Source organism: Lissotriton vulgaris, chromosome 2_2 (assembly GCF_964263255.1).
Source record: "Lissotriton vulgaris chromosome 2_2, aLisVul1.2, whole genome shotgun sequence".
Taxonomy (NCBI): Eukaryota; Metazoa; Chordata; class Amphibia; order Caudata; family Salamandridae; genus Lissotriton; species Lissotriton vulgaris.
This window is the reverse complement of record NC_141688.1, coordinates 77,661,190-77,805,368: the sequence shown is the minus strand read 5'-3', so window position 1 is coordinate 77,805,368 and position 144,179 is coordinate 77,661,190. Positions and strand designations below refer to the sequence as shown.

Below are 144,179 nucleotides of genomic sequence, written 5' to 3'. Positions count from 1 at the left end.
CTTCACTGCTTGGAAGGACATGCGGTGCTGCTGCGTGTCGAACGAGTAGTCTAAGAAGAGAGTAACTCTACTGTTGTCGACTTGGAAGGGGCCATTGCTACGGGCCCTCCGAAGAAGCAAGTCGCGGTCCCGAAAGTGTAGTAACCATGCCACCACCGGTCGTGGGGGACACCCCTGCAACAGCGGCTTAGCCGGGACTCGATGCGCCTGCTCCAAAGTATACAAGCTCCACAGCAGCTCAGGGGCCAAAACAGTTCGAAGCCAAGTTTCTAAGTAGGCCACCATGTCCAATACCTCAATTTTCTCTGGCAGTTGTAGTTGAATGCCTGAGGCCTGCGGCATTTCCTGCTCAACCCTATTCTCCTAAGGCGGGTATTCGGCGTCCGATGGCAGTGGGTCTCTGTCCTTCCGTCTCCGAGGCATGCCCATGGCTGCGACTGGTAGCGCACTCCAATCCTGCGTTGCGGTGCGCCCACGCCTTCCGATCAGTGCCAATGGGCCGCACCTCCCGCACTTCTCATAGTCCCTAATGACTGCCTCTCGCCAAAGTCACGCCGCTCAGGAAGCGTCCTAGCCTCAACGAGCCGTCCAGTCAGGGCTATACGTGGTCATGTAGATTCCACCTGGCAGGGTGCCAGCCCTCTCAGCTCGCCGCCGCCCCCACAAGGCTCCGCTCTCAGTTCCCCAGGCTGGGGTGGCTCGGATTCGCTGTGATCCTATATCAAGGGGAAAGCCCAGGTTTGCCGCCCGTCGCCTCTTTGCTGCACTCACTCAGTGGCCCCAAGTCCATCCAGTGGTCTTGCTGTAGCTTCCCTATGGTCCCGCTTCAGGGTGTCGTGCGCTCAACCACGTGCTGCTTGGCCACCACCTGCGTCTCCGCCCTGTCTCTCCCTGTGGGGAGGGCGTCGTCAGTCCAATCGCCCCTGCTCAATCAATGCAGGCCCAGCGCCCCTCAGAGCAAACCTCTGTAGCACTTCCACCAACCTCCAGTGCCCTCCGAGGCGATCATGCCCCCAACTCACGGTTTGCGTCGGCGAGCGGGGGGCCAAAGGGGGGAGAGCCCCAGTTTCCGCCGGCTTCCTGTCTGCAGTCGGGCCCCCAGTTGTGGTTCCCCCCGCAGGGATCAGCCACCTCGCGTTTTCCTCCAGTCTAGGCGGGGAGACTCCGTCCGGTCCTCAGGCTGGGCGCACCTCTCGACCAGCTCAGACGTCCCTCGGAGCCCTCCGCGATCCAGGAAGGCCCGATCGCCGGCTCCGAGCGTCCCGTGTCCTCAGTGCTCACGGCGCCCGCTCACCTCTGCCTAGGGTGCTGCACCGCCCTGCAGCGCCACCGCAGTCCCGGCAGTCGTCCTCGGGGGCACAGCGCTCTTCTTCTCAGCGCTTCCCCGATCACAGCTCTTCGCCTACAGTCACAGTAGTCAGCGCCAGCTCTGGCCGGACGAGGTGACAAGGATCGGGGCCATGAGTCTTCCAGCAGCCACTGCGACCATTTCATGCCTGATTTCGGGCAAATCACAATGCCCTTCCGCTCCAGGTCGCCCCCTGCTCTATCGGCTCCGCTTGGGGGACCGAGAGGTACCAGAATCAGGATAATATCGGGGGATAGGGCGCAGAGCTCACGCAGCCTGTCCCATCGGCTCCTAAGCGACGCCCCCAGATTTGTTAACCTATATTACTACTTTCAATCTGTTCATTGACAAAACAGAATGGCCTGAGGTGACAAGACCCTCACTTTTCTGTTGTGGTCTACGGGACAACTTAAAAGAAATACCCAGATCGTAGAACCACCAACTGAATGTTCTGCTTTCATTCATTTAGTAGTTCGGTTAAACAACCGTCTAGGGGAACGGAAAATTGAAAAGTCACAGGGAGATACTAGAGTGCTAGTGCTGAAAACAGAGAAGAAAGAAACAGCCAGTCCTTCCCAAGATACCACAGAACCCATGCAAATAGGGAGTGTCCGGTGACCTTTGTCCAAATAAGAGAAAGCGGAATCTTTGCCTATATACGGGGAAGGCCGGGCATTTCGCCCAGGATAGTGGTATTAAACCTAGTTTAACAAAAAAGGGAGCAGCATTAACAGTAGGACCAGAACCTAGTATGGAGCAGCCAGAAAACGACCTGGCTCAATAAAGATGGAGACCAACTTATCAAACACTCCCATGAATGTGGTCTCCCACCTCCTAGCTAATACTAAAACGCCCTCACCCTGTCATCTTAGCTTAATTGTGACCCTGGATTTGTCACCGCAAGGTCTTTTCCGCACTGCTTGACTCCGGAACAACGGGTAACTTTTTTGATTCAAGTCTAGCCAGGACCCTCTGTAGTACCATGATCCAGAAAAACACCCCAGAACTTGTCCAAGCTGCGGATGGCTCTGAATTGTCCTCTGGGTTAATCATGTATTAGACAGTCTTTTAACCATGATTTGTGCCAACAATCATACTGAACAGATTCAGTTTGACCTAATAGGCACCCCAGTATATGATGCCATTTTGGGCATCCCATGGTTAGAAGTACATAGCCCTATAATAGACTAGGTTGCAAGAACAGTTAAGCTTGGTTCCAAACATTGTTGGCAAGTGTGTTATCAGGAGCAACCCCAGCTAGTGATTCTGTTACATTGTGCTTCCACCCAACTCATGGCTGAGTCACCAGTTGACTTGCCTGAACCATACCGTGACTTTTCTGATGATTTCAGAGAACAACAGGCCACAAGCTTGTAACCCCATCGAACATATGACTGCCGCATTGACTTGATCCCAGGAGTCACATTACTGTGCAGCACAGTTAATGCTCTATTGGAACCAGAAACCTTGTATCTCTGGGAGATATAGATGACCTTTTGGCTAAAGGTTTCATTAGACATTCTACCTCTCCTGTGTCATCACGGCTATTTTTCGTCCCAGAGAACGGCGAATTGCACGCCTGTATTGATTATCATGCAATTAATAAGGCAACCATAAAAAAATATATCCCTTGCCGCTGATACTGGTTCTTTTGCACCAAGTCCGGAACCCCACTATTTACATGAAACTTGATCTGAGGGGACCCTTCTTCCACTCGTCTCACTCCATAACACGAATTAGGAAGATGGCATTCTGGACCAAATTTCGACTTTTTGAATATATTGTGATGCCCTTTGGTCTGTGCAACGCCCCTGCAGCCTTCCAATGAAGTGAAGCAGGAATTCCTTGATGTCTGTGTCAGTCTATATTGACGATATTTTGATCTACTTATGAAGTGAGTGATGGTAACATTTTGCACAGGATCGTAGAGTAAAGGATCATGCTAGTAATTCTCCTAGTGGTCTAGAGGATAAAGGGAAATTGCCACCCCACGTTTCAAAAATTATAGACTAAAAGTCCCAGATGTCATAAAATAAGAAAGTCTTTATCCTGAGCAGATCCAGTAATATTCAAGAGTCCTTAAATGTATAGTTGAGATTTCTTTCTTTAATTCCAAGGGTCCAATTTCTGAAAAATTACATCCAATAATACATTGTTGTGCTTCAGAAGTTACAATAACACCCAGATAAGCAATGTAGCCAACAAATATTTTGTCTTGGGGTCATCACCCACCAACTTCCTCAGAGCTACAAGAACAAGGGGGACCCATAAATATCAACAGCATTGCGGTTTCTCAAAGTAAGTCTGTTGTAAGAAGTCACATGAACCCGCAAAGAGGACTACCATGATCCTAGGTGTTCCAGGAAAGAAAATGAAAGGAAGTGCGAGGGAGGGGACACTAGTGACTGAATTATGACACAGAACATAGCAATAGAGGTTTCAATCTAGAACCTATCTGTGCCTTCATAAGTAAAAAGAAATCTAAAATCTGGTGATATAAACCAGAAAGTCAAGTCAGATTCTACCACCAAAGATAATGTATAAATGTAAATAAACTCCCTAAAAATCAATTCAATGTCAATGTTCCCATCAATAGTAGGAATTGCTTCCATCAAATACCTAATCAGAAATGAACCATTATTGACGTAAGATAGTAAGCATTAGGTGAATACTAGGGAATAACTAGTCTAAAAAATTAATACCTAGATCTTCAATTCAGTCCATTAATAACTATGTATTTTCTGTAATCTGTAAAATATAAGCACCATAATAGCAACTCAGAGCCCCATCATACATGAGGTTCCAACAGTGTAAGACAGCACAAAACATTGCATAAAATGACACAAGTGTGAGGCCACATAAGTTCCTGAATCCAAGATTAAATTGAGAGTTGGTGCCATAACCAGTTTTTAAGTAAATGTGCAATACAAATAAGTCTGTGCATGAGTTCATCAAAACGAAACCAAACAGCAATATAACAAGCATTTGCAATGCAACAGATCTCGCATTAGGTTGAGTTAGTAATTGGATTAGTATATTTGTGTTGTTTATTGGCTTTGGTATATAGTACATGAACTTATGCAGATCAATAACTATTTACGAAGGGAGCCTGCTCTGGTCTCAATTGCAAAGTAACATTCTGTTCTGAGCTGAGCAACAAGATAAAAGGCAGGCATTGAAACTGCACAACATCAGCTGGGCTGAGGGCCTGCTCAGTCTCTGCTCTTGCTTCATTGCCCATCAGGCCAGGCGGAACAAGAGCTGTGCAAGGGGAGACTGGACATACCTGGCACCAACAGAGTCTAGAAGGAAGGGGAAATCCAGGGTTGGTACAAAGTTTAGATTACTGGATGTGGAAATGTTTTGGAAAAGCGAAGGTAGTCAGTAGGGCAGTCATGGGTCTTATAACAAGAAAGGAAAGGTCCCCCCGTCTTTCATGTAGGTAATGACAGATTGATGTGATAAGAGTACTGCTGGCACTTTACACCTACCTGGCCCTGGAGCCACGCCACCCGCTGCACTTCCTAAAGCTTTCCACCTGAGAATGGGTTTCAGGGCAGGAGATAGATGCGGCTAAAGTCTGTCAGTCACTTCTCTTGTTTGGAGAGAAGAGTGCAAGGAGGGCGATGCCCTCCAGACAAGTGTGCCACGCAGTGAGCCGAGGGGCAGCAGTGACTCCCCTTTGCGACCACTAATCGCCATCCATGGACTGTCTGAGCCGGTGCTTTATTTGTACAGGTGGTTACAGGGGGTGGCCATTGGCGATCATGTTTGGGGACCGGGATGCATTTTCCATCGGGAGATTTTGATCCAGACCAGGAGAGAGAAAAGCAGAAAAGGGAGTCAGAAAGAAGAACAACAGATAGTAAAAGAGAAAAGAGGGAGAGTGCAGAGCTGTTGAAAAATAATCTCCCAATAAGCAGCATAGAGCAAGTGTGGGGTGGTGGAAGAAGATGCTAGGTGTGGGTGGGGCCGTGGGGCCAAGGCAGCCTCAGATTAGGCAGTCCCTGCATTCTACAGCTCTGGCAGTGGCCTCCAAAGAAAACTTGGTTCCTGCACTTTTTTTTCTACTCAAATCAAGTTGGCCTGCATTCTATAATCTGGCCTTTTCAAGCACTTTCTGTTAAGTAGATCGGGTCACGTCTTTCGAAATTCCTTCCCTATTACTCCTAAGAGAAATGATGAAATGTGAACACCCTAGAATGACTGTCCAAAAGCCAGCAGCAAACATTGGTCTTGAAGTGCCCAAAAACTGCAATGGTGGTGGGCTGCTGCTCAGGTAAACATTACACTTGCTCAGCCGCAACACGGAGGGTATGGGCAGCTTACTGAAGATCCGCGTTTTTTCAATCAGATTCACTTACTGGAATGCATTGAAGTGCCAGAGCCGAAGAAGTGTGGGGGCAAGTGAAACGGACAGCTGGCCCTGTTTATGGCAGACACCCTTTGAGTAAGTATCTCATTCTTGAACAATACCTACAGACACTAAATTTACTGCTCTATCAAAGAGGTGGAGCATCTGGGAACTCATCATCAGGCCTGCCTTCTGGGAAGGGGCACTGCTGAAAGGCGGTGCAGAATGGAGCTTGCTACGTGCATAGAGTCGCAGAGTAATTTCAGAACCCCTGGCCCTGGGAGTTCTGGGGGAGGCTATGTCACAAGCAAGCCCGAGACGTTCAAACTCAAATGGCACCAATAACAGTTTTTGTTCAAAACGTTACTGCATTTTGGGAGTTGTAGTATTGATTCAATTGATCCAATTCAACTAACACACTTGAAAACTTTAGTTTATATTAAAAAAAGGAAAAAATCCATGACTAGAGGACTGCACTTTTGGTGACCTATGATTATTTGGAAATCTTGGTAAAGCCAGAAAAGATACCAGTCCGTGGATGTCGATTAGTGGTCACAAAGGGCAGTCACTGCTACCCCCCGGCTCACCGCTTGGCACACCTGTCAACAGGCTGGGTTCTAAGGAGGTGAAAACAGTGATGCTAAAATGAAAAAAACAAGAAATGCTACAGCATCGCGACTACGGCCACACCCACAAACAAGTCAAATGTGAAGCGAATTAAGGTACACACCGCAGGGTCGACCTTTACCTTCATAACCACGAGCAGGCAAACAGCGTGCGCGCAGAGAGGGAGCGAGCGGCAGAGTCGTAATAAATAAAGCACGCGGTGGAAAACGCCATGCGCGTGCACATCGCCTGTCCGGCGGCGGGTGCACACATGGATTGTCTCCTTTCACGAATGAAAGCGACGACAATAGAGGCTCACCAAGCGTAACAGCGCATGTCACATGTGCTGCGTTCGCTAGGCGAGACCTAAAAACCGTGTCTGTGAGGTCTACTGTGATCACCATTACTAGTAACTTAAAGTTAGGAGCACCCTTATAAAATAAGGTATACTTTTCTGCTCTACTATGATGTGTGACAACTGACATTAGGGCTGATGTGTACAAATTTACCAGACAGCTGAAATTAAAAAAGTTTTTGGCAATCAACCCTATGCCTATTAAGACTACTGGACATGAAGCAGTGATAGGGGATCTAGCGGTTCAAGATGCTCATGATGTAACAACATTGCTTTCACTTACTGAAAATGAACAGGACCCAGTGATTGTGCAATGTGTACTGAATGATTTAGAACAATGCACTAATCTTAGTGAAGATAGTGGTTTGAAGGTTAAATGTAAATGTAAATGTACATGTATTTATATAGCGCAAATCACCGACCCGGTATCCAAGCGCTTGCTTAGGGAACCCGTCCTGGTATTCCCCTGTGAGATAACCCCGGCAGGGTATCCACAAGGTGAAAGCCAGACATCCCACCCCGTGGGGCATTTGTGGAGATTAAGCAAGCTATTGCCCAGAGTCGCAGAGTGTGAACCCGTGAATCGAGTATGCACCTGAGCGAGAATTGTCGAGCCCGTGGAATTTTTTGAGCCCAAGACCCGCCGAGGGGGGGAATTGAACCCTGGTCCCGGGCTGACCTCTGCTTCCAGGTCTGCCTCCTCTAACCAGTGAGCCACACTTCACTTTAAGTCTAGGTGGACCCCACAAATGACTTCTGGGAATAACATTGATTTATTCGATAAGATAGTTAATACTGAAATTGATAAATGGGATAAGAAAATAACTGCGGCCGGTCGTGTGACCTATGCCAATAATTTAACATATAAAGAACGGAGAGCAATGAGGGAACTATTCATGGAGGATTGTATTATCATCAGGGAAGCAGATAAAGGTTGAAATATGGTTATCATGCATAAGATTACAAACAATGATCAGATCATGTTGCAACCTAATAACAGTGTATGGTACAAAAAACAAGACCATAACACTATATTTGATATGGCAAAGGTTATCAACAAAAGCCTTACACAATGGTTGGATAAAGGTCTATTGAACGAGGAGGAATACTTGTATTTTTTGGTGGAAAAACCGAGATTCCCATGTATGTAGGCACTCCCTAAGTAAGATCTACAAGAGTTTAGTCTCACCACCGGGGAGACCGATTATTCCTGGGATTGGTGGTCCTACTGAGACTTTCCGAATTTATGGACACCTTTTTGCAGACATTATCTCCCATTACACATTAGGGACACAAAACATATTGAACATCTAAAATGATCTAACTCTGGATCCAAATATGGTATTTGTGACCATGGATGTGGTTTCGCTACATAAGAATATCTCTCACCAACAAGGCCTATCTGTACTCAGCTATTTTTTGTACAGGCGACCAGTTGAACATATGGAACACTCTGACATGCTGATAGACATGTCACTAATGATATTGAAACAGAATTCTTTTCTTTTCAATGGCCCTTGGTACCAACAAACATGCAGGACTGCGATGCGCTCCAGATTTGCTCCATCTTTTTCCTGTCACTTTCTGGGCTGGTTTGAGGAGACTCATGTCTGGGACTGCGATGGGCTCCGGATTTGCTCCATCTTTTGCCTGTCTCTTTCTGGGCTGGTTAGAGGCAACGCATATCTGGGGCCCATCAGGAGCAAAGTAGCATGAATTTATTGCCTATTGTGGACAATATATTGATGACTGCCTGTTAATTCGGACAGGTAGCTGTGAGGATCTGTAGGATTTTTTTGAATACATGAACAGTAACAATTTTAATACGGCTTTTACTATGGCATTGTTACTTGCACAGAGTTCACACCTTAGGAGTCAGATTAATGCTATCCCCTGTGGGGAAATGTTCAAAGCACGCAGGAATTGTAGTAATGATATGGAATTTGCACTTAATGCGGATGATATTGAACAACCGTTCCTAGCTAGCGGGTACAATAAAGATATTGGGCCATATATATCAAGCAAATTCGCATTCGCAAAGGCCCAAATTCGTAGAATTTCAGCCTTTGCAAATGTGAATTAGCTAAATGGTATGTATCAATCAAAATCTGGTGCAAAACAAGGAATCGCAAAATTTGTGATTCCTTATTTTGCAATTGCATTTAAGGAATCACAAATATTGCGATTCCTTAAATGCAATGTACGAAGCCAAAAAAAATGGTAAGTTGCGAATTCTCAGAAAAATGCAAATTTTTGCATTTTTGAAAGTGCCATGTGACGCACATACATGCCCTTAGGGCATGTATGTGCACCACATGTGCACCCAGGCTTATTTCAGGGGTGCAACAGGGTGTACTTTGGACACCCCTGCACCCTTGAAATTATTTTCAATTTGCGATTCTCAAATTGCGAATCACAAATTGAGAATAACTTCCCATTCATTCCTATGGGCCTTCTGGCCCATAGAAATGAATGGGAAAGTATTCCTTAATTGCGATTCGCAACTTGCTAATTGCAATTAAGGAATACTAAGAATTCGCAAAAAAATGTGAATTTGTACATACATACCAATTTGCGATTCTGAAATACCGATTTCTTAAAAATCGCTATTTCAGAATTGCAAATCAGCTTGATGATACATATGGCCCATTGTCCCGAGGGCCAAAAAAAGATCATTGGGCCATATGTATCAAGCAAATTCGCATTTGCTAAGGCTGAAATTCGCAGAATTTCGGCCTTTGCGAATTTGCTAAATGGTATGTATGAAGCAAAATCTAGTGCAAAACAAGGAATCGCAAAATTTGCAATTACTTATTTTGCAATTGCATTTTAGGAATCACAAATTTTGCAATTCCTTAAATGCAATGTATGAAGCCAAAAAAAATGCTAATTGTCCTTAAGGAATCGCAAATTACCACCAACTTCAAGTTGGTGGTAAGTTGCGAATTCCTTGAAAAATGCACATTTATGCATTTTTCAAAGCGCCATGTGACGCACATTACATGCCTTTAGGGCAGAGGTCTTCAAACTTTTTGATGCCGAGACCCCCTTGTAAAACCTTTTTAGGCGTAAGGACCCCCTTACGACAAAAGATTCTAGAAACTGGTACTCCTCATCATCAACAACTATCGACAACCATAAATGCGCCTGTTAGACCTCATCACATCCATCCATCCATCATTCATCCACCCACACTTTCACACATCCATCCACCCTTTCATCCTTCCATCCATACGTCCATCCTTTACCTATCCACCCATCTATTCATCCACCCACCTTTTCACACATCCATCCATCCATCATTCATCCATGCAACCTTTTACCCATCCATCCATCCATCCATACATCCATCCATCCTTCATCCATCCACCCTTCCATCCTTCCATCCATACATCCACCATTTCACCTATCCATCCTTCATCCATCCACCCATACATCCATCCTTCATCCATATACCTTTTTGTCCTTCCATCCATACATACATCCTTCATCCATCCACCCTTTCATCCATCCATCCTTCATCCATCCACCTACCCTTTCATCCATCCATCCATCCACCCCCATCCACCCATCATTCATCCCCCACCTTTTCACACATCCATCCATACATACATCCTTCATCCATCCTTTCATCCATCCACCCACCTTTTCACACATCCATCCATCCTTCATCCATCCATCCACCCACCCTTTCATCTTTACATCCATCCACTCATCATTCATCCACCCACCCTTTCATCCATCCATCCACCTTTTCACACATCCATCCTTCATCCATCCACCCTTTCATCTTTACATCCATCCACTCATCATTCACCCACCCACCCTTTCATCCATCCATCCACCCACCTTTTCACACATCCATCCATCCTTCATCCATCCATCCACTCTTTCATCTTTACATCCATCCACTCATTCATCCACCCACCTTTTCACACATCCATCTATTCATCCTTACATCCACCCATCCATCCTTCATCCTTCCTTCCATCCATCCATCCATCCACCCACCCTTCATCCTTCCATCCACACATACATTCATCCTTCATCCACCCACCTTTTCTGTGCCTCTCTCATGGGGGTGGGGTCAGTATCTCTCTGTGTCTTCTTCCTTCTTCCTCTCTCATGGGAGGGCATCTCTGTGCTTCCCTGCTTGGGGGGTGGGGGGGGGGGGGCAGACAGGCTGTATAAACACCTTACGGTGAGGAACAGTTTCAGGCACATTTCTCCTGCACAGGCGCCAGGTATGTGGGACTTGAACCAATGACTGTAATGTCCTTCTGCTGTTTGCTATGTGTGTTTGTAAAGTGCTCTGATACCTACGGGATAAGCTAGCGCTATATAAAACGTTAAAAATAAAAATAAACCCCACAGCTAAGTCCATTGATTGAACTCAAAGGGCTACAGCCTCCTCCCCCAGACACCCCCCCCACCCCACTCCCCAGCACGTGTAAGTGAGCCCGGCTGAAACAGCTTTGGGACACACAGAAAGGCACACCAGAGTACTTCACAGGTCTTCAGAAGACCTTTACTTGTTAATGAGGCGTGAATTAGGCCTCCACCATGATCACCCAGCCTCAATCAGCCTGACGCCAGGAACTGCTGCACGCTCCAACAGAATCTGCGACCCCCTTCCCAGGACTCCACGACCCCCCTGGGGTTCGCGCCCCACAGATTGAAGACCTCTGCTTTAGGGCATGTATGAGCGCCACATGTACACCAATGCTTATTTCAGGGGTGCAACAGGGTGTCCTTTGGACACCCCTGCACGCTTGAAATTATTCTCAATTTGCGATTCTCAAATTGCGAATCGCAAATTGAGAATAACTTCCCATTCATTCCTATGGGCCTCCTGGCCCATAGAAATGAATGGGAAAGTATTCCCTAATTGGGATTCGCAATTTGCTGATCGCAATTAAGGAATACTAAGAATTCGCAAAAAAAATGCGAATTTGTACATGCATACCAATTTGCAATTCTGAAATAGCGATTTCTTAAAAATCGCTATTTCAGAATCGCAAATCAGCTTGATGATACATATGGCCCTAAATGGTTAAAATGTACGGATACCCTCTAGGATCTTAGAAGGAATACAAATACCAAAGCACTTATTAGATTGGTGATGATTTACCACCCATGGTCACACAAACTTTACAACATACTGAAATGTCATTGGCCCCTATTAACATCAGACAGATTACTAAAACCCTATATATTGGGATATCCGAGTATAACTTATAGGAGAGGCAAAACCGTAAGGAATCTTGTTTGTCCTAGTTATCCTAAGACACAGGTGCCCAGGCACACTTGATTAAATAAAATGAACGAGGGGTCGTTCCCCTGTGGTAATGGCAGCATGTGCAAAATGTCAGTGAATGGTATCAAGGAATTTGGGTATAATGAATCCTGTAGATTTCGCATACGTACGCAAATTGACTGCATGACTAAAGTTTTTGTTTATGTGATTCTTTATAAATGTATAGGTAAGGATAATGTAACAATTTCCCTTGGAAGCACAATACGCCCAGTCAAGGAACGTATAGCAGAAAACTTTCGGGCTCATAAAAATCTGGATGACCGATACCCTTTTGGAAAGGATGCTGAAGAATGTACATCACAAGGCCAACAACTTGGTTTTAAATTTCATGGTATAGACTCTGTGATTCCTGATGTGAGGGGAAACAACAGAGAAATCAAGCTTAGACAATGTGAGGCCCTTTGGATCATTAAATGACCTGCTATTGACAAGTGCCTAAATGTGGATAGTGAACTTCAATATGTCTTGGGTAGCTAAGGTGCATGTTTACCACACCCCAATTTTCCTTATAATGGACACTGTCTGACCACTCTGCACACGTATTACTAACAAATCTCTGTAGTGATTGGGGTGAATATCTTTTATTTTAGTTAGAAGGATGTTATTAATAATTTTTGACCACAGATACATATTTGCTAGCTTGTGGAAGAACAGCTCAAAAATTAGATAGTCTGGGATATAAACTATACAACATGCATTTTGCAATATAAACCAACTTTGCATGCAACTTTATTGATTATCCTGAATTCTTACTCCTTCATGGATTTAATTTTAAATCTCATCGGTAGTGGATATTGAGTTATGAATGTTGAATTGTAGCTCTAAGATTTGGACCTGTTTTTGGTCAAATATGCATGAATACGAATATGTATGGCATGCGGGTAACATGTTGATGTTACACTCAGAAGTATTTTCCTTTGGATATGGTACGAATGCAATAAGGTTAACATAGGAACCTTCAAGTACAGAACTCAGTATACGTTTAGACTCCAGTTGGTTAAACTTTTGGAAATATTGACATTGGAGTTCCTGGTACAAGATGGTGACCACGTTTACGTTAACCGACTAGGCCGCTTTCTAGAATGTATGATCACTTACTTACGATATATTAGGACATACACACTTGACGCATGTGAGATACGCCAACACTTTTTCGAGGAGTACTCTCTGTAGGAGAGTAGGGTCTGCTTTCTATGGTCACCCCCACTTTTTGCTTTGCTTTACTGGTTATTCAACTTTAGTGTGGCTGTGGGCCTGCTAATCAGACCCACAGCCCATATGTTCTCTCTCTAAATTCATACCATGTACTTTAGGTACATATCCAATTGGGACTTGGGTCATCTTTGTGAGCCCCTGTATAGTGTATCTTAGGTACCCAGGGCATAGGTGCATCCAAGGCCTACCAGGGGCTGCAGCATGTATTGTGCCACCCCTGGCTGGTCATCCACATTGACACAACAGGCTGATCACTCAGCTGGGGCAAGGTCGTGTAATCACCCCTTGCTTAGGTATAGTATCTCTATACCTACCATTACATATAGACACATATATGCCTATAAGTCACTCCTATGGCAGGCCTTAACAATCCTGAAGGCAGAGTGCTTAGTTTTATGTGAGACGGTGCTCTAGCATGAGCTGAGCCTGTCTGCAGCTTTCGGAACCATATCCTTATAGCTGTTCTATGATATAGCCATACCATATACTCTGAAGTGCATTATAATACTAGTGGTTGAATGCTAACTTTGGTTTGGTTTATCAAAACATGTCGTGTAAGGTGTCATACGCTTTGGAATACTACCCCCTCGCCAGTTCTGGCAACGGGGGTAGCATTCCACCCTTCTAGAGGGCGAAAACATGTTGTTCCTCTTAATCCTGGTTAAAGTTAACCAGAGCCTCAGCATCACAAAATGGATGCTGCTGCCACAGACACAAGTCTGACCTCCTGCTGCTGGGAGTCCTTCCAGCAAGGGAGGCTTGGAGAATAGGTTTCCTGTCTTGGGAGGTGCTAGCACCACCTCAGACAGGTCATAGTGTATTGGGACAGAGAGGGCTAAATGAAATGAGACACTGCTTGGGGCACACAAGGTGCTCCATGCATAGTCCGGTTGAAACCAGTTGCTGGGGCACTCCAGCCCCAGCTCTGGTGCAAAACTGGACAAAGAAAAAGGGGTGTAACCACCCCCTTCCCTGGTCCCATCCATAGGAGGGACCTAGCAGGTAACCCAGCCCCTTTAATTCGTATAAAGCTAGGAGCTGAGTCTAGAGACTTTAGATTTATTCTGAACTGAAACTTTAAACGAAACTCTGGACCTTTGAAGACTGAAGAATCTCCCTTGTGGTCAAGGAGGGACCACCCTGTGCAAACAGGCACCATCCAGCGATCTGCGGTTTGCTTTGTCAACGCTCCAGCCGGAGCCCGAGCACAGAGACCAACAAGGACTTGAATTCAGACTTCTTTGACCCCAATCCACAGGCACAGCAAAGCAGAGACCCGTGGAGGCGACGAGAGACGTGGGACCAGCCATCTTGGAAAACGTGCTCATTGCAACTGTGCAGCTTCTGAGGCACCCTCGAAGTTGTGCATTGGGGATTGAGAAGCCCCAGCCCCGAGCACCTTCTGCACCGACACACAGCCCTCCGCGAGTGCCGTGTGGGTCCTGCTGGTATTTTTGTGCTCGATGCATCTGTTTGGTCACTTGCCCGTTAGCTAGTGGCCTCTGTGATGACGAACCTTGAAACTTACCACTTGCCTGGTTGCTCCAGGCTGGCCCTTGCTTCCCTGAAAAGGAGACGCCCCCCAGACCTTGCTGGTCTATACAGAAGCCATCCTAGATTCCTGCGTGGGTTGCCTTTGCCAAGGCTTGTTGACTCCAATTTGGAAGCCGACACCACCAACTGCGAGATCCTCTGTGGGACAGTCCGTATCCAGCTCCTGGTTGTTGTCGACACCTTCTGGTCCACGTGGCTGCAGAGACCAGCTTCACATCATCACCTGATTGCTTCACGACATCGCCTGGTTCCTTCCTGGTCACTGGCTAGTGACCCAGACTCTGTCCCCTCTGCTTTCAGGTACCCTTCATCCTCGATCCGCCCTTGGATCCAACCGGACACTTATCTTCTGGTCGCCTGCAGCATCTTATCACAGGTCTCCTAGGATTCAGCGATGAAACCAGACAACTTGACACCTATGCACCCGGCTCCTGTGGGTGAGGTAACAAGAGTACTCCGGTGCTCCTGTGGGTATGGACTATCCAAGTGTCCTAGTTTTCAGTAGCTTTCTCCTAGTCCACCCAGAAGTGTCCTAAATCAACTAGTTTCTAACAGTTACATTCCCTTTGTATCCCTATGGTAACTTGCGTGTGTGTTAAGACACTGCACACGCTTCCCATGGGACTCCTGCTTCCTAACCTTTGGTAGTTCAGTGTAGCACCAGCGATTCCCCAGGCCCTAGGCCCTAGTCCTATTCCTTGTTTGTGATGTGGTTCTTATACCACTATTTTAGTATATGGTTTGCAATGCCCCTAGGGCTCGACTGTATTTTGTGCAACTTATTGTATGATAATGAAGTATCTTGTTATGTGCTTGTGCCTCTGACCTCAAAGAGTTCAGAGGGGTTGTGTTAGTAATAAATACATATATATTTTATATATAACCTGTGTGGTGTCCTTTCATTTGGTATTCAAGGGGTTACATATGGTATAACAGCTGGCTTCACATGCTCTCTGAAGTTTTAGCCTAAGACTGCTTTGTCCATTCTACCTCTAGGATAGCTGGTCTATAAGGTTGACTTTACAACCATCACCATAAGGGTTGTTTGGACTGATACAGGGTGCCCACTAGAATAGTGGACATCACACATCAGGCCAACTTCTCACACTCTCCGTTTGTTAAGAGGTGAGTGCAAGGAAGATTTGTGGTGAGCTATGCACACTGAGTGCGGAGTGGAGAGTGTGATTACAATATAAAACAGGCGTTGGCCTACTGTTTATTTTACTTACTATCAAAGCGGAACCTGTTTGGAACAGACAGATTCACGGTACTCGGTGGCATACTTTGGTGGTGACTGGATGTGAATAATGAGTTTTTGCCCAAACTTACTTGTATTGTCTGTCTTAAATTTAAGCAGTAACGGCACTGACATGCAATTTGGTGTTTTGGGTCGTTTTAGAACAATGAACATATGTGACGTATTTGTGGTAACTCGGTGTTCCTTCGTGCTGCCCTTTTATACAGGTGATCACAGTAGACCTCATAGACACTGTTTTTATATTGCGGTTTTGTTTTGATGAACATGTGAGTAGACTTATTTGTATTGCACATTTACATAAAAACAGTGGTTATGCTCAACGTGCGCTTCCTGGAATCCCATTGATAATTAATGAAGGAGCTGCGCATGCTTTGCCTGGCTATGCCGGAAGAGACTGGATGCCCATAGAGAAAGGCGACAGCTACTGTTGGGATCAGCATTGGAGGGAAAATGTCCACTGGGCAGCATAGCCCTTCGCACACTCAAGAACAGACAAAAGGCAGCAAATAGAAAGAAGTAGTGACTGGGATAAGCCTTAAAATCGGCTGTGTGCAACGCTGGGGAGCGAGGCAGCCAAATAGCACCTACCGCGCTGTACCCACTAACACTAGATGACAGGAAACCAGACAGGCCGCATGCAGGCTTGCACTGGCAGGGAGCAGAGACTACTGCCGGGCAGTGCATCAACACTAAAGTCCAGCACCACGACACACGAAACAATGGGGGGATGCCGCCAGCGAGTGACGCAGCAGAATAAACTCTACAAATATGCCTACTCCAAACCTACCACAGCCATACAGGATACAGCACCCACCGAAGAGGAGGAAAAAGGGCCTTAGACCAGGAAGGAGGTAACACTGCAAGGCATAATGATGACGCTCAATAAAATGCACTCTGCTGTGGAATCCCGCATCGGTACTGTCGCTACCGAACTCACCTTAATCCGTGCGGATTTCAGAAAACTCCGCTCACGCTTCACAGACGTAAAAACATCGACAGCTGCGCTCAGTGTAGACACCACTTCCCTGAAGAAACGTGCAACGCACTTGGAAATGGAACATAAGATCATGGCAGCTGAGCTGGATGAATTTTGAAGGCCGCTCTCGTCGAAACAATGTAAGAATAATAGGTGGCCAGAGGGAACAAGAGGTCCTGCAATGGACCTATTCGTGGAAGAACTGATTGAAACTCAGCTGCAGCCTAAAGGCTTCTCCAACAGTTTTTCAGTGGAACAGGCCCACTGTGTCCCTGGGTGTCGACCCAAACCCGGTGCACCCGCTAGGCCCATATTGGCACGTATTTTTAACTTCCACGACCAGGGCCGGACTGGGAACAGAAACCGGCCCTGTCAAACTGCTCAGCTGCCTCCCCCTGGGGTGAGGGGGAGTGCAGCCGAGCAGTTTGCGAGGGCCGTTTTTGGCCGATTTTGTTACCGGGGCCGATATTGCTGACCCCCTGTAACAAAAATTGCCCCCAAGGGCCCCGAAACCGGCCCCACCCTAGCGGTCTACCAGAGAAACGCCCAATGCCCGCTATGGCCAGTCCGGCCCTGTCCACGACAGAGACCCGATTCTGTAGACAGCAAGAGTAGCACCTAAAGTACTATCTCCTTTCTGGACTATACGGCTGCCGTGGCTAAACGATGACGCAACTTCATCGCCGTCAAGCAGGAACTCAGACAACAGGAACTAAAATACTCCATGCTTTTTCCTGCGAAATTGAGAGTAGAGGCAGACAGCAAAACATGTTTTTTCTCAAACCCAGACGAGGTTCAGGACTGGCTAGAGGGATGGCGTCAGGTCTCGCAGCGTGGTAAACCAGGAAGGAACACCAACCGTAACCAGGCGAGTCCGCACTCCACAGAACAGGAAGAAAGGTTAGCTGAGACCACGAACCATGGCAATGAGATATGAACCAAACACAGAACAAACTTACAGAAGGAGCAGGGTTTCCTCCCTCTCCAAGAAAGACTGAACTTTCTTGATGCGGATCCCGGCACTCGAGATGAATAGGATGGCCCGCTTTATGACCCGATAAATGCACACAGCAGTACCCTGCGTCAGGAACGGAAATGATGTGAACTCCTGACTGTTTGTCTTGGATTGGCGGCGCATCGGCCACAGTGGCAATGTCTCTTCCAGTGCCTTTTGAAGTGGTATATTGGGTTTAAGGTGGCATTGGGGGGTGGGGAGGGGGGACAATTAATGAGCTTCGTTCCCCCCCTATCAAGGTACCAGGTAATGGGGAGTAGGCAATCTGCACAGTTGGGGAGGTGGGTAGTTTGTGAACAGTCTTGCAGGGAGGGGGTAGGGAGTAGGGATTATTTGGGGAAGTCTAGTTTTGAAAGGTTATAATGGTTTCAATGGTATATGGCACCAGAAACACTCGCACATATTAATCAAGCAGCATTACAACAGCACACTGACCGTAAGTCGCACGTCTCCGACTCTACGCACAATGGCAAAGAAGTGGAGAAGTGTGGCTCAAGTGGAGAAGTGTGGCTCAAGTGGTTGGAGCGGCAGACCCTGATGCAGAGGTCTGGCCCGGACCAGGGTTCAAATCCCCCGCTTCGGCGGGTCTTGGGCTCAAAATTTCCCCGGACCTGACAATTCTCACCTCGGTGCCTATTCCAATCATGGAGTCCCACTCTGTAACTCTGGGCAATAGCTTGCTTAATCTCCACAACGGCCCCTCGCAGCAGGATGCCTGGCTTTCACCTTGGGGATGCCCAGTAATGGGTTATCTCGCAGGGGAATACCAGGACGGGTTCCCTAAGCAAGCGCTGGGACGCTTTCGGGCAGCCATGCGCTCTACAAATCAAATTTCATTTCATTTCATCATCACATGACCCAGAAGCTTCAGTGACACCACGCCCACAGCACCTACCTATCATATCATAGAATGTGAATGGGCTTCGTGATCGGCTCAAGCGAGGATTAGGCCTGCAATATCTCAAGCTGAAAGCACCGGCCATAGCTCTCATACAGGAAACCCACTTAACAGGAACGACATGTAAAGCGCTTGACAGATGGGGATTTAGATCAGAGATACACTCAGAATTTACAACTGGCTCTCCAGGGGCGCTATCGTGTCAATGGGAGGGTTGGGTGGTCAACGTAGTTTCGGTCTGTATCCCCCCTGCACTTCATTCAGTAGCATTGCTGGCATTTCGTGCTTTTCTGCTCCAGCAGGGCAACTTAATCATAGGAGGTGACATCAACGCCATGCTAGATGACACCATGGATTGCACACCCCCTAGACCACAACATCAAGCATGCACAAACTTTGCGGATTTCCTGGACACAATGGGGTTGATAGATGCTTGGCGATTTCACTTCCCACAGGAGAGACAAAACACATTCTTTTCGGGTGCCCATAATAGTCGCTCAAGAATAGATCTTATACTGATGCCAGCAGCCAAAATAGGGAGTTTCCTTGAAGTTATGCACCTGCCGAGAGGTATCTCGGACCATTCACCGATCAGCATCCTCTACACGTGGCATACCATGGCACAGGACCGCTTATTCCCTATTTACCCTTGATATCTCAAAAACTTGGCAATCTCGAAGGGTCTGACCGATGTCACCAACACTATTTTTGTGAGAATGAACCCTCGGTCTCCTTGCCTCGTCCTGTGGGAGGCCTATAAGATTGTGCTCCGGGGGCAAGCGATTTCCCTAATAGCACATCATAAAAAAAAAAGAAATCCGGACGGTGACGATCCATGAGCGGCAGGTGGGTGAACTAGAAAGAGCCCAGGAAAGGACCCCACAGATATAACAGCCCACGGCTACTCCTCAAAAGCAGGAGTACAAAGATTACTTATGGGAAGAAGCCAAAACACGACTGCCACGCAACATACTGTATATGAAGCCGTCGATAACACAGGCAAACTCTTGGCCTTGCTTGACAAGCAAGAGAGGGTAGACAGGTGGATTGCAAAGCTTGAGACCCCCATGGGGGAGTTTACCTCCACCCCCAAGACATAGTAGACACATTACCATAACAATATGCACAAGTCTACACCTCCACACTTACAGTAACTGAAAAGGAGGCGGAGGACTTTCTCCGCGATATCAGACTCCCTAAACTCCTACAAGAGGATTCCCAATCATTGGAGGAGAAACTCTCCGTAGAAGAAATAGTATTAGCGATCAGAAAACTCCAATCGGGAAAAGCAACGGGCCCCAATGGTATCCCACTGGAATGGTACAAAAAAACTGCAATGGTACTTGCACACCGGCTAGTGACAATGTACAAGGCCAATTTGGAAGCAGGGGAACTCCCCCGTGACCAGCGGACAGCGACGTTAGTGGCCGTCCATAAACATGGGAAGCCTGCCCGAGAACGCACATCATACAGACCAATATCCGATCAACGCTGAAGCAAAAATATTAGCCAAAACCCTGGCCATGAGATTAGCACCACACCTCGCTAGCTTAATTCACCCAGACCAATCAGGGTTTATGCCGGGTAGAAGCACAGCGTTAAACTTGAAATATCTTCATGGCGTGTTGGGGCGTAAACATACTATACAGCAGGACGTGATTTTTTTGTCCCAAGATGCTGGCATTGCCTTCAATACAGTCGAATGGCCTTTCATATTTGCTGTCCTCACGAAGATGGGGTTTGTACATAAATTTTGCTCATGGGTGAGGCTGTTATAAGCCACATCCATCGTGCATGTGGTAGTGAATGGACATGTTTCTAAGGAGTTCCCACTGCACCGCGGCACAAGACAGGGCTGCTCATTGTCACTGCTTCTCGTCGCGCTCATATTAGAGCCCCTGGCAGCATGGGTACAACAAGACCCGGTCATTCGCGGACTCTGCTGGACGGATAGCTGGAGGACCGAATATCCTTATATGCTGATAATGTTCTATATCTGGCCTTGCCCAGGCGGTCCCTCGTGTGCCTCCTTGATATATGTAGCTCCTATGGCCGGCTCTCAGGATACACGATTAACTGGGTTAAATCATCCTTGTATGTCCTGCACGGCCCTATATCAACATTGCAGAGGGGCTGTGAAGTCACAATAGTGCAGGATACGTTAAAATACTTCAAAATCCATATCACACATGACCCGGAAACATTCATGACTGAATCTCCAAGCACCCCTGCATCGACTGCAAAAGGGCATAAAACACTGGCAATCGCTGCCCCACACGCTCTTGTTGAGAGCGGCTCTCTTTAAGATGATGGCGCTCCCAAGATTTCTTTACGCACTGCAAAACACCCCTTTCCCTGTACCCCCTTCATACTTGTGTCATAGAAGCAGAGGTGACCAAGCTCCTCTGGGATAATAAACCAGCTGGAATAGATATTACGAAGCTGTTGGACATGTTATGATGGTGGCATCCCAAATATCCAGGTATATTATTGGGCACCCCAACTCACTATAATCAATCAGTGGATTCATATTCCCCTCACTGACCCGGCCTATGGTCTAGACAGAATCGAGTTGGGGAAAGGGGGAGTATTTCCAGCACTTTACAACAAGAACCCAACCCAGCTGGGCCAGACATAACACACTCCAGATATGGAAATTAGCACGTAAAAAGCTGGGATGGCATAATAAGATCATTAGCAATGCCCCTTTGGGACACAGACAAATTGGGCCGGTTGGGAAAGAACAAGGGCTTCAAGCGATGGGACGATGGATATTGTAATCTCCAAAGGGGGAGGAGGGTCTCTGGGCGCAAGGAAAGATGGTTCCCCTTTGCGCGGCTCCGGGAGCAATATACAAAATGGCACCCACCGTGCAATTCCGTTACCTTCAGATCAAACACGCTTTAGAGGCAGCAATTCCCCCTAGCACTACCCCACCCGAGGCGTCGCCATTAGAGGACAGATTATTAGCAGATCATCTACACACCAAAGCGATCTCCATAACATATCAAAAGATCATAAATAATATGCTGGACCCAATGCTGAAGTTGCGGGAGAAATGGGGGGTGGGAGTGGGAGATCTAGACGACTGACTGGCAGGAAGCACTGGCGTAACCCAGGGAGGTAGCAATCACATCCTGGCTGCGCCTAGTGCAGCTCAAGATCCTTCATAGATTTTATTATATGAGAACTGCCCTATACAAGATGGGCAGAACACATACTCCCATATGCCTATGACAGTGCAAAGCACCAGGGTCCTTTTTTCACACCCTCTGGACCTGCCCTGACATAATGCGTTACTGGTAGTTTCTTACGGATACCAAAGCAGTGCCTTTTGAACGTTTGGGAGGCAACAGATCTTACGGTGCTGGCAAAAATGTGGGTAACATTGGGATTAATGTTAGCAAAACGAAACATAGCTAAACACTGGGGCTTAGAAGCCACACCCACACACACAGAATGGTGCAATGACATGGACATGGCCCTGATGGCAGATAAGAGTGTGTATGTACATAGGGGTGCCCCAAAAAATGGATAAAACTGTAGGGATGATGGAATACCTATTGGGCCAAATATGTGAACGGCCGACAATACCACACGATCCAGAACTGTAATATGATGCAACAAACATTTCCCATGTATAGATGTCTATCAATGGTGCCTACTTCACGCAATATCAAAGATGTTAGCTGTAATACAAAAATGCCAAAAATGTGTGAACTGTATAACATTAAATGTATAACTGCATACTTACGTAATTCCCAATATTGCTTAATAAAATCAAATAAAATAAAAAACGGTGGTTATGGTATCGACTAGCAATTGAAATTTGGAGTCACAAATTTGTCACCTCACACTGTCATTTATACGATGTTTTGTGCTATCATTTTTTGACCTCATGTACGATGGGGTTCTCAGTTGACATTATGGTGCTTATTTTTACAGATTACAGAAAATACATAGTTATTATCAGTGGGAACAGAAATGAAGATGTAGGCATTCTTTTAGACTAATTAACCCCTTGTATTCACGCTATACTTCTCTTACTTGAATAATGGTTCGTTTCTGGTGATTAGGTATTTGAAGGAAACCCATAATTCCTACTATTGATGGGAAAAATGACAGTCTCTTGAATTGATTTTTGGTGAGGTTTTTACATTTATACATTTTCTTTGGTGGTGAAATCTAACTTAACACTATTTGGTTCATATCTCTAGATTTTAGAATTTTTCACTTATGATGGCACAGATAGGTTCTGGATTGAAACCCCTATTGCTAGGTTCTATTTCGTACTTCAGTCACTAGCATCCCCTACCTCGCACTTCCGTTCATTTTCTTTTGTAGAGCACCTAGGATCCTGTGTTCCTCTTTCCAGGTACATGTAACTTCTTACACCAGACTTACTTTGGGAAACCGCAATGACGTCTATTTTATGGGATCCCCTTGTTGTTGCCCTGAGGAAGTGGGTGGGTGATGACCCCAAGACGAAACGTGTTGGCTACATTGTTCATCTGGCTGTGATTGTAACTCCTTAAGCACAACAATGTATTATTGAATTTAATTTCGCAGAATTTGGACCCTTGAAATTAAAGAATGAAGTCTCAACATCTATACATTTAAGGACTCTTTAATATTACTGGATATGCTCAGGATAAAGACGTTCTTATTTTATGATATTTTGATCTATTCGTTATCTCCAGAAGAACACATGGAGCATGTACTGGCGGTCCTTCACCACCACCTCTTTGCCAAGGCTGAGAAATGCATTTTTCATGCCACAACCATTGAAATTTTGGTGTATGTCATCTTCCAAGATGGGATTGCATGGACACCTCCAAAGTGCAATCCATTTTACAATGGAAGACCCCAAAATCTATGAAAGCGATACAGTAATTTTTCGGATTTGCAAACTTCTACCAGGGCGTTATACCCCAGTTTTCTATGGTAGTGTCACCCATCACCCGTGTACTGATAAAGAGGTTCCCTTTTGCTGGGAGACACTTGCCAATGAAGCCTTTCAGAAACTTTAAAAGATCTTGACGGAAGCCCCTTTACTTCAAATCCAGATCCATCTCAACCTTTTTTTGTGGAGGCTGATGCGTCACAAATTGCTGGTGGTGGTGTCCTGTAGCAGCGACACCCTGAAACAGGATGTTTTTACCCTGTTGCTTATTTTTCTTTTATGTTCAGAAAGATTTTATTAATTTTTAAGGTGTTTTGCTTATTTTTCTAAAAAAAAATTACCAACCGAGCAGAATTATAACGTGGCAGACAGGGAGCTGCTTGCCATAAAGCTAGCCTTACAAGAAGGACGTCATCTCTTGGGAGCAAGAAGTACCATAACCATCCATATTGATCACTGTAACCTTCAATTGTTCCAAAACATTGAAGACTTCCCGCCACAACACATTCGCTAGTTGCTCTTCAACTAATTCAATTTCGTTATTACATATAGACCGAGCAATGCACAACAAAAAGCAGGCACTTTCATATCATACCAACTGAGAGAATTATAGCAGTCTTTTTCTTCCAAGAATTTTATGAGAAACTTGCTCAGGAAAAATATATCACTCCTTATCCCCCTGGAGTACTTGAATGATAGGGCTTCTTGTATCATGGTGTTCCCAACCTAGAATTGTAGGAAACAGTGTTACACTGGAGATATGACTGTTCTAGCAGAGCACTTCGGGGAAAAGAAGACAGTTATGTCAACACTGAGTTTGATGGCCTACGATAATACAGGATGGTAAGACATACATGCAAGACTGTCCTACTTGTATTTGAGCAATAACACCACACAAACCTCTAACAGGTCTTTTCCCAGTCCTGTCTACACCATGGTATGCCATAAGTATGGATTTCATCACAAACCTACCCTCCTCCAATAGGCACAAAGTCATTTGGGTTGTGGTAGATTACCCGACACTAATAGCACATTTTATAACCTTGAGAAACCTTCCCACAGCTAATGCGCTAGTTAATTATTTCATACAACACATAGTGCATCTTCATTGGGTACCTTCTTCCATCGTGTCTTACTGTGGGCCCCAATTTATCTTGAGTTTCTGGCGGTGTTCAGGTCCTTCTCTGAGGATAGATGTCAGTTTATCTTCTGCGCATCATCCACAGACAGATGGTCAAAAGGAGCGCATGAATCAATCCTTAGAACAAATCCTATGGTATCTGGTCTCCACATAGTCCTCCGAGTCGGATAAGGTCTATCCATTGGTTGACTTTGTCAATAATAACAGTAAGCATACTGCTACTGAGGTTTCCCTGTTTTATTGTTTGACTGGTCATCATCCTAGAATTTACCCTTTGCTTGACCCTACCAAAGCAGGAAAAGTCCCGTCAGTGCAGGAAGAACACACTAAATTGTATAACATCCAACAATGTGTACAACAGCATATAGCATCTGAGCTTCCCTCAATACTACCCTCTATTCCAATAGGTTACGACACTGGTGGGTGGGGTCTAAATTGTACTAGGCTGGTTTATCTAGTACAGGAGTATAGTGATGTTCGTATTTACTGTATGTCGCATGCACAGTAAAATGATTGGGTATGGTGATTACCTGCACACTCACTGTGTAAACATATTCACTTTGTTTATGAAGGACACTTTGCTTCACTGGTACACTGTGTGCGCCCAGGAGTGCCTTCGGAATTAGTGCACTAGGTCAACCATCAGCCAGGGAGTGCTGCTACTAGGAACTGCTGCAGCGCAATTTGTTAGAGGTTTATGGCAAAGTCATCTTTTAGTAGAATAGTGAAACAAGCTTGCACACTAGCAGTTTCATATTACCAACAGCACTCCCATACCCATAAGAGTAGCAGTGACGAACAACCAGTAACAGTTTCACACCTCTCACAGACTAATATCTAAAGACTACCGACAGCACTCTAACACTCTGCAGTATAAGTATCACATAACTGGCCGTTCACACACACCTCCTAAAGACTAACAATCACATTCAATAGTGCCCATTATCATAGATGAGCAGTTACATGCTACTGACAGCACTTTCACATCCATTAGACTAGCAGCCACACGCTAATAGAAGAACTCTTACATCCCTTATAAACTAGCCGCAATCTTAATGGGTCTGGCGCATAACTGAAAGGGTTTCTTCATTCATTGGTGCGTCTGAGCTTGGTATTGTGTATGCGTGTGCTTGTAAGAATGAGTCACTAGGTGGATGGATTGGTGCATGTGCACAAGGGTGAGTGATGAATTGACTGCAAGGATGGAAGTATTAAGAAAAGTTCATTTATTCATCAGCTCTATTAGTTTTCCAGTGCTTTTTGGACTCAAACCACCCTGTTAGTGAATAAAAACATAAGAAATTAAACTCTTTTCTTGTTCCCATTTATTTAGAAAAAATATTTTTAATACATTATTGGAGATAAAACAATGGACTTTGAGGCAATTGTAGAAGTGCTCGTAAACACACTGAATATAAGGAAAATAAGACAGTTGAAATTGCAGCTTTGGCTCCGCCTTTCCTTAATATAAAAAATAACTTACATTATTATACTGGAATAAATAAGTAACCCTGGCATATTCTGTACAATCACCCGGTTAAGATCTCACCTGGTTTCAAGAGTAAACTGCACTTACTCTAGGCCCTGCTCTTCCAGACTTTAAATCTGGGAGCGGGCATCTCCTGTGCCTGCTATACTGCCTTTCGAATAAAAAGTCCTACGAAAGAGGTGGGGTGTTAGTGCTCTGATTCACTGGAGATACCTTTGCCAGCCCAGAAAGCTGGGCCTCACTTCCTGTGTCATTGGCCCAAGCCAAAGCGGCAATATAGAGGTTTTTGGCATTGCACACTCAACAGGAAGTGCGTCACATTTCTCAGATGCCCAACCCCTTGCTACGTAGCTTATGCGTACTCCCATAAGCTTGGACTCCAAAAGCGAATATTGGTTTGATGTTACGTGCTGAAATTGTCGCACTCGCCCCATCAATCCAAATCACTAGCTTTCTGTTGCCATCCACAGCTAAGTTCCTATGTACGCTTAGAAAGAAACTCTGTCCAGAATTTCTGAAATAGACGCTCAGCGAATAAATACATTTAAAAATTAAAATACAATTTTGTGTGTTTCTGCAGGCAGACAATAGGAGGTAATTTCAGCTCCTTCCGTCATTTATCGCAATATTAGAAGCACCAGCAACCACGTGAGCCACAGAAAAAATCCACAGACCCAGCAATTTAACCCGTTGGACGCTCATGACGAGCTCAGCTCATCATGAGCCACGGTGCTCGTGTGCTCATGACGAGCTGAGCTCGTCATAACGGTCCAAACGCTCGCACGCGGGGCTAATTCCCCTGCTGTGCTGAACGTTCTGAAGGAACGGGTGTGGCCGTGATGAGCTCAGCTCGTCATGAGCACATGGCCACCGTAGCTCATTACGAGCTGAGCTTGTCATGAGCACCGGGGCGCTGTGCGCACCCCCCCAGCACAGCGGGGGAATTAGCCCAGTGGTCAACGGGTTAACAAATCAGTTAAAACATGTAAACAAACAACCAAATCTCCTTAGGATATCGGCAAATCATGTATAGGTATGTATTGTGTAAGAGTGCGTAGAATGGCGTTGATCGTCCAGTATGCTTCTAGCTTGTGTGGTGACCCCATCCAACCAGAATACATTTAACCTATGTTGTGGCTTCTCTTGTCCAAGGCCCCAGTGGTGGCAGTGCGTTTTCACCTCTTCCCAGGAGGTGATCCTGTTGCATTGCAGGAAATGAGGTCAAGGCAGTGGCTCTCACAGAGAGGTCACTGGGACTCCTTCTACAGTAAGACTTGCTGTGAGGAGAGTGTTTCATGGTAGCTGGTCCCTATCTTGACCACAGCCTGCTTCAGAATGCAGCAGGTAACAGGGTACATGAGACAAAGGTAGCTAACATGCGCATCATTCCAAATTTATATTGGTAACCGTGTTCTCATTTGTTGATCTGTAGGATATGCTGTCGCTCTTGCTATCTGGCATCTTGTATTCCTGCTCTGTCAGTCTGCGTTAGTGAGAAAGTTCATACGACCCCTGGTGACTCTGCAGAAGAAAAAAAAATCAAAGATTAACCCTCTCATCAAATGCTGTTTGCTGACCCCTCAGACGCCCACAATATTTTATGTTCTAAGGCATCTAACCTATTAAATGCAGACAAGCTGTTTCCACTCCATGTCTCCGATGCAGTGATTACTTAGTTGAAAGCAAGCATTGGCATAGCCAATAGGTCTCACTAGGTCTCGCTTTTAGGACCATAAGTATTTAGTTATGCAGCAGTTTTATGCATGCAGTTATTGAAAAATCCACTGTCGATCCCGCCAGATCACAATATTTAGGTGTCACCAATGCACATGGTTTTAGTCAGTATGGACCTCAAAGACCCCTTCTAGGTCATTGCTGCTGCCTATCCTTACATGAGATGTTAAAACCCTGTGGTCCTCTATTGCTCAACATTGAGCACTACAGTCTCACCTTCCAGGATAGCTCAGGAGCAATCTCAAATATGGTTTCAAATTATTATGGCTATTTCTATTGGTGCAAAGTTTGCCACAACAGCATTACAGAATACTTTACACGAGGACAAAAGTTTACATTATGTTGAGGAATATGGTTGGTCAAGCAATATAAAATTAAATGGATAACCATTTTACATGATAGTAGGATACCTATTACATTTTCTTGGGGAGAGGTGCATACTGACAGATTCAGTGTATACAGAGATTTACATTTACAGGACTTTACGATGCAGTGTGAGAGGTTAAAGAAAAAAGAGGTGCTGGACCCTAGTGGTATGCTGAACTATAACTTCCAAACGTTCTTATGTCACAGAAGTGTAGAATAACCGACTCACCATAGGCTATTTAGCAGCGGATGAATTTTGTTGCTTAACACTATGCAAACGTTGTTATAATTTCAAACTACTCCGACCATCTGGATATTTTTAGACATTCAAACAAATATCCTAACTTTATTTGGTTGAGATAAAAACAGAAGTAGACTTTGCATTCTCAAAAGGTGTATTTAAGGCTGCATGCTTGTTGCAGGTGACAATCTTGTGTTACATCATATTAACACAAAACAAAATTTCAGAAATGCCTCGCTTGAGCATGTGTGAATGGGTCGAGATTTATGCATAACAGAGGATATTAAATGCAATGTAGTTAGAATGCCTCTGAAATGCCCAGTTTACCTCATGCCAACTTCTTTGAGAAAGAAAAACTAGCGCTTAAATAAATGGTGTGTATTGTGTTTGCGTGCAACCAGGGTCCCATGTTTCTTTTTCATATACATGAACAGATATGATGTGAAAACGGAGAGGGCAGAAGACGAGCTCATTTGGCACACCCGTGGATGGTGGCATGCTAGATTAGATGAGGGTAAGTGTCAGGACAAAGGCGTTCGCACTCGGTCTACATGTGTTAACCGCGTTGCTGTATTTGGAGTTTTAAACAAGACTACGTATTTTGTAATAAAGTAAATTGGCTCCTTTTTTAATTTGGAAATACTTTTATGAGGTTTGCACTTTCTTGAATTAAGGGGTGGAAGTAAGAGCCTCATATCATACGAGTAAAGGGTTATCCGTTTGTGCATCTTCTTACAGCACACGTATTTGAACGCAGTAAGCTACTGTACATCTTTTACAGTTTTAGTCCAATTTAAGTATCTTTTGGGTTTGATTTCTATTCAACCAATATACTATTAAAGCTACCTAAAATATACAAAACAGGTGTGCATACCTTAATAACATGTAATACATTAAATTCCATTAAATTCCCACGTAAGGAACCAACCAGTTATATTACTTTTCGTAGAATTATTTAATTGTTGTATTGGATATTTGGTAGAAAAGAATGTTTCACCTCGGGTTGAAAAGGTGAAAACAGTTCCATACCCATTTGGCATCCCCCTCTCAAAAGTAACCCACACTGCAGATAAAGTACAATCCACATAAAAAAAATGCGATGATCTGGCTAACAGTTCCATAAAGTAATTAAACACAGTTTTGTATGCGACGACAGCTCCTAATATGAGTTTACACTAGTGTTGAATGTGATATGAGAGTGCTAGACTATGGAGCAAATACAATTTTTTCTAGTCCTGCGACACACTTGAGAGGAGATGGTCGAAGCAAGGCAGGTCCATGCGTCTATTAGAGCACCAACAATCTGGATGCTGAGTACCACTGGGGCTCTATTACGACAGGGAGATCTGTGACACGCCAATCGACGTGGTGACAGCAGGCTGGGGACATCATAGGACTTTAAAAAACAGTCTTGTTGTTTGGTCCTCAACACTGCCCACACTCGTGCTATAATACAATCGTGGGTGTCTGAAGTTAAAAACTGAAACAAGGTGCAAAGATAGACACGTGGCCTTCGTAGCTAGGATCTGTTCTTTAGTGCTGACTACGACTGCAAATTGCTCAGGCTGTGCACGAGGGATCACGTGCAGCGATGGGCAGAGTGGAGTTTGGCACTAGTTAAGGATGTAACCGGTTGGCACCAAGATCACAGTTAGAGCTGTAGTGTAAACGGGAGCACAGTAGTCTTAAAATAGGTTCTGCGAAAAAAACGCAGCTTTATATAACCCATTTTTGTTATGATTAATTGTGAAAATTCCTAAAGCCATCCTGGCGCGAGCTTCAAAGATAAAGAAGCAATGGTCGCGTGGCCGTGAAAGTGACACCGCCACGCGAAAGTGAAAAGAAAATGAAGCCGACGAGAAGGAAGTGGGAGGTAGGTGAGTGGATACACGCGTGCGCTGTAAGGATTAATGAGCTATTACAGAAAGCCAGATGGCAGCTGTGCACGTCGCATGCTCTTGTGCACTTAACAGCAAGCTGGTGGCCGGCAAATGCCTGTGGGTAGCACTTTTAAAACCCAGCTGCTAAATGTCTCCCCAGAGCAACAGTGCATGCGCTGGCTCAGGCGTGAACTAAAAAAGGGTTTTCTTGGGAGCCAGCCACCTGCTCTGCTGAATGCTGGGGGTACCTCCTGACTAAATCTGCCTAGTCTTGATTTCTCCTCAAGCCCCTTTCTTCATCCCTCACACTTTCTTTCAGTTTTCCTACTTCTGAATAGTAATTTTCACCCATGCTTTCTTCTTTGTCACTGTTTTCTGGTCTTTCGCTTTCTTCATCTTTTCCAGTTTCTGCCTTTGTTACTCTTGCTCTGGATCAAAGTCAGATGGTGGAAAATAAATCTCGGTCTCCAAAAAGGAGTGCCAGTACTCACCACCGGCACAAATTAAGCACGGCTTGCAGCCTGTCTCTTCATGGAGAGTCTAGTAGTAATGACCGAGATGACTGATGGTGCATTCCCAGTGTCTGAATGATTGAGCTTCTGTGTATATAACGGAGGAGGTACTGAGATTCCAGGCAGCCATGGAATAACTGCACAACCATGAGTTTTAAGCTCCCCCAAAACACTTTTAATGACCATGAAGTTCTACTTGTCTAAAGGGCTGGGCTGCTGAGCAGGCCCACTTTGCGTAGCCTACATGTTGTGATTGGTCATGGCACCTTTACCTTCTAGCAGAATGTGTGTAATTTTCCCCAGATACTGCTCAGTTTACATTCATAACATACACAAATCCATACTTCAATTCCAGATCCACTTTCAAGATAATATTAATTTAGCTCCATCATCTCAAATCCATATCCCTTCCCTGAAGAGGGCTCTGATAACTTCATTAAAATGGATCTTTCCAAGACCAATTTATTCAAATTTTTGTGTGCGCCCGTGTAATCTGTGGATGCATGTCGCATAAGTTTTTGGAATTTCACATCATTCATGCAAACGAAATCATGCAAATTTTAAACAGGGTTAAGTTAATATTACTGATCTATATCCTTGCTATCCTGTACAAAGGAATCCAGGAGGCTCATTTCCATATTGTATTGACTTCCTGGAGTACAATGAAATTATACTCTCGGTGCACGGCCAGATCCACCATATCATCAGTAGAAAAGACATTCTACAACCTTTATTCCACAGCAACCACTTTACTACTACTCACTCTCTCTCCTTCCGTCTCACAGCACAAGAAGCGTGGTGGGCCATTCCACAATAGCATTTCTTACAACATTTCTCCTAACCTCCAAAATTAAGACAATGAATAGTCAGAGGCACATTCCCTTTCACTTGGCTCTCCGGAGTCATCTACAGATTATTAAGGTTGTCTGCTCCACCAACCCCAATGCCCTCTTGCCAATGGTCTGTTCCTATTTAAGTGTACCTTTATCTCTCAAAATCCATGGCAGCATTGGCTCTGAAACCTGGTATGTCAACAGTGGTCGATGGGTGATAGTTTTACTTACCCGCCAGTTTGTGATCTTTACTCCAGATTCAAGGTGATCATAGGGAGGTTTCAGGGCGCAGGCTTTGGCCAGTTTACTACAGACATCCGTTTTCATGGCCTGTAAAAGAGAAACATCAAAGGATTCACATTCATCTCATGAACCTTCCTTCCTTCCAGATACTGGGGACAGTCACCCCAGCCTGGGCGCCCTTTATCAATGTAAATGTTGTAAGTGGTACTACTGTCCCAACTCGGCTAGAAATGCAGACTTATGCCGCTTCTAAGTGTTTAGGTGTAGACTATTAGTAAAGCCCCCACATTAGGACAGGATGCGAAGAGAAGCACTGGCCTGGGCCATCACTTCAAGGGAATCTGCATTCTATATAAATTCCTAAAGAGAGTTAGTGGGAGATTAAATCCTCAAGTATATCCTCCAGGAAATATAACACAAAAAAGTACTTGAGGGTACTCTCGTCAAATCTCACCTATTGTTTTTTTTTTTTTTACTTATTCTTTTTTAATCGTTTTATTCAAATAACAGGCTCCATAAAAACAGTTGTATACTGTAAAGCATATGATAGAATGTGGACATACAGAAGGCAAAGTCATTCATAACACCATTTCGGACATTTCGATCCGCATGCAAAGACAAAGATACATACATCTTATTAGCACGATTCATAGACAGACTGGGTATCCATTAAATCCCCCCTTTTTTACTTATTGTAATAGCAGGGCATCAAAAGATTTTAGAGAAGTTGACCCACCCTCAACTTATCGAGGCATGCTTTATCATTTGATGACCTCTCACACCCGGGTGAGGATACTACTACCCAGGCGGACTCAACCAAGTGAAGTTAGTCTATCCCTGGGAATTCTTATTATTCTGAATTCAGGACAAATGTTTGTGATCCTATTTTTTCAGGGGACAGTTTTAGATATTAAATATATCTAGTGGTGTAATCAAGACAATCCTTTATTCAGCTAGTACCACTGATATATTAAAAAGGATACTTAAAACAAGTAGGGGTCTTATAGTGATTTGCAATGGATCACTAGACCTAGAAGTCCTAATTACCAACATGTTTTGACCATTCTAAGAGCCTTTACAGGTCTGAGGACTTCGTCAGAGTAATGTGATATGCAACAGTCTATTGTTGTAAACATATAAAACGGTACGTTTTTATTATCCTACTGGTCCCTCTTCTGAATCTGTACAACCCCAGTCATACTAGACTACGGGCTCCATGGCAAGGTGTGGGGGACACCGCCTCCATTGTCACACATTGGTCAGGAGGTTGGCGTTGTTTTAACACTTGCAGGGGTCCCCACTGCTACCATAATGCATTGTTTGACAGGACTCCAAAGAAACCCCTTTATTGGGTCAGAACAGCAAGGAACGTCAAACTGGGACAGAAGTACTGCCCTGGCCAGGATTTCAAGGAAAGCTCACAATGGACCAGAGGTGCATGTAAAGCTCTGCCAGAACGCTTAGGAAAGCCCAGAAAGGAGGTCTAGCTAGCCTGGAAGGAGAGCCCCACATGGGCCTAGACTATGATAAAAGTCTACACTTGGCCAGGACTTACTGAACTGGTTCTGGACCACTTGCACTGAGCCAGGACTACAAGAAAAGTCTGTTCGGAGGAAGGACTGCACAAAAAGCCTTGGCCGGAAGAAATGGAAAGCCCAACATTGTGACAGAGCTACAAGACAAACAATAATATGGGGGTACAAAAACCTTGGACTGGGACAGAAACGCTAGGAAAGTCATAAGCTAAGGAAAGTTCACCCGAGATAGGATTACAAGGAAAGCCCTGCATAAGTCACGAGCTAGCAGGAAAACCATGCATTGGGCCCGAACTAACTCATTGCCCATGCAGGTAAGAGCGTGGGGCCAGGTGAGGGGGGATTTCTACAGATGAGACAAGGGTAATTAATTTTTAATTTAATTTTCCCTCATGGTCAACAACCCCCAACCCAGCCCCGGTGCTCTTTCTTGAACAGGCCCAAACCAAGAGGAAAGCAAGACGCTGGGATAAATAGCCCCACACTGGGCCCAGAGCTACACGGAAAAACCAGAACTGGACAGGAATACTAGGAAAGCCCTGCACTGTTCAAGAACTCCGAGAAGAGGAAAGCTGTTTACAGGGACACTAGGAAAGTGTACCCTCAGCCAGAACTGGAGGGACGGGAATACGAGGGAAGCCCTACACTTGGCCAGATTTGCAAAGAAGCACACACTGAACTACAGCTGCAAAGAAAACCCTAAACTAGGAAATAAAAATGCCCTGCACTAAACCAGAGCTGGAGAGACATTAACACTAGGTAACCCCTGTTCTGGGCTGGAAATATCCACAATGGGTCAGTACTAAAAGGTAAGTCTCCGAATGGGCCAGTGCTACAAAGAAAGTCCTGCACTGGAACAAGAATTCCAGTAAAGCTCTGCATAGGATAGGAATTATACGGAAATGACTACACTGGGCCAGGCTGACAAGTAAAGCCCTGTATTGGGACAGGAATGCTAAGAAAACCATGCACTGGGACAGAACTACACAAAAAGACAGTGAGCTAGAAGTTAGGAGTTTCGTGCACTGGGACGGAAATACATGGAAACCCAGTGCCGGTCTTTACCTGGAGGGGCAGAAATAATAGGAAAAGCCCTGCACTGAACCAGAACTACAAAGAAAGCCCCATACTGATCTGGGAGTAAAGCGAAACACCTGCATTTGAAAAGGAATGAAAGAAAAGCACAGCACAGACCAAAAACGTCAAGAACATGTCCCAAAGAGCTAGTGCTACAAGGAAAGCCCTGTACTAGGGTAGGAATTCTATAAAAGCCCTGCACGGAGATAGCAATCCCAGGTATGCCCTGCACTGGGATAGGAATCCCAGGAAAGCCCTGCACTAGGGAAGGAATCTCAGGAATGCCCTGCACTAGCCAGAACTACAAGTAAAGCCCCACAGCAACCCGAGACTAAAGAAAGGACGAAAGAGAAGCACTTCCCTGGACAAGATGTGCAAGAGAAGGCCACACAGGCCTAAAGCTACAGGAAAAACTCTACACTGGGATAGGAATCCTATGAGAGCTCTGCACTAGAATAAGAGTACGAAGCAAGCCCTGCACTGCGATAGAAATCTTAGAAAAGCTCTGCACTGGGGTAGGAATCCAAGGAAAGCCCTGCACTGGGATAGGAGTACTAGGAAAGCCCTACTCTATGGTAGGAATACTACAAAAGCCCTGCACTGGGATAGGAATCCTAGGAAAGTTTACCAATGGGGTAGGAATATTAGGAAAGCCCTGCACTGGGGTAGGAGTACACTAGGGTAGGAATTCTAGGAAAGCCCTGCACTAGGATAGGAATCCTGGGAAAGCCCTGCACTGGGATAGGAGTACACTAGGGTAGGAATACTAGGAAAGCCTTGCACTGGGGTAGGAGTACACTGGGGTAGGAGTACACTAGGGTAGTAATACTACAAAAGCCCTGCACTAGGATAGGAATCCTAGGAAAGCCCTGCACTGGGGTAGGAGTACACTAGGGTAGGAATCCAAGGAAAGTTTACCAATGGGGTAGGAATCCTAGGAAAGCCCTGCACTGGGGTAGGAGTACACTATGGTAGGAATACTAGGAAAGCCCTGCACTAGGATAGGAATCCTAGGAAAGCCCTGCACTGGGGTAGGAGTACACTATGGTAGGAATACTAGGAAAGCCCTGCACTAGGATAGGAATCCTAGGAAAGCCCTGCACTGGGGTAGGAGTACATTATGGTAGGAATACTAGGAAAGCCTTGCACTGGGGTAGGAGTACACTAGGGTAGGAATACTACAAAAGCCCTGCACTAGGATAGGAATCCTAGGAAAGCCCTGCACTGGGATAGGAGTACACTAGGGTAGGAATCCTAGGAAAGTTTACCAATGGGGTAGGAATCCTAGGAAAGCCCTGCACTGGGGTAGGAGTACACAATGGTAGGAATACTAGGAAAGCCCTGCACTAGGATAGGAATCCTAGGAAAGCCCTGCACTGGGGTAGGAGTACACTATGGTAGGAATACTAGGAAAGCCCTGCACTAGGATAGGAATCCTAGGAAAGCCCTGCACTGGGGTAGGAGTACACTATGGTAGGAATACTAGGAAAGCCTTGCACTGGGGTAGGAGTACACTATGGTAGGAATACTAGGAAAGCCCTGCACTAGGATAGGAATCCTAGGAAAGCCCTGCACTGGGGTAGGAGTACACTATGGTAGGAATACTAGGAAAGCCTTGCACTGGGGTAGGAGTACACTAGGGTAGGAATACTACAAAAGCCCTGCAGTAGGATAGGAATCCTAGGAAAGCCCTGCACTGGGGTAGGAGTACACTATGGTAGGAATCCTAGGAAAGCCTTGCACTAGGGTAGGTATACTACAAAAGCCCTGCAGTAGGATAGGAATCCTAGGAAAGCCCTGCACTGGGGTAGGAGTACACTAGGGTAGGAATACTACTAAAGCCCTGCACTAGGATAGGAATCCTAGGAAAGCCCTGCACTGGGATAGGAGTACACTAGGGTAGGAATCCTAGGAAAGCCCTTCACTGGGATAGGAATCCTAGGAAAGCCCTGCACTGGGATAGGAATCCTAGGAAAGCCCTGCACTGGGATAGGAATCCTAGGAAAGCCCTGCACTGGGATAGGAATCCTAGGAAAGCCCTGCACTGGGATAGGAATCCTAGGAAAGCCCTGTACTGGGATAGGAATCCTAGGAAAGCCCTGCACTGGGATAGGAATCCTAGGAAAGCCATGAACTGGGGTAGGGATACTAAGAAAGCTCTGTATTACCCAGAACTACAAGGAAAGCTATGTCCTATAGTACATGATTTCAAGGAAACCCCTTAACTGGCCTAGGCTTCAAGGCAAGCCCGAGACCGGGCAAGTACTAGAGGAAAGGCCTTCACTTGGGCACGAACACAATGAAAGCCGGGCACTAGATCATGACTTCAAGGACGAACCTGCACATGCCTCGATCTGGAAGGAAAAGCCTGTAACAGAACAACAAGCAAAGGCCTGCAATAGGACAATTACCAGGAAAGCAATCACTAGCACAGGAATACAAGGACGGCTCTGCACTATAAACGCCAACACACTACTAGGAAAGTTGGGGACAAGGACGTGACTAACAAAAATCGTACACAGCAACAAAACTAACTTCAGGCAAGCACCGGGTCAGAAATACTAGCAATCAATACCCTAGGACAGGAGTACGAAGAAATTAATATCCTAGGGCACGACAACAATTAAAATAGAACAAGACTATTAGGAAGGCCCTGCGTCAGCGGTATATGAGGTAGGAAAGGACTACAAGGAAATTCAAATGCACACCAGGATTACAAGGACAGGAAGGAAATGGGACAGGAATACTAGGGAATGTATGTGAAAGGACATGAAGGCAAGCACAGGGACACAAAGTGACAGGATTATGTGGGAAGTCCTGAACTGGCTAAGGACTATAATGAATGTTGTGCGCTAAGGAGAGTACACACAATGGGACGGGCAGACACACGCCACAAATCCATGCAAGTGGGAACAACTATACATTAAGCCCTGATACCACTGGATGACATTTTTAGTTGTTGCTGGTATAATTTTTTCAGTTCTTTCTGAAACATTTTTTATATGATTTCTATATTCTGCAGGGGTGCTCATAGGAGGTATGATCATATGGGGGATTAACAGGGATGCGCAAATAATGAATGAGAAATACAAACTGCATCTTGTCTGCTTGATTAATTTTATACTTTCGACTATTATTTATTTTTCTGTTTAATTCTCGGAAAGACTTCGCTGTTTACAAATATCAACTCATTCGTCTGTACAGCTTATATTTGTCTTGGCCTGGGGATGCAAGTCATTCCAATAAACCTGATTTATTCAATTTTTAAATTGTGAATGTTTGGGAGGTGGGGTGGGGTGGTGGAAGCTCCGCCAAATTAATCGAATGCTCTCCCTGGCCCTTGACGTTCGGAGGCTCCTCAAATATTTAGCTCTAAGTGAATGCTCTGGAAAATGTTTGGAACTGACATGGGGTCTACCGCGCATGAGCACAAGACTTCCAGAAGTGGCTCGGTTACTTACCAATAGGACGAGAAGTGGGATTGAGAGGATGGCGAGGCTACACATGACTATGATGGCCACGGCAAATCCAGGGAAATAGCTTTCAGTTTCCGGGGTTGTTTTGGTGAGGGTAGTAGGGGTCGCAGGAAGAGGACCTGAAATAGATATTAAAATGGGTATCGTTAGAAGGAACATACAGAGGACAGAGCAACTCATTTGTCTCCTTGCTGCATCTGTTTCACTATCCATCAACATTTAACCTAGAAAGTACGTTCGACCTCTGCGCTGCAGGACCCCCAGCCTCTTGTCCATCGACAGCACCCTCCTTAATGAGCACTGCACCTCCAGCACTGCTATTCAATAAACTGGCAAGGACCCACTCCTGTTGGAGGAGCAGCAGGGCCCAGTCATTGCTTATGAACTCATACAGAGTATTAATATTGACACATAGGTTAATCACAAAATTGGGTACGGATTCCACAGGTTTCAGTGTTGTGCATATTACCAGCTAGCTACATGTACAACATAAAGACTATGGAACTCTAATCTTGTACAAAGAAGTAACAAAAAGGCAATACATACTCAAGGGCTTCAGGCAAGGAGTGTGGCTCAATGGTTAGAGCGGCAGACCCTGATGCAGAGGTCTAGCCCGGGACCAGGGTTCAATTCCCCGCCTCGGCGGGTCTTGGGCTCAAAATTCCACGGACCTGATCATTCTCGCGTCGATGCCTATTCCAATCATGGAGTCCCACTCTGCCACTCTGGGCAATAGCTTGTTTAATCTCCACAATGGCCCCCACAACGCTAAGGATGCCTGGCCTCCACCTTGGGGGTGCCCAGGAGTGGACGCCTCACAGGGAAAGCCAGGATGGGTTCCACAGCGGTATTCGTACAAGCGCCTTGAGACTCTTGCGGGCGAGCAGTGCGCTATACAAGTATCAATTTACATTTACTAAAGTAGGATCGCTATATGTGGTCGCAATTTGCACACCAAAGTTTTGTGAATTCCATGGTATTTTGCTGACTGACCATGCACTAATAGGTCAGTTTAGAAAATACTGAATCATAGTGGGTCACAATTTAACCAACCTCATGAATAATAATGAGGGAGGTCGCAAATTGTGACCCAATACGATTCGTTGCTATCACAAGGATGGTGCCAGGTCTGCGATTGCTTGTGAATAAAGCAATCATTTTTTATTTAATGCAGCCTGTTTTCCTTAAAGGAAAATGAGATGAGTTTTTTTTTTAGAAATGAAAAGTTTCACAAACTTTTTTTTAGGAGTAAAAAGGGCTTCATGGTACACAGCCTACTCATAAAATTGTTTGTAAACAAGCACGAAAGGGAAGAGGTGCCATGGGGACTCCCTCCCTTGTCTAAATCAGTTACCACAACCTTTCTGCATTGGCAACATATCAATGTTTTGCGGCTGGATTTCAGTTGCAAAATATTAACAATAGATCCCGCTGCAAATCAGTTATTATTATTATTATTATTTATTTTTATAAAGCGCGTAGTCACCCGCAGGTATCCCAGCGCTAAGAACCCTAATACTACAGACCTGTGGAACCAGGAGCAGAGAGCAGAAAGAGAGGAGGGGTGAGGATTCAGAGAGAAGGGGGGGCATAGAAAAAACTAGGGGAAGAGATGCGTCTTTAGCTGCCAAGTCCCTTCCAAATAGTGATCCTTTATGTACTCGCAAACCCAAATTTCAATTGATAACAGGTTACAGAATATCTATTTCAGTTTTGTACATGCCAAAGAGCTTTTTTGGGGTCAGAAAGGCTCCAGTTTAGCAAATCAGAGCACTTGAGATGGGGAAATAGCTTAGTGCATCTGTTTTTCAGCATACGCACAGTATTTTGTGGTTACCTTCAGTACTAGCAAAAATAACATCAACGTTTGCTTTCTAGACACAATGGATTCATCTGTGATTGATTGCCGATAATACCCATTCATATTCGTGACTGTAGCATGTTAGTGCATGTGGCACAATTTGGCACTTTTGCAGTGATCAGGACTTCCAGATTCAGTTAATCTTAGTAGAATGACCTTCAGACAAAATACATAAAAATGCTTAAAATGGCATGCAAGAATGAAAACATGCCACACGCACAAAGACAGAGCCTGAATAGCAATTACAGAAAAAATATTAGATAAACACTGATTTCAATGATGTATATTAATTATTGTTCCTCCAAAGGTACCGAGGACAATTTTCCTAGTATTCTTGCAGATTGACTTATTCCATTTTTTTCATAAATCCCATGATGCTTACATCAATTTCGCACAAATGAACTGTGCCCAAGAAATTGCTCAAAATTAAAAAATGTTAACAAGATCTCTGTAATAACATGTATGCTAATCACAATCATATAATATAATAAAGCATTGATGGACCATGGAGAATTCCATGGATATACATCTGATCAAGTTCATCCATCATAGGGCAACCAGACACCCAGATTTGTCCGGACTGTACCCAATAAACAAGGATTGTCTCTACGCATTACACTCAATGCTTAGTTTGTAAAAAATATATCTGCCAGGGCTCCTTGTCGAGAGCCCAGACCGTATCAACATAACAAATAACCATCATGCTACCAGCTATTATGTTGTGGCTATGATCGTTGTAATCCTCCAGCATCCACGGTAGGTGCCAGCATTTAGTCATGTGTCTATGTCAGTGACCATCCTGGTGTTTTGTTCTAACAATCTTGTCACCTAATCCGTTATGATTAAAAATGTTACCAGGTGCAGGAGGGCATCAGGTAAAATGAGATGCCTTTCTGTGCTCATTTTCTAACCACTGAAAGCTACGCTGAAAAGAGCTTGGAATCAGGGAACCCCGTACAGTAATTGTGGGTTATTTGTGCTTTTCTTCAATCCTGGCCTGAGAACTTGATAGACGGTACCCGAGGTGGAGATTGACCAGGTGGAGGTACTGAATCTGTATCACACATGACATGGCAAATGACATCACTGATAACATAATAAACTCCATCAAACTTCCAAATACTAAATGTAATTTGTGACTTGCTTTATAAAAGCATCTCTTGCGAATGTTGAATTTTCTAGATTCTAGCTGTGTACCAATTTTAACATCTAAGTGAAAGAATAGCTGGCACTTACTGTCGGACTGGATGCTCGCAGGGTCCAATGTGAAGAGGGTCCCTAGGGCACCGCTTGCGGTCAGGTTATTTTTCAGCGCACTGATGATCTGTTCGTCACTCGGGAGTGCCTGTGATGAGGGGCTGCGAAAACCAACGGATGCCTCGACGTCCACAGAGCCGCTCCTGGGAACAAACATGGTACACGTGCAACACTTAACTTCACTAGAGATGTGTACTGCGCAGTCTACAACAAAAACACTACCCCGGCAACGAGTGGAATGAAACGAGCGCGCGTTTTTGAGCCACAACAAGATATTGAAACATAGCACAAGAGAGCAGTGAAGGCAGTGGAGACTCCTCCGCTGTCGCTCCACTGCTTGTGGGGCAGTGGGAAAATTAAATGATAATAACAGAAGTTATTTCTGTTACTATCATGTTTTGTTTGCGGCCAGGTTGAGCGGGGTTGAGACTCCTGTGACGTTGTCCAGTGGTTGCTGCACTCCAAATTGCGCAGGACTGTTTGGCCCACCCTTTCGGGCCGGCCAAGCAGTCTGCACACTTTGCATGTTCCCCACAAGGCTGCATTTCACAGCCTGGTTGGGAACATTTCCACCCTCCCATTCCGAGTGTGAGCGCCAAACCACGGAGCTCAGACCAATCACAACGCAGAACGGCAGCGTTGTGATTGGCTTAGATAGGGAGACTGCGTGCTTCATGCTTCTGGCAGACAGAGGAAGATGGACGACGTAGTAGAGATGATTGAGGCGACGCAGTGGGGAGGTAAGTGTTTTTTTATTTTATAATTTCCGCCACCCAGAGGCGCAACTAAAGCCAAATTTCAGGGGGGGGGCTAAGAAAAAATTTCGGGTGAGGGGAGGGGCTGAACCTTTGATCAGGAGGCAGAGTGGAGCTGTAGGGCTTCCAACAAGGGGTGAAACAACAGCAAGGCCTAATTAACATTGAAATGGTCTTTTAAAGACCTGTTGAACGTTCGGGTGTGGCTCTGTGTGCCCGGGATCTGTCTCATCCCGGGCTGCCACACACGACGGGGGGGGGGGCTGAAGCCTGGTGAGTTCAATGGGTGTTGCGCGCCTGCCGCCACCCGCCCACCCCCTGTGATTCCCCCACCTCTTCAACTGTCCAGTTGAAGCCCGGTGAGTTCAATGGGTGTTGCGCGCCTGCCGCCACCCGCCCACCCCCTGTGATACCCCCACCTCTTCAACTCCCGTTCCATGCTAGCCGCTACTGAATGAAGGAAAAATTGTGCCAAACACAAAGTGGAGGGCTAGGTGCGGACAGTGCGCCTTGAGGATTCAGAGGCGCCTTCCGATACCATATACACCTTAACTAAGAATGCACTTTTCAAATAAAGACAAAATGGGACAGGAAAAGGGAATTATTAAAACAGGAAATGAATAAGATGTTCATTGAAACAATAGTGGTAATAATGATAACATCAACATTTTATTATATACCGATTGCTACTCCAGAGTGTAGTCTAATCGTGCAGTAAAGGACGGCTTTTACTACCACACCTGAAACCTGTGGTCTAGTTTTGTCTGACTTCTGTGCTGACTAACTTGAAACTCTGTCTTGTGCTTCAATCTTTTCTACTTTGCTTCCCCTGTAGTCTGTCTGCGTCACTGTTGAAAATCACAAGTCATTAAATAAGATGCTTTTGAGTGCAGTTGTGCCAGTCCAGTAACTTGTGGTTGTCTGCACTACACATCTCTTAACTCTCTAGCTACTGCTGTCTAGCTCTCAACTCCCCATTGTGTACATACAGCTTCATGCATGACACCAAACATGCATGACGTTTAATGTGTTTGGGCTGAAGCTCACGGTGCTGGCATCAGCCCAACAATCACGGTGCTCTGTTTTTTGTTTCTCCTCAGACTCCAACTTCTAAAACCTTCAGTAGAATCGATGCACACGGAGTAAAATGTTTTGAGGTTATTTGCAATTCTATAGAACAGTGTCTGACATTAGGAGGTACTTACGTGAAACCGGTCACTGTCACACCTGTGCAGTTGACAAACATTCGTTGGTATAATGGCGTTAGCTGTGGGCGAGAAAATAATCGTCAAACTTCACTTTCCAAAACTAGTTTCATTTGATTTTGACTGCGTGTGAATTTCTCTGGTTCTAGTGCACACCCACGCATGTGCTGTGCACATAATCACATAAGGTAGAAGGCAGAACATTAAAATACCCTTCCCCCATCTTTGAACAAAAACTGTTATGCCACCAAGCAAGCAAAGCAAGTCAATGCTACCCTCCCCAGAAGAGCTTTCTTGTCTTTCATCCAAGCATCTATCCAATCATCCTTTCATCCTTCAATCCACCTGTTGATATCCACCATTTCACCTTTACATTGTCACCAATTCATCCATTCATTCTTCCATCCATCATTCAGTATTTGACCATTTCCATCCATATATCATCCGTCAATCGCCCTGCCCATCCATGCAAACCTATCCATCCTTGCCCTTGTCCATCATACATCTATCCACCAGTTCACTCATCCATCCATCCATCCATCCATCATTTCACTCATCTATCCAGCCACATGTTCACTCATTCATTCATTCATTCATCCATTCACTCATTCATTCATTCATTCAACCACCCTTTCACTTATCCATCCATTCACCCTTTCACCCAGTCATCCGCCCTTTCACGCATCCACCCACTCTTCTCAATAATTCATCCATTCACTTATCGATCCGTCCATTTACCCTTTCACTGATCTATCTTTCCTTTCACTCTCTCATCCATTCAACCTTTCTTATTTCATCCAACTATCCACTGTCACTCATTCCTCCACTCACCCTTTCACTTCTACATCCACTTTTCCATCCATCCACCCTCCCTTTTATACATCCATCCATTCTTTCACTTATCCATCCTTATTTCCATTCTTCCACTCATTCATCTATCCATCTGTCCATCTGTCATCAATCCTTTCCCCTCACCCGTCCATCCACCCTGTCAATCACACCCATCCATCCTTTCACTGACTCACCCACCTTCTCTTTGACGTTATTTATAACCTTTTTATCTGCCGAGTTGGAGACATAAGATCCCATCAACAACTCCACCCCACTGTAGCTGCTAGAGTGGGGGCATGGGGGTTTACTCCACTCCTGTAATCATTTACATTGTACACAAAAAAGTTATTGAAGATATTTATACTGTCTGATGCGATTGAAACTATGCTTATATGCTAGAGCCTGTAGAAAGTTTCGTGAGTATACACCATCTGACTTCCTCCAGAGGGAAATGTGCAGTTTGCATGTTGACTACACTACTGCGGGCCCCAAGAATCAATGTGTGGTGGTCCAGCATTCACTCTCAATGGGCTAAACACACAGTTTGAGGGTCACAAGAAAAAACTGAGACCTGTTTAGAGCTGCGAGCCAGAGCCCTCCGAATGACACACTTTCGACAGCTTGGAACTCAACAGCTTTAGTACGTTTGTATATTATAAGATTCATGAGAGTTGAATATTACAAGACACTGGCCAATCTTCAAAGATTCCAATTGGTTAAATGTGGCTGAAATATCAGTCAGCACTGGTGTAACTTTGAGAAAATATATTCTTGTATGTACGTACTTTCTTAATAAAAAAAAAGTAAAACTATTGTTTTAAAAGACCAATACATTTGGAAGGATTAAGGAGAAACTGGGTCATCTGGCAAGAACACACCGAAATCAATTCTCTTGAAAGGAAAGAAAAGGTTGATAGGTGTGATCAATGTAACTGTTTTGACAACTCTTTCCTACGAAACAAGTGAGGAAGCAGCAGGCGCAGCTATGAAACAAGAGAAACAGCAGGAAGGGCTCCGATGAAACAAGCGAGACAGCAGCAAGGGCTCAGATGAAACAAGCGAGACAGCAGCAAGGGCTCCGATGAAACAAGCGAGACAGCAGGAAGGGCTCCGATGAAACAAGCGAGACAGCAGCAAGGGCTCCGATGAAACAAGCGAGACAGCAGCAAGGGCTCCGATGAAACCAGCGATACAGCAGGACGGGCTCCTATGAAACAAGCGAGACAGCAGCAAGGGCTCCGATGAAACAAGCGAGACAGCAGCAAGGGCTCCGATGAAACAAGCGAGACAGCAGCAAGGGCTCCTATGAAACAAGCGAGACAGCAGCAAGGGCTCCTATGAAACAAGCGAGACAGCAGCAAGGGCTCCTATGAAACAAGCGAGACAGCAGCAAGGGCTCCTATGAAACAAGCGAGACAGCAGCAAGGGCTCCTATGAAACAAGCGAGACAGCAGCAAGGGCTCCTATGAAACAAGCGAGACAGCAGCAAGGGTTCCTGTGAAACAAGTGAAACAGCAGGAAGGGCTCCTATGAAACAAGCGAGACAGCAGCAAGGGCTCCTATGAAACAAGCGAGACAGCAGCAAGGGCTCCTATGAAACAAGCGAGACAGCAGGACGGGCCCCTATGAAACAAGCAAGACAGCAGGAAGGGCTCATATGAAACCAGCGAGGCAGCAGCAAGGGTTGCTATGAAACAAGTGAGGCGGTGCTTATTTTGTAAAAACAAATGTATCAGGGCTCTCATCAGGAGGCCACTGCACCTTGCACCACACTTTACCCTTGCTATGCTGCCAACGATATTAGCAACACAGCTACCAACCATCTCACTCCCACAAGTGTGACAATTCAGACTAATTTGGGTCACCACAGCGATAAGAATGGCCTGGACTGCAGGTAATAGTCATTGTTAATGTAAATCGTATTAATAATTAACTGTTGTGGAAATCTTCCAGACAGTGCCACCTTTTGTCAGACTGTCACACGCACCGGTGTTGATAATTAAGTGTGGGTGTTGATAATTAAGTGTGGGTGCCGAGCGCCGTTAACCACTGGCACAAATCCAGCACTGACTAGGTAGCAGCAAGGGCTCCTATGAAACAAGCAATGGAGCAGCAAGGGCTGCTATGAAACAAGTGCTGCGGCAGCAAAGGCTGCCAGAAACAAGCGAAGCAGCAGCAAGGGCTCCTATGAAACAAGCAAGGGAGAAGCAAGGGCTGCTACGAAACATGCCAAGCAGCAGCAAGGGCTGCTAGAAACTAGCAGAGCAGCAGCAAGGGCTACAATGAAAGAAGCAAGGCAGCAGCAGGAGTTGCTATGAAACAAGCGAGACAGCAGCAAGGGCTCCTATGAAACAAGCGAGACAGCAGCAAGGGCTCCTATGAAACAAGCGAGACAGCAGCAAAGGGAAATGACCCAGCTGTGTGCTTGCCGCATGTAAATCAAAGAGAACAGAGTATGTATACCTTTGCAGAGCTTATGTTCAAATAGCTGATCGATGTCTGTGTCAGTGCTGTTTTGAGGCTGGAAGTGACAGTTTTAGGAGCTTAGATGTATTCTCATACACATCAGATCCCGCCCATTTCACCTCCATGAAACAATAGATCCATCCACAGTTTCCCACAGAGGTGACTGCCACCAATCAATTAACCTGAGCTACTCTCCATAAAGAGAATCCCTGTACTGCCTGGGAAGTGCCGCCCAGTAGTGCGCAACCAACATTTACCTCAAAGAATAGGTCCTGTTTCAACATCAACGTCTGCAATAGGAGGAGAAAAGTCTTATACATTCTCTACATCCTAATAGGAGGAGAAAAGTCTTATACATTCTCTACATCCTAACATATCAGTGAGATAGTGCAGTTGCTATTCATTAGTTGATGCTGAGTAGAGATGAGAAATATAGTTATCTTGTGGACTCGAGGACCACAGTGCTGCCCAGGGAAGTCACCTCATGCAGAATGACAACCATTGCGTTCCTGGTAGCATAGACCAGTGCAAGACAGAAAACCAGCCTAGAGACACTATCAAGCTGTGTTGCATTGGTGTAGTCAGAATGCGCAAACTAAAGGCCATTGTGCTTTTTTGGTGGCGGGTGTTCAACAGAACAGCCCCAACAACAATAATAGAATGAATTCATAAACGTGGTCAGCCAAAAAAGGGCGCTAAGAGTTTAAGTGTATGAGCACAGAGCAGACATTTAAGATGTGTGGCTATAAGATACAAAGCAGAACCCGATTCTTTCAGAGTGTGGAGTGTGTAGTTTGTCTTTTTTGCAGACATTTCCACACCTAGCCCTTGGCGAGAGAGACAGGCCCAGCAAAAGCCACATCGGAAATCCTCAGACTCAGGTTTCAAACTAGAAAAGGAGATGCAGGTCTCTGCCCACATAGCAACAAGAGTGGAACATAAAAGGTCGTAAATTCAATAACTTCTCGGCCACCAATGAACAGTATGAGCCACTTTGTACATTCATTCGGCTTTCTGAACAGTTTGTACCAGATGTATAACATAAACCCCGGGTCATTGTACAGCAGCCTTAGATTTCGTTTATGCAAGAACTTCTACCACCTCCACCTGTACTACTAATTTGAAATAATTCAATCCACTAATTATCGATACTTACCAAACTTTCAAGATTTGTCTTTAGGGTTATGAATGCAGGCGAGGTGGAATTCGTCAAATCGGCAGTGAATGTTTGACTTTTAATTTTAAATTTCAAACGCTTAGAGCCAGTAACCGGAGTAGAAGTGGTGCCGGATGAAGAGGGGTTCCCAGTAGATGGTGAGCTGGCTGTCGGCGTCGGTGAGGTGGTAGTAGAAGTGGTGCCGGATGAAGAGGGGTTCCCAGTAGATGGTGAGCTGGCTGTCGGCGTCGGTGAGGTGGTATCTGTGGTAGAGAGGGAACGAGATCAAACAAACCAAATACACCCGTATTGCAACTCATTAGGAGCCAATACCGAGAAATTAATCTAATTATCCAACTGTGTGCAACTAGCTTCGACCAATGCGGAGTGGGCAACGAATACAGTTCAATTGCCTCGAATAAACCGATTAAATGTCCTAAGCACAGCGTGCACGCCTTCTATAGTGCCTCATGGGGCATTGACAGTGCCATTGGCAGGAACACTTATCTGCATTTTCATAGGGACCTGGATATAAAATGGAAGACCCAAAAGGTAGAGGACCTTATCTCCAAACAACCAGACACGATTTACACTACAGCGCGTGGCCTTACAAATAGACTAGCTATAGAAATAAGATCCCCAGGAAAAGTCTTGCATCCCTGAATGCTTTAGCCTGCTTCCCAGATATGATTGAGAATTTGGAAATGTGAACTTAAAAAAGATATACATCGATTTCATGAAAAACTCCTATTCTAGATTCTTTCCTCAAATTAAAACAGTTCCATGTTCATAGTTTTAGTTTCTCCATTTAAAAATTCAATTTACATGGAGAGGAATAACTAAAGCATTATGTATATGATGCCTGGTGTTATTATGAAATACCTAGAAATGTACCTGGTAAATCAGGCTACTGGGCTCATAGTTAATGGTCTGAGGGTTCACCAGTGGGGAATAACTGGAGGGAAATCAATTTTACTATATCCACTTCTCCTGGATATTTTTTTACTCCTTCATTGCGGCGTTTTCACCTGGAGTTTCTGTCTGTTTGAGCAGCTGGAGGGAACTATGCAGGCTCCTGGGTTTATCACATTACTTGTAGCCCTGATGTACATGTTAACGCTGAGTACCGTAAGTAATGCCCGATAACTCAGCTTACCTAACCTATACATGGTCACAACGGAATAGGGAAAGGGTCATGTATCATACCTGGTCTGTATTATATCTTATGTCTCTTTAAGAGCTCTTTATTGGTTGGGTTTCTATGGTTTAGCACTTATGCTGTCGGGGTCCTGAATACTTGATTTTCCCTCTCAAGTAAATTGTGACAGATAAGGGCCCTCAGTTTGTGTCAGGGACCATGCCTAAATTCCTAAGTAGTCACGGCGTAATCTATCATTGGATTGCCTCATACCTTCCCAGCGAAAACGGTCAAGTCTGAAGGTGCAATAGTGTGATAAATGAGTGTTTGCAATTATCTGGGAAAGGTTTGAAGTGGAAAGATGAACTGAAAACGATGTTTTGGAGTTACAGAACCACTTTTTGCACTGCTGTATTGAAGAATCCCAGTCACTGGTGCATGTCTACCATAGAGGAGGAGTTGTGGAATGTGTCATTGTGATCTGACACAAGTGTTGTAGAAGTGACTGATGAGCAGGATGCTTTCAAAAATACAATATGAATAGGGGGGTTATACCCAGTAGAAGTCACGGGGACCTGGGTGGACAATTAGTGATAAGAAGGGGTCCCAGTAACATAGGAACACAATTTACACGGTACAATATAAATCAAGCAAAAATGCAACTTGAACCACAATGTTTTATTCACAATGTGGAGGCATATTCGATATACATAATTCAAAACAATCAGTGGTTATTGTACAGTGCCCCAAAGTGGTAGAAAAGAGGGGAGGGTGTGATTGTGTAAGGAGGTAGTGAAGAAGGAGGGGAAAATTTTAGATACTGGTGTAATCAGTAAATATGACAATTATTTACATATGTTACATAGAACTGTACATAGAAATAGGACCGTTAGGTTCATGTAGCTAATTTAAGCAAAAATCATACTCCACAAGGTTCATAAATGAAAGCAGTTTGGAGTGGAGTTGATATAGACACACTGGTGGTAGTCGACGTTTCGACCCTTAAAAATGCAGACAATGATATTCTTGCTGTAGGGTCTTCATCAGGACATGGGGAGGGACACGGAACCTATTTAATGATAAAATATGGTTTTAGAGTCGGGTAAATTATCCCTATGTTAAGTAAGAACAAAAAGCACAACAGCAAATGGGGAATGGCATGAATCCCGCCCGAATATTACAATGGGAGCTCCCTTTGCACCGGACGTAGCTATCCTATACATGGCAGCTTTCGAACAAGACACTGTGTTAAATCAGGTGAATCCATTCCGGGACCGTCTTGGCCTCTGGAGAAGATACATCGACGATATCCTGTTGATATGGAATGGTACTTTGGAGGAACTAACAATGTTTTTTGATTGGTTGAATTCACAGTCTCAATTTTTAAAGTTCACCATTCAATCCGACAACCATCAAATAGATTTCCTTGACCTTACCATCTATGAAAACAATGGATACCTACTAACAAAACTGTACCGTAAACCAGCGGAAAGGAACTCACTGTTACACTATAACAGTCATCACCCGAGGGCCCTAAGAGACAACTTGCCCTTCGGGCAATTCCTACGTATACGCCGAAATTGCTCAAACAAAGATGACTATTTCAGAGAATCGGAAGAACTTAAACAGAGACTCGTAAGCAGAGGTTATCCCAAGCAGTTAATCAAACGAGCAAGGAAAAGGGCTTGGTTCTACCCCCGAGAGGACTTGTTGACCCCCAAAGTCGACTCAGATCAACCGGAACAGAGAATAGTATGTGTAACTACTTTCAATACTAAAAGCAACCAAATAAAACGCATAATTAATCACCATTGGGAACTTATATCTGATGATATAAAGCAAAAAAACCTCCCTCTACATGCTTTCAAAAAAGCGAGAAGCATCAAAGATCATGTGGTCCATTCCTTTCTCAAAACACCGATGGATCCTACGGTCACTACATTGTGGAACCTACCCCCGATAGTCGGCCACTTCAGATGTGGCAGCTGCAAAGCATGTGACAGCACCATCCAAACCAAAGAATTCACTTACCGTCATCATAACATCCAAATGAAGACGCATACCAACTGCAATTCAGTCAATATCATCTACGCCATCCTGTGTCCCTGTCCTTTGATATACATTGGCCAGACACAGCAGAAAGCGAAAGTAAGAATACTGCAACATATGAGCAGAATTCGGTGCCAAGTGCCAGGGGCCCCATTGGTTGATCATTTCACCACAGTTGGACATTCACCTGAGAGCCTCACATGGGTTATTATTGAAAAGGCCATGCTGGGACCTAGAGGAGGTAATATCGCCAACATCCTCAACACCCGGGAGCTAAAATGGATATACACATTAGACTCAATTGAATCTGGGCTCAATGAACTCGATAGCTCCTTCTCCCAATTAGCCACCCTATCTTAATTAACCCTGATCAGATTGTGATTTGACCTTACCCTCATGTGAGAGGTACGTCATTTCTCGTAAATTGGGATATTGTACTATTGCATAATTATTTCAGATCTCCTGTGTAACAAACCTTACAGGTTTTCAACAACTGATACTTATGTTTTTCAATTCCCTGCTTTTTCTGTTAAATGATGTGGTCTTTTACCCTCATGGGAGAGGTACACCACTGTGGATCCAATATGTGGCCTATACCCTCATCTGAGAGGTACTCCATGTTTTGTACATACAGTATTTATTATGTTTCCTCTCCAATGATCATTTTGACAAGATGCGATTATAAATGTCAGTATTAATATATCTGGTGCGTTCCATCTTCTGTAAACTACCGCGCAATATACGTAATGCTGACCCGTGCTTTGCTTCTAAAATATCACGTCTAGGCTTAGACGTTATATCAACCCTTTCTGACTATATGTTCCTAATGTGTGTATGATTGTGAGCAACGCGCACAGTCTGTTCACTATGCCTATAGATGACTTTTTGTAACGTAGCAATCCCAAATAGTCTGTCTACCATGTTGATACGGTCCAATGGATCACGTGATCCCGTTCCCTTGGTGATATCTCCCAAGCCGGAACCCAATTTCGCCATTGCGATTTGGAGCAGCGATCAGGACGTGATTCACTCCGTACTTGGTAAGCATCACTAACAATCCTTAAACCATCGTACTGGCTAGTCAGAGTCCTTTCTCACGGGTATACTCGCCATGTCCCTAACTGAAATCCAATCCTCACTTTCAGATATCTCTTGATTGTAACTGAACAAACCAACCCCAGTCCCGTCGGACGTGTTTCAATACGACGATAGGGTGAGTGGTTTTCTTGCCTGCGTAATGACGAGTTGCTATCTGGAATTGTTCCGGATTCCCTAAAATGGCCAACTATTATTGTATTTGACAGAATTGGCTTCATCGTGGAAATCCGAACTATGACCTACATTTGCAACAACAGAGACCTTGCACAATGGTGAGTCATCCCTACCCTGTCAGACCAACCATGTGACGTACCTACACCCCGTTGTATTTTATTACGATTATATCGTCCCTCTACCTATTTTAACCCACAGATCTACTAGATCGACTTTAAATCAGACGACATCAGCTCCCAATCATACCACCTTGTGGTGAGTGCGACATCTGATGAGTGGTTGAGTATTTTTGAACCTACTCAGATGTTATATTGTCTATGATTTTACTGGCTCTAACCCCCAATTGTTTTCTTCTATAAGTGTGTTGTCCATGTCCATCGATAACGATCAGCCTTTTCCCAACGGCCCTCGGCTTCAGAAATTTAAATAACTGTGACGTTTTTGCGATTTTGTCAGTTTTTTCCTAACTTTAGCGTTGGCAGAGTCTAGGCGAAAATATTGAAATTAGACTATTTTTATCAATTATGAGGTGTCAACAAATTGTGTTTTTTCCTGGCCCTAGTAATATTCGGGCGGGATTCATGCCATTCCCCATTTGCTGTTGTGCTTTTTGTTCTTACTTAACATAGGGATAATTTACCCGACTCTAAAACCATATTTTATCATTAAATAGGTTCCGCGTCCCTCCCCATGTCCTGATGAAGACCCTACAGCAAGAATATCATTGTCTGCATTTTTAAGGGTCGAAACGTCGACTACCACCAGTGTGTCTATATCAACTCCACTCCAAACTGCTTTCATTTATGAACCTTGTGGAGTATGATTTTTGCTTAAATTAGCTACATGAACCTAACGGTCCTATTTCTATGTACAGTTCTATGTAACATATGTAAATAATTGTCATATTTACTGATTACACCAGTATCTAAAATTTTCCCCTCCTTCTTCACTACCTCCTTACACAATCACACCCTCCCCTCTTTTCTACCACTTTGGGGCACTGTACAATAACCACTGATTGTTTTGAATTATGTATATCGAATATGCCTCCACATTGTGAATAAAACATTGTGGTTCAAGTTGCATTTTTGCTTGATTTATATTGTACCGTGTAAATTGCTTTCAAAAATAGGCACATGGAAGGGATACGCGGTTCAAGGCATACATTCTGTGTCGTTTATTTTGTTTGGTAGATAAGTGAGTAAAAGGAAGTGAACATTTTTTGCTCACAAGAGGATTCAACCTTTTCTTGGAAACCCTGTCATTTTGGATAATGGTAAGGAATGGAACACCACAAGGCTGGCATTGAGCAAATGGAAGAGCTGTGCAGACTAGTGTTGACAGGAAGGAGGAGTGCGGAAGAAGAAGAAATAAAAAAACTCCTGAATGGTTAAAGGAGATGTGAGGATCCATTAATGGTAAATCCACAGTTTATTGTGCTCGACAGTTATTTTATTCTTATGACAATGTGTGCATAGCATTCAGTGCTTTTTTGTTCATGTGTATTCACATTTTAATTCTTCCCAGAACAACGGCCAGTAGTTTAGCATGTTTCAAAGCATTCCTCTCATCCCATTTAACATGTTTAAGTTTTAAATAGCCAAATGTCAAATCAAATCCTGCTCTTCTGGATGCTACTCTGGAAAGTGTCAGACACCTAACATCCCTTTGAAATAAATTACACGAATGTCCTTTAAATGCAGTTTGAGGTTAATTTGTGAGTGTTTGATCCCTTGTGTCTGCTGATTTAAAGCCTTGCATTAGTGGATCTTGAAGACTCACTGTTGGACTGGATGCTTGAGCGGTCTGCTTCAAACTCTCCTAGACACCACTGCTATTACCCACTTGATATCCTGTGCGGTGGGTACTGATGAGATGCTGTTAAAATCAAGCACTGCATCGACAATCATCGAGCTCCTCCTGGGAAAGGAGGTTTGAAGTGGAAATGTGAACTGAGAAAGATGGAGAAATATGTTTTGGAGTTACAGAACTATCTTTTATACTGCTGTGTTGGAGGATTACTGGTGCATGTCTACCATGGATGGGAAGGTGTGGAATGTGTCATTTGCTCTGACATGTATCACAGAGAGGGATTTATTTGCAGGATGCTGACAAAGATAGAGGCAAAGAGGGGATACATGGTCCTAAACATAAATTATGTGTGGGTGATTTTGTTCCTGTGAAGCTTGGAAGATGGTTGAGTTTGTCAATTTTTTCTGATCCCAAGTTGATTCAACATGTTCTCTGGAATACTGTCATTTTGGATAACGGTGACGAATGGAGCACCAGAAGGCTGGCATTGTGCAAAGGGAAGGATTGCGCCGAGAGGATCGTTGAGACCAGTGTTGACGGGAAGGAGGAGAGCAGAAGAACTAACATGTAGGTTATTATTATGTCTTCGTGTGCATAGTTTTCAGATTTTTGTATTTATTTTCCCTTTATCCATGGGTGTCACGTTTCTTGTTTTCTGTAGACACCATTCGTTTTTGTTTTTCTATAAGAAGGAAGATGCGTTATGTCCGATGCTTCTTTTAGAGCTGTTATTTGCATGGAATGTTTGTGTGGAACAAGGGCTTGGCATTCTATGGGTTGTCGATTGTGATATTGGGGTCCTGATTAATGGATCCTGTACTTGACCTATGAGGAAAAAAACAGCTCATAGTGCTTGATAATACTACTTCTTTTCAGTCAGTTCACCATCCTAAGGGGGACACTTTGCTGAAGAGAGGTTTCTAACGTCCTCACACCTGTCCACTTGCCTTCGAATTCTAGAATGCATGCTTTCTTGACTGGTGTAGTGATGGGTCATGTCCTGACTCTAGCAAACAGCAGTACTCTCAGTTGAAGGTGGGATAATACAAGATCAAAAAGCACATTTGGCATGTTGTTCAAACAAAAACATGTAGAAGCATCCATATTACATTAGGGGCTGTGAACAGAATATTTCCACTGGAGAGCACACTGCCATTTTCCTAGAAAGGATTCATTACATGAGTCTTCACAGTGTTCTATGTATGGCTTATAGGAACTAGATAACCCTGGTTTATCCTTGGTTCCAGACCTGCACATGCCCCTATGTGTGAACATATACATTAAAAAAAATCCTTAGACCGCATTTGCCATGTAGCCTAGCTTCTCAATCATAGAATCGATTTAGCACACCTTTAGCTAAGCAGTGGTGGCTTCTCATGTGCCGCAAGCTGCGGTTCACCTCTGAACACACTTCATTCTTCTTGCCCTAAACGCATCACAAACCCATGTATTAGCACTAGTGCTTTGTCTAGCTCTGTTTTTTGGCTGCATTCTTACTCTGGCATGATTTTTAGCTACATAAACACACCAAGAAGTAAACATCCTGGTCTCTGATACTGTGCAATCTTTATAGTTAACAAATGTGAGAGTTCATAAGCTGTAATTTTTTAGTACATACTATTAAGTTTTGAGTGCCAGCTTGTCTGTGTCAGTTTATACCTGCAGCCATGCCCCTAGTTTCACATGAAATTGTGTCTGTGCTTGTGTCTCCCTATCTCTGTGCCAGAATGGCATCTACTGTGTCCTTGGCCAAGGAGGTACTGCCTGCTTCTGCCTGTTCCTAGTAGATAATGTACTCACTTAGGCTTCAGTCTATACTAATTTTTTTTTTTTAATTTCACTGAAGCGGTATTCTTGACTCAACCCACCACGATTAGTAATTGTCGCTAAAGCACAGATACCACCCGAGTCTTTCTTTGGTGTGAATGACCCGAGTAGAATCTATGTTGTCAGACGTATGCAGCACTGGACTCTCTGCACTTTAGCTTTTGTGGGGGCTCACATACCCTTCCAGTTGCAAGTTCTTCACTGCACAACCCTACAGAGGCATGTTCAAGGAATTGTTTGCCTCTGTTTCCTTGAGTGCAGGGTCTGTTCAAGTTCCTGTACTTCACCAACCTTGGCCTGCACCTCTGCCAATGCCCTCTTCTGTTTCCTGCTACACCTACCTCTCTTACAGTACTAAACCTAACTTGTAAGTTTGCTGACAACACTCCTCCGAGTTCCTTTCTTATGGGAACGTCAATTTCCAAGTTCTCAATTCTTCTATATGTCGTCATAATTCATTGCGACCTTCAGACAAGAAGTTCATTGGGTGTACTAAAAGGTGGTTACTAGTTGTAAAACATGTTAACAGAGAAAGTCTTAAAAACAACCCCAGAACCGACAATTCAGTTCATATTCATTATTGGAATGTAAACAGTTTCTATGGAAATGAGTGTGGTACCGCAACTTTGGGGGTTTCTGTCTTCTTAATGTTGCACAGCTCAACGGGAGGGATTGGTTACGGGAAGTGGGAGGATGCAGAGTTGTCCTGTTTACTTTTGGTCACCTCAAGCATTGGCAGATATTGGAGTTGAACTCAATATTCTGACATGCCCCTCCTCTCCCCCATGACCCTGACTCAGAAATTTGAAACAGATTATATATTATAGATGTGCTCGAAATCTGACAACAGAGGGTACATTTTATGGATGTTACCATAAAAAACGTTTTGCTGAAAGCAAGGTCAGGTTGGTTGTACCGTTAGATTTGCATCCAACTGAGCAATTCCCTGCGTGATGTAAAGTATAGTGCAAGCTGATGAATATTTTACTGGTAAGCTAATTATCTGAAATGCTACAGTCTGATCACGTTGTGTGTTTCAGTTGAAACTATTCTGAAATGTGCTTGTAAAGATGCTTCCTATGCCACCATCCTCAGAAAAATGTTTCTTCCCATACTGCAAATAGAAGCCCTATAGCGATCAGTAACAAAAGACATGCAAGGAAAAACATGAAGGATTCTAGGGAAAACGCCAATAAGCCAGATGGCCCGGCATAATAACACTCAAACCATGATCCTTTAAGTTATAGGCCAAAGTGATTCCAGATATCCTTCGTCAAGTAGAAATGAATCTTTCAAATGAAGTCACCATCCTGAGCCCCATACCCATCTCGTCCATGGCTTCCCACCCCATATATTAGTGGACGGTGAAAACGAGTTGCTCACTGTTTGATTATACGCTTGTGGTATCCACTTCATATTCACGCAGGGCCCATCCTGGGCCTCCGGTAGCTGTTTAATTCTGGTGTCCAGTAATAAACAGCAATGGAGCGATTGCTAAGCAGTCGGTGGCCTTGTAGCTGATAACTCTGTAGGGGCTAACTATGTATTGACACTGAAACCGTTGTGTTTTCCCTGACATGTATCTACTCTGAGATTTTTAACATATTTAACAGAGTCTCTCATTGCTGAGATTCTGCCCCAATTCGGGGGACTCCCCCACGACTGCGTGGTCTCCGCCGTAAGTGCAGAGATCTGTAATGCTAAGCTTTGTATCTTCTTCTAGTTATGCCTATATTCTCTCTAGAATGTAGAATTAAGTCTGTATTCCATTCTGATGCTTGGAATGTTCTTCTAAGATTCCTGGCAGTTGAGCTAGAGCTGTTCGTGGCTGAGGTTCAATAAACTATACCTCATTTAACTTCACCCTTTGTGTTTTATTATTTAAGTGGCAAAGACCACATTAATTTGGCGACGATCGGAAGAGAACCCTTCCTACCTCAACACAAAGCCTGCTCGTATATCGCCTCATCACTCCTCCAGCGGCTGATTAATTTGGACCGAAGCGTAGTCTTCCCAGCGGCAGAAAAATCACTCTTCGTTCGACTTTTAACTTGAACAAAACGATGAGGAGTGTGGTGGGAGGCCTTAAAAAGGATTTTAATAGACTAATAAAAAAAAAAAAAAAAAAAAAAAAAAAAAAAAAATCGGGAGAATAAGTTTCAAATGACTTGCGTGTCAGTGACGTTGCCTTCACTCGCGTGTGCGTTTCATGGAGCGACGTAAGTTTCATCAAGCGCTGTATTAGCGTGTGCGTGTCAGTGACGCACTACGATAGCAGCTGCCCGACTACCATTATGACTGGGTGCTCTGCGCCTGCATTTTCTTACAAACCGTTATGACGCACGCTAAAAAAAAAAAAAAAAAGGACAACGGTCTACTCGCAACAATCACTTGTTCAGTGTTCTGAATGGGAATAAAATCAGCGCTGTATTGCCATGAGTTTTCTTTTCACTGTTTTCGTTTTAATATAACATTCTAAAATAAACAGCTCATTAGAAGAATTTTATTTCACGCATTGTGACTGGATTATAAAGATCTCCAAGGACAATAGTGACAATTTTAAAATTATCTCTAAATAAAAAAAATATATATAATTATTTACATTCAAGGTGAATAAGCGTTTAAAAAAAAAAAAGAAAAACATTTTCGTATAAATAAAAAGAAAACAAAAGAAAATGCAAAATGTAACTCAGCAACCATTTTTTCTAACGAGTCCAGGAGAGCCTAATGTAAAATGGCAGAAATGGAAGAAAATGTTTGCAAACTATGCGAGAGTGTGCGGAACGAACTTAAATGCTGAAAGGAAACATTCATTATTACTCCATTGTTTGGAAGGCGAAGGTCAGGATGTATTAGAACATTTACCGGAACTAAGTGCATCTGAACAAAGGAACTTAAATGAATATGAAATAGCAATTGGATAGACATTATCTTCCCAGATTGAGTACTATTATGGAAAGATACCATTTTGGTTTGAGAGGTCAGAAAAAAGATGTATGTGTGGAGGAATATGTTTCTGTGTTAAGGAAGTTGGCCTCTTGTAAATTTGGTCAAACGTTGGAAGAAAGAATAAGAGACCAGTTTGTTTTAAAATGTGCACATGACAGTATCCGGAAAGAACTGTGGTTAAAGGATGAACCTCCTTTGGAAGAAGTTTTAATTATTGCGAAACAAGTTGAGTACATGACTAAATGTGTAGATGAATTGAAAGGAGAAAAAGAAAAAGGCGACGGACTCAGAAAATAAAAGTGAATTAAAAGTTGAGGAAGTAATTGGTCAAGTAAAAAAAGGCGGCAAAGTAACTATAGACAAAAATGATTCTGCGTGGATTAATTCTAATGTCACGAATGTTAATAACAAGTTTTCCTGTTTTAGATGTGGAATTATAGTTCATTTGGCGAACTCTCCTATATGTCCTGCTTTGAAATCTATGTGCAATAGTTGTGGTAAGAGGGGGCATTTTTCAAAATGTTGTAGAACTAAAATTAACAAAAAAGAGAATATTAATAGAAGATGGAATCAACCTCGGGTAAAGACTGACTTTTCAAATTAATGGAAGCCATTTAGAACACCCTTCTCATTTGGTAAAAGTTGATGATGCTTTAATTGAGTTCAAATTTGATTCTTGTTCGCAAATTACCATGATTGATGAAGCATTATTACACAAAAGTTTTGGAAAAAAAGTTAAGGTCTTAAGAAGTGACATTTTACCTTTGGGATATGGAAACAAACCCATCAAATTGTTGGGTTATTTTGTGGCTACCATTGAGTTAGGAAGTCGCATTATTCCTGGAAAGGTTTATGTAGCCAAACAAGGTGATGCTCTGATTAGTTGGACATCAACGTGATCTAGGTGTTAAGCTTAATCCAAATGCTTCACCTCAAGTACAGATACAAGAGGTGGAAGATTTGTCTTCAATGTTTGCAGATAAATTTCCCTTTGTATTCAATGAGAACTTAGGATGTTTGAAAGGTTACAAGCATTGTATCAAATTAAAGAAAGATGCAGTTCCTGTTATAGCAAAAGTAAGGAGAATTCCTTTAGGAGAACAAGAAAAGGTACAGAAGGAAATTGATAAACTTATTGAGAATCAAATTATTGAGCCTGTAGAGGCCACAGAATGGTTGGCACCCATTGTAATAGCTAAGAAACCCACTGGCGAGATTCACTTATGCATAGATTTACATGCCTTGAATAAGGAGGTTATTGCTGACAGGTTCCCTTTGCCAAATATTGATGAAATTGTAGAACATTGGAATGTGCAAGGTACTTTACCACCTTAGATTTAGCTTCTGCCTACCACCAGGCAGAGTTAGATGTGTCTTGTCAGGACTGGACTGCATTTATTACTCCTATGGGCACATTTAAATTTAAAAGGATGCCCTTTGGGCTGATTTCAGCTGCCTCAGTTTTTCAACGCATTATGGCACGTATTCTTAAAGGTCTGTATGGCGTAAAGTGTTATCAAGATGATTTGTTGATTTATGGAGCTGATATGTCTGAGCATAATGATCGTGTATGTGCAGTATTAGAGAGATTCAGTAAAGCTGGTTTGTCACTTAAGAGAGAGAAGTGTAAGTTTGGGTTGGAAGAAGTGAATTATTTTGGGCATTGTATAAAGAGTGAAGGTGTTTTTCCGAAAACTGAGTTAGTTTAATCCATTGACAACATGGCTGAGCCGGTAAATAAGGAGTTACTTTCGTTTCTTGGTATGGTGGAATTTTATGGGAAATTCATCATACATTTTGCTGATAAGACTAAGAACATAAGAAGGCTTACTGCGAAGAGTGTGGTTTTTGAATGGTCAAATGAATGTAAGAAAGAATTTAAAGAGATAAAAGAGGAATTGAAGAAAGCTCCAAGTCTTCATGCTTTTTTTCCAGGATTTCCAACTTATTTATTTACCGATGCTAGTGATAAAGGTCTTGAGGCGGTTTTAGTTCAAAGTAAAGAAGGTAATGATTCCCTTATTGCTTGTGCTTCAAGATGTCTTAGAGGGCCAGAGTTAATTTACTACGTTATAGAGAAAGAGTCTTTGGTGATTTTCTGGGCTTTGAGGTAGTTTAAAAAATTGATTTGGGGTACTAAGATCTTTGTCATGTCTGATCACAAGCCTTTAAAAGAGGTTTTTGCAGGAAAGGTTTAGATTCTATCGTCTCGGATTAGGAGATGGATTATTTCTTTGCAGGAGTTTGATTTTGAGGTACAGTACATACCTGGTGTTTCTAATAAATCTGCTGATTGTTTCTCTAGATTGGTGAAAAGAGACAATATGTTTGTTGAGAATGTGTTTGAAGAGGACGATGAGGATATCAATGTCTGTGAAGTTACGGAAGGTGTTGTTGAGGAGAATTAGTGGAAAATTAAACTGGGAAAAGATGAGGTTCTAGTTAAGGTTAAGGGTATGTTGAGAGAAAAAAAACGTTTGGAGAAACCTTGGGCTCTTGTTTCTGAAGAATTATCTATAACTGATGGTATGTTGACACGTGGTGTGAGACTAATACCACCTTCTGTCTTGAGAAAAAAAATTGTTGTTGCATGTACACTGTGGTCACTTGGGAATTGTGAAGACTAAGGTGATGTTACGAACACAATTTTGGGGGCCTGGAATGGATTTGGAGATTGAAAGAATGGTTAGAGAATGTGTTGAGTGTTGCGCAAGCGATACAATTCTTAAGACTAAACAAATGCCCATGGTTTGTAGGAATTTACCCAATCATCCGTGGGATGAGATTGCCATTGATATCCTAGGGCCGCTTTCTGGTGTGTCCGACACTCCTTATTTGATTGTTGTAATTGATTTGTATTCTCGTTGGATTGAGGTGTGTGCAGTTAGTGACATAATGTCTGACTCTGCTATTAAGTTTTTGGATGAGATTTTCAAAAGGGAAAGCTTTCCTAATAGTATACTGTCGGACAATGGTCCTCAATTTTGTTCTGGTGTTTTTGGCGATTATTTGAATAATCGTTGTGTTGTTCATAAGAGATCATCTTTGTATCATCCTGAAACTAATGGTGCTGTTGAGAGAGTGAATAAAACGTTAAAAGAATGTATTCAGCTTGCAAGGGCTAACGGTTTAAATTGGAAGGAAGCTCTCAAGGAAAGGATAGATGCCTATCGGTGTTCTCCTCACTCCGCCACCGGTAAATCTCCTTTTGAGTTATTTAAAGGCAGAATTCCCAATACTATTTGGTGTCCTGTTTGGATGAAGTTGAATAAAGGGTTTGTGGATAACCGCATTGGTCCATGGAGAGAGAGGGAGTTGGAAAAGCAAGCCAGTAGGAAAAGGTATTTTGATGATAACAAATCTGTTCATTTCCAAGTAGTCAAAATAGGTGATTTTGTCCAAATAAAAGCACCTGCTGGACGAAAATCTTGGTCTAAGTACACAAATGTTAGATCTGTAACAAAGGTTTTTAAGAACGCTATTAAAACTGATGATGGGAGAATTTGGAACAAAAGTCGTGTTGTGGTGAAATCCAAGTGTGGTGAACAAGTAGGTTTTGATGCGGTTAACCAATTTTCTGGTCCCGTCAGAGTTCCTCCACTTTGTTCCAGCTATTCTCCTGGAGTTCGTGTAAGGAGTCAAAGAATACGTAAGGCTCCTGCTTACATGAGTGATTATGTATAAACTCTTTCTCTTGTTTTTTTTAGGTTTCAATGTGTTGTTCTTTTCTCCCCCTTATTTTGCTGCATGTTTTATTTTCTGTTAAGAAGGGAGATGTGTAATGCTTAGCTTTGTATCTTCTTCTAGTTATGCCTATATTCTCTCTAGAATGTAGAATTAAGTCTGTATTACATTCTGATGCTTGGAATGTTCTTCTAAGATTCCTGGCAGTTGAGCTAGAGCTGTTCGTGGCTGAGGTTCATTAAATTATACCTCGTTTAACTTCAACCTTTGTGTTTAATTATTTAAGTGGTAAACACCACAAGATCCTTTGTGAGTTAGGCCCAGAGTGGAATGTCCTCCTTGAAGGCTGAACATTAGAGGAGAAATGCAGGATTGGATAGTGGTCTGATGCAAGCTTTAGTACCTGCTGTCCTAGGACAAAGAATGCTGTTTTGAGCATTGGAAACAAAGGCCAGTGCAAGGATTTGTGCCAACAGAAGGAAATTGATATTTTGCCAGCTAGCATTCTAGACTATTAATGGGTTATCGACGGAGAGTACTGGTTTTCAGTGGCTGTGAAATACAGCTTTGTAAGGGGCAATGGGATGTTAGAACTCAACCAGATGATGGGAACTAAGTTGGTTATTCCTCAATCACCCACCCCCAAACCCCATGCTCTGTTCAGAGATTCGTTGAAAGACTAGCCAGCTGTCAGTAAGGAAAGGTCAGTGACACTGCTTTCAGTTTTAATGCCAGGGGGTTGGTACTATTGTTAGCCTTGAATATCCTTCGTTTTCATAACAGTGAGTTTCTGACCTGCTGTCAGTGTTTGGAGCCCTCAGAGTTACTGATAGTGGGGTTCTGGGTTCCAAACAATATTTAGAGCCCTCAGTTTTAATGCCAGTGGAGTTCCACCTTCCTGTCATCGCTTGGGCCCGTTAGCTATTAAGGCCCAGGGAGGGCTGACCTTCTGCCAGGTTCTTAGGCAATTGGATCTATCATGCTATTGTATGAGGACTTATATTTTAATAAGAGGCAGCTTCTGGGATGCAACCAGCTTCTAGAGCCTCGGGTGGGACAAACTGCAGGGTCCATGAACATGTGCTCCCATGATCTGCTGGAGCTGATAGAGTGTGCCATTCACCTCTCGACATGTATGCCCTGGCTTAGCAGTCGGGGTCTATTAATGGTATTCCCTTTCTGTTTGTTGCAATATTCCCAATTCCTTGCTAGTTTCGAAGCTCAGACAAGTTGAAAGGGGAAACATCAATTGCACAAAAGAGTTCTAGATAATGTCAGTTTCTTTTCTGTCTCTGTTCAGTGTGACATAGATGTTTCACTTTCGATTTCCATCTGTGGAAGAAGGCTAAAGGCTGGACCCACCCATTTGAGGTTTCCCACCCTCGTGTAATCAGTGTGCCTTGGAGAAAGTCACTCACTGGATTTGATGCTCGTGGGGTCCACTGTAAAGTTGCCCAGGCCACCGCCGACCACGGTCTGATTGAGGGTACTGGTGATGTTCTCAGCGGGAGGCACCAACGTGTCGTTAAACTCGACCCGTGACACGACAATCACAGAACCTGCCCTAAAAAAAAAATGACAAGTGCGCATTACTTTACATGAGACCCAACGAAAATATCAGTTTACAGTTCCTTTAACAGAAAGAATACCCATGTACCTAAATCAATATTTTTTGTTCTTTTTACTGCAGAGAATCAAATAGTCCTGGCCCGTTCTCACTTGCTTTTTCTATAAATAATTCCAGGGTTGATGAATACAATGGTTTTATATTGACAGCACCAAAAGTAACATGTAATATACTTGCAATATGTGTCTATATTACTGTCATGTGGGTCTGATGGCATTTACTAACCCCTCCTGTTTAGCCTTGCGGTTTATGTCACCAGAACCCCTCAATCACATTGCAGGACCATATTACATGGTTACTGGTAGGAACATATTGTGCGTTCGTCATAATGCACTTTTATATATTATGTTGATTTTGGTGCAATTGTAATGAAAACAATGCCTATTTTCAAAGAGGTAAATATTTAGTGAAAACAATGAGTGAAATACTGTGCTATATGGATTGTTTGTAATACAAAAAAAAACATTTAACCTATTTTAAAGTATGCTGGTATGTATTCTGTCCATCAGGGTGGCGGAGGACATTACGTTCGCTGTCCTGACAAAGGAACACCATATTCAGAGATCAGCGCTGCCTCTGCAGTGATCTCTCTATAGTCACATGAACATCTTCTTTTCTGACAGAAGTACGATTGTGATGGAGTACCCTGTCCACCAAGGTCTGTATCAGGCCCTTTATCATGTAAACAAGAATGCAGGGTTTTTATAGAAAACAGGCTTCATTTTGTTAAAAGAGGTTTATCTGCTCATATTTATTTATAATTAAATATAAACACACTTCGATACCATTTGATGAATCTGCACAAACATTTGCACACCTCTAGCCAAACTGGATATGTTATGTGCAGATTTGTGCAAGGTAAAAGATTGAGAAGTCACAAAACATGCTTCTACCGTTTTAGGTCCTACAGGAAAATCTTTTCTTTGCTTCAACAAAGATCACTCAAACGATTTGCATCGAACTTGGCATGAAAGAATAATTTCAATCAAAACATTTCACTTTGTGAAAATGGTCAGTGTGCTAACAATGTGAAAACTTGGTCGTTCTGTCAATCACATTTTAATCTTTCATGAAATGTGATGGGCCGATATGAGCTTGAAGTATTTTTTTCTGCCACCGTGGAATATTGACCCATATTGCGTATATATATATATATATATATATATATATATATATGTTTTCCCTGCATTAAGAACGTACTCCGCAGCAGGTAGGTTTCACACCCTTTATTTGAAAATGAAAGTGTCATTTCATTCAGACCTTTCTCAATCCTCCTGCCTGACGCGTTTCAAAGCTTTCCTGCTTCTTTTTCAAAGGCATCCGTGATTTCACAGCAATGTTCCTTGAACGATAGATAGATAGATAGTTTATGGAGAGGGAGAATTCCTAATGTACTTTACACAGCTGGCATGATCATATCAGCTGGTCTATTCTATATCTCTGCTTTGGGGCCGGAATTTCAACAGCTATATAAAGTCTCTTCTTTCCAATTCTAAGCATGTACAATCTGTGTAAATATATACATACCGAAACTCTATCACATTCACAGCTTTGCAGTTGGGGAATTTCCGTTTATATATCTCAGTCAGCTGTGGGTGTGAAAAAAGACAAGTCAGACGAAGCTAATCTAAGCTCCCAAAAACATCGCGGGGTTCTGTGAAGCTCATGAAGGGGCGACTACAAAAGATCCTGGCATTACAACGTGTAAGAGCATTAACACAGAATAAAATGCACATGAAAAATTGTCCATTCCTGCAATTCCAAGCCCTAAAATGGACTGATTCCAATGCTAGAGATGCAATGGAGGCCCCTGGTCTATGCCACATTATCTAAGCGCATTAACAGTGAGAATAACATGCACACCTGAAAGACTGTTCATTCCTGGAATTGCAAGGGACAGAAACCAATGCTAGCAATGCAATGGAGGCCCCTCTCTGTGCCACATCAACAAAGATGCTGAACTGCAAATGACAAATGTCTGTTCAATTCTTCTCCATAAGGACCTACACACCATGCACTACAGAAGGGCTTATGCATACTGCAGGCTGTACTCTTTTCTCTTCTGCACGGGTGTATTCATCAAGAGGCACATTTCACTTTAAGTGCTAATTTCAAAATGTATCAGTGCTTACCAACGTTTCAAGGCTGTTCTTCAAATCGATGTACTCCGGGGAGGAAGCGTTCTTCAGATTTTCAGAAAAGTTCTGACTTGTGATTCTAAAACTCAGAGAGGCACTGGTGACCGGAGCCGCGCTGGTGGAAGTGCTGGCTGAAGATGACGTTGTGTTTGTTACAGCGGCCGAAGTGCTGTTTGTGCTAGAATGTGTCAAAGGTGTTGGCAGTGAGAGAGAAGGAGCTGTAGAAGTCGATGGTGCAAATGATGATGAATTTGATGTACTAGGTATCGATGCAGTGACTGCTTGAGTTGAATTGGTCGCATTAGATACAGATGCAGTGACTCCTAGAGTTGAATTGGTCACATTAGATACAGATGCAGTGACTCCTAGAGTTGAATTGGTCACATTAGATACAGATGCAGTGACTCCTAGAGTTGAATTGGTCACATTAGATACAGATGCAGTGACTCCTAGAGTTGAATTGGTCACATTAGATACAGATGCAGTGACTCCTAGAGTTGAATTGGTCACATTAGATACAGATGCAGTGACTGCTTGAGTTGAATTGGTCGCATTAGATACAGATGCAGTGACTCCTAGAGTTGAATTGGTCACATTAGATACAGATGCAGTGACTCCTAGAGTTGAATTGGTCACATTAGATACAGATGCAGTGACTCCTAGAGTTGAATTGGTCACATTAGATACAGATGCAGTGACTGCTTGAGTTGAATTGGTCACATTAGATACAGATGCAGTGACCCCTAGAGTTGAATTGGTCACATTAGATACAGATGCAGTGACTCCTAGAGTTGAATTGGTCACATTAGATACAGATGCAGTGACTGCTAGAGTTGAATTGGTCACATTAGATACAGATGCAGTGACTGCTAGAGTTGAATTGGTCACATTAGATACAGATGCAGTGACTGCTAGAGTTGAATTGGTCACATTAGATACAGATGCAGTGACTGCTAGAGTTGAATTGGTCACATTAGGTAAAGATGCAGTGACTGCTAGAGTTGAATTGGTCACATTAGGTAAAGATGCAGTGACTGCTAGAGTTGAATTGGTCATATTAGGTGGAGATGCAGTGACTGCTAGAGTTGAATTGGTCATATTAGATACAGATACAGTGTTTGTAGAAGATGTATTTGTCAAATTAGGTGGAGATGTGGTATTAGATAGAAATGTAGTGCTTGTAGATGCCAATGTGGTGGACTGAGTTGTAGAGGTTGAGGAAGTTCTGCTTGTTGATGGTGGCGAGCTTGTTGAAATGGGAGAGACGACACCTTGGAGAGAGAGAAGACTACATGACCAAATGTGTATTTATAGGTGAACATGTTTCAAGACGTTAGTTGGAACCAATGATAAAAGTGATCCCCTTATATTAACACATATATAAGCCTCCCGTTCCACCTTTTTACCTTGTACCCACAAAATGAAAGAAGACACCTGTTACTTCCAACACTACAGAAAAAACACTAAAGAAAAATATTGAAAAGAACGCTTTCATAGCTATAAAGTACTGTGATGCAGCACCTCACCACCAAGCTCTTGTAGAAGCTTTTCACCTACTCATCGACTAGTGTTTGTTCACTCAAAGCATGCTTGAACTTAAACTATTTGAGCAGCCACACACCATGATGCTTATTTGTTTCCCAAATTATTATTTCTTGTCTTGGAGTAATTTTCACTGTGGGATATATGAAGTCTCCTTTTTTGTTGTCTGTTTTCTGTTGTCTGTCACTTGATTTTTTTCAGTTACCTGCTCAGAGGAAGAAGCAGAGTTCCAAACACTATTTTTGGGGGAAATCTCTTTTTAATGAAAACATGAACAGTCGTACAACAGCTAATAGACCACAGAGGCCATTCCTCAAGACAGACCAGGCAACATTATAGTTTACATTTTTATTACTGACCTCAATCCCCCCCCTTTATGATTCATTGCCATTTCACTCAAAAGTAGTGATTCCTGAGGCAACTCCGCCCATCAGTGTGGAGAGGAAGACACCTATATAAGCATTTCATTTACCCCTTATTTATTCCCATTTCCAGGGCAGCCCCTGTCCTCGTAGACGACGTTCTCAGCCCCCACCTACCAGTCCATATATCTTTACCACTCCCCAAGAGTTGGCGTCTCTTGGGCCCCCTTCTGTTGGGCAATGTTACGCTTAAACAGTTGCCTTTCCCATAGTTACTCAAAGTTGCTCTATACGGCTCAAATCAGTTGCCTCGCAGACGTTAAAAAGACACCATTTAGACGTGGGTGGAAGGTCCCTCCAACACACTCTTTGCAAGTCACATATAATAGCCTCCCAATATGATTTCACTACTGGGCACTCCCATAGTACGAGGTAAAACATACCCTCTTGTCCGCATAGTCTGCGACACTTCGTGTCCTCTCCCCTGCCCACCTTAACTAGAGTGCTACAGGAGAGGTAGGATCTATGACAGTTTGGATGAGATGGTCGCTTCTTTAGGGAAGTCTAGCACCTCTTGCCAGTTCTCATCCTCCTATTCCCCCAGGTTGTCCTGCCAGTGTTATTAAAGACACAGGAGAGGGTCAGGTGAATTATTGAGTCGTTTTTGTTAAAACAGGGAGGTTGCATGCTGGGCCATATGGTCAGTTAGTTTCCTATCTTCTAGTGACGATGCTTATGGCTGGTCACCGTCCGGAGGGATAGCTGCCTTCAGAGGATGTCTTATTTGTTAGTACCTAAATGTTTCTGAAGCCGCCATGTCGTAGTCCCGCTGTAAATCTACAAATGGGATGACCACCCCCTTTGACCACTGGTCTCAAACTATCGATGTACCTAGGAGATCCCATTTATCAAAAGCCAGGCAGCCACTCAGCCTACCTAGTTTGTCTGCCTCCCATAGGGGCGTAGCTTGGGTCACTTCATTATGCCACCCCAGCTTCCTGTTCAGTAGATGCCAAAGTGCGACTGTGCGTTTTGTTGGGCCTGTAAGGCAATGCTCTTTGGGGTTTGGTTATAGTGCTTGCATGTAACCCCGGGACCTAGGACTAGCCTGTCTATTCAGTATGCTGGTTCGTCGTGTGGTAGGGTAACCAGATATTGAGAAGCAAAAGCCCCGGAGAGGTAAGACAGAAAAGTCGGACTAAAGACTTTCATGTTACTTTAATGTCGGGTCTGTCCCAGTTTTGCATTCCCATGTAAATATAAATGGGTGTCTGTTTTAACAAATATTATATTCGAGCAGCAGCTTGATTTATGTGTAGGTGAGGACGGGGATCCCCTTGTAGAGGCCGCTCCGTAATGGATCTGCCCGACGCGTTTCGAAGCTCCATCTGCTTCTCTTCAGGGGCTTTAACGCAAGCGGATCCCAATACTTACCTACTCATAAATCAAGCTGCTGCTCATGTGCTACTCAAAGGTGGACAACCTGGCAGCGAGAATATATATATGATATATATATATATATTTTTTTCACACGCATTTACAAGGCATCATATAAAAGCTGTGGCAGGACCTCCACTCTGAGACCTCCCGCCACTCTTATCTCCTCCCTACTCTGCATTCCTCTGCTGTGAGCAGGCGGTCAACCTCCTATTGTGTTGCCTGAAAGTCAAATTATAAAATAAATCACCAAAAGTTTAATTTCTGCTTTACAGGGTGACTATCTTCTTCCTAAAAAACTGTACATTTCTTAAAAATTAGGAAAAGCGCTGGGACACGGGGACAGTCCTCTCAACACTCAACCGGGACTGTCCGGGGAAATCCGGGGCATCTGGTCACCCTATTGTGTGGTTGGTGTACCCACTGACTGATGACCGCCAGTTGGGCTGCCCAGTGGTAAGTCTGAAAGTCAGGTAGTGCAATTCCACCGTAGATCCAAACACTGTTGATCATTTATTCGAAAGGACATCCAAAGTATTTCTCTGTGACTCTCCTGGTAATTTTGTTTGGGGCAGAGTGGTAAAAAAAAACCTCTACTTCTATCATTAGTAGATGGGTGAGATTCACAAATTTCTTCTTGGTATATTGAGAAGAACAAGTACATGGGTGGTTACCACTTGGAGGAGGCTAAGGGGGTCTCCTTTTCTGAGTCTCATGGAATCTTTCTCATACATTTATCGAGAACTACCAGGTGGCTGTGTCAGCCATCTGGTCACAATGTTATTTGTAAGACAGCTTTGTCAACTGTATTGTTAACTTAATGAAAACATGTTTTTTCGCAGTGCAAGGTTTCTGAATATGTGCATATTAAAGGGGAGAGTATCTTAATCTTTCAATATCTACACTCTGTTAGGAGGTATGGGCAGTGTGGAGGTAATGCTGCGATCATTTATTACTAAGCTTCATTACTCCTAGTCCGATGCTTCTTGTCTCAGTCCTACAACCCCACTCAAGGTGTGCTAATGCCAGGACACAAAAAAGTAGTAACCAGGATACATTGGAATGGAGGGTGGATTGCAGAGCAATTTTACAAACAGTGCAAGGACTACCAAATTGAGTTTGATAGTTGTTTCTATGAGTGAAGCACAGTATGTCCTTCTGTCAGCCGGGTGAGAACACTCACAATGTTAGGACTGGGATGAGGAAGCAACTGACTAGGAGTAAAGATGATCACTGACATGGAATTGATGCACTGACAGACTGGTTGCTTGTCAGCCCCTCTGCATCCTCCACACACCAATGTCAGTAAGACTCTGTATCTCCTATTCCCTAGTTGCAGCACTGAGGAGGTAAAGTGGACATAATAGTGAACAAGTGATAGTCAGTGGTGTGGTTGATAATGGTGAAACATGATAAGATGTAGAAACTATCTGCAATTACAGCAGTTCCAGAGCAAGGATTTTTAGAACCTCAGCCAAATCAACATTTGGATCTTCTGGGCTTTTGTACCACAGCGGCAAGGCCTTTATGAGCACATCTGGTGCAATATGGCACATTTTTATGGACATTTCTGGTGGCATTTTCAGGTAACCGTCTGCAATGGGCTTAATGCAACGTCATCTCTAGGCCTCCAATGGCTCTTTTGCTCTGGTGTCCAGCAGAAAACAGCAAAGGAGCGATTGCTATGCAGTCTGTGGGATTGTGGCTGGTGATAACACTGCAGGGGCTAACTACGTATTGAAACTGTAACCGTTGTGTTTTCCCTGCCGTTTAGGTACTTCTGTGAGATTAACTTTTGTAACAGAGCCTATTGTTATATAATTGGGTTTATAGGTCTTCTAATGTCACTTTTGGAGATGTCAATGACGGACACGGAGCATATAACATCTTGACATACACTCCTACACCGTTGGTAAAATTACACTAGAGACAGTTGATCCACTGAGTGGAATGTCCCTCTCTTAGACTGAACCATGAGAGGAGAAATGCAGGGCTGGACAGCCGTCTAATGTAAGCCCTAGAACCTGCTGCCCTGGGACGAACCATGTTATTTGGAACATTAGAACCAATGGCCACTACAAGGATTTTTGTCAACAGAAGGACATTGATATTTTGCCAACTTGAATTCTAAACTTTCTGTAGGCTATCGACAGAAGGTACTGGTTTTCAGTGGCTGTGACATACAGCTTCATGAGGGCCAATGGGAAGTTAGAGTTCAATCAGACAATGGAAACTTTGTTGGTTATTCCTCAATCCCCCCCAAAACCCATACTCTACGGAGATAAGCTGAAAGCCTAGCCTGCTGTCAGTAAGGAAAGGTCAGTGGCGCTGCTCTCAGTTTTAATGCCAGGGGTTTGGTCCTATTGTTAGCCTTAAATATCCTTGGTTTTAATAACAGTGAGTTTCTGACCTGCTGTCAGTGTTTGGAGCCCTCAGAGTTACTGATAGTGGGTTTGTGGTTTCCTAACAATATCTAGAGCCCTCATTTTTAATGAACAATCGTGTTCGTTGCCAGCGTCTTGTGTGTGGGATTCTGGCCCGCTGTCAGTGTTTCGGTCCCCGAGTTAAATGACTGGTAATTTCAGCCACAGTTGTAGTCTAGGTGATTGAGTACTTGATATGTGCGGGGTCTGGCTTGATGCCAGGGTCTAGGGATCTTGATGTTTATGCAGGTGTGGTGGTGCACTACTCTCAGTGTCTGAGGGCCTCAGTTTTAATGCCAGTGGAGTTCCATTCTCATGTCATCGCTTGCACCCATTAGTTATTACCGCCCTGGGAGGGCTAACCTTCTGCCAGGGTCTAAGGCCATTGGTTCGAACATACTATTGTCCGAGGACTTACATTTTAATAAGAGGCAGCTTCTGGGATGCTACCAGCTTCTAGAGCCTAGGGTTGGGCAAACTGACGGTCCATGAAGATGTGCTCCCATGGTAAACAGCCTTCACTACGAAATCTCAACCTCACATGCCACTACCATACAGGCATTACAACGAATGAGTCTTTACAATGCAGTATTTTACAACAAATATGCCTTTACAGCACATTCCGTAGGAACGAAAAAGTAAATATTTGGTTGGTAGGTAGGGATATATAGAATATATATATATATATATATATATATATATATATATATATATATATATATATATATATATATATATATATATATATATATATATATTTTTAATACCAAATGCCCTGAGCATTGAGAAGGCACACGTCACCTCCCGCCTTCCAGGCTTGTTGTGCTGCTTACATCTTGCTTCCCCTGCAATCTATTCACCTTCGCCGACGCGTTTCGGGGCTCACGGCCCCTTCTTCCTGGGCGTGAACAAACGAGCTCTGAGCCTGCATTCAGTGATTGCTTTTTTATTTCACCTCAGCCCCGCCTCCATTGTCACATGTTTAGGTGGTAACACGGGGTGTTGTGGGGCACGTAGTTTCCCATGCAGGATTAAGTTCGAGTTTTCAAGTTCAATTAAAAGGTCCATTAATAACTCTGAGTGAGTTTCGGGGAGGTATGTTGTAAGCCCATTATGCACCAAGGGGGATGACGCTGTCAAAAGTTCGGATAAGTTCCAAGCTGCAGCTCCGTGCAGTAGATGGGGGGCGTTTCCTTCAGCTGCCGGTGGTGCTCTTCTCCACGGCCGGGCCGCCGTGCGTTAATCTTAATACCAAATGCCCTGAGCATTGAGAAGGCACACGTCACCTCCCGCCTTCCAGGCTTGTTGTGCTGCTTACATCTTGCTTCCCCTGCAATCTATTCACCTTCGCCGACGCGTTTCGGGGCTCACGGCCCCTTCTTCCTGGGCGTGAACAAACGAGCTCTGAGCCTGCATTCAGTGATTGCTTTTTTATTTCACCTCAGCCCCGCCTCCATTGTCACATGTTTAGGCGGTAACACGGGGTGTTGTGGGGCACGTAGTTTCCCATGCAGGATTAAGTTCGAGTTTTCAAGTTCAATTAAAAGGTCCATTAATAACTCTGAGTGAGTTTCGGGGAGGTATGTTGTAAGCCCATTATGCACCAAGGGGGATGACGCTGTCAAAAGTTCGGATAAGTTCCAAGCTGCAGCTCCGTGCAGTAGATGGGGGGCGTTTCCTTCAGCTGCCGGTGGTGCTCTTCTCCACGGCCGGGCCGCCGTGCGTTAATCTTAATACCAAATGCCCTGAGCATTGAGAAGGCACACGTCACCTCCCGCCTTCCAGGCTTGTTGTGCTGCTTACATCTTGCTTCCCCTGCAATCTATTCACCTTCGCCGACGCGTTTCGGGGCTCACGGCCCCTTCTTCCTGGGCGTGAACAAACGAGCTCTGAGCCTGCATTCAGTGATTGCTTTTTTATTTCACCTCAGCCCCGCCTCCATTGTCACATGTTTAGGTGGTAACACGGGGTGTTGTGGGGCACGTAGTTTCCCATGCAGGATTAAGTTCGAGTTTTCAAGTTCAATTAAAAGGTCCATTAATAACTGAGTGAGTTTCGGGGAGGTATGTTGTAAGCCCATTATGCACCAAGGGGGATGACGCTGTCAAAAGTTCGGATAAGTTCCAAGCTGCAGCTCCGTGCAGTAGATGGGGGGCGTTTCCTTCAGCTGCCGGTGGTGCTCTTCTCCACGGCCGGGCCGCCGTGCGTTAATCTTAATACCAAATGCCCTGAGCATTGAGAAGGCACACGTCACCTCCCGCCTTCCAGGCTTGTTGTGCTGCTTACTTCTTGAAATAAAAAAGCAATCACTGAATGCAGGCTCAGAGCTCGTTTGTTCACGCCCAGGAAGAAGGGGCCGTGAGCCCCGAAACGCGTCGGCGAAGGTGAATAGATTGCAGGGGAAGCAAGATGTAAGCAGCACAACAAGCCTGGAAGGCGGGAGGTGACGTGTGCCTTCTCAATGCTCAGGGCATTTGGTATTAAGATTAACGCACGGCGGGCCGGCCGTGGAGAAGAGCACCACCGGCAGCTGAAGGAAACGCCCCCCATCTACTGCACGGAGCTGCAGCTTGGAACTTATCCGAACTTCTGACAGCGTCATCCCCCTTGGTGCATAATGGGCTTACAACATACCTCCCCGAAACTCACTCAGAGTTATTAATGGACCTTTTAATTGAACTTGAAAACTCGAACTTAATCCTGCATGGGAAACTACGTGCCCCACAACACCCCGTGTTACCACCTAAACATGTGACAATGGAGGCGGGGCTGAGGTGAAATAAAAAAGCAATCACTGAATGCAGGCTCAGAGCTCGTTTGTTCACGCCCAGGAAGAAGGGGCCGTGAGCCCCGAAACGCGTCGGCGAAGGTGAATAGATTGCAGGGGAAGCAAGATGTAAGCAGCACAACAAGCCTGGAAGGCGGGAGGTGACGTGTGCCTTCTCAATGCTCAGGGCATTTGGTATTAATATATATATATATATATATATATATATTTGAAGAGTGAGGGGTAAAAGGTCCCAATCCCTTACTAGCCAATTGAGCATACGTTTATCTCTTTTTCTGGTTCTTGCCCTGGACAGAGGAGCGGCCCATAACCCCGTAAAGTTAGCAAGATGCGACAGGTTTGTCTGGGCAAGATGCTTTTCATCTGAAATTTTTCCTGGAAAAGTTTCTGATTCCGCACTGGTTTTTCATGAAGTGTTTGTAAGTTTTATTCGCACTCTATTCATCAGAGTGGGTGAAAGGAAGAAACAGCCAACACGTGTTTTGCCCCCTTACATGGCCATCTAGCCTGGGGTTTCTTCAGGGCGTGTAGAGTCTTATATGTTCTATCACGTCGTAGATAATGGAAGTTCCTATGAATTCTCAAGTCTCGGGCGTATTGCCAGGTCAGGATACTTAGTTCAGCTAACGTTCGCTTCATGAAAAACCAGTGCGGAATTGGAATTTTTTCCAGGAAAAATTTCAGATGAAAAGCATCTTGCCCAGAAAAACCTGTCGAATATGTATATATACATATATATTGAGGAGACAGACAGACAGACAATTGCATCCGTCCTTCATGGGCCGGTTTTACTTTGGGGCTGAAACGTAGGGAACTCAAGGGAACCTTGAACTCTTATTTTGAGATTTCTTCGCAACATGAAATCCCATCCCTTGCCTGACATAGCACTAATTAAAGACTAACATTATGGTACTGCCAAAGGTACTTACCGGATTATTGCATGTTGGGAGATGTAGTTTACATATTTTAAAACTGCAGCTGTGATCAAGAAGGCGGAGCCAGCTAACCTCCTGCCATTGGGAAGGCCGTGCATGAAAAAAAGGGAGGGACGAGGAGCAACCTTGAGCAGCAATCGGCATCTGAGGAAGGTGTAAACCGAAATGCATTATGCCAGGCTAACAGTCATTAAAAGAAATTCCCGAAGCTCCCCGCTGTGTCCTCTGGTCTCTTTGATGGAGGGGTCCTTCTTGGATATTTTCACACGTTTGCAGATAGCGCATTAAAGAGGACCCGTTCCGTTTGTGTCCTGTGAATATTGGCAATGTGACAGCTCCTCTTTTTTAGAGGTATCGGATTCTACAGTACCGCCTCAGGGTCAGCCAGGCAAGATGCCACTGTCCGGTACAGCCCGTGACTTCTTGGGGAAGGGGGATCATTGTACCCGTTCTTCATGGCCGGTTTGACTTTGTACTTTGGGGCTGAAACGTAGGGAACTCAAGGGAACCTTGGACTCTTATTTTGAGATTTCGCCACAACATGAAATCCCCTCCTTTGCCTGACATTATAGCACTAATTAAAGAGTGACATCATGGCACCGCCAAAGGTATTTACCGAATTATTGCATGCTGGGAGATGTAGTTTACATATTTTAAAACTGTAGCTGTGATCAACAAGTGGCAGCCAGCTAACCTCCTGCCATTGGGAGGGCCATGCATGATAAAAGGGAGAGAGGAGGAGCAACCTTGAACAGCAATCGGCATCTGAGGAAGGTGTAAACAGAGATGCATTATGCCAGGCTAGTAGTCATTAAGAGGAATTCCCGAAAGCTCCCTGCTGTGTCCTCTGGTCTCTTTGAGGGAGGGGTCCTTGTTGGATATATACATATATATGATACGGACCTGCAGAGACCTGGCTCTGGGCCACAGGGGCGGAAACAGCACAAGGTGATGACTTAGTTTTGACAGACTGGATTCCCTAACGGTTTTTGATTTAACGCCCTGAATCAAATTATGGGGGTACTAAGAGAATTGGGGATTTCCAATTGGGGATTCCCACTACCTGCTTAGCATGCTTATTAAGCTGCATGATGCCAACTATGCCCAAGTAAGATGTGCAAAAGGGGGATAATTAACCAAGAGACTCCCTGTTGGCAGAGGAGTTAGGCAGGGTTGTGTGCTTGCACCAACCCTGTTTTGCCTCTGTCAACGCACTCATTGCCCAACTTACAGAGGTCAAGGACAATGTTGCCCCAAAGTTAGCAAACTCAAAGGTTCCAGCATCAATGTTTCCTGATGACAATCTTGTTGTCAAAGTCACCGATGGGTATCCAGAGGATATTGGATAGTTTTGTCATTTTCTGCAATAATAGGGGCTTGGAGATTAACACTATGAAAACCAAGTTCATGATGGTTAATCCACCCAAGAAAACACGCTCAAATCCCCAACTAAATGGCACTCCACTGGCTAGGGTTCCTGTATTTGAATATATGGGTGTTACCCCTACTGAAAATATGGACTGGGGGCCCCAAATAGCCAAAGCCAAATTAAAACTAGCCCAGACCTCCGGGGGGGGGGGGGGGGGCGATAGCTAAATTGATAAGGGAATCGATCAATAAACCTATTGGCCCTGCTATTAAGATCTTTATGGCTTAAGCGGGGGGAGCCACGCTCTATGGGGCTGAACTCTGGGGCCACCCCTTTAGGCAAAGCTGAGAACAGTTTCCTAAGACAAATTTTGGGCCTCCCGCTTAGCACCCCGTTAACCCCTTTGCGGTTAGACTTGGGTATATGCCCGATTGAAGATGAGGTTGCCATACGACCCTTAACCTTTTGGCGTAGGCTGTGGGTGACCCCAGAATTGGCAGAGTACCAAGTAGAAATGAAAGGGCTACTTGGCTACCCAGGGGTATTAAAATAAATTCCTTGGTTTGCACATATAAGGGATGAATGTGAAAGGATAGGCAAACCAACCCTCTGGAGAAACTCCAAAGAAACTAGCTCCAAAGTCTCCCGAGCAGAACTTGTGAGAACCTATCGAATCCAAAAACTGGAAGCCATTCATACAAAGCCGAATTTAGGTGTTCTGACTACAGAATTCCTTACCGTAAAAGAGGACTCTAAATTAGAACCCTTCCTGGATGATATCCTGCCGTTCTCAGCCAGAAAAATATATGTCCAGTTCAGATACAGTATCCTACCCCTTCGGGCATTTACATGCAAATGGGCTGGATCGTCCTAAAGGGGGTGTCCAGCATGTAACTACCAAGAGGAGTCATGCATGTCCTATATTTTTATCCCGGGTATAAAGCCGCAAGGCAGTGTTGGCTTATACAATTGTGTCGGAACTTGGGGTTTGTGCAATGCCAGGCGGTATTTAGAGTTTTGAAGCACAACACCTCCAAGCCTATCGTTTTTCTGTCTCCCGATATCTAAATGCAATGTTTTGGAGGAGATGGGCATTTTTAGAAAAGGTAAACCAAACAAAAATTACCGGGCAGATAACAATACCAATACAAGTGTCCAGTGCATACATTATTTTATTGTTATAATAAGGGAGAACAGTTTTTAAATCTTTTTTATATGAAATGATGATTTTACTGATGTTCACAGTTTTAATTTTTTAATGTATTAATTGTTATGTTATGCACTGGCTGATTTACACTAAATGAACTTATTTGTTAGCTGGTACTTTTGCCCATGTATTGTTCCCTTTGTCTTGTACGCCACTATTGCACTGGTATTTTTACCAATGGAAATGTCATGTTCGCCAGTGCAGTCAATTTGCCAGTGATGAAATAGATGTCTCTACTTTAGGGAGTGTTTAAATTTATAATGTTATGTTTGTCATGTTTGTATACTTTTAAGGTCTTAACAATCAAAATAAAGTTTTTTGAATGAAGAAACGGATTCCCTACTTGTGCCCACTTGGGAATACTGCTACTATAGGGCTCACAGCAACACCCACATGGGGGTACAACAGTTTGAGACTGCAAATGCCAGATGCCTATGCGGTGGAAGAACACGCCCATTGGCGCGGGACTATAATTTAAAATACGCAGGTGTTCTCACTGAGTTGCTGCTGTTGTCTTTGGCTGTTTGGCTCGTGAGTAAGGTAGTGACTCTGAAAGGCGTTGAGCCTTGACAAGAAAAGCAGAGTTTCCACAAGCTGCCTTCGTCATCTTTGAGATCAATATAGATATAGATATGTGTGTGTTATACTTACCAGTTACATTTTTACCAAGCATATGCCTTCATCATGCATGCTTTTACAACGAAAGATTGTTGTAAATGCATGCATGGTAAAGGTATATGCATGGTAAAGATGCATGCATTGTAATGACGGCATAGTAAAGGCATGCGTGGTAGTGGCATGTGTGGTTCCATCATACAACCGTGCTGCCATGCTCTGCAGGAGCGGCAAGGGTGTGACATACACCTCTCGACATGGATGTCCTAGCTCAGCAGTCGGGGTCTTTTACTGCTTTGTTTGTTGCAATATTCCCCATTCCAAGGTAGTTTCGAAGCTCAGACCATCTGACGGTGGAAACATCAATTGCACAAAACATGAGTTCTATATAATGATGCCACAGTTCCTTTTCTGTCTCTGTTCACAGTGTGACATGGCGGTTTCACTTTTGATTTCAATCTGATGTAAGAAGCCCAAAAGCTGGACCCTCCCATTTGAGGTCCCCCCCCCCCTCATGTAATCAGTGTCACTCACTGGATTGGATGCTCGTGGGGTCCACTGTAAAGTTGCCCAGGCCACCGCCGGCCACGGTCTGATTGAGGGTACTGGTGATGTTCTCAGTGGAAGGCACCAACGTGTCGTTAAACTCGACACGTGTCACGACAATCACAGAACCTTCCCTACAAACAAACATGACAAGTGCGCATTACTTTACATGAGACTCAACGAAACTATTAGGTTACAGTGCCTTTAACAGAAACAATACCCATGTAACTAAATCAATACGTTTTATTCTTCTTTTTACTGCAGAGAATCAAACAGTCCTGACCCGTTCTCACTTGCTTTTTCAATAAACATTTCCCAGGTTGATAAATACAATGGTTTTATATTGACTGCACCAAAAGTAACATGACAATCTATGATGTTTCACTTGCAATATGGCTCTATATTACTATCATGTGGGTCTCTTGGCATTTACTAACCCCTCCCGTTTAGCCTCGTGGTTTATTATGTCACCAGAACTCCTCAATCACATTACAGGACCATATTACGTGGTTACTTGTAGGAACATATTGAGCGTTAGTCATAATGCACTTTTATATCTTATGTTTATTTTGATGCAATTGTAATGAAAACAATGCCTGTTTTCAAAGAGGTAAATATTTAGTGAAAACAATAAGTGAAATACTGGGCTATATGGTTCGTAATACAAACAAAAAAAACATTATTCCTGTTTTAAAGTATGCTGGTATGTATTCTGTCCATCAGGGTGGTGGAGAACATTACGTTCGCCGTCCTGACAAAGGAACACCATATTCAGAGATCAGTGCTGCCTCTGCAGTGATCTCTATATAGTCAAATAAACTAATACTTTTGTGACAGAAGTACGTTTGTGATGGAGTACCCTGTCCGCCAAGGTCTATTACAGGCCCTTTATCATGTAAACAAAAATGCAGGATTTTATAGAAAACAGGCTTTGTTTGTTAAAAAAAAGTCCATCTGTCTATATTTATTTATAAATAAATATAAACAGTTCTGTGTCATTTGATAAATATGCACAAACATTTGCACACCTATAGCCAAACTGGATACGATATGTGCAGATATTTGCAAAGTAAAAGATTGAGGGGCAGTCACAATACATGCTTCTCCAGTTTTAGGTCCTATATGGAAATGTGTTCTTTGCTACAGCAAAATGTGCTCTAACGATTTATATCAAACTTGGCATGAACGAAGAATGTCAATCAAAGAATTTCACTCTTTGTGAAAATGGTCAAATTGCTAACAATATAAAAACTTGGTGGTTCTGAATCCCATTTTAATCTTTCATAAAATGTTTTTGGCTAAGGGCTTGATTTTTTTTCTGCTATCATGGAATATTGCCCAAATACACAATTTTGCAACATGAAAAGAATCACACAAAAAAGAGGTTGTGGCTTAGGCAGGTTGCAGAGTCTGGTTGGTAGTGAGAGTCTGGGCCTGGCCACAGGTATGGCCGTTCATCCAATTAATGGGACACATTGGAGTGTGGGTACAAAGCGTGTCATCAACCCCCTCTGTGCATGGCCATATGCAGTAAGGTTGTAGTCTGCGACAAAAAGGAGGGTTGAGTACAGAACCAGACCACAGGCCAAGCACTGTTTTCAAACTTTCTTCCTGCAGGCTGTACACACCGGCACTGGCCCCAAGAGTGACCTAATGGCAGGCTTGGGAGCATGACTGCAAAGATTTTAAGCATAGAATTAGCACAGTGCTATACACGTCAAGCGAAAAAGATTCAAGGTCTTTTGTCATTTCTACAGCAAAATCTTTAAGCATAGAATTAATACAGTGCCATCTACGCCAAGCTGTTAAATGACAAATATTACAGATTTGGATTGGTAAAATACCACCCAAACCAACCTGAAATGAATAACTGACCCATGCCCTATGCTTAAACACTTTGCTAGGAAAACAGACATTTGAAGTGAGCCGATTCAGAGTGTCATCACTGGTGTTGTAGGGTGCCCTATACAGGAGCTGCTCTCCACCTAAGTTTGGGAACTACCCAGAGCTCTCCGTTTTTTGTTATATATAATATTACCTATTGATACAAAAGGCTGTGGAGTTTAATGGAGAGATTGATAATTATTTCCTCTACTGCGCAGTATTACATTTTATCTTAATAATGAATTCATTGCTGCAGTTATAAAAATTTATGAGGAGTAATCTTATGGAAAACCGTTAGTGAGATTTTTTCCTAAGAAAAGAATAAATATTTTATACTACAATAATATTAATTTTATATGATTTTACCAGATTTATTCATCTTAAATTTATTCAAATGTGGCATTTGTACCGGACATGTATATTTGCACAACTATTGGATAGTAGTATTTTTTCTATGTTGTCCGGATGACACTCTGTATTCCTTTATGCACTGTCACTTTAAATATTGGTCTCTGCCTACCGCAATTTGCCATGTGATCAAGCTTCGTTGGAAGCAAAACGCGTAATGGTGGCTGGCTGGAAAAATAAAATCACCTTGAATTAGCACAGAATTCGGGTCTGCTTTCGTCATTTGTGCGAAGAACTTCGGCGGCTGCCTGGTTTGAGTGACGACTTACGTTGATATATTTCATTTGAGAGAGAGATCTTAATGTACTTTACACAGCTGGCATCATATCAGCATTTAATGCCCTCTATCTGTTCTGTAACTCTGCTTAGGTGCCGGAATTTCAACATTTTATGAAGTCTCTGCTTTCCAATCAGAAGAATGTACAATCTGCGTAAATATATACATACCGAAACTCTATCACTTTCACAGCTTTGCAGTTGGGGAATTTCCGCTTATACATCTCAGTCAGCTGTAGGTGTAAAAAAAAGACAAGTCAGACGAAGCTAATCGAAGCTCCAAAAAACATCTCGGGGTTCTGTGAAGCTCATGAAGGGGCGACTACAAAAGATCCTGGCATTACAACATGTAAGAGCATTAACACTGAGAATAAAATGCACACGAAAGACTGTTCATTCCTGCAATTCCAAGCCCAAAAATGGACTGATTCCAATGCTAGCGATGCAATGGAGGCCCCGCTCTGTGCCACATCAACAAAGATGCTGAACTGGAAATGACACAAATGTCTGTTCAATTCTTCTCCATAAGGACCTACACACCATGCACTAGAGAATGGCTTATGCATACTGCGGGCTGTACTCTTTTCTCTTCTGCACGGGTGTATTCATCAAGAGGCACATTTCACTTTAAGTGCTAATTTCAAAAGGTATCAGTGCTTACCAACGTTTCAAGGTTGTTCTTCAAATCGATGTACTCAGGGGTGGAAGCGTTCTTTAGATTTTCAGAAAAGTTCTGACTTGTGATTCTAAAACTCAGAGAGGCACTGGTGACCGGAGCCGCGCTGGTGGAAGTACTGGCTGAAGATGACGTTGTGTTTGTTACAGTAGCCGAAGTGCTGTTTGTGCTAGAATGTGTCAAAGGTGTTGACAGTGAGAGGGGAGAAGCTGTAGAAGTCGAAGATGGTGCAAATGATGATGAATTTGATGTACTAGGTATCGATGCAGTGACTGCTTGAGTTGAATTGGTCGCATTAGATACAGATGCAGTGAGTGCTGGAGTTGAGTTGGTCATATTAGATACAGATGCAGTGAGTGCTGGAGTTGAATTGGTCATATTAGATACAGATACAGTGACTGCTTGAGTTGAATTGGTCGCATTAGATACAGATGCAGTGAGTGCTGGAGTTGAATTGGTCACATTAGATACAGATGCAGTGACTGCTGGAGTTGAATTGGTCACATTAGATACAGATGCAGTGAGTGCTGGAGTTGAATTGGTCACATTAGATACAGATGCAGTGACTGCTTGAGTTGAATTGGTCGCATTAGATACAGATGCAGTGAGTGCTGGAGTTGAGTTGGTCATATTAGATACAGATGCAGTGAGTGCTGGAGTTGAATTGGTCACATTAGATACAGATGCAGTGACTGCTGGAGTTGAATTGGTCACATAAGGTAAAGATGCAGTGACTGCTAGAGTTGAATTGGTCATATTAGTTGGAGATGCAGTGACTGCTAGAGTTGAATTGGTCACATTAGATACAGATGCAGTGAGTGCTGGAGTTGAATTGGTCATATTAGATACAGATGCAGTGACTGGAGGAGTTGAATTGGTCACATTAGGTAAAGATGCTGTGACTGCTAGAGTTGAATTGGTCATATTAGGTGGAGATGCAGTGACTGCTAGAGTTGAATTGGTCACATTAGATACATATGCAGTGACTGCTGGAGTTGAATTGGTCACATAAGGTAAAGATGCAGTGACTGCTAGAGTTGAATTGGTCATATTAATTGGAGATGCAGTGACTGCTAGAGTTGAATTGGTCACATTAGATACAGATGCAGTGAGTGCTGGAGTTGAATTGGTCATATTAGATACATATGCAGTGACTGGAGGAGTTGAATTGGTCACATTAGGTAAAGATGCTGTGACTGCTAGAGTTGAATTGGTCATATTAGGTGGAGATGCAGTGACTGCTAGAGTTGAATTGGTCATATTAGGTGGAGATGCAGTGACCGCTACAGTTGAATTGGTCACATTAGATACAGATGCAGTGAGTGCTGGAGTTGAATTGGTCACATTAGATACATATGCAGTGGCTGCTAGAGTTGAATTGGTCACATTAGATACAGATGCAGTGAGTGCTGGAGTAGAATTGGTCACATTAGGTAAAGATGCAGTGACTGCTAGAGTTGAATTGGTCATATTAGATACAGATACAGTGTTTGTAGAAGATGTATTTGTCAAATTAGGTGGAGATGTGGTATTAGATAGAAATGTAGTGCTTGTAGATGCCAATGCGGTGGACTGAGTTGTAGAGGTTGAGGAAGTACCGCTTGTTGATGGTGGTGAGCTTGTTGTTGAAATAGGAGAGACGACACCTTGGAGAGAGAGAAGACCACATGACCAAATGTGTATTTATAGGTGAACATGTTTCAAGACGTTAGTTTGAACCAATGATAAAAGTGATCGCCTTATATTAACACATATATAAGCCTCCCCATCCACCTTTTTACCTTGTACCCACAAAATGAAAGGAAAACACCTGTTACTTCCAACACTACAGAAACACTAAATTTAAATATTGAAAAAAATGTTTTCATAGCTATAAAGTACTGTGATTCAGCACCTCACCACCAAGCTCTTGTAGAAGCTTTTCACTCACTCATCGACTAGTGTTTGTTCACTCAAAGCGTGCTTGAACTCAAACGATTTGAGCAGCCACACACCATGACGCTTATTTGTTTACCAAGTGACTTTCTGGTCTTGGAGTCATTTTAACTGTGGGATATATGAAGTCTCTTTTTTTGATGTCTGTTTTCTGTTTGTTTGTCACTTGATTTTTTTCAGTTGCCTGCTCAGAGGAGGAAGCAGAGTTCCAAACACTATTTTTGGGGGAAATTTATTTTTAATGAAAACTTCACCAGTCGTACAACAGCTAATAGACCACAGCAGCCATTCATCAAGACTGACCAGGCAACATTATAGTTTACATTTTCATTACCGACCTCAATTCCCCCTTTATGCTTCATTGCCATTTTCCTCAAAAGTAGTAATTCCTGAGGCAACTCGGCCCGTCAGGGTGGAGGGGAAGACACATATGTCACCTATATAAACATTCCATTTACCCCTTATTTATTCCCATTTCCAGGGCAGCCCCTGTCCTCGTAGATTATGTTCTCAGCCCCAACGCACCAGTCCATATCTCTTTATCACTCCAAGAGTTGGCGTCTCTTGGGCCCCCTACTGTCGTGCAATGTTACGCTTTACAAGTGCCTTTCCCATAGTTACTCAAAGTTGCTCTTCACGGCTCAAGTCAGTTGCCTCGCAGACGTTAAGACGACACCATTTAGGCATGGGTGGAAGGTCCCCCCCCACACACTCTTTGCAAGTCACATAAAAAAGCCTCCCAATAGGATTTCACTACTGGGCACGCCCATAGTATGAGGTAAAACATACCCTCTTGTCCGCATAGACTGCAACACTTAGCGTCCTCTCCCCTTCCCACCCTAACCAGAATGGAACCGGAAAGGTAGGATCTATGACCTATTGGACTAGTCTTGGATGTGATGGTAGCTTCTTTCGGGAAGGCTTGCTTCTCTTGCCTGTTCTCATCCTCCTATTCCCCCAGGTTGTCCTGCCAGTGTTACCAAAGACACAGGAGAGGGTCAGGTGAATTATTGATTCGTTTTTGTTAAGTCAGGGAGGTTGCATGCTGGGCCATATGGTCAGTTAGTATTTTATCTTCTAGTGGAGATGCTTATGGCAGGTCATCGTCCGGTGGGATAGGAGCCTTCAGAGGATGTCTTATTTGTAAATACCTAAATGTTTCTGAAGCCGCCATGTCGTAGTCCTGCTGTAAATCTACAAATGGGATGACCACCCCCTTTGACCCCAGGTCTCAAGCTATCAATATACCTATGAGATCCCATTTATCAAAAGCCAGGCAGCCACTCAGCCTATCTAGTTTGTCTGCCTCCCATAGGGGTGTAGCTTGGGTCACTTCATTATGCCACCCCAGCTTCCTGTTCAGTAGATGCCAGAGTGCGACTGTGTGTTTTGTTGGGCCCGTAAGGCGATGCTCTTTGGGGTTTGCGTATAGGGCTTGCATGTATCCCTAGAACCTAGGACTAGCCTGTCTATTCAGTATGCTGGTTCGTCGTGTGGTAGGGTAACCAGATATTGAGAAGCAAAAACCCCAGGAGAGGTTAGACAGAAAAGTAGGACTAAAATCTTTCATGTTACTTTTATGTAGGGTCTGTCCTGGTTTTTGAATACCCATATAAATATAGATTTGTGTCTGTGTAAACAAAGAAATAAAAACATATATATATATATATTTTTTTTTTCCAAACGCATTTACAAAGCTACATTACATAAAAGCTGTGGCAGGACCTCCACTGAGACCTCCCGCCCCTCTTATCTCCTCCCTACTTTGTCATTCCTCTGCTGCGAGCAGGCAGCCGACTTCCTTCTGTGTTGCCTGAAAGAGTCAGACTATAAAATAAATTCCCATGGAGGCGTCTCTTGAAAGGAGACTAAAAGTATAATTACTGATTTGCAGGATGACTTTCTTATTCCTAAAAACTGTACTTTCTTGAAAATTAGGAAAAGCACTGGCACACGGGGACAGTCCTCTCAATACTCAACCGAGACTGTCCGGGGAAATCCAGGGCATCTGGTCACCCTATTGTGTGGTTTGTGTACCCACTGACTGATGACCGCCACTTGGGCTGCCCAGTGGTAAGTCTGAATGTTTGGTAGTGCAATTCCACCGTAGATCCAAACACTGTTGATCATTTGTTTGAAAGGACATCCAATGTATTCCTCTGTGACTCTCCTGGTAACTTTTTGTTTGGGGCAGAGTGGTAAAAAACCCTCTACTTCTATCATTAGTAGATGGGTGAGATTCACAAATTTTTTCTTGGTATATGGAGAAGAACAAGTACCTGGGTTGTTTCCTTTTGGACGAGGCTAAGGGGGTCTCCTTTTCTGAGTCTCATGGAATAATCCTCATACATTTACCCAGAACTACCAGGTGGCTGTGTCAGCCATCTGGTCACAATGTTATCTGTAAGACAGCTTTGTCAACTGCATTGTTAACTTAATAAAAAAATGTTTTTGCGCAGTGCAAGGTTTCTGAATATGTGCATATTAAAGGGGAGAGTATCTTAATCTTTCAATATCTACACTCTGTTAGGAGGAGGTAGGGGCAGTGTGGAGGTAATGCTGCGATCATTTATTAGTAAGCTTCATTACTCCTAGTCCGATGCTTCCTTGTCTCAGTCCTACAACCCCACTCAAGGTGTGCTAATGTCAGGACATAAAAAAAAGTAGTAACCAGGATACATTGGAATGGAGGGTGCATTGCAGAGCAATTTTACAAACAGTGCAAGGACTACCAAATTGAGTTTGATAGTTGTTTCTATGAGTGAAGCACAGTATGTCCTTCTGTCAGCCGGGTGAGAACACTCACAATGTTAGGACTGGGATGAGGAAGCAACTGACTAGGAGTAAAGATGATCACTGACATGGAATTGATGCATTGACAGACTGGTTGCTTGTCAGCCCCTCTGCATCCTCCACACACCACTGTCAGACTATGTATCTCCTATTCCCTAGTTGTAGCACTGAGGAGGTAAAGTGGACATAATAGTGAACAAGTGATAGTCAGTGGTGTGGTTGATAATGGTGAAACATGATAAGATGTAGAAACTCTCTGCAATTACAGCAGTTCCAGAGCAAGGATTTTTAGAACCTCAGCCAAATCAATATTTGGATCTTCTGGGCTTTCGTACCACAGTGACAAGGCCTTTATGAGCACATCTGTTGCAATATGGCACATTTATATGGACATTTCTGTTGGCATTTTAAGGTAACCGTATGCAATGGGCTTAATGCAACGTCATCTCTGGGCCTCCAGTGGCTCTTTTGCTCTGGTGTCCAGCAGAAAACAGCAAAGGAGCGATCGCTATGCAGTCTGTGGGATTGTGGCTGGTGATAACACTGCAGGGGCTAACTACATATTGAAACTTTAACCGTTGTGTTTCCCCTGCCGTTTATCTACTTCTGTGAGATTTTTAACTTTAACAGAGCCTCTTGTTATATAATTGGGTTTATAGGTCTTCTAATGTCACTTTCGGACACTGAGCATATAACATCTTGACATCCACTCCTACACCGTGGTAAATTTACACTAGAGACAGTTAATCCACTGAGTGCAATGTCCCTCTCTTAGACTGAACCATGAGAGGAGAAATACAGGGCTGGACAGCCGTCTAATATAAGCCCTAGAACCTGCTGTTATTTGGAACTTTAGAACCAATGGCCAGTACAAAGATTTTTGTCTACAGAAGGAAATTGATATTTTGCCAACTCGAATCCTAAACTTTCTGTAGGCTATCGACAGAAGGTACTGGTTTTCAGTGGCTGTGACATACAGCTTCATGAGGGCCAATGGGAAGTTAGAGTTCTATCAGACAATGGAAACTTTGTTGGTTATTCCTCAATCCTCCTCCCCAAAACCCATACTCTACGGAGATCAGCTGAACGACTAGCCTGTTGTGAGTCAGGAAAGGTCAGTGGCGCTGCTCTCAGTTTTAATGCCAGGGGGTTGGTCCTATTGTTAGCCTTTAATATCCTTGGTTTTAATAACAGTGAATTTATTTCTGACCTGCTGTCAGTGTTTGGAGCCCTCAGAGTTACTGATAGTGGGGTTGTGGTTTCCTAACAATATCTAGCGCCCTCATTTTTAATGAACAATCGTGTTTAATGCCAGCGTCTGATGTGTGGGATTCTGGCCCGAAGTCAGTGTTTCGGTCCCTGAGTTATATGACTGGTAATTTCAGCCACAGTTGTAGTCTAGGCCATGGAGTACATGGTATGTGCGGGGTGTGACCTGATGCCAGGGTCTAGGGATCTTGATGTTTATGCTGATGGGGTGGGGCACTACTGTCCGTGTCTGAGGGCCTCAGTTTTAATGCCAGTGGAGTTCCATTCTCATGTCATTGCTTGCACCAGTTAGTTTTTACCGCCCAGGGAAGGCTAACCTTCTGCCAGGGACTAAGGCCATTGGTTCTATCATACATTTTAATAAGAGGCAGCTTCAGGGATGCTACCAGCTTCTAGAGCCTCGGGTTGGACAAACTGCCGGTCCATGAAGACGTGCTCCCATGGTAAACAGCCTTTACTACAAAATCTCACCCTCACATGCCACTACCATACAGGCATTACAACGAATGCGTCTTTACCACACAGTATTTTACAACAAATATGCCTTTACAGCACATTCCGTAGCAACGAAAAAGTAAATATTTGCTAGGTAAGTATATATATATATATATATATATATATATATATATATTGAGGTGTGTTTGGGTATGTGGACAGGAAGGGTACGTTTTAGGATTTTGGGTGGGTGTGAGGGTTTGGGTGGCAAGGTTCATTTTAGGGTTTAAGTTGGGTAGGGGGTTTTTGGTGGGAAGGCTAATTTTAGGATTTCGGGTGGGCAGGGGTTTTTGGGTGGCAAGGTTAATTTTAAGGTTGTGGGTGGGTAAAGGTATTTGGGTGGCAAGGAAATTTTAGAGTTTATGGTAGATACAGGTTTTTGGATAAGAAGGGTAGTTTGAGTGTACGGTTGGTGTGGGTTTTTGGGTGGAAATCTTAACTACGGGTTTTAGGGTGAGTATGTGTTTTTAGGTGGTATCAGTAATTTCAGGGTGTGTGGGTTTTTGGTAAACAAGGGTATTTTTACAGTTTTAGTTGGGTATGGGTTTTTGGTGCAAAGGGTAATTTTAGTGTTTAAGGTGGGTGTGGGTGGCAAGGGTAATTTCAGGATATATATACACGTGTATATATTTATATATATCCTAAAAATTACCCTTGTCACCCAAACACCCACCTTAAACTCTAAAAATATATATATGGGTTATACTTACCAGTTACATTTTTACCAAGCATATGCCTTCTTCATGCATGCCCTTACAACAAAAGATTTTGTTGTAAGGCCATGCCTGGTAAAGGCATATGCGTGGGAAAGATGCATGCATGTAATGACGGCATAGTAAGGGCATGCGTGGTAGTGGCATGTGTGGTTCCATCAAACAACCGTGCTGCCATGCTCTGCAGGAGCGGCAAGGGTGTGACATACACCTCTCGACATTGATGCCCTAGCTCAGCAGTCGGGGTCTTTTACTGCTATTCCCTTTGTTTGTTGCAATATTCCCCATTCCAAGGTAGTTTTGAAGCGCAGACCATCTGACGGTGGAGACATCAATTGCACAAAAGAGTTCTAGATAATGTCAGCTTCTTCTCTGCCTCTGTTCACAGTATGACATAGCGGTTTGGCTTTTGATTTCCATCTGATGGAAGAAGCCCAAAGGCTGGACCCACCCATTTGAGGCTTCCCGCCCTCGTGTAATCAGTGTGCCTTGGAGGCAGAGTCACTCACTGGATTTGATGCTCGTGGGGTCCACTGTAAAGTTGCCCAGGCCACCGCCGGCCACGGTCTGATTGAGGGTACTGGCGATATTATCCAAAGAAGGAACCGACGTGTTGGTAAACTCAACCTGTGTCACGACAATCACAGAACCTTCCCTACAAACAAACATGACAAGTGCGCATTACTTTACATGAGACTCAATGAAAATATCAGGTTACAGTGCCTTTAACAGAATACCCATGTACCTAAATCAATATGTTTTGTTCTTTTTACTGGAGAGAATTAAACAGTCCTGGCCCGTTCTCACTTGCTTTTTCAATAAGCATTTCCATGGTTGATAAATACAATGGTTTTATATTGACTGCACCAAAAGTAACATGTAATATAACAATCTATGATGTTTAACTTGCAATATGTGTCTATATTACTGTCCCGTGGGTCTCATGGCATTTACGTTCCCCTCCCGTTTAGCCTCGCGGTTTATGATGTCACTAGCACTCCTCAATCACATTACAGGACCATATTACGTGGTTACTTGTAGGACCATATTGCACGTTAGCCATAATGCACTTTTATATATGATGTTTATTTTGGTGCAATTGTAATGAAAACAATGCCAGTTTTCAAAGAGGTAAATATTTAGTGAAAACAACGAGTGAAATACTGGGCTATATGGATTGTGTGTAATACAAACAAACAAATACATTATTTAACCGGTTTTAAAGTATGCTGGTATGTATTTTGTCCATCAGGGTGGCGGAGGACATTACGTCCGCCGTCCTGACAAAGGAACACCATATTCAGAGATCAGTGCTGCCTCGGCAGTGATCTCCATATAGTCACATGAACTTCTTCTTTTCTGACAGAAGTACGTTTGCGATGGAGTACCCTGTCTGCCAAGGTCTGGATCAGGCCCTTTATCATGTAAACAAGAATGCAGGGTTTTTATAGAAAACAGGCTTCGTTTTGTTAAAAAAGGTTTATCTGCCTAGATTTATTTATAAATAATTATAAACACACTTCGGTACCATTTGATGAATCTTCACAAACATTTGCACACCTCTAGCCAAACTGGATACGTTATGTGCAGATTTGTGCAAGGTAAAAGATTGAGAAGCCACAATACATGAGTCTACCGTTTTAGGTCCTATAGGTAAATCTGTTCTTTGCTACAACAAAGATCACTCAAACGATTTGCATCAAACTTGGCATGAAAGAATAATTTCAATCAAAACATTTCACTCTTTGTGAAAATGGTCAGTGTCCTAACAATGTGAAAATGTGTCGATCGCATTTTTTTTGTGTAAATTTTCTTGAATAAAACAGCATAACGTTTTTGAGCATACACAATACATTTTGCACAATTTCTTCTCAGACGACACAGTTTCAAGCATAATAAAGTCACTAACATACATTATTTCAGCAGTTGAGGTCAGACTTTTCACAGCTCTTAGTTTGTTCATGGGCCTATCCCGAATCTGTACTATCATCCTCACTATCTGAAGGTGGTTCGCAGATATTGCCTCTGTATGTATTCCATGCCCCCCAAATTTTCTTCCACTTTTTAGGGCAACCCCTGCTGCTAAAACACCGCCCTTTCCGGTATCATGGCCCCATCCATATCTCCTCTCCATGCCGCTAAGGTAGGTTTCTCTACTCCACCCCATTTCTGTGCTATATTTCTTTTAGCCACCATCATACCTAGTGTCGCCCAATTCTGTCCTGAGCGTGTGAGATCATTGGCTTCCCATATATTTAGAAGACAACGCCTAGGTTCCGGCATCAGTGAGATTCCTTCCGACTGAGATATAGTCCTTAATACCGGTGTCCAATATTCAGCTATTCTGGGGAATTCCCATATGGTGTGATAGAAGGTCCCCTCCTCACCACAGCCCCTCAGACAGTAGGGATGATCTATCCTTCCTATCTTATATAAAGTGCTTCTAGTATAGTAGGAGCGGTGTAGTATACGTAATTATACCAAACAGAGACGTGAGGGAATGCCCACTTCCTTCGGGGATGCTAGTGCCTCCTGCCACTCCTAATCATCAAGCTCCCCACAGTCATGAGACCATTTTTCCCGTAGTGATCCTGTTGGATCAGGTAAATTATTCACCAATTTACGGTAAATTAGGGAGGTTGCCCTCTTTGGCATGTAGTCAGTTAATAACCTGTCTTCTGGAGAGGATTCCTCCGGGACTTCAGAGTCAGGTGGTAATGCTGTCTTTAATGTGTCGGATCTGTACATATCTAAAGTGCTCAGTGGGGGCTAAGTCGTATTGCTGTCTCAGTGTATCAAAGGAAAGTATTCCTCATTTCTCCCACATGTCCCCAATCGTCGATATTCCCATATCGTCCCAACGATCGAAAACCTTAGTGTGCCTAAGTTCCCCTAGTCACTTTGTGTCCCACAGTGGAGTAAGCTGCGTCAATACCCCCTGCCATCCCAACTTTGCCTGCACTGTATGCCAAAGTGCAAGTGTGTGTTGCAGTGGGCCAAACTTTGCTAAAGAAAATGTTTTATCGTAAAGGAGCTAGCATACTAGACACTCCAAACTGCTCGGTTTGCCTTCAGTGCCGGTTCTGATTGTGGAAGATGTATCCATTGATTAATTACTTTTAATTGCGCTGCTCAGTAGTAAAGGTAGATGTCTGGAAGCGCTATACAACCATCGTACCAGCTTCGTACCAGCTTGGCCTGTGCTCTACACACTGGTTTATGGCCCCATAGTAGAACAGAGACCTGCGCTGCAATTATTTTGAAATAGGAGGCCTGCACGGGATAGGGCGTATTTGCCAAGATGTATAGAAAGTGAGGCAGAGCCATCATCTTAAAAAGCGCTGCTTTACCCAATAGGGTCCGTGGCAGTGATTCCCAATGTCGTACGTCTCGCTTCAGGCGCTCGAGTGGTGGCTGCAAATTCCATTTGTAGAAGTCAGAGTTAGCTGTGATGTGAACCCCTAAATATTTAAACATGTTTTCTGCAGTCTGTAGCGGACAGTCGTCCGGTAGGCGCGGTGGCGGACCGTGGAGTACGTACATGGTGGATTTAGACCAGTTAATAGAATACCTGGTTGCCCGCCCATAGGCCGTACAGACATCCAAAAGTGTTATTATAGAACGCCTGGGTGAAGTGTAATATAGCAAGATATCGTCTGCATATAGGGAGATTTTATCCTCCCAATCATCTGTCCACTTGAGGCCCTTAATAGTCGGGTCCCATCTTATCCACGCCGCCAGGGGCTCTAATACCATGGCAAACAATAGTGGTGACAGTGGGCAACCTTGACGCATGCCCTTGGCCAATGGAAAATCTGCCGATATATGGCCATTAGCTGTGACATGCGCAAGGGGCTTAGTGTATAGCAGTCGGACCCAGGCACAAAACTTCAGTCCAAATCCCAAATGGCGCAGCACCGTAAAGAGAAAAGGCCAGTGGACCATGTCGAATGCCATATGTGCATCCAGTGAGTATCACCGCCGGCTCCTGCAGATACACTGCACATGCCATTACCCCGTGTAGTCTTCATAAATTTAGTGCTGTGTTTCTGCCGGGCATAAAGCCAGATTGGTCCCTATGCACTAGCTTAGATAGGTGTGGCGTGAGTCGTATCGCTAATAATTTGGCAAATATTTTGACCTCAGCATTCATGAGAGAAATAGGCCGATATGATGTACATTGATCCGCCGGTTTCCCAGGCTTTAAAATAGCTACTATGGTGGCAGTGCGTTGGTCCGGTGGGAGTTCTCCAATCTCTAGGCTTTCAGCAAACATACTTAACAGGTGGGGTGCGAGTGAGTCAGTCAGGTTAATTAGATAATTCGACCGGTATGCCATTGGGACCCTCTGCCTTGCCCGATTGTAATGCCTCAATAGCTATTGCCACCTCCTCTGTCGTGAGGTGACCTTCTAAAAATTGTGCTTCTTCAGGGGTAAATTTGGGCATTCAAAAGTCTTTTATGTATGTGAGTGCTTCCTTTTCCGTGATTGTCGAATCTGAGGAATATATTTTTAGGAAGTGTCGTGCTAACATATTTACTATTGTGTGTGGGTCTGTAGTGAGTTGTCCTCCCTCCATTTCAAGCTGTGCTATCAACCTGTCCCTCTTCTCCCGTTTGTCCAGCCACGCCAATAGTTTACCTGCCTTGTCCCCCACATCATACATTTTATGTAGTGTGTTTGTAAGTTGCTGTCTGGTCACTTCCGTCAGATATTCCTTGTGTCAGCATTGTGCAATCTGCAGGTTGCGGGCCGCATCGGGGGTTGGGTCATTAGTGTGTTGTGCCTCTGCAGTAATCACCTCGGATTCTAAAGCTTGCAGTTCGATCTGTCCTTCTCATTTATGAATTACAATGGAGGCTATTGCCTGTCCTCCGAGAACTGCCTTGTATGCCTCCCATAAAGTGATAGAAGAGGTTACGGCATCAACGTTATCTTGAAAATAATGCTTCGTCACCTTAAGTTCCCTCCTAATCTTGGGATTGTGGAGATATCCAGGCATACTGGTTAAGTCCGACGCCTTTTCTGCTGGTGATGTATGTAGCTAATCATCAGTGGGGAATGGTCAGATATGCTCCGTGGTTTGATTTCTACACTGCTAATATTACAAATGCTACCCAATGACCCCATGAAGTAATCAATTCTAGTGAGGCTGTTATGAACACTGGAGTGGTAAGTAAATTGACGATCAAGGAGTTGATACTTCCTCCAAATGTCCACTAACTCCATAGCTGCCATGAAGCTTCCCAAACGGGACGTCCCGGATACATTTGCTCTTAGAGGGAATCTATCCATTGAGTAATCAGCCACCGAATTAAAGTCGCCCCGAATGATCAGTTCACCCTCCGGCAGCCCTACCTGCATCATCAGATTGAACGTTGCTGATGATTAAAGGGAACTGCTTCTTTATCAATATACCAACCCCTCTAGAGCCTGAAGTAAATTCAGAGTGGGCCACCATTTTGTAACCCCATCTATCTAGTAGATGTGCCCGTGGGATGTGTCTCCTGAAGTAGTACCACTGCTGCACCTCCCATTTTTATGCATTGTAAAACGAGGCCTCATTAGATTTTATCGCCTAGCCCGCATACATTCCATGTGAGTATGGACAGGGACGGGGTCACGGCATCGGGGCTCCCCCGCAAGCTAGCTAGTGAGTCTTCCCCCATTGGCATAAACAAAGGATCTAGTACTATAAGTGACTTGTCCTATAGTAGGGATAATGTGTGTTTCTGTGAGTAGTGACATTGTGAAACAAAAACTTGAACAGAGACCCTGTCCCCCAACCCCCCTCCCTGCCTACCTGCCTCGCAGACCCAGAACTGCCCGCCACCCCAACTTAGCAGAGTGCTTAATACCCCAACCTTTGAACTTTACTTGCATGTATGCATAGGGGTGTGAAGTCCAGGGAGGACCTATCTCTCCCCAAGTCCCAGAGTCTTGAGTCAATAATACTTCTGTTATCTATAGCTTGTGGGCATTAGCAGAAATTTAAGTCTACACCCCCGATATGAACAAAGAAAAGGGGGAGGGTACTTCCCGTAATTGTCACTCTCCAGAGCCCTTTTCGCGGTGTTCTGCCTCTGCCTCTTCTCGTTACGCGCCCTCAGACTTGCCGTCGCGTCCCAGTCGCCATCTACTTCTCGGCACTCGCCTAGACCCCTCCGCCGGTTGCCATCCTTCGAGCCAGTTGTTTGCCTCTTCCGAGTTTTTCCCTCTGCCAACACACGGAGCCGAGCAGGGACGAGCATAGAATATGGCAGTTCTCGGGACCTCAGCATTTTTTTCACCTCCAGAAAACTTCTGCGGCGTGCTGCAACCGTTGCTGTGTAATCAGGAAAAAAGGAGATCGTTGAGTTTTGCACACGAATGGGCAGTGCCAGCACCGGTCGCGGGGGCTCCAGGTTTGGGCCTACCTCCTGGTACTATATGCGCTCATTCCACAGAGAAAAAGGTTGATAGTCCTTTAGGTTGTAGGCGGCATTTTATGAGTTCTTCTATATAGAGATCCATAGCAGGTCCCCCCTCACTCTCCGGAAGGCCCATGATTCGGACATTGTTGCAGCGCGAGCGGCCCTCCTGCTCGTCCAGCTTAGCCGCCATTCGTTTATGGTCGGTCTCCAGTTGTGCCACCTTTTTTGTCAGCAATGTAGTGTCTCTAGTAAGGGAAGTCGTCACTTGTTCCACTTCGGATACTCTCGCTGACATTTTTTGAAAGTCTGCTCTCAGGAATGTGACATCTGTGGAGATCGTTCCGACCGTAGTCTGCACTTGGTGTAAAACTGCCATTACATCCTCTAATGTGACCTTTGGGCCATTGTCTGTCTCTGGGTCTTTAGCCCCCGTTCCTCTGCGTTCCGGCAGCGGGGGGAGGGGGCGGGGGGAGTCTTTGGTATATGCAAATTTGTCCAACTTGCTTTGTTGGGCCACACGGGCCCCCCTTGCCGTTCATTGCTCCCTTGATCCCCCTCTGTTCCCCGCCACTGGGTTCCGTCAAGATCGGTGCGGCCTGTCCTGGATGATAGAGGGGGAGAGTGGGGAGGGGGGTGGGGGGGGGGGGGGGGGGGAGTTCACCAGCTCTCAGTTTTGTGTTATGCAAGCCTCGGCAACGTCTTTCAACTAATTTTCCTTGGCCATTCGTGGGGGGGGGTGGGAAGAAGTGGGGGTCCGCCGTGTGAGATCTGCCGTATTTTGTCACCTCATGTGTTTCAACGTATGCGAGTGCCCCGCGCACTCATCTAGGTTGGGGACCCACCCGTTTAGATCACTCGTAAAGGGTGGTCCCTGCACCGGTCGTCCACTGCTACCCCCCCGCAGTGGGGTGGCACACTGCTTCTGACCTTCTCGGAGCTGCTCAGCCCAGGCGCTGAATTGGGGTTCGTTTTTTTAGGGCCTGCCTTGCCGATGTAGTGCTCCCGTCGCTGCCCTGCCCGTGCCGGTTTTGCTTCGGACCGTAGTTCCTCCCTTCGCGCAATTCACTGCTGTTGCCTGCTCCCATCCGGACTCGAGGCCTGGTTCTGGCCATGTCTCTTTGCCGCTGGGGGGGGGGGGGGTTCGAGGGAGGAAGAGGGAGAGAGGGGCCCTCTACCTTCGTATATTTATACACTGACTCCGGCCTGTACTTGACTGCCAAGTCCCGGTGGTGGATCTAGGTTCTGGGCCTGCCCTGCCAAAGCAGTGTCCGCATTGCTGCCCTATCTTTGCCAGCTTTATTCCGGTCCGTAGCTCTTTTCCCGGGGCTTCCGCGCTGTTAGTTGCTGCTGCCTGCCCGGATTTGAGGCCTGAACCCGGCCGTGTCGTCCTGCTGCCGGGGATTGGGGGGGCGGGGGGTCAGGAACAGATGGGTCCCCTACCGTCCTGCAGGTATGTACCGTCACGGGCCTTCACTCAGCTGCCAAGCTCCGGCAGTAAATCAGTGATGCTGGGTCTACCCTGCCGTTGAGGCGCCCACGCTGCTGATCCTTCTTTGCCAGCTCTAGTTCGGTCTGTAATGCCTCCCCACTGGGCCGCCACACCTTCCGCAGTCTTTGCCTGCTCCCACCCGGACTCCATGCCAGAGTCCGGCCGTGCCTTCTTGCTGTCAGGAGGGGGGGGTGGGAGGGAGCAAGAGGCCCCCCGCTGCCATACTATTATTGCCGCCGGAGCCGCCGACGCCCGAACTGGTTCCGCCGTCTGTGCTTCCGCCCTCTATGCCGGTCATTCCCACTTCTCACCGGACATCCGATTCCACCATGGATGTAGCGCCGAAATCTAGTCCCCGGCTGTGCAAAGGCATGCAGGACGCTTTCTGTCTTGAGCGATAGCGCACCGCGCCGACCATGGGGAGACTGCAGCCTAGTATCAATCTGCTCCGCTTCACCTTCGGAGCATGTTTCTGGACTCTGGATACACTTTTTTCAACGGATTAATGTCCGTATTTGTTGGGGAGGTAGTCTCACCCCTGGAGCTCCACTAGGCTGCGGCCATCTTGCTTGGCTGCTAGCCACGCCATGTCAATCGCATTTTAATCTTGGCTGATATAAGCTTGAATTATTTTTTTCTGCCACCGTGGAATATTGGCCCAAAATACAATATTGCAACATGAAAACATTTTCCCAAAGAGGGGTTAGAGCTTAGGCTGGTTGCAGATTCTGGTTAGCCGTATGAGTTGGGACCTGGCCACAGGTATGGCCGTTCATCCAACTAATGGGACACATGGCAGTGTGGGTACAAGCTCCCTTCCGGCAGGCTGAACACACAGACACTGGCACTCAGAATGACCCAAGGGCCCGGTTGGGTGCATGAGCGCAATGTTTTTAAGCATACGATTAGCACAATTTTGTCCACATTGAGCTAGAAACGGACAAGCTCTTTTGTCATTTCTACAGCAAAATCTTTAAGCATATGATTAGTACAGTGCCATCTACAACGAGTTGTTAAATTACAAATATTACAGTATTACAGCTCTGGATTGGTCAAATACCACCCAAGGTGAATAAAAGCAACCACTGACACATGTCCTATGCTTAGAAACTTTAGTAGGAAAACAGACATTTGAAGTGAGCAGTTTCAGACTGTCGCTGGTGTAGTAGGGTGCTCTATAGAGGAGCTGCTCTCCACCTAAACTTGGGAACTACCCAGAGTTATCTGCTATATATATATATATATATATATATATATATATATATATATATATATATATATGAAACAGCAAACTCACAACTGCTTTGGACGCAGTTCAGGCGAGCGTAGACCTCCAACAGTCCTCCAAAATCAGATCAGATCAAAAATAGATGAGCCAGAAACCAACGATATTTCAGTTGAAGCAGTGCATTTAATAGGCAGTAAATAGTGCAGAGCAAGTGCCCTCCATGACGCGGTTCGCCCCGCGGACGGGGCTTGGTCACATGACGCGTCAGGAGTAGGCGGTGGATTAAATTACAAATAAAAGCCCAAACACCTAAAAAAACAGGTTGCAAGGGTAAAATAACGACATTAACTGGCAATTAAATTAATGTGATGATAAGTCCATAAACAAAATTCCCAAATTATTAGAATATTGCTGAACAATTAGAGCATAGTGCTCATAAGTGGTGAAGCATAATAGAGCATATTTACTTAAGAAAAATGGCAAGAATTCATATTAGTAATGAAACATCTAGATCTATGTGCAAGTGCAATATATGAAATATTTCTTAACAAATATGTAAATAAATAATATCCCTCACCATGATCAAAAGGACATCACAAATTGCCAATATATACAAAACAAGTAATTTAGACCAAAAAAGATTTTTAGATGTTATATACATGGAATATCAATAGCGGCAGAGACATTAGCTTATGGAAGTTTGCCAAAAACACTTCAGATTTCATAGGTATATTAAGCCCAGCTGTTATTTCATCTTTTGAATATCTGAAAATGCAGATGAAACTCCCACTCTACAAAGATGACAGAAAATATACATTTGTATATACAACGGAAAAGCTACTGCAATTATAGATAATGGTGCAATTCTTCAAAAGCATTCAATCCATTAGGGGATCTGGTATCGAGCGGAATGATAAAATAAGCCTCTCTTTGACGGAGAAGTCTTTCTCGATCACCCCCCCCTACCAGGATTAGCCACTGAACATAAGGTATACGTGAGGTCTTTTAGTTTCTGGTCATGGACAGATTTGAAATGGCGAGCAACCGGGTAATTCATGTCCGAATTTACTATTGCCCGGATGTGTTGCAAGGTGCGTTGATGTGCTTGCAATTTTGTGCTCCCTATGTACGACAATGAACATGTGCAGGTAAGTTTATACACAACAAAGTCACTACGGCATGTGAGGTGTTCCCTGATTGGTATAGGCCGATTACTAAATGCAGATGTATACTCGGTGCTGTTGACTGCAAACGTGCAGGCACGGCACGAGGTGCATCTAAAAAAACCAGATTTATGAAGCCAAGTGGTTTTCAATTGGTTTTCTGGTTGTGCACGGTCAAGGGAATCTTTCATTGAGGGAGCCCTCCTGAAGGTTATTGCAGGAGATTTGGGCAAAAAAGGAGCAAGAATAACATCAGTTAAAACAATTGGCCATTCAGATCTGATAATCTGGCTAAGTTTGGAACTTTGGGCACAAAAAGTAGTGATGAATCTAGCTGTTGTTGACTTGGTAACATCAGTATCAATTGTTGTCTTAGGGGTCAACAATGTTTCACGTGTACGTGTTGACACTGTATTGAGGGCTTTATCTAATACTGCTCTTTTGTAGCCCCTTCGAAGGAATCTATTTCTAGATTCTGCTAGACATTGTTCGGTGACAACAGGATCACTACAGATGCGTTTAATTCTGATTAATTCACCAAGGGGTATACTGTTAATAGTATGCCGGGGGTGAGCACTACGGGCATGCAAGATGGAATTGCCCGCAGTGCTCTTCCTGAACAGTTTGGATTGAATTTTGTTATTTTCAATGTAAACCAATACATCCAGAAATTCAGCTGATGTATCAGTGATAGTAGCAGTGAATTTAAGATTTCTATCGTTCACATTGATTTCCTTAACAAAATCAGCTGCCAGGGTTTGAGATCCTTTCCAGACGATAAAAATATTGTCTATAAATCTCCAGTAGGCAAATAAATGGGGAAGCCAATGAGCGTGGGTGACGCCAAGCACACGCTCCTCCCACCAGCCAACATGCAAGCATGAATAACTGGGGGAGAAGCACGAACCCATTGCCACCCCGCGTTCCTGATGGTAAGCCTCCTTGCCAAACTGGAAATAGTTGTTAAAGAGGCAGATACGGATCATATCTAATAGCATTTGGTTGTGATCCCTCATAGTTGCCTCACGTGAATCCAAAAAATACTGAACAGCTTCCAAACCCTGGTGATGATTAATACTGGTATAAAGTGCTTCTATGTCCATCACCAGGAAACATAACTCAGGACCCCAGGTAATACAACTAATCTTCCCCAAAAAATCAGTAGTGTCTTTCAAAAAGGAAGGGAGAGAACTCATGTTAGGCTGTAAAAAAAAGTCTACATATTTTGAAATATTTTCGTTCATGCTCCCCTGTGCTGAAATAATAGGGCGACCTGGGACTGGGGTAGTGCGTTTGTGGATTTTTGGCAACAAATAAAATAAAGGTGTGATAGGGTGCAAAACATTCAAGAATTTAGATTCTTCTTTAGTCAGTAAACCATTTCTGGACCAGGTATTGATATCCTTTCTTGTTTTTGCATGGCTGTTTTGCATAACAAACTTTGTTGATTTGGAATAACAAAGGGGATCATTCAGTTGACGAGTTGCCTCTGTGACAATCATCCTTGTGTGTTTATGGAGAGGGAGAGGTCCTACTGTACTTTACACAGCTGGCATCATATCCGTATTTGAGGCCCTCTATCTGTTCTGTACCTCTGCTTAGGTGCCAGAATTTCAACATCTTATAAAGTCCCTTCTTTCCAATTATAAGAATGTACAATCTGTAAATATATACATACCGAAACTCTATCACTTTCACAGCTTTGCAGTTGGGGAATTTCTGTTTATATATCTCAGTCAGCTGTGGGTGTGAAAAAAAGACAAGTCAGACGAAGCTAATCGAAGCTCCAAAAAACATCTCGGGGTTCTGTGAAGCTCATGAAGGGCCGACTCCAAAAGATCCTGGCATTACAACATGTAAGAGCATTAACACTGAGAATAAAATGCATACGAAAGACTGTTCATTCCTGGAATTCCAAGCCCTAAAATGGACTGATTCCAATGCTAGAGATGCAATGGAGGCCCCTGGTCTATGCCACATTACCTAAGCGCATTAACACTGAGAATAACATGCACACCTGAAAGACTGTTCATTCCTGGAATTGCAAGGGACAGAAACCAATGCTAGCAACGCAATGGAGGCCCCTCTCTGTGCCACATTAACAAAGATGCTGAACTGCAAATGACACAAATGGCTGTTCAATTCTTCTCCATAATGACCTACACACCATGCACTACAGAATGGCTTATGCATACAGCAGGCTGTACTCTTTTCTTTTCTGCACGGGTGTATTCCTCAAGAGGCACATTTCACTTTAAGTGCTAATTTCAAAATGTATCGGTGCTTACCAACGTTTCAAGGCTGTTCTTCAAATTGATGTACTCCGGGGAGGAAGCGTTATTCAGATTTCCAGAAAAGTTCTGACTTGTGATTCTAAAACTCAGAGAGGCACTGGTGACCGGAGCCGCGCTGGTGGAAGTGCTGGCTGACGATGACGTTGTGTTTGTTCCAGCAGCCGAAGTGCTGTTTGTGCTAGAATGTGTCAAAGGTGTTGACAGTGAGAGAGAAGGAGCTGTAGAAGTCGAAGATGGTGCAAATGATGATGAATTGGTCATATTAGATACATATGCAGTGACTGCTGGAGTTGAATTGGTCACATTAGGTAAAGATGCAGTGACTGCTAGAGTTGAATTGGTCACATTAGGTAAAGATGCAGTGACTGCTAGAGTTGAATTGGTCACATTAGGTAAAGATGCAGTGACTGCTGGAGTGGAATTGGTCATATTAGATACATATGCAGTGACTGCTGGAGTTGAATTGGTCACATTAGATACATACACAGTGACTGCTGGAGTTGAATTGGTCACATTAGATACATATGCAGTGACTGCTGGAGTTGAATTGGTCACATTAGATACATACGCAGTGACTGCTAGAGTTGAATTGGTCATATTAGATACATATGCAGTGACTGCTGGAGTTGAATTGGTCATATTATATACATATGCAGTGACTGCTGGAGTTGAATTGGTCACATTAGGTAGAGATGCAGTGACTGCTAGAGTTGAATTGGTCACATTAGATACATACGCAGTGACTGCTAGAGTTGAATTGGTCATATTAGATACATATGCAGTGACTGCTAGAGTTGAATTGGTCATATTAGATACATATGCAGTGACTGCTGGAGTTGAATTGGTCATATTATATACATATGCAGTGACTGCTGGAGTTGAATTGGTCACATTAGGTAGAGATGCAGTGACTGCTAGAGTTGAATTGGTCATATTAGATACATATGCAGTGACTGCTAGAGTTGAATTGGTCATATTAGATACATATGCAGTGACTGCTGGAGTTGAATTGGCCACTGCTGGAGTTGAATTGGCCATATTAGATACATATGCAGTGACTGCTGGAGTTGAATTGGTCATATTAGATACATATGCAGTGACTGCTGGAGTTGAATTGGTCATATTAGATACATATGCAGTGACTGCTGGAGTTGAATTGGTCATATTAGATACATATGTAGTGACTGCTGGAGTTGAATTGGTCATATTAGATACATACGCAGTGACTGCTGGAGTTGAATTGGTCACATTAGGTAGAGATGCAGTGACTGCTAGAGTTGAATTGGTCATATTAGATACATATGCAGTGACTGCTGGAGTTGAATTGGTCATATTAGATACATATGCAGTGACTGCTGGAGTTGAATTGGTCACATTAGGTAGAGATGCAGTGACTGCTAGAGTTGAATTGGTCATATTAGATACATATGCAGTGACAGCTGGAGTTGAATTGGTCACATTAGGTAAAGATGCAGTGACTGCTGGAGTTGAATTGGTCATATTAGATACATATGCATTGACTGCTGGAGTTGAATTGGTCACATTAGATACATACACAGTGACTGATTGAGTTGAATTGGTCACATTAGGTAAAGATGCAGTGACTGCTGGAGTTGAATTGGTCATATTAGATACATATGCATTGACTGCTGGAGTTGAATTGGTCATATTAGATACATACGCAGTGACTGCTAGAGTTGAATTGGTCACATTAGGTAAAGATGCAGTGACTGCTGGAGTTGAATTGGTCATATTAGATACATATGCATTGACTGCTGGAGTTGAATTGGTCATATTAGATACATATGCAGTGACTGCTGGAGTTGAATTGGTCACATTAGGTAAAGATGCAGTGACTGCTAGAGTTGAATTGGTCATATTAGATACAGATACAGTGTTTGTAGAAGATGTATTTGTCAAATTAGGTGGAGATGTGATATTAGATAGAAATGTAGTGCTTGTAGATGCCGCTGCTGTGGACTGAGTTGTAGAGGTTGAGGAAGTTCCGCTTGTTGATGGTGGCGAGCTTGTTGTTGAAATGGGAGAGGCGACACCTTGGAGAGAGAGAAGACCACATGACCAAATGCGTATTTATAGGTTAACATGTTTCAAGAGGTTTGGTGGAACCAATAATAAAAGTGATCGCCTTATATTAACACATATCTAAGCCTCCCCGTCCACCTTTTTACCTTGTACCCACAAAATGAGAAGAAAACACCTGTTACTTCCAACACTACAGAATAAACACTAAATTCAAATATTGGAAAAAAACGCTTTCATAGCTATAAAGCATTGTGATGCAGCACCTCACCACCAAGCTCTTGTAGAAGCTTTTCACTCACTCATCGACTAGTGTTTGTTCACTCCTAAAGCGTGCTTGAAATTAAATGATTTGAGCAGCCACACACCATGACGCTTATTTGTTTCACAAAGGATTATTTCTTGTCTGAGTCATTTTCACTGTGGGATATATGAAGTCTCCTTTTTTGTTGTCTGTTTTCTGTACGTCTGTTGTCTGTCACTTGATGTTCTTCAGTTACCTGCTCAGAGGAGGAAGCAGAGTTCCAAACACTATTTTTTGGGGAAATCTCTTTTCAATGAATACCTGACCAGTTGTACAGCAATTAATAGACCACAGCGTCCATTCCTCAAGACAGACCAGGCGACATTATAGCCTTATAGCCCGCCGTAGCGGGCTATACCGGCTAGTAAAGGCCCGCTGAATCGTTAAAGGCCCGAGCCGAAGGCGAGGGACTTTAACGAAACAGCGGGACTTTAATAGCCGGTATAGCCCTGCTACGAAGGGCTATAAGGCTATTAGAACATTCTGCCACTAGAGGGCAGAATGTTCTAACAAATTAAACAAAGGGTTCTCGAAGCTCGAGGGGATATAAATCCCCTCGAACTTCGAGAAGCCTTTGTAGAACATTGGAATGTTGCTCTGCGGGCCTTTACCGGCCCGTAGAAGCTGGGAGCACTCCATTGTCTGCAATGGAGCTCCCAACATTCCAATGTTCTAATATAGTTTACATATTTATTACTGACCTCAATTCCCCCTTTATGCTGAATTGCCATTTCCCTCATTCCTGAGGCAATTCTGCCCGTCAGGGTGGAGGGGAAGACACATATGTCACCTATATAAGCATTCCATTTACCCCTTATTTATTCCCATTTCCATGGCAGCCCCTGTCCTCGTAGATGACGTTTTTAGCCCCCACGCACCAGTCCATATCTCTTTACCACTCCCCAAGAGTTGGAGTCTCTTGGGCCCCCTACTGTCGGGCAAGGTTACGCTTAAACAGTTGCCTTTCCCATAGTTACTCAAAGTTGCTCTTTACGGCTCAAGTCAGTTGCCTCGCAGATGTTAAGAAGACACCATTTAGACGTGGGTGGAAGATCCCTCCCACACACTCTTTGCAAGTCACATATAATAGCCTCCGAATATGATTTCACTACTGGGCACTCCCATAGTATGAGGTAAAACGTACCCTCTTGTCCGCATAGTCTGCGACACTTCTTCTCCCCTGCCCACCTTAACTAGAGTGCTACAGGAGAGGTAGGATCCATGACGTATTGGATTAATCTAAGTTAGGATGAGATGGCCGCTTCTTTAGGGAAGGCTAGCGCCTCTTGCCAGTTCTCATCCTCCTATTTCCCCAGGTTGACCTGCCAGTGCTACCGAAGACACAGGAGAGGGTCAGGTGAATTATTGATTCGTTTTTGTTAAGTCAGGGAGGTTGCATGCTGGGCCATATGGTCAGTTAGTATCCTATCTTCTAGTGACGATGCTTATGACTGGTCACCGTCCGGTGGGATAGCTGCCTTCAGAGGATGTCTTATTTGTAAGTACCTAAATGTTTCTGAAGCTGCCATGTCGTAGTCCCGCTGTAAATCTACAAATGCGATGACCACCCCCTTTGACCACAGGTCTCAAACGATCGATATGAATAGGAGATCCCATTTATCAAAAGTCAGGCAGACACTCAGCCTACCAAGTTTGTCTGCCTCCCATAAGGGCGTAGCTTGGGTCACTTTATTATGCCACCCCAGCTTCCTGTTCAGTAGATGCCAAAGTGAGACTATGTTTTGTTGGGCTCGTAAGGCAATGCTCTTTGGGGTTTGTGTATATTGCTTGCATGTATCCCTGGGACCTAGGAGTAGCCCGTCTATTCTGTATGCTGGTTCGTCGTGTGGTAGGGTAACCAGATATTGAGAAGCAAAAACCCCAGGAGAGGTTAGACAGAAAAGTAGGACTAAAGACTTTCATGTTACTTTTGTCGGGTCTGTCCCAGTTTTTGCATTCCCATGTAAATATATATGTGTGTCTGTGTAAACAAAGAAATATATATTTTCACACACATTTTACAAGGCAGCATTATATAAAAGCTGTGGCAGGACCTCCACTCCGAGACCTCCCGCCCCTCTTATCTCCTCCCTACTCTGTCAATCCTCTGCTGCGAGCAGGCAGCCGACCTCCTATTGTGTTGCCTGAAAGAGTCAAATTATATGGGACATTTGGTCACCCTATTGTGTGGTTGGTGTACCCACTGTTTGATGACCGCCAGTTGGGCTGCCCAGTGGTAAGTGAAAGGACTACCAAATTGAGTTTGATAGTTGTGTCTATGGTTTTACACTGTGTGCAGCACAGTATGTCCTTCTGTCAGCCGGGTGAGAACACTCACAATGTTAGGACTGGGATGAGGAAGCAACTGACTAGGGGTAAAGATGATCCTTGACATGGAATTGATGCATTGACAGACTGGTTGCTTGTCAGCCCCTCTGCATCCTCCACACACCACTGTCAGACTCTGTATCTCCCATTCCCTAGTTGCAGCAGTGAGGAGGTAAATTTGACATAATAGTGAACAAGTGATAGTCAGTGGTGTGGTTGATAATGGTGAAACATGATAAGATGTAGAAACTCTCTGCAATTACAGCAGTGCCAGAGCAAGGATTTTTAGAACCTCAGCCAAATCAATATTTGGATCTTCTGGGCTTTCGTACCACAACGACAAGGCCTTTATGAGCACATCTGTTGCAATATGGCACATTTTTATGGACATTTCTGGTGGCATTTTCAGGTAACCGTCTGCAATGGGCTTAATGCAACGTCATCTCTGGGCCTCCAGTGGCTCTTTTGCTCTGGTGTCCAGCAGAAAACAGTAAAGGAGCGATTGCTTTGCAGTCTGTGGGATTGTGGCTGGTGATAACACTGCAGGGGCTAACTACATATTGAAACTTTAACCGTTGTTTTTCCCCTGCCGTTTATCTACTTCTGCGAGATTTTTAACTTTAACAGAGCCTCTTGTTATATAATTGGGTTTATAGGTCTTCTAATGTCACTTTCGGACACTGAGCATATAACATCTTGACATCCACTCCTACACCGTGGTAAATTTACACTAGAGACAGTTAATCCACTGAGTGCAATGTCCCTCTCTTAGACTGAACCATGAGAGGAGAAATACAGGGCTGGACAGCCGTCTAATATAAGCCCTAGAACCTGCTGTTATTTGGAACTTTAGAACCAATGGCCAGTACAAAGATTTTTGTCTACAGAAGGAAATTGATATTTTGCCAACTCGAATCCTAAGCTTTCAGTAGGCCAGTGGGTCCCAAACTGTGCGCCGCGGCACCCCGGCGCAGCGTTAAGAGTAGCCAGGGGCACCGCGCACGATGTCTGAAAGATAACGTGTGCTGAGGAAGCTTCTCTAATCTAATCATTGTAGTTGTGTGAATGTGCGCGGTTATCAAATCATAGCTAGATGGAGTATATATATGTGTGTTTGGGTATGTGGGTGGAAAGGGTACGTTTTAGGATTTTGGGTGGGTGTGGGGTCTGTGTGGCAAGGTTAATTTTAGTATTTAAAGTAACAAGAGCAGCCCATACGACCTTGTGAGCTGGGTAAGTACATTCAGCCGAAGCAGGTACATTTATTTTGCACATAAGTAAGAAATGTAATTACACAATCAAAAAGGTTCCTCTGTTTTTGTATTTTTTTCACATTTAATGTGATGTTGTGACCCCAAGTGTAGTGACCATAACCCTATTACAGTGAATATTCGGTGACATATTTAGACATAGAGACTGTTATTGGTGAATTTCAAAAGGAAAAAGAAAAAAAGGACAAGCAGAGTAAATTTGTATGATAAATAATCCAGGCTGTCTCTAGTTAGTTGTCAACTAAGACAACTAACAAAAGAGACAGCATGGATTATTTCTTTTTTCCTTTTGAAATAATGTCTTACTTATGTGCAAAATAAATTTACCTGCTTCGGCTGAAGCCAGGTATACTTCAATGAGAAGTCTCTGCAGGCTTGTATAGATTACTAGAGTTTGAGTAAAACCGGACCTATGGAAAGGTCCTTCATTTCATATCTTATTTTAATTTTCTCAGTGCAATTATTTAATTGCGAAAGTGTAAATTGGTGATAAAAGTTAGTTCCTTGTGTACAAAGGTTCATTTTAGGATTTAACTTGGTTAGGGATTTTTGGGTGGCAAGGATAATTTTAGGGTTGTGGGTGGGTAAAGGTATTTAGGTGGCAAAGGAAATTTTAGAGTTTATGGTAGGTACAGATTTTTGGATGGGAAGGGTAATTTTAGGGTCCAGGGTGAGTATGAGTTTTTGGGTGGTAAGAGTAATTTTAGGGTGTGGGTTTTTGAGGAACAAGGGTAATTTTAGGATTTTGGTTGGGTTGGTGCAGAGGGTAATTTTAGGGTAGGTTTTTGAGTGGAAAGGGTAATTTTATGGTTTAGGATAGGTGTTGAGTTTGGGTGGCAATGTTAAGTTTAGGATATAGATATGTATCTATATATAGATATATATCTATATCTATATTATAATATATGTATGTGTGTGTTATACTTACCAGTTACATTTTTACCAAGCATATGCCTTCATCATGCATGCCTTTACAACAGAAGATTTTGTTGTATAGGCATATGCATGGTAAAGATGCATGCATTGTAATGACGGCATAGTAAAGGTTTGCGTGGTAGCGGCATGTGTGGTTCCCTCATACAACCCTGCTGCAGTGTTCTACTGGAGATGAGAGTGTGACATTCACCTCTCGACACGGATGCCCTAGCTCAGCAGTCGTTGTCTTTTACTGGTATTCCCCTTCTATGAGTTGCAATATTCCCCATTCTAGGTAGTTTCGAAGCTCAGACCATGTGATGGTGGAAACATCAATTGCACAAAACAAGAGTTCTACATAATGATGCCACAGCTCCTTTTCTGTCTCTGTTCACAGCGTGAAATAGCAGTTTCATTTTTGATTTCCATCTGATGGAAGAAGCCCAAAAGCTGGACCCACCCATTTGAGGCTTCCCGCCCTCGTGTTATCAGTGTGCCTTGGAGGCAGAGTCACTCACTGGATTGGATGCTCGTGGGGTCCACTGTAAAGTTGCCCAGGCCACCGCCGGTCTGAGTGAGGGTACTGGTGATGTTCTCAGTGGAAGGCACCAATGTGTCGTTAAACTCGACACGTGTCACGACAATCACAGAACCTTCCCTACAAACAAACATGACAAGTGTGCATTACTTTACATACGACTCAATGAAAATAAAAGTTTACAGTGCCTTTAACAGAACAATACCCATGCACCTAAATCAATATGGTTTGTTCTTTTTACTGGAGAGAATCAAACAGTCCTGACCCGTTCTCACTTGCTTTTTCAATAAGCATTTCCATGGTTGATAAATACAATGGTTTTATATTGACTGCACCAAAAGTAACATATAATAATCTATGATGTTCAACTTGCAATATGGGTCTATATTACTATCATGTGGTTCTCATGGCATTTACTAACCCCTCCCGTTTAGTCTTGTGGTTTAGGATGTCACTAGAACCCCTCAATCACATTAAAGGATCATATTACGTGGTTACTTGTAGGAACATATTGAGCGTTAGTCATAATGCACTTTTAGTGCAATTGTAATGAAAACAATGCCTGTTTCTAAAGAGGTAAATATTTAGTGAAAACAATGAGTGAAATACTGGGCTATATGGATTGTTTGTAATACAAACAAAAAAACATTATTTAACCTGTTTTAAAGTATGCTGGTATGTATTCTGTCCATTAGGGTGGTGGAGGACATTACGTTCGCCGTCCTGACAAAGGAACACCATATTCAGAGATCAGTGCTGCCTCGGCAGTGATCTCTATATAGTCACATAAACTAATACTCTTCTGACAGAAGTGCGTTTGTGATGGAGTACCCTGTCCGCCAAGGTCTATTACAGGCCCTTTATCATGTAAACAAGAATGCAGGATTTTATAGAAAACAGGGTTTGTTTGTTAAAAAAGTTCATCTGCCTATATTTATTTATAAATAAATATAAACACACTTCGGTACCACTTGATGAATCTGCACAAACTTTTGCACACCTATAGCCAAACTGGATATGATATGTGCAGATTTGTGCAAGGTAAAAGATTGAGGGGCAGTCACAATACATGCTTCTACAGTTTTAGGTCCTATATGAAAATGTGTTCTTTGCTACAGAAAAATGTGCTCAAACGATTTACATCAAACTTGGCATGAAAGAACAATTTCAATAAAAGAATTTCTCTCGTGGTGAAAATGGTCAAAGTGCTAACAATGTAAAAACTTGGTGGTTCTGTCAATCACATTTTAATCTATCATGAAATGTGATTGGCTGATAAGGGCTTGATTTTTTTCTGCAATCATGGAATATTGCCCAAATACACAATTTTGCAACATGAAAAGAATCACACAAAAAAAAAAAAAGGCTGAGGCAGGTTGGTCGTGTGAGTCTGGGCCTGGCCACAGGTATGGCCGTTCATCCAATTAATGGGAGTGTGGGTACAAGGCCCGTCATCAACCCCCTCTGAACCAGACCACAGGCCAAGACCCGTTTTCAAACTTTCTTTCTGCAGGCTGAAAACACAGGCGCTTGCCCTGACAATGACCTAAGGGCCGGGTTCTGTGATGGACTGCAAAGATTTTAAGCATAGCACAGTGCTATCCACGTCGAGCGACAAAGGGACAAGGTCTTTTGTCATTTCTACAGCAAAATCTTTAACTATAGGATTAGTACAGTGCCATCTACACCGAGCTCTTAAATGACAAATATTACACATTTGGATTGGTAAAATACCACCCAAACCAACCTGAAATGAATAAAAGCAACGGCTTACACATGCTCCATGATTAAAAACTTTGCTAGGAAAACAGACATTTGAAGTGAGCCGATTCAGAGCGTCACCACTGGTGTTGTAGGGTGCCCTATACAGGAGCTGCTCCCCACCTAAACTTGGGAACCACCCGGAGTATTTAATTTGAGAGAGACAGCAGTCCTAATGTACTTTACACAGCTGGCATCATCATATCCGCATTTAAGGCCCTCTATCTGTTCTGTACCTCTGCTTAGGTGCCGGAATTTCAACATCTATATAAAGTCTCTGCTTTCCAATTAGAAGAATGTACAATCTGTGTAAATATATACATACCGAAACTCTATCACTTTCACAGCTTTGCAGTTGGGGAATTTCCGTTTATACATCTCAGTCAGCTGTGGGTGTGAAAAAAGACAAGTCAGACGAAGCTAATCGAAGCTCCAAATTAACATCTCGGGGTATTTGTGAACCTCATGAAGGGGCGACTACAAAAGATCCTGGCATTACAACATGTAAGAACATTAACACTGAGAATAAAATGCACTCCTGGAATTGCAAGGGACTGAAACTAATGCTAGCAATGCAATGGAGGCCCCCACACCGGCGTAGCTAGGGGGTGGGCGGTCTGCCCCAGGCGGCACCATTATGGGGACGGCAGGCACATGTGCGGAGGCTTATGCGGAGCAGCCAGGCTGTTGGGCGACTAACACCTGCACGAAAATTCAGAACGGCCCATCCGTCCCCTTCTGATGCGGTCGAAGCATCCCTTCGAGTGCCTTGACAACCGCTGCCGCGGCGGACTCATTACTAAACTTTCAAATTTAGAACCTAGTGGAGGCACAGTGGGAAACAAAGCGGTCTCAGACTATGGGACAACATCTGACTTAGTCGGCGAACTGCAAATATTTTGGCAGGATTAAATGGATTGGACAAAACGTATATCATCTTGCAGAAGTTTCTTCATCCTCACAGCGTGGGCTGACGTCGGAGAAGACATGATGGAGGGCAGACGTTTGTGATCGTATTGCACATTGTACTCTTGTCCCTGTGTGCCATGTTCGGAGTTTGTGACAAACAAAGATTAAAACCAGGCCTTTTTCGCAAAAGTGATGGCAAATGGTGAGCTACCGCTGGCAATATGTTTGCTTTCAAGCAGTGCTTAATTTGTAAACAAAATAAGTGGCAGGGCTCTCATCAGGAGGTCACTGCAGCTTGCACTACACATTGCCCCTGCTGTGCTGCCAATGATAGTGCTTTCAATGATAGTGACTATCACACTCCTACAAGTTTGACAATTCAGACTAATTCAGGCCCCAAAGCCAAAAAAATGGCTTGGGAAGCAGGTAAAAGTCATTTTAATGTATATTGATTTTATACCTAACTGTTGTTGTGGTCATCTCTAAATTAGCCAGACAGCGCCAACTAGTGGCAGACTGTCAGATGCACCAGTGTTGACAGTTGAGTGTTGGTGCCCAGCACCAGAAACCACCTGCTCAAATTAAGCACTGCTTTCAAGCAGACGCTGCAAACTCTAGAGTTACATTTCTAAGAGCACACAGAGGGTCTGCTGCTCATAAACATTTGAGAGTGTACAGGATTTGGAATCTGAGGGTATTTGCTGTATTAATGGGTTAGGATTGTCCCATACAAGAGCCATGATGAACTACATTAACGGTTGGCCCTTACGTTTGCTTTAAAGGCCCAGTGCAGGAGTTATTCGGTACGGGCAGACAGTATATATCATGGAATAATAATTGTTGAGATAACCCGGGCGGTTAAAAGTACTTCTTGGTGAGATTTCCGTTTTGTGTAGTCCCAGAACTGACTCGAAGTAGTATAGAAGGTTAATTTGCTTGCAAAGCACATCATGAAATATGCAGATGATAGAATGTTTTTTTATTGTAGTTAGGTAAGTGGGTTATTGCTTTGAACAAAGATCCTTTTGTTACTTGCAGTTCTTAAATACTTAGCCTTTCAATGTAGCACAGTGAGCTATGTAGGATATGTGACTGCTACACCTTTTAACCCTCACTGACTCATGCAACACATCTTGTACACCGATTTACACACTAGCATGAAAATACTGCTATTTAAATTGTGTGTAAATACTGGGACAGACCAACACATGACATTCTTACAGTTCATACACTTACATAAAACAAACTAACTAAGTCAATAGCATGCTGCTCTCAAGTACCTGTGAAGAGATAACAAGCTGTGTGCTTTTGTTTCCCTCTGTTGCATTTACATTTAAGTGTGAGTTTCCAGGCCACTCCATCAGAAGGAGGCCTAATGGCCCCTTAACTTGGCCTTTATCTTTGGCCCATCTGGAGGAGAAGATAAAAAAGACCCCCTCGCTGCCAGCACATTGCTGATGGGAATGACAAGCAGACAATGTGCAGGTGCTGCTGAATGTGTCCAGGAGTCTGAAAATGACACCAGGACAAGTTCAACATATTTCTGTTTGGCCCAACTTCTTAGCAGGGTGGACCGTGTTCACCCTGTGAAAACAGTGGTTGGACCCAACCAGCACCTCCGCTCCGACCTCTGCTTTCACCTGCAGTGGAGTAGAGAGTGGCTTTGTAACTTAAACCCTGCCAATCCACGCCGGCTGCTCGCCGTCCTTTTTCCCCAGCCCCCCGGCCATGGGCGACAATCTGAGTGATAGCCCCGGGCGCCAGAAGCTCTAGCTGCGCCACTGGGCCCCCGCTCTGTGCCACATCAACAAAGATGCTGAACTGGAAATTACACAAATGTCTGTTCAATTCTTCCCCATAATGACTTACACGCCGTGCACTACTGAAGGGCTTGTGCATACTGCAGGCTGTACTTTTTTCTCTTCTGCACAGTTATATTCATCAAGAGGCACATTTCATTTTAAGTGCTAATTAATTTCAAAATGTATCAGTGCTTACCAACGTTTCAAGGTTGTTCTTCAATTCGATGTACTCAGGGGTGGAAGCGTTCTTCAGATTTTCAGAAAAGTCTTGACTTGTGATTCTAAAACTCAGAGAGGCACTGGTGACCGCAGCCGTGCTGGTGGAAGTGCTGGCTGAAGATGACGTTGTGTTTGTTACAGCGGCCGTAGTGCTGTTTGTGCTAGAATGTGTCAAAGGTGTTGAGAGGGGAGGAGCTGTAGAAGTCGAAGATGTTTCAAATGATGATGAATTTGATGTACTAGGTAGAGATGGAGTGACTGTGAGAGATGAATTGCTTGGACTAGGTAGAGGAGGAGTGCCTGTGAGAGATGAATTGGTTGTACTAGGTTGAAGAGTGACTGCCGGGGTTGAATTGGTTGTACTTGTTAGAGATGGAGTGACCGTGAGAGATGAATTTGATGCACTAGGTATAGATGGAGTGACTGTGAGAGATGAATTGCTTGGACTAGGTAGAGGAGGAGTGCCTGTGAGAGATGAATTGGTTGTACTAGGTTGAAGAGTGACTGCCGAGGTTGAATTGGTTGTACTTGTTAGATATGGAGTGACCGTGAGAGATGAATTTGATGCACTAGGTATAGATGGAGTGACTGTGAGAGATGAATTGCTTGGACTAGGTAGAGGAGTGCCTGTGAGAGATGAATTGGTTGTACTAGGTTGAAGAGTGACTGCCGGGGTTGAATTGGTTGTACTTGTTAGAGATGGAGTGACCGTGAGAGATGAATTTGATGCACTAGGTATAGATGGAGTGACCGTGAGAGATGAATTGGTCACATTAGATAAAGAAGCACTGACTGCTGGAGTTGAACTAGCAGTATCATATACATTTCCAGTGACTGCTGGAGTTGAATTGGTCACATTAGGTAGAGGTGCAGTGACTGCTGGAGTTGAATTAGTCATATTAGACACAGATACAGTGTTTGTAGAAGATGTAATTGTTGCATTAGGTAGAGACGTGGTAACTGCAGAAGATGGCTCTGTCACATTAGATTGAGACGCAGAGATTGCAGAAGAGGGACTGGTGGTATTAGAAAGAAATGTAGTGCTTGTAGATGCCGATGACTCAGTTCTAGATGTTGAGGAAGTTCCGCTTGTTGATGGTGGTGAGCTTGTGGTTGAAATGGGAGGGACGACACCTTGGAGAGAGAGAAGACCACATGACCAAATGTTCATTTAAAGAAGAACATGTTTTAAGACGTTAGATGGAACCAATGATAAAAGTGATCCCCATATATTAACACATCTCAGCCTCCCCGTCCACCTTTTTCATTGTGCCCAGAGACAGGCTTCACCACGCTTCCCATAACATAAGAAGAAAATACATTACTTCCACCTCTACAGAATAAACACTACATTCAAACATTGAAAACAATTATTTCATAGCTAAAAAGTACTGTGATGCAGCACCTGTCCACCAAGCCCTTGTAGAAGCTTTTCACCCACTCACCGACAAGGTGAGTGAGTGTTTGTTCACTCATAGTGCGTGCTTGAATCCAAACCATTGGAGCAGCCATACACCATGAAGGTAGCATGTTTACCAAGTGACTATTTCTGGTCTTCGAGTCAGTTTCTCCTTTGCCTATATGAAGTCTCCTTTTTTGTTGGCTGTTTTCTGTCCAATAACCAAAACAGTGTTCTTTAGTTACTTCATGGAATTCCTGTGTAACCCAATTTTATCCTAGACTGCTACCTCCACCCATCCTTTTTTCCCCAGGAATGGCATCCAAGCCTTTTCCTACCCATGTCTGTGTAAGACCATCTTCTGATCAGTGACTAATCTCCAACATGTCCTCACAATGAATATGTGCGTCTAGGCCACTTGTCCGCTGCCTCAGTCCCCATTCTCTACCCCACACCTTTTCTCTGTTATATACACAGAGCTGTTTTACACTAGACTGCTGTCCAGAGAAAGGATTGTTGGCATGCAAGGCAGGGACATGTTGTTCTCCTCTAACTCAAGATCACATCATCTGATTTGCAATGATAGACCAATGATAAATTAACTTTATGTCATCTGATATGCCCCCTTTGCTGGCTGGTGCCCAAGAACGTTAATGGTAAATGGGAGGGTGTGCCGCGAGAGAGACTGGCAGCCTTTGGCTGTGAAATAAATCCCTGGGTATGTACTTCTTTTTTTAGATGTGTGCAAATATTTAACACAGGCAATTGAGGTAATCATAGGAGTACTGGCATTATGCTGAAAGGTTGGGGCTCCAGGATAAATAGGTTGAGGAGTCACTGCAAATTGTATTATCCACAGCATAACTATATGTGTACTGTTTGAACAGTCAACAACGCCAACATGTAATGGATCCCATAATGTAGATGATAATGCAGAAGCAAGCACCTTTGATAAAGAGCTTTCATAGCACACTACTTCAGGATGAAAAACATCTAAGAGAGGAAACCATGCCACTTAACGGAAACCCACACAACTTTCTAACACCACTCGATAAATTGTCTATAGACAAGAGCAAGCATGCAGAAGCCATGAACTGACACATACAGCTTTCTACCTGCTATCAAAATACTTTGTATATCCCCTAAGATTCACATGGCTCCCAAAGCCATCGAGCAGTATATGAAAAGATTTTCTACCACCAGCTTAATGACTGCAACAATAAACCTATTACAACAAACCTAAATGACAAACTATGATACAATATCAAACCCCACAGAGTTGAAGATTTCTACTCCATTAATGGTAAAAAAAAGACTTGAACAAAGCTTTGCAGACCCTGGGTTTCTTCATGCAAATGAACCCTCATCCCACAGGGACAACAGCAATCTATAACACACTTCTGTGCATTCAGCATAATTGTAAATTGGCTACAGCGCACACAATTGAAGTTAGAAAAGTCTTGAAAAATGGATGCAGCTTTCATAATGGAAACGTTAAATCAAGGATATTCTTTCCTTTGAATACATAGAAAGAATAGCACAGGAGGTGGCGTGGTACTTATACACTGGAATACTCTCAAGTGCAAGATTAGTCAGGAGTTCAACTTCCATTACTTCCAATGTCTTAAAACAGAAGTCATACCAAACAACATTTTTTAATGCTCTCTATATTATTAATTACCACACTGATGGACAGAATACCAACTTACTGGAAGACCTCATGGAATATACTTTTTGAAGTACTTTGCAGACCCCAATCATATACGGGGATAACATTTCAATATTCACTGTGGAGACACCTATGAATCAGCTGCAAAAACATCAGTGACATCTATATAAGAAAAAAAACCTCAAACAATATTTCACTAAACCCACTCCTAATATAGTCTCCTCTTTAAAACATACAATTGCCAACGAAAGTCAACGTACATTTAAGAAGCTCTTAATAGTCTATTTGATTGGCCACCCGCATACTGCTTTTAACACCAAAAGTGTCATCAAAGAAACAGCCCAAGACCTACATAATCAACAGTAGAAATGTGAAAATATTTTATGAAAAGGTTTTAGGGAAAACCTAGAAAAGACACGAGATGGGAACGGATATTAAACTACTATAAGAACATCCAACATAGATGATATATCCCCATTAGTGAAGTAAAAGAATAAAACTGGCAGCCTGGGTATCTAAAGATTTCAATTTTGAAAGGAAAATAGTAAGAGGGCTTGAAAGGAGATGATGAAGGAAACAATCAAATTCCAATCTGAACGCCGTGAGAATATCAAGAAAACTCTGTTTTCATACAATGCCAAAGCCACATTCTATTGCGGAGAGCTTAAGACACAGAAACAAATAGGCCTAAACAACTCTCCCACATGATTAGCAAGATAGTTACAACACCTGACTCTGTTTTCCCAGAAACCTCAAAAGCAAAATATGAACACTTTAAAGTTCTCACAAAAAAATACTAAAAGTAAGGGATAACATCAAAATGAAACTAGGAAATACATCTATCAAAGAATTGCAAGAAAAATGTAGAATTTATCATTTAGAAATCAGCTACTTTTAACATCAAATCGGAGAGCTCTCCTAATAAAACACTTTAACCCCTTCACACGAAGAAGACCCTTTCCCTCCATCACTTAAAAAACAAATCGCAGCAAATATATCCCCACATTGGCTTCAGATCATCAATTGCTCCCTTAACACCTGACCTTTCCAAGAATATCACGGGGCCAGATCGAGTCACTGTTCAAGAAATCTTCCAACAAATGAGCTACATTCATGCCAGTACTGCCTTTTCTGCAAATTGTCAACCTACAGCTGGAACATCTAATGTCCCAGCATGAAACCAATCCATGTTCAGAAAGGGATGTGGAACATGCCTTGCAACTCTAACTGTGCTGGATCATATGCTTAAAATCATAAACAAAGGAACAAAAAGACTACATTTTCGACCTTTGGTACCTTAAAGCAGACTTTGACAGTGTTTACCACAAGGCTTTCATTAACAACCTTAAAAATGTATGGGGATTGCTGAGGTTGTTGTAAATTGAGTTAGATCTTACAAGTTAGAGGTCCAACCCAATAAAGAAGGTAAACTATTTCCCCTCACCATTTTCATCCTCTTATGGAGGTCCACAAAGTTCTGTAATTGCCCGATACTTTTTAACCTATATATGGTACTATTCAATGAAGAATTGAGAGAACTCTGAATACGCACCAATATGTTAATGACACTTTGCAATCTCTAAATGTAAGCTCCGAATATGAAATGAAAATACTAAAAGACCTCAAGAGATGCCAGACTTGGGTCTCCACCAACTTCCTAAATTTAAACCCGACAAGACAGAGGTCCTGATTTAAAATTGGGCAGACACCTTACTCCATCGCAAAAGTGACAAAGTACCCTGTCTGCCAAACCCTCAGCTCGCCTACTTCATTTAGAGACGGACAGACCATAAGTATTACATCGATGGAGACCATATTGGCTCTATCAACAGAACAATTTCTATGATGACCCGATGGAGTAGGGCCTGGTGGAGGAAGAACTTTACACTGTCTGCCCTACTTAGGGCCAACGATGTAAAGTCTTTTTATTCAAGTCCATCACAGACAAAAATAAAAACCTAGCAGTAAGGGACAGGAAAGAACACCAATACCTCCACAAACTGGGGTAAAATTCTACAGATGTGGGAACCACCATTTTTTTGCTTTTCATAAACAAGCTCATCTGTTAGCGGTCATCAAGTGTGTCTTGTGTGGCACAGCTGTTTACCAGGGCTGGACTGGCCATTGTGGGCACCGAGCAATACCCCGGTGCGCCGCAAGGATGGGGGACGGTTTTGGGCCTCTGGGGGCCAATTTTGTTACAGGGCCATTTATGCAGCATAGCTGCAAAATCGTCCCTTTAACAAAATTGGCCGAAAACCGGCCCCGGAAAAAGCTCAGTCGCACACCCAACCTCCCCTGAGGAGCCGGCCAAGCACTTTGCCGGGCTGGTTTTGGTTCCCAGTCCGGCACTGCTGCTTACAGCAGTACCAGGTACGTCTGCCTGCCATAGACCAATTGGGCACAAAGGGATTTATGTCTTAGGAGATAGATTTCTGTATTGCTCAGGAGCCTGCATCTCATAGTTCTTACTGTCTGGGCCCGCTGTCAAAACTTTAGCATTTTTTCTTTTTTAATAATAACACACATTTGTAAAGCGCGAACAATGACCCGTTAGGGTCTCTAGGCGCTGGGGGCCGTTGGGAAGATTAAGCAAGCTATTGCCCAGAGTCACATGGTGCTGGGCTAATCTGCCGCCGGCCCCGGGGATTGAATCGTGATCCCTAGATTCCGGAGTCAGTCACCCTGGCCGCGGCGCCACACCAGGGTACATCTGTAATATTACACTACATTAGCAATGGAGAAACGGTATTGCCTCAATAAATTACATATTTACAACTTCTATATTGTTATGTTAATTACCTTACCCTATGGAGTAAAGACCTATTAGTTCCTCGATATGGGATGGGCATCAAGCACCGGGGGCGTACATATGTCTCCCCTAAATGAGTTTCATTCACCCCATATCTGCACTCACTTCTTCAGGCAGCCACAGCCTTCATATATGGTCTTTTAAGATTTCATGCAACAGTCTATGTCCCCCATCTCTGCATGGACTGTTGGGATTTCAGGAGCACCAGATGATTTTGCTTTGTTCCATTTGGCTATTGTCATTTCCAGTGCCCTTTGTTTACTATTCAAATCTGTAGCCCCCCCATATGTCTAGAAGGCACCATTCTCAACCCTAGAGTCTCTCCCTTGCAGCGTACAACAGATCCCCAATGTACGTGCAGTCCCAAATTATGTGGTAAAATTTACCCTCTTGCCTACAGTGCCTCCTACAAGTAGGATCAACCCTGAGACCAATCTTGACAAGAGTTTGCCATGAGAAGTACACTCTATGAGAAGTACACTCTATGCAATGTCTTGAGTTGTATTTATTTGAATATCGAGGAAATGGCCATCTCCCGGGGTGATGCCACTGCCCCCTACCATTCCTCATCATCTAGTTCCCCAATATCTCGTGTCCAGTGCTCTCGGAGTTGAATGAGTGGGGTCAAGAGAGTCGTTAATCTTGTATAGGTCAGGGAGATCGCTTTACGATAAATATAATCTGTGAGGATTCTGTCTTCGAGTGGAGAGGACTCAAGGAGTTCACCCCCTTAACCCCAGTGATGGCCGCATGGAGAGCATGTCTGATTTGTATGTATCAAAATAGTTCAGCATCTGCTAGATTATATTCCCTCTAATGTTCCAAAGGGAACCACCCCTCCTTGTACCCACAAGTCTCCCACTCAGTAGATGCCATCTATCTACGCCCTTGTTATTCCTCAGGATTTCCAGTTATTCGCCCATCCAAGGCTTTTATTTACCACATGCCAGAGCTGAATTGTATGTTGAGTGGGGCCTGTTAGCTGCAGTTGTACTGGTATGGTGTAGAGTGCCCTTTCGTATCTACCACCTGGTAAAACCAGTTTGTCCATTCTGTATGCAGGTTCGTCGTAGGGTCAATGTAGGCATTGATTGACCATCATTAGCTGTGATGCACAGTAATACATCCGTATATCAGGGAGTCTGATACCCCCATTGTACCACCCGTTCACCAATTTCTGTGTGGCTATTCGAGGAGGCTTGCTATCCCTTAAGAGTGTTCTCTGCTTGCTCTCTATGGCTTTGAAATAGAAGGTGGGGACTGGACAGAGTGCATTTTAAGTCTTTAGCATTTCGGTCATAAAAACAGCCAAAGAGGATAGTGAGCAAAGCAATGACCTCAACACCGTCTCTGTGTGGGGGTTGCTGCATGGTGCCATGCCATTCGGTGTGTGTAGATCATCTTCCAGGGTATGGAGAAAGAGTTGGTAAACAACTTACCAGTCAAAGACTCATAGTTGGGACAAATATTATGGCTGCAGATGGGAGCCGCAAAGGGAAGTAGCCATCATTAACACTACCGGTGCAGGGGCGCCTGGGTTTTCAGGTGTGAGGGGCCACTCTACCTCAATTATGGATGCTTTTATTACCCATTGTGGCAGAAGGGCCCTCTTCCCTTCAATAGAGCCAATGGCCCTTTTACTACTCCAAGATGAACTGTAATGGCCAACATACACATCTGGACAACATTTGTCTTCCCAGGTTGTTGTGGCGCTACCCCTCCCTGATGACAGTTTACACTGTTTTGTGGTCCTTCACGCTGAGGTGGTAGCTGGAGGCCGGTGGTTACCGTCTATAAACAGCAATTATTGGACTTCAGAGAACTTCACATTGGATATCCGTTTTCAACTCATACTTTTTTCAAATGTTAAAATTCTCACAGAAGTAAGGACACTTGAGAAAATAGGAACAAAGAGACACAAAGCAAAGGATAAGATTAGCTTTGTTAGGATTAACAGATACGTCTACAGGGTTGGTCTGAGCGGTATCCCAAGGGAGAATAGTATCCCACCAGATTCTGGGCCTGGAAATGCAACAGATAAAACCAGGTAAAATAAATGTGCATGTCAACACAAATGAAATAGGCAATCACATATGGAATTGGTCCATGTAAATCTATGCGTGCATGCTTCCTCCAGGACCAGCATAATATAATGTAGAATAAGGGGCGTGCTGACATCGACCAAAATTAGTATCTTCAGTCAGAGCAGTTCCACTTCCAATTACTGACTGAATAATAATGGTGCCATCAGGGGTGCCCCTTTGAACAGCGCTGTAATAAAGTTCACCTCCACTCAGTAGCTGAACCATTGGATTAATCCCCAGCTTAACTGTACTCGCCTTAATGCTGAGGGAATCATCGCTGCCTGCCCCTGCTGTAATTTTACAGTTAATACGGATCTAGAAGGACTAGGTAATCCATAGGATCCGTTATTAATCAAAAGAGAATGGACACTTGTATCTGTAAAAACCATTAGTTTTTATCGAAGACCCTCATAGACATCCTGGAGTTGTTATAGCGGTATATCTTTTCATCCGCCCCATCAGGAGTCTTGGCATAGTCATCGGATCAACGAGTAACGTGCAGCATGCCTGCCTCACCCGAGGCTACTTCTGGTGTATACAGAAGTGTCCAGAAATGAAAAACAAAATATTTAAAAACGTAATGACTTAGCCTAGAGGACTTGGTTTTAATCTGAAAAATGACTAGTCAATAGTATTAAAAGGATTTGGATATAGCGGTAGTTGGGTTACTGAACTACCATATCACTGTTTAACAGAAGTCGACATGTTTCAGCTCTTCCGGCCCACAGAGGGTCAATGGAGCTTTCGTCAGGACAGAGAACAAACACTTAAACATATATGGCACATACACCCTTTATGTGTATGGTGAGAGTAACACAACGGAATTTCCGATCTGTGAAAGAAACCAACATGGTCATTGTGTCAACAGTGCATTAACTGGGTAGAGGCAGACATTACAAAAATTAGCATTACTAAATGCTGAAACGAGGTGTAAACCTAATTGTGGCTTAGCTCTCGAAAAGAGAGTACATAGGAGAAAATTCATGGGTGGATACTTCCAGGCTAAATGGCTTTGAGGACTTTTGTACAGGGTAAGGTGTGGAGTTCCAAAAATAGAGGTGATTTTTGTGATGGATAAGATTTAGAGGTGAAGCGGCATAGTGACTATACATATCGCCGAGTACAAGTCTATACACAACTAGTGAAACGTTATACAAGAGAACGACTCGCATGTGCAGTGAGACTCGGGTGTAAGGAGACCTGGGTTTTACTAGAGGGGTTTACAAAATATGTGGTTTGTGTTACCAGCTTCATGCACACCCCAACGAAAACCCATAAGGTACCTGGTGTTTTCAGAGGTGTGGTATCCAACAGGGAATCAGAGTCGCATCTGGATTTACTCTGTATTCGGGATAATGTACATTCATTCAGGTTAGTATAGGTCGTCACCTTACCTTATTTCTTCTGGAGAACTCTAAGAACGCCATTCTTACCCATGCGGCACCAGTCTGTGGGCCTTGTGCTGACTCTGCCCCTGGTTGTGGGCGGGTCATGAATTGCTGGTTATTTATAGGCCAACAACACAAAGAAAGGACCAGTTGTTGTAGTTTTTTAGGCCGCTAAAAAGAATAGGCGTAAGGGGATTACGGAACCTGCTCGTACATCTCAGGATCAGAGATACCTGGTGTTCATTAGGCAAGATGGAGATCTCTTTAGTTAAGTTGATTCCACGGAATGTGGTCATTCATTCCTATTTCATCTGTCTTTAAGCGATCAACCCATCTTTGTTCTTTATTAAAAAGAACTTGTTCTGCGTTTTGATCCTTGATTTCAAGCATTTCTAGTACCGTCCACTTCAGCTCATCACATGTATGTCCAGCTTCTATGTAGTGGGTGCACAGTTTTGTTGAGTTCTTTTTCAATCTTACATTACTCCGATGTTCCCCTATGCGAAGTTTGACTTTCCGGCAAGTCATGCCCACATATTGCTTTTGGCAAGGACAGGTGATCATATAGATCACGTGCGAGGAATTACAGTTAGTATGGCTCCTTTGAGTCCATTTGAGTCCATTTAAGTTTGTCATTTAACTGTAATGTCTTGGTGCTAGATGTAAACTTACATACTCCGCATGTCCCACATGGATAGTGTCCTGTGACTGGCATCATATGTACATCTCTGATCGTGGACTTTTGGAGTGTTTTCCTCTACATAGAAGCTGGACATACATGTGATGAGCTGAAGTGGACGGTACTAGAAATGCTTGAAATCAAGGATCAAAACGCAGAACAAGTTCTTTTTAATAAAGAACAAAGATGGGTTGATCGCTTAAAGACAGATGAAATAGGAATGAATGACCACATTCCGTGGAATCAACTTAACTAAAGAGATCTCCATCTTGCCTAATGAACACCAGGTATCTCTGATCCTGAGATGTACGAGCAGGTTCCGTAATCCCCTTACGCCTATTCTTTTTAGCGGCCTAAAAAACTACAACAACTGGTCCTTTCTTTGTGTTGTTGGCCTATAAATAACCAGCAATTCATGACCCGCCCACAACCAGGGGCAGAGTCAGCACAAGGCCCACAGACTGGTGCCGCATGGGTAAGAATGGCGTTCTTAGAGTTCTCCAGAAGAAATAAGGTAAGGTGACGACCTATACTAACCTGAATGAATGTACATTATCCCGAATACAGAGTAAATCCAGATGCGACTCTGATTCCCTGTTGGATACCACACCTCTGAAAACACCAGGTACCTTATGGGTTTTCGTTGGGGTGTGCATGAAGCTGGTAACACAAACCACATATTTTGTAAACCCCTCTAGTAAAACCCAGGTCTCCTTACACCCGAGTCTCACTGCACATGCGAGTCGTTCTCTTGTATAACGTTTCACTAGTTGTGTATAGACTTGTACTCGGCGATATGTATAGTCACTATGCCGCTTCACCTCTAAATCTTATCCATCACAAAAATCACCTCTATTTTTGGAACTCCACACCTTACCCTGTACAAAAGTCCTCAAAGCCATTTAGCCTGGAAGTATCCACCCATGAATTTTCTCCTATGTACTCTCTTTTCGAGAGCTAAGCCACAATTAGGTTTACACCTCGTTTCAGCATTTAGTAATGCTAATTTTTGTAATGTCTGCCTCTACCCAGTTAATGCACTGTTGACACAATGACCATGTTGGTTTCTTTCACAGATCGGAAATTCCGTTGTGTTACTCTCACCATACACATAAAGGGTGTATGTGCCATATATGTTTAAGTGTTTGTTCTCTGTCCTGACGAAAGCTCCATTGACCCTCTGTGGGCCGGAAGAGCTGAAACATGTCGACTTCTGTTAAACAGTGATATGGTAGTTCAGTAACCCAACTACCGCTATATCCAAATCCTTTTAATACTATTGACTAGTCATTTTTCAGATTAAAACCAAGTCCTCTAGGCTAAGTCATTACGTTTTTAAATATTTTGTTTTTCATTTCTGGACACTTCTGTATACACCAGAAGTAGCCTCGGGTGAGGCAGGCATGCTGCACGTTACTCGTTGATCCGATGACTATGCCAAGACTCCTGATGGGGCGGATGAAAAGATATACCGCTATAACAACTCCAGGATGTCTATGAGGGTCTTCGATAAAAACTAATGGTTTTTACAGATACAAGTGTCCATTCTCTTTTGATTAATAGCTATCAGTTAAGGGGAAACGAATGGACTTCCTATCCTCTTCCCTTCCTTTGATTTGATATAAATCCATAGGATCCTCCACTACTGCCCTCCAGCACTTACAAGGCCATATGAAACCCAAGCATACCCCTTCAAACAACTGTTCTATCTACAACATTAACTGTCGCTCCCCCCCAAAACATCAGGCAGACATCTTTAACACCTTAGCTGCGTGTAAACATTTCTCCCCAGTGCTGCGCTGTCCATTAGAACTAGTGCTGAATGGACGTTCAATGGTCGTGCGCAGCACTGGGGAGGTAGCGCTGCTGACGACCATTGGCCGTCAGCAGCACTTAAGGGGTTAATCTCTTGGTGGACAAAGAACCAGATGCCATATTCCTTACAGAGACATGGCTAAACATATGCTCTGGTCCTGACGTAGCCAGAGCCGTGCCATCGAATTACGCTATTGTCAGGAAAGATAGAGAAGGTAGGCTGGGTGGAGGGATCACCATTATTTTTAAAAACACCTTTAGTTGTAAGTTCGATGAGTTATTGATCTCAGGCTGTGAAGCAGCAGTGTTTAAACTGATCCCGACTCCTCACTTCACCTTTTCTGGGATGTTGGTGTATCGCCCTCCCAGGCTTGCTGGCTCATGGGCTACAAACTTCCCCGATCTCGTCACTCCTTTTCTGTTCAGTTTAGCCAATTTTACAATTGTAAGAGATCTCAATCTCCATCTAGAGGACTCCGCCTGTACTACCAGCAATACTTTTATCTCCGATTTGGCTGCCATGAACATTTTACTCCATAACAGCGGGCCTACCCACAAAGCAGGTCACTTTCTCATCCCCATTTTTTCGAATTTACCCTCCTTACTTTGCCCAGCAGCCATTCCACTGTGCTGGACCGACCACTTTCTAGTGGGTGTTAGCTTTGAGGCTCCTTGACTCTCCCATGTGTTGACCTTGTGGCTTTTCATGACTGGATTCAGTCTGCACTGGTCATCTGCCTACCTATCTCAGTCAGGAAGTTAAATAGCCATCACCCCCCTGCCCCTTGGTTCTCCGAAGAGCTAAAAAAGGAGAAAACCAAATGTAAAAACTTGGAGCGTCAGTGGCAAAGGATCTATGCGCCCAAAGCCAAAACCGCTCATCTTATCTCCAAAAGGGCCCATCATTCCCATTGCAGGTCCGCACAAGCTAATTTCGTCTCCTTAACCATCACTCAGGCTAAAAACTGCCCTAAAACTCTATTTAAGATGGTTAAAGAACTATCCGGTTCAGCAACCACGCAGACATCCCCCAGTCTGAATGTAACCCAATGCAAGGATTTTGCCCAATTTTTCGTAAATAAAGTAGAAACTATGTACTCGGCACTGGCCAGTACTATTCCTCCTTCCACTCTCTCGCTTATTGTGACTCCCGATCACCCTGGCCCTATGTCCGAATGTTGCACTGCTTCTGTTCCGGACCATACATATAAGAATATACTTGATGCCTGGCCACTCCTGGGCATGGAGACACTTATACAACATCAGTAAAATTAAATCGGAATCCCCTGTGAATTACTTCCCATCACGGTATTACAACAGATTGAACCACCATCACTCTGTTATATCCTTGAACTGCTTAATGCATAGCTTATGGAGTCCCTTGTCCCTTCAAACTGGAAACATGCAATGGTCGTCCCACTACTCAAAAAAACAACTCTGACCCGGCTCTTCCCTCAAATTATCAACCAATTTCGCTACTTCCTGCTCTCTCTAAAATCTTGGACACATTAATGGCCATCTATCCGGGTTCATCGAAACTAATGGGCTCTTGCATCCTTCCCAATCCGGTTTCAGGACTGGTTACTCTACTGAGTCCACACTTTTAGGTGTTACCGAAATGCTTCAACAGAACCTGGATACAGGTGAATCAATGGCACTGGTATTGCTTGATCTAAGCGCGGCCTTTGATACAGTTTCTCACACCGTACTTATAAAGGCCCTTCAATCTTCAGGGGTCACTGGGGAGGCCCTGAATTGGCTTTCGTATTTTCTTTCGAACCGCACCTTCCACGTCTTTTCATCCACCGCCAAATCCAAGCCATACTCTTCACCTGATGGGGTCCCACAGGGATCAATTCTTAGTCCCCTGCTTTTTAACATTTACGTTAGACCCTTGCAGTTATGGTAGAGTAATCTGGGCAGTCGCTATTTTCATACGCTGATGACACTAAGATTATCTTCTCTCTTTCAGCGGAGTAGACCTCCGAGCCTTCTGCTCTCAGGACAGGCCTCAGCAAAATTGTGGCATGGATGAACGCCAACTTTTTAAAACGTAATGGCGAAAAAACTGAGGTCCTGGTTTTGGGCAAAGATAGAGATCTCTGGGGCCCCCAACATTGGCCCTCAGAAATGGGTATGCTTTCACAACCCTCCACCCAGGTATGCAACCTTGGCTTTATTATTGACTATTCACTATCCATGCGTCAGCGAGTTACTGGTACCTGTTTCACCATTTTGAAATGGTTGAGGAAGATTGTGTGGATGCTACCAGCCCATACCCAGCGCACCGTAGTCCAGGCCATTGTTACATCTAGGCTGGATTGTGGGAACATCCTCTACCTGGGAGTCAACAAAGATGTAACGCGGAAGTTGCAGCGAGTTCAAAACTCTGCTGCCAGATTACTTTGGCGAGCTTCCAGAACCGCATCAGCCTCCTGGCTGCTGGGGAACCTCCACTGGTTTTTGTGGAGAAACTGTTTGCATTTAAGGCTCTTACCTACACGTTTTGTATCAAGCATGCAAAGTCTCCCCGCTACCTACAACGCCTAGCCTGTTTTTATGTTCCTTCACGCACTCTTCGGTCTTCCAAACAAGCAAAATTCCAAGTCCCTAGGGTCAGACTTTCCCGCATGGGAGGGCGCTCTTTTGCATACTGGAGTCCAGTTTTGTGGAATGCTCTGCCTTTATCTCTCCTTATGCAATCCAATCTCCTTCTGTTCTGCAAGTCTCTTAAGACTTGGCTTTTCAGCCAGTAGCCTTTTTCCTTTTCACTGCTGTCCCCTCATGGCGCTGGGAAACCCTTTTTGGGTAGCTGTTGCGCCGACACATAAATTTAAATAAATAAATAAAATTCAATGGTCATATTTATTCATAATTATGTATATTTTGATTACTGATACATTTTGAGGGCAGAATATTTCGGTATCAATCAAATGAATTCACTACTCACTTATAGAAAGTGGTGAGTACTGGTATGATTCTCCCCCCCCCCCCCCCCCCTCTCCGTCCCCTCTCTCCCCAAGTGATTTCTTGGACGTCTAGAGTGTATTGAAAATCTTTGCCACCTACTAGATTTAAATGCTCCTTTCCTTCCCCTACTGTCGCTTCGCCTAGAGCAGAGAACACCCCAGCACTTGCACGCACTAATCCACGTTAAAACAACTCTCAAAATATGTCCATGAATGGGCCAGGAGTGCAGTACCCCTCCTCTCTGCAACTTCCTCCCACCTCTATAAATATACATGGGAGATGGAGGCATCCCTTCTTTCACCGGACGCGGCTAGTGCCCTATTTTTAGGAGTCTCCTTTTTTTCTAGCGGTTCCTCTCCGAGTATTGATGAGTACTTTGGTAGGGTCCGCAGCATTATTAATTTCATTGTGGGCATCGGCTCTCATTATCAAGCCAATAGACCTAGCAAGATGCAGTAGGTGCCTTATCCATGTCAATATTAACGAAACACTTACAATTGCTTATGTGGTCACTGTGAAGAACAGCTGATGAACAGAACTCGGGATAGGTGCTCTCACTTGTGTGCATGTCAGATTGTCACTCACCGTTGCACGTGATGCTTGAAGGATCCACTGTGAAGTTTCCTAGGACAGTGTTGTTGGCCAAAGTACTGATGATGTCTTCTGGAGTGGGAAGTGATGATGTACTGTTAAAGTAGACTTCTGCATTGACAACAACAGACCCATTGCTAAGTGCAAACAAAGGAAATGTGTTACTTTAAGTGCGTTCACTTCACAGTAGTGGCTTAGAGAGTATGTGCAGCTAACCAAAGAGCAACAGCAAAACACCTTGACAAATTCACAAACAACTGGCAACTACAGTGTACATTTACCGATGTGAGTTGGAAGATGTACATTCATGAAAGCGATGCACGCCTTTGCTATAAAAGGCACTCTATTGTAAGAGCTAGTCTACCCAAATGCCTGCGCGTTCCTCATTCACAATGGGCTGGGCGGCCGTTGGCATGCCTCCCGCAACTAAGTTGGTGCATTTGTTTGTGCCCTCCTGCCTGCTAAGCTGGTGCACTGGTTTGTGCCCTCCTGCCTGCTAAGCTGGTGCACCTGTTTGTGCTCTCCTGCCTGCTGAGCTGGTGCACTGGTTTGTGCCCTCCTGCCTGCTAAGCCGGTGCATTGATTTGTGACCTCCTGCCTGCTAAGCCGGTGCACTGGTTTGTGCCCTCCTGCCTGCTAAGCCGGTGCATTGGTTTGTGCCCTCCTGCCTGCTAAGCCGGTGCACTGGTTTGTGCCCTCCTGCCTGCTAAGCTGTTGCACTGGTTTGTGCCCTCCTGCCTGCTAAGCCGGTGCATTGATTTGTGACCTCCTGCCTGCTAAGCCGGTGCACTGGTTTGTGCCCTCCTGCCTGCTAAGCCGGTGCATTGGTTTGTGCCCTCCTGCCTGCTAAGCTGGTGCACTGGTTTGTGCCCTCCTGCCTGCTAAGCTGTTGCACTGGTTTGTGCCCTCCTGCCTGCTAAGCCGGTGCATTGATTTGTGACCTCCTGCCTGCTAAGCTGGTGCACTGGGTTGTGCCCTCCTGCCTGCTAAGCTGGTGCACCTGTTTGTGCTCTCCTGCCTGCTGAGCTGGTGCACTGATTTGTGACCTCCTGCCTGCTAAGCTGGTGCACTGGTTTGTGCCCTACTGCCTGCTAAGCTGGTGCACTGGTTTGTGCACTCCTGCCTGCTAAGCTGGTGCACTGGTTTGTGCCCTCCTGCCTGCTAAGCTGGTGCACTGGTTTGTGCCCTCCTGCCTGCTAAGCTGGTGCACCTGTTTGTGCTCTCCTGCCTGCTGAGCTGGTGCACTGATTTGTGACCTCCTGCCTGCTAAGCTGGTGCACTGGTTTGTGCCCTCCTGCCTGCTAAGCTGGTGCACTGGTTTGTGCCCTCCTGCCTGCTAAGCTGGTGCACTGGTTTGTGCCCTCCTGCCTGCTAAGCTGGTGCACTGATTTGTGCCCTCTTGCCCGCTAAGCTGGTGCACTGGACTGGTTTGTGCCCTCTTGCCCGCTAAGCTGGTGCACTGGTGTGTGCCCTCCTGCCTGCTAAGCTGGTGCATTGGTTTGTGCCCTCCTGCCTGCAAAGCTGGTGCACTGGTTTGTACCCTCCTGCCTGCAAAGCTGGTGCACTGGTTTGTGCCCTCCTGCCTGCAAAGCTGGTGCACTGGTTTGTGCCCTCCTGCCTGCAAAGCTGGTGCACTGGTTTGTGCCCTCCTGCCTGCAAAGCTGGTGCACTGGTTTGTGCCCTCCTGCCTGCTGAGCTGGTGCACTGGTTTGTGCCCTCCTGCCTGCTAAGCCGGTGCATTGATTTGTGACCTCCTGCCTGCTAAGCCGGTGCACTGGTTTGTGCCCTCCTGCCTGCTAAGCCGGTGCATTGGTTTGTGCCCTCCTGCCTGCTAAGCTGGTGCACTGGTTTGTGCCCTCCTGCCTGCTAAGCTGTTGCACTGGTTTGTGCCCTCCTGCCTGCTAAGCCGGTGCATTGATTTGTGACCTCCTGCCTGCTAAGCTGGTGCACTGGGTTGTGCCCTCCTGCCTGCTAAGCTGGTGCACCTGTTTGTGCTCTCCTGCCTGCTGAGCTGGTGCACTGATTTGTGACCTCCTGCCTGCTAAGCTGGTGCACTGGTTTGTGCCCTACTGCCTGCTAAGCTGGTGCACTGGTTTGTGCCCTCCTGCCTGCTAAGCTGGTGCACTGGTTTGTGCCCTCCTGCCTGCTAAGCTGGTGCACTGGTTTGTGCCCTCCTGCCTGCTAAGCTGGTGCACCTGTTTGTGCTCTCCTGCCTGCTGAGCTGGTGCACTGATTTGTGACCTCCTGCCTGCTAAGCTGGTGCACTGGTTTGTGCCCTCCTGCCTGCTAAGCTGGTGCACTGGTTTGTGCCCTCCTGCCTGCTAAGCTGGTGCACTGGTTTGTGCCCTCCTGCCTGCTAAGCTGGTGCACTGGTTTGTGCCCTCCTGCCTGCTAAGCTGGTGCACTGATTTGTGCCCTCTTGCCCGCTAAGCTGGTGCACTGGACTGGTTTGTGCCCTCTTGCCCGCTAAGCTGGTGCACTGGTGTGTGCCCTCCTGCCTGCTAAGCTGGTGCATTGGTTTGTGCCCTCCTGCCTGCAAAGCTGGTGCACTGGTTTGTACCCTCCTGCCTGCAAAGCTGGTGCACTGGTTTGTGCCCTCCTGCCTGCAAAGCTGGTGCACTGGTTTGTGCCCTCCTGCCTGCAAAGCTGGTGCACTGGTTTGTGCCCTCCTGCCTGCAAAGCTGGTGCACTGGTTTGTGCCCTCCTGCCTGCTAAGCTGGTGCACTGGTTTGTGCCCTCCTGCCTGCTAAACTGGGGCACTGGTTTGTGCCCTCCTGCCTGAAGCTGGTGCACTGGTTTGTGCCCTCCTGCCTGCTAAGCTGGTGCACTGGTTTGTGCCCTCCTGCCTGCTAAGCTGGTACACCGGTTTGTGCTCTCCTGCCTGCTGAGCTGGTGCGCTGGTTTGTGTCCGTCTGCCTGCTAAGCCGGTGCATTGGTTTGTGCCCTCCTGCCTGCTAAACTGGTGCACTGGTTTGTGCCCTCCTGCCTGCTAAGCCGGTGCATTGGTTTGTGACCTCCTGCCTGCTAAGCTGGTGCACTGGTTTGTGCCCTACTGCCTGCTAAGCTGGTGCACTGGTTTGTGCCCTCCGGCCTGCTATGCTGGTGCACTGGTTTGTGCCCTCCAGCCTGCTAAGCTGGTGCACTGGTTTGTGCCCTCCTGCCTGCTAAGCTGGAGCATTGGTTTGTGCCCTCTTGCCCGCTAAGCTGGTGCACTGGTTTGTGCCCTCTTGCCCGCTAAGCTGGTGCACTGGTTTGTGCCCTCCTGCCTGCTAAGCTGGTGCACTGGTTTGTGCCCTCCTGCCTGCTAAGCTGGTGCATTGGTTTGTGCCCTCCTGCCTGCTAAGCAGGTGCACTGGTTTGTGCCCTCCTGCCTGCTAAGCAGGTGCTCTGGTTTGTGCCCTCCTGCCTGCTAAGCAGGTGCTCTGGTTTGTGCCCTCCTGCCTGCTAAGCAGGTGCTCTGGTTTGTGCCCTCCTGTCTGCTAAATTGGTGCACTGGTTTGTGCCCTCCTGCCTGTTCAGCTGGTGCATTGGTTTGTACCCTCCTGCCTGCCAAGCTGGTGCACTGGTTTGTGCCCTGCCTGCCTGCTAAGCTGGTGCATTAGTTTGTGCCCTCCTGCCTGCTAAGCTTGTGCACTGGTTGTGCCCTCCTGCCTGCTAAGTGTGTGCATTGCTTTGTGCCCTCCTGCCTGCTAAGTCGGTGCACTGGTTTGCGCCCTCCTGCCTGCTAAGCTGGTGCACTGGTTTGCGCCCTCCTGTCTGCTAAGCTGGTGCATTGGGTTGTGCCCTCCTGCCTGCTAAGCTGGTGCACCGGTTTGTGTCCTTTTGCCTGCTAAGCCGGTGCATTGGTTTGTGCCCTCCTGCCTGCTAAGCCGGTGCACTGGTTTGTGCCCTCCTGCCTGCTAAGCTGGTGCACTGGTTTGTGCCCTCCTGCCTGCTAAGCTGGTGCATTGGTTTGTGCCCTCCTGCCTGCTGTGCGGCTCCCAGCCGAATTGTGGAGCAAACCGTGGTCAGTGGAGAAAGGCAAGGCCTGCATCACCAGTCAAGGGGGCAAGAAGAGCAGACAGAACAACATCACTGACTTCTTACGAGTGAGTTGTGGCGTATTTTTCTTATTACAGGTGGGTTCTCAAGTCAAAGCACGACTGTAATGAAATAAAACCCGCCTGTGTATCCACTTTTTAATATCGCTTAGCATACATGTTTTTGATCTGGTGACGTTATCCAGGACCCACCTTTTACTGTGTGTGCCTGGCATGTTATGTAATAAAATAGGCGCATCCTGACCACTGGAATCAATCCAGCTGCCATTCAATGGCCTCTGGAGTGTGCATCTGGCCCGGCTGCTGTGTACCCTGCCCACACTTCCTCACGCTCGTAGGAACTGAATGAGTGCTTTACACAATCACTTAGTGATACCTACCTAAAACTCACCACGAAGGCTCCAGTGCAGGCGGGGAACCTGGCTTTGTATATCGGGCTTAGCTGTGGATGTGAAAATACAAATACAATTACTCGACCATGGGATGTCAAACCATTATTCAGACATGAAAAGCCAACAGTTAACACAACAGCTGCCAAGAGCTCTTCTACGCGTTCAGAGCTTCAGTTCTAACCGTCGAGGCAACCCCCACCCACTGGTTTAGCGCTTATTGCAACCCTGAAACCACCTCATGGCGCTAGAACCTGAGAGGAAAGAGGTCAAGGGAGAGGGAATGACGGATGGGTCTTGTAAACAGCTACAGCAGTTCCATAGGGTGCACACCACAATGGCCATTGGAGCAGTAGTGCGCAATGACCCAGGCACTGGAATTCTGTCATTTCGTTTTACGCATAGTTATGGATTTGACACATATTTCATCATCAGATACATGAGCTCCAGATTAGAATAAAATGAGTTTTGTGTCTATCCCAAACGGTTCAGAAGTTGCTAAAAATGTACCAACACTTGTTGCCGCGAAGTGGTAGGCCTTTTGCAAATGTCGACTTGTCACCTTTTGTTTTTTGTTGCTGTTTTTGGGAGAAAAACTGGTAGTGAGAAGTAAAACCTTTGCCCAGACGGTGGCAGCATTTGTAAACATTACAACATAATGAGGTAATACTATCATAATATGTGCAGTATTATGCCACACAATTAGGCTTTTTGCCACATAATTTAGTCAACCCTGCCGCATAATTTGGTCCTCCACTGCCACATAATTCTATCAGCCCTGACAATGAGTGGCAAATCTTAGCTGATTGATTGGCTGGGCTGCAAGGTAGTCACAGTAGAGGAGGCAACGCCGGGCTGGGCTGGTGGTTAGAACAATGGAAGCAACAGCAATCTGAAGCAAAAACTGCGTCATCTGCCACCTTTTGTAACAAGGGAGATGACGTAACTATGGTCACGTCACATTCCACAGTCACCTTCAAATGATAATAATGGGATGCTTTTAAAAAGCCACGAATAGAATAGGTTTACTGCGTCAAAGGACTGAAAAGAACATAAGTTACCATCATCCAACTTCAGTGGGATGGGAGGCTGAGATGGCCACGTTGGATTACAACTCATGACTTGCAGATTCGCGCAGGGCCGCAGCAAGTCCTTCGCTTGGGGAGGCATCTTGTGGATAGTATTATGAAATGACCTAGTGGGCTATGTTGCAAGCCTATGCACTCATAGATGGCTAGTGAGAAAAAATGAACTGCATGACCGGTCTACACCCATATCTGCCTTCAGCAAACAGCTCCACTGACTCAGAGTTCACGATCGCCCACTGCACCCTCAAAATGACTAGAAGCCCAAAGCGCCACTCGTCTTACTGTATCTTGTCATGCAAGCTGACCGGGCATCTACAGCCTGCCCAACTACATCTGTTGCCATTGAGATATATATACATATATATTATATTGTCGCTCAAAACTCTTCTTCGTCTCACAAGAAAGAGTTTTAATTAAAGGGAACAGATAAGCACAGACGCGTTTCGGCGTGAGCCTTCGTCAGTGTGTCTTACTGCATCTTGTCATGCAAGCTGACCGGACATCTACAGCCTGCCCAACTACATCTATTGCCATTGAGAATATATATATATATATATATATATATATATATATATATATATATATATATATATATATATATATATATATATATTCCTCACAAATGTCCCCGTAGCAGAGGGAACTCCATTGGTTGGTGCACGCGTGAATTTAATTTAATAATTAGCATATAATTTTATTGTTATAAAATTTATGTTAGAACATTTCTTATAAGGAATGTTACCCACACGTGAATCCCAACATGAATGTTTTGTTTGATTTTGAAAAACATACGTTTAAATGTATAAACTACAAGGCCCATAATTCCTCATTCTTGTAAAACTGAGTGAATAGTATAAATGGTGGAAAGTGAAAAGGGACTTTTGTAGAACACTGCCGTGACCAAGAACGTTAGTTCGAAACGCGTAGGAGTTTTTGCAAAGAGACCTAAAAATAAACTATCGTGTTCAAGAGGAGTGCCGCGTCCTTGCCTTTTGTTTACAAAAATATATATATATATATATATATATATATATATATATATATATGGGGTTAGAAGCTGCGAGGTCTGAGCCCGTTTGGTGCCGTTCCGAGAATCGGGGCGAACAGGACTCTTTCTCTCTCTATATATATATATATATATATATATATATATATATATCTCTATCTATATCTCTATCTATATCTCTATCTATAACTATACTTCCAGCATTGGAGTATAATAGCACTCAATATACCGAATGCCCTCGAACTGACGTAGGATACTGGTGTATGTACATCCAGCACTGTAGCAGGAGTATGGTAGCACAGTATATACCTTCAGACCTCTAAATGGAGTATGGTACAGCCCTGTGTCCTTCCAGCACTGGAAGCAGGAGTATGGTACAGCCCTGTGTCCTTCCAGCACTGGAAGCAGGAGTATGGTACTGCCCTATGTCCCTCCAGCACTGGAAGCAGGCGTATGGGACTGCCCTATGTCCTTCCAGCACTGGAAGCAGGAGTATGGGACTGCCCTATGCCCTTCCAGCACTGGAAGCAGGCGTATGGGACTGCCCTATGTCCTTCCAGCACTGGAAGCAGGAGTATGGGACTGCCCTATGCCCTTCCAGCACTGGAAGCAGGAGTATGGGACTGCCCTATGCCCTTCCAGCACTGGAAGCAGGAGTATGGGACTGCCCTATGTCCCTCCAGCACTGGAAGCGGGAGTATGGTACTGCCCTATGTCCTTCCAGCACTGGAAGCAGGAGTATGGGACTGCCCTATGTCCTTCCAGCACTGGAAGCAGGAGTATGGGACTGCCCTATGTCCCTCCAGCACTGGATCGGGAGTATGCTAGCACCCCATTTCCGTTCCAGCCCTGCATCTGGAGAGCTGTTCTGCCCTGCACCCTTTCGTTACTGGAACACTGGCATGCTGGCACTCCAGACCCTCTGGGAAGCTACGCTCCTACGCCTCAATCTGAGGAGCAGGGCACGCTCCCACCCCGTACCTTTCTAGCCATGGGGTGGGAGCACTCCTACCCCACCCCCTCCCCCCCCAAAAAAAACTCTGGAGAGGGTGCATACCCTCATCTTTACTTCTGAAGCGCTTGCGTGCACCCCCTCTCGACCCCGCTGGCTTCAGACCGGGCGTAGGCTGCTGCTCCCCACTCACATATATACACATTTCCTGAGCCTCCTCAATAGGTGCCCCTGAACTTTATTACATCCCTTGGAGAAGAAATGCACTGTGTGTTACAGAGAAGCCACTTCTGTAAAAATCAGGTCTAGAGTTAAATGCCATGGTCTCTTTGCAGGTGCACACTGTGAAGCGATCGCAATTGTACTGCCGTTTCTATTTCTAGATATGGATCTCTGGCAGACAGACCACCACCGGCTCCCGCAAGTGTCTGATAATCACAGACGGGATTTCAATCCCATAATAGGTTCAAATCTGTATTGCTACCTACCTCTGCGTCCAGACTGTCCTGCAAATTCTTAAATTCAGTAGAATTGTCATCATTCAGTTTCTCTGTGTAATTTAGATTCATTATTTTAAAAGTCAGAGTCCGCATTCCAATTGGTGCGGTCGTAGGCAGCGGGCCGGCTGGGACAGAACTCGTGTCAGAGGTGGAGCTGGTCGCAGAAGACGCGGCTAGTGTCGCCGTAGATGCCGATGAGGCCGACGCGGCTGTAAAAGGTCCAGGAGGGGAAGAGCCTTCACTTGGTAACGACGAGGAGCCTGAAGCAGGCTGGGATCCTGTAGTCCCGGGGGAGGTTGTACTGTTGGCAGGTGCCTCGGATGTTACAGATACAGGACCCGCTGGGCTCGCTGTCCAACCAGGATCTGGAGAACTTGTGGCATTTTGTGTGTCTGTCGAGGACCCTGCAGAGGACAAACGTGGAGAGAAAGTGTGATCATCAGTGCTACACACGGCTAACGTATACATTTAAGCTATTAAAACCAAAAGATTAGGCAGAATTGCGTAGCTGTTGATTGTTTTGTCTACAGAATTGAATTTGCATAACAATAAAGATTTTTCAAAAGCCATGCAGATTAATTAGAACAGATCTTTCAAATGACCTGAAAAGGATTTAAGATTAGATCGCCTAACGCAGAGCCATCGGAGGTCCCTGGAAGGATCTGGAGCGCCTTTAGGGCGATGACGTCACTGAATGCTCCAAGGAATGTCACTCCGGGGTCAGGTCTGAAGAGATGGCGCCTTGTCACAGCTAATCAAGTGCTAGGAAGGGCTAAACGGTATGATCTCCCTGTTTTTCTGATTAAATGTTAGCTCATCCCTTTGGAGTTGGTGTAAGTTATGGCCATGATTTCAAAGACCTTCTGAAAAGTACTAAGTTTAAAAATGTTTGGCATAACTTTATTGATCGATACAGTAGGTTTGTGATAAATGCACTCTTGTTTTTCCCCAGCTTTTGTTTTTTTCCCCAGCTGCCAGATCCGTCATCTTTCATCCAGCACCAGAGATGGGACACATTTTAACAATTCGATAAAAAGCTGAGGCAAGTGGATTGTCACTAGTTTGGACTAATTAAGTAAAGAACAGCAGGGTTTACCGCTGGCTTTGATTAATCACAAAAAGGGAGAAATTAAATACCGGGTGCACCTGAAATCCAATTGTCTAATGAAGCTGGTAAATGCATGTCTACTGCTATAACCCCCATGCCACCGGTGGTAATCAAAATGACCTTTCCGCCAGGTTTACAACCCAATCGAGTAGCATGGTTGGTGGAGCGATTGGTTGCTGCTGATGGTATACCTGGTCGACTGAGACCTGCAAGTATCCTGCAGGTGATGATACTAGCAGGCAAAGGTGAGGCTGGTTGCTTTCCCATTTAGAAAGAAAGGATGTAGAGCTAGGGAGGTCTCTTCGAAGGCTCATCATTCATATATTGAAAGTAGATTGGTTGTAAAGGAGCATTACCTGTTGTGATCAGAAGCGCACAGAAGAACAGGAGCCCGCCCATCCTGGCTGTGCTCGCTCGCCCCATTGAAGAACTCATGGACAGGCCACCTGTGGACAGACAAATGCAAAGCGTTCAATCACGGTCACAAAATAAGACCACGCCAATTACTTTCAGCAAAACTCGAAGTTACTATGGTGTTGGGTTTTATACAGAACACCGTCTGCCTGGTAATCACTTGATTGGAAGCAGACCGGTATAGCTGAAGCAGCAGTGCAAGCTTCCCGCTCCCCATGTGCACAGACTACTAGTATAGCACTACGAAAAACAGTGCAAGCAGTGCTTAAAAGTGTCAGGTCTCTCCTCAGGAGGTCACTGCAGCCTACACCCAGGGTCGGATTGGGATCACAATTCGCCCGGGCACCGACGAAAAAAGTGGCCCACATTCAAGAGGCGTGGCCCATATTTAAGGGGCGTAGACAACATTCAAGGGGCGTGCCCTTTCATGAAACACCATTTGCACAGACAAGGAATGAAAGTGGGAGGATACTGTTCTTGCACACGACACAGGGCCAAGGTGACAATGGCCTACATGCTGAGCAACTAAAAAAAATAGCAAGGTCCCTTTTTGTCACAAAATTATTTCAGCCCTCCAGCACAGGAGCACCTGAAAAGCAGCAAAGTCCCTGCTAATACTAACCTACTCAGCCCTCCACAGACCTTCAGCTCAGGAGCACATGAACAGAGGTAAGGCCCCTCCAATCAGTAAATTAATCAACCCTCCAGGCCTTGGGAAAATGTCCTGGCAGGGGAGCACAAAACACATCTTTCTGGGTCATCCAAGGTAGCCAGGGGGAGGCGGAGGTGAAGCTGGTGCATGGGAAGTGCCTTCCCAGTGTGTTCTGGCAGTTTGAGTGTTTACCATTTACTGTAGTATTACCCTTGTACCTGTGTATGGTACCCTTTTGTAACTTGCACAAGTCACTTTTCTCTTGTAACACACTGTTTGCTACCTCTCACTTTTGTTTGCTTTAGATACTTGCACAAGTGCCACCATTGCCTACGTAACATTTGTTCTTGTGCTGGAGTGTCTGCCATTAATTGCAGTATTATACCTCTACTTGTACTTTGTACGCTTTTGTAACCTGCACACATCTTTTTCCTCCTGTAATGTACAGATTGCTACCTCATGCATTTTGGTTGCTCACTATTGTCACTTTTGATTTATGCAACTTAACATTTGCTTTTGTAATTTGTCCACTTATAATTTTCTCCTCATGTATTATTGCTGTTCCTAGTGTGAAGCGCTCTGACACCTTCGGGTAAAGTCTGCGCTATATAAAATTGCATAAATAAATAAAACAAAAAAAATCCAAACATCACCAGGCCCCCACAGCAAGACCCATTCTTCCTCGCCCACTATGCCCTGAATCTGAAGGGCTGTGGGCGAGATGTTAAGACTAACACCGTTTCTGGGCTGCATGGGCGCCAGGGGGCCGAGGTGCAAATGGCTCAAAGGCCTGAGAAACACCTGGCCCCCAGGGAGGCCGATTATTGCAAATAATCACCCCTCCCCAGCCCAGCCTCAGCTTGATTGCTTGGCAGGGCAGGGGTGAAGGAGAGCCCACAGCTGACAACCGCTGTCCGGCCGACAGCCAGGCTGCTTTCATTTTCTCAGTCTCTGCCTCAGTGCCCTCTGTGGGCCATTTTTTTCCCCCTTTCCTAGTCCACTCTCTGTGGACTGGGACAGGGGAGAAAAAAAACGGCCCACAGGGGGCACTGAGGCACCGGCCCATCGGCCCATTCCCGAATGCCCGCCTTGCCAATCCGCCCCTGCCTACACAACACATAGCCCCTGTCATGCTGCCAATCATTATAACACCACAACTAACCATCACACATCTGAGGTGTGACAATTCAGTTTTTTTTAGGCCCCCAAAGCTATAAGAGTGGCTTAGGCGGCAGGTAATAGTCATTTTTAATGTATGTTGAATTAACCACTTACTGTTGTTTTGTGGTCATCTCTAAATTAGCCAGACAGTGCTACCTTGTGGCAGACTGTCATAGCCCCGGTGTTGACAATTAAGTACCAGTGCTGAGCACCGAAAACCACCGCCTCAAATGAAGCACTGTGCAGGTTTCCCTCTCTCCATGTGCACAGGCCGAACAGATATAGCGCAAACAGCAGCAGTGCAAGCTTCCCTCTCTCCATGTGCACAGGCTGAACAGGTACAGCACAAAGAAGAGCAGTGCAAGCTTCCCTCTCTCCATGTGCACAGATGAACAGGTACAGCACAAAGAAGAGCAGTGCAAGCTTCCCTCTCTCCATGTGCACAGGCTGACCAGGTACAGCACAAAGAAGAGCAGTGCAAGCTTCCCACTCTCCATGTGCACAGGCTGAACAGGTACAGCACAAAGAAGAGCAGTGCAAGCTTCCCTCTCTCAATGTGCACAGACTGACCAGGTACAGCACAAAGAAGAGCAGTGCAAGCTTCCCACTCTCCATGTGCACAGGCTGAACAGGTACAGCACAAAGAAGAGTATTGTAAGCTTCCCTCTCTCAATGTGCACAAACTGGCCAGGTACAGCACAAAGAAAAGCAGTGCAAGCTTCCCTTCCTCCATGTGCACAGGCTGGACAGGTACAGACCGCACCAAGAGCAGTAGTGCAAGCGTCCCTTTCTCCATGCACACAGACTGAGCAGGTACAGGACAAATAAGAGCAGTGCACGCTTCCCTCTCTCAATGCGCACAGACTGAACAGGTACAACACAAGCAGCAGGAGTGCACACTTCTCTTTCTTCAACACATTGAACACCACAGGCTGCAGCAGTGTCTCTTCCTCACACATACTATATAGGTATAGAACACATAGCTGCACTGCAAGCTTCTCTCACGTCAACACATATATATATGCAATGCAAGCTAATCTTACACACAGTCGTGCACATAAACACACACAAACCACAGTACAGGCTACAGCAGAGAAAGATACTTTCTTGAAGAGGACAAACATAGCATAGGTAGGAGCAGTACAAGCTTTCTTTACACACACAAACTTAAACATGTACAACACAGGCACCAGTAGTGCAAGCTTCAATTGCACATAGACACGTGCACAGCATGGGCAGCAGTAGTGCAAGCTTCCAGCGCACACAGGCGCACACGTGCACAGCATGAGCAGAAGTAATGTAAGCTTCAATTGCACCCAGGCACACACATGCACAGTGTGAGCAGAAGTAATGCAAGCATCCATTGCACTTAGGCACACACATGCACAGCATGGGGAGCAGTAGTACAAGCTTCCATTGCACATAGACATGTGCACAGCATGGGCAGCAGTAGTGCAAGCTTCCACTGCACATAGGCACACATATGCACAGCATGAGCAGAAGTAATGCAAGCTTCCATTGCACCTAGACACACACATGCACAGCATGGGTAGCAGTAGTGCAAGCTTCCACTGCACATAGGTACACATATGCACAGCATGAGCAGAAGTAATGCAATCTTCCATTGCACCTAGACACACATGCACAGCATGGGTAGCAGTAGGGCAAGTTTCCCCTGCACACACGATACACGTGCACAGCTACACATGGTTTTGAGGCAAACAGCCTCAAAACCTGGCTGTTTGCCCTCTAGGCTGTTTTCTGTCTTTTTCTGTTTTTCTGCTTTCCACTTTGTTTTTTTTACGGTATTGTGTTATTCTACTGTAGGTCTCATTATTAAAAGTGCCGGGACACTCTTTTTGAGTAGCTGTGCGCCATAACATAACATAACAGCATGGGGAGCAGTAGTACAAGCTTCCATTGCACACAGGATACACGTGCACAGCATGGGGAGCAGTAGTACAAGCTTCCATTACACGCAGGCACACACATAGCGCCTCCTGCCCCTGCCGAGGAGTTGAAACGCTTTATAGCTGGCAGCTTGCTGAATTGGAGCCTGAGGTCAGTGGTTCATTCGGTGTCTTTTGTGGTTGGTATATTTGTCTTCAGTTTATTAGCAGAGATTTTACTTCCGGGGCGGAGGTAAACTCGACTCTCTTTCAGAAGCACACCAGGAAGAGAATGCGTCTATGAAGACCAGGAATAGGGGCACTCACTGGCTTGTGAGGGCTAGTGGTTAATGGAGGCCTGGGATTGGGGGCGTTTGCCCTTCCCTGTGACGTGTCAGAGACCCTTTGAAGGCCAGGGATGGATTCAAACCGAGCGTTGATGTGGTCTGGGCTCGAGGGAGGTCCGCGCTCGAGTGTGTTTACGGCGGTTTGTCATTTATGGGGGTTCACGAGCTTGGAAAAAATGTATAGTGGCTCATTCGTGCTAATCACGAAGGATGGGGCATGGTCACTGAACGAAGAAACCTCCACATATAGGTATAACTCTAATTACTAGTATATGCAGTAGACCGTTGTGCTCTCTTCCATTTCAATGTGACTCTTAGAGTATATCCATTCGTATCCCTTCCCTATGTATATAGAGATAACTCTAATCACTAGTATATGCAGTAGACCTTTGTATCATCTACCGTTCCTATGTGACTCTTAAGAGTATATCCACGTGTATCTCCTCCTTGTGCGACTTTACATCTTGTACATTTGCAATTTCTTTCCGTGTGTATCCTTTTTGTAACGCATGTAATCCTAAATCC

At 44.4% G+C, this 144,179-nt stretch overlaps 1 protein-coding gene across 1 annotated transcript; it reads right to left on the bottom strand.

Annotated features, from left to right (window-relative positions):
- Nucleotides 1-26,248: 26,248 nt before the first annotated feature.
- Nucleotides 26,249-139,632, bottom strand: LOC147729031 (uncharacterized). Its single transcript, XM_086959781.1, is given in 29 exon segments — nt 26,249-27,950; nt 32,227-32,325; nt 38,312-38,445; nt 41,424-41,587; nt 43,405-43,466; nt 47,858-48,041; nt 54,086-54,143; nt 54,146-54,163; nt 54,166-54,268; nt 54,949-54,953; nt 61,173-61,307; nt 64,007-64,152; nt 65,743-65,804; nt 66,348-67,624; nt 79,566-79,711; nt 82,317-82,378; nt 82,807-84,467; nt 90,536-90,681; nt 101,999-102,060; nt 102,609-103,168; nt 103,820-104,340; nt 104,422-104,668; nt 109,991-110,130; nt 112,097-112,158; nt 114,679-115,835; nt 130,103-130,245; nt 134,529-134,590; nt 138,072-138,487; nt 139,548-139,632. Coding segments are annotated over 29 exon segments (7,944 nt in total). The 5' UTR covers nt 139,627-139,632; the 3' UTR covers nt 26,249-27,917.
- Nucleotides 139,633-144,179: the final 4,547 nt, after the last annotated feature.